The 101,836-nt window shown below is 37.0% G+C and overlaps 4 protein-coding genes, 1 long non-coding RNA gene and 1 pseudogene across 12 annotated transcripts; 2 read left to right on the top strand and 4 right to left on the bottom strand.

Moving 5' to 3' along the window:
- Nucleotides 1–207: 207 nt before the first annotated feature.
- LOC109054352 (norrin-like) lies at nt 208–10,902 on the bottom strand. The gene is made up of 3 exons (XM_042763994.1): nt 10,759–10,902; nt 4,795–5,150; nt 208–1,280 (listed from the first exon to the last, which is right to left on the bottom strand). The coding sequence occupies exons 2-3, from the start codon at nt 4,984–4,986 to the stop codon at nt 1,056–1,058; spliced, it is 417 nt and encodes a 138-aa protein (XP_042619928.1). The 5' UTR covers nt 4,987–5,150; nt 10,759–10,902; the 3' UTR covers nt 208–1,055.
- A 5,276-nt stretch (nt 10,903–16,178) lies between these two features.
- On the bottom strand, nt 16,179–29,698 carry LOC109079084 (annotated as a pseudogene).
- A 132-nt stretch (nt 29,699–29,830) lies between these two features.
- On the bottom strand, nt 29,831–32,595 carry LOC109082204 (FUN14 domain-containing protein 1-like). Its single transcript, XM_042763993.1, has 5 exons — nt 32,440–32,595; nt 31,706–31,868; nt 31,496–31,571; nt 30,857–30,985; nt 29,831–30,697 (listed from the first exon to the last, which is right to left on the bottom strand). The coding sequence occupies exons 1-5, from the start codon at nt 32,456–32,458 to the stop codon at nt 30,620–30,622; spliced, it is 465 nt and encodes a 154-aa protein (XP_042619927.1). The 5' UTR covers nt 32,459–32,595; the 3' UTR covers nt 29,831–30,619.
- An 844-nt stretch (nt 32,596–33,439) lies between these two features.
- On the top strand, nt 33,440–76,792 carry LOC109047674 (lysine-specific demethylase 6A-like). Of its 7 annotated transcripts, none has more exons than XM_042763984.1 (31): nt 33,440–33,938; nt 34,076–34,139; nt 41,084–41,192; nt 41,280–41,329; nt 43,297–43,355; nt 46,370–46,414; nt 50,623–50,743; nt 58,398–58,452; nt 58,889–58,923; nt 60,510–60,603; nt 62,182–62,308; nt 62,683–62,781; nt 63,380–63,599; nt 63,899–64,033; nt 65,496–65,636; nt 65,726–65,803; nt 66,092–66,196; nt 66,291–66,674; nt 67,085–67,857; nt 69,424–69,553; nt 69,816–69,921; nt 70,788–70,993; nt 71,787–71,848; nt 71,935–72,009; nt 73,172–73,320; nt 73,453–73,567; nt 73,691–73,878; nt 74,190–74,331; nt 74,458–74,584; nt 75,477–75,647; nt 75,797–76,792. In XM_042763984.1, exons 1-31 carry the CDS (start codon nt 33,604–33,606, stop codon nt 75,827–75,829), a joined length of 4,533 nt encoding a protein of 1,510 aa, XP_042619918.1. In that variant the 5' UTR covers nt 33,440–33,603; the 3' UTR covers nt 75,830–76,792. The 7 variants fall into 7 exon arrangements, with proteins under 7 accessions (XP_042619918.1, XP_042619919.1, XP_042619923.1 ...); XM_042763985.1 differs by having other exon boundaries at nt 65,499–65,636; XM_042763989.1 differs by lacking the exon at nt 63,899–64,033.
- A 326-nt stretch (nt 76,793–77,118) lies between these two features.
- On the bottom strand, nt 77,119–83,016 carry dipk2b (divergent protein kinase domain 2B). Its single transcript, XM_042763992.1, has 5 exons — nt 82,678–83,016; nt 82,011–82,275; nt 81,443–81,616; nt 81,009–81,297; nt 77,119–77,602 (listed from the first exon to the last, which is right to left on the bottom strand). The coding sequence occupies exons 1-5, from the start codon at nt 82,857–82,859 to the stop codon at nt 77,256–77,258; spliced, it is 1,257 nt and encodes a 418-aa protein (XP_042619926.1). The 5' UTR covers nt 82,860–83,016; the 3' UTR covers nt 77,119–77,255.
- A 2,823-nt stretch (nt 83,017–85,839) lies between these two features.
- Nucleotides 85,840–94,571, top strand: LOC122146146. Of its 2 annotated transcripts, none has more exons than XR_006160844.1 (2): nt 85,840–85,935; nt 94,356–94,571. It is a non-coding gene; the product is annotated as an uncharacterized LOC122146146 (long non-coding RNA). The 2 variants fall into 2 exon arrangements; XR_006160843.1 differs by lacking the exon at nt 85,840–85,935 and adding an exon at nt 86,027–86,536.
- Nucleotides 94,572–101,836: the final 7,265 nt, after the last annotated feature.

The following is a 101,836-nucleotide window of genomic DNA, read 5'->3' on the forward strand; positions in this document are numbered from 1 at the left end:
CCAGCAAGCAAACTGTCATAATTTCCCAGCGGTACAGTTTCAGCAGTTTGTAGAGGGAGAATTTATTTAGACAGACGAGAGAAATTTGAGGAACAATACATTTTCTTTCTTTTACATATATATATATATATATATATATATATATATATATATATATATATATATATATATATATATATATATATATATATATATATATATATATATATATATATATATATATATGGTACTCATCAATTACTGTACAATTCCACAAAACAAACATCATAGTTATAATAACTGTACATGATTAGCTTGACAACCTGCTGCTATTATGTGTCATGAGCCATTGTGAGACTTTGATGATGAAATATACAGACTTAACACTGACATTTTTCTAATACATTCTGGCATGGTAGATTGCAGTGAACCCCACAGTAAAAAAAAACCTGTAGGATGTTTACAAAGTCTAAAATTGGCAATATGATCATTACAAGTGTATTTTTCATTGTTTAAATATTAAGCTAGTATAATGAAGCAAAAATGTATGCTGGAACAGTGAGCAATTCCAGAGACTATAAAGGGACAGTTCACCCCAATATTTTGTCATGTGATTCAAGAGATTTTAAGGGGTGAACTATCTATTTCTATAGACTTAACTCAAACTTATATATTGCATTGTCTATCCAAGCATTTCTGTCCTGGTCTGTGTATGAAGTCTCTCAGATATTGTAAAACATAGTCCGTCAAAGTGACTCCCCCTCAGCTTAATCAAATTTCCCTCAGGATTTACGATTTTGTTGTCGGCATCCGCTATTTTACACATGCAGTGATCAAAACAATGGAATGCAATAAAAGTAAATTGACTGGTTGAGCGCATGCACAGGTGTGACAACATTTGGAAATCTGAGTGAATGTGTTGCTTTACATGAGATGTGATTCTTCTTGAAGTCTTGATGGGCAACATTGTGGCAGAATCGTAAAATGGTTGCTCTGAATCATCAGCAATAAAGTGTACCTTCAACTTTTTTTTTAATGTGTTTCAGCCAGAGGGTCTTTCTCCATGACAAATTTATTCAGCTGCACTCTTCGCAGCTGCACGCAAGGATGTAACGGTAAGTAGCAGTTATCCGTGTCCCGCCTGAGCATCGCAGTCGTACCGCCTTCAGTTTGGAGGTATGTGGACGGCAGCAGAAACACGTGCTTTTGAAAGGCTGCTTCAGGACGGAGCTGAAAGAGATCATCGGGTCTGAGCGGGACGTGTGGCTGCAGTGACCCTCACATCGAGCCAGGAGAACCATCTGTAGAGCAAAAAAGGTTCATTAGTTCCATGTTTGAGTAAAATATCTATCTATCAATCTATTTTTTGAAGAAATGAATGTAATTTCAGTCTCCATTTTTGTAGTCCCAAATTGGCTTCTACCCCTTTTTGAATACATAAAACGGTGGAACGTGTGTTAAATATATTATTTTATTTCGTAGTTTCACCATTGGAACTGGTGCACAAACATGTTTAGCTATAATAAAACAAGACAAGAGTTCTTTGCCATCCCTAATTTGAACCCTGTGTCAGGACTAAGATAAGCTTCCTGAGAAAGTTTGGAGTGTTGAACAAAGAAAGCTTGTGTACTCTCTCACTTTGACCTTGCACCTGCATGTTGATGGGAGTGTGGTTGATCTCTCCCAGACCTGGATGCTCAAACTACTTGACTCCCCCAAATACCTCAATCTCACAAATTTGCTTTGTCTGCTTTGTAAGGATTGTTGTGTGACAGATGAAAGGCTTTGCATTTTGTGGGACCGATTTATGGGGGTCAGTGATCCACCTGGCTACATCCCTAAGGTCCACCGGGTGATAAAGAGAGATTAGCTCATCAGAAAAATCCCCCTTTGAAAAGCTCTGTCCTATATAAGAGTTAATTCTCATAATTAAAGGTTAATGAGTGATGCTCATCTGCAATGATAGACACAAACGTGACCCAGTTCAATGGTCTACTGATTCGGAATATGAGGTGCTGGCCAGACCACGGGCCGCCACATTCCTGAACACTCCGTAAATGGACTCCTATGTCATGTTGTCTTTCAGCTGCATAGTGTTAGCGGAGTGTCACCCACATTATAAGGAACACTAGCCTGACTGAAGCCAAAAAGCACCCGATATGCATCACTCATGGTCCGACGTCCATGAATGAAGTGGCATTTGCTTGCTGCTTTTAGCTGATATCATTATTAAATGTCATCTGAAACTGCAGGCATACTGCCATGTTCGTAAAACAATTGGTGGATAGATGTGGGGGATTTCAGAGGGAGGTGGAGTAGAGGTGTGTGGCCAACGGAAGATGGATATCCAAGGAAACATGGCAAGGTGACAAAAGCTGGGCAGCAGATGTAAGCTCTTCTTCCCCTCTATATTTATCTCAGAGTGACTGCGCAGGTGGATCCTATTGTGTAGCACTGCTGAAATTTGCATGGAAGCAACAGCCATCCTCATAACTAATGCAATGTGTAATAGGCTTCTTTAAAGGTGACTGAGTTGAGCTTAATCCATTGTGCTGCTTTTAGACTGTGTGTCTACGCACTTGCTTGTCAATCAGAAACTGTTTTTAGACAGGAAATTTTAAGTGGTTGTTCATTACGTAATACAAATAGTTTTCCGATTTATTTCCAGAGTGGAAACATATTTCAGATTGTCTATAATGTCCATTTTGCTTAGATATCCAAGAAATTATCTATGTGAATCATACATGGAAACTTCTTGGTACAATTCATTCATCATTCAGGAACCCCACCACTGTGTGTTGTTTGGAACTTGATGATATTCCTTTGTGGTTTTGTTTGGAAATATTAACTTCTTGGTTACTGAACTGTTGTATAAGAAACAGTTCACAAGAGTCACTTGTTTGTCAGTGGTGCTACACTGGTTGCACTGAATGTTTTTAATTCACTAAAATAAATTAAGATTAGCACATTTTGCTGAATGAGAATCAAAGATCATGGTAAACTGATGAGAATGATCCATTCATTTCCATCATTAATGCCTGACTGAGCAATGTGCGACATTGAAAACTGTGCAGGCAACATAAAGGATCGTTCTTGGGATTTGAAGAATAAAGAGGAATATTAATTGGAATATCAGTATATTTTACCCAACCCTATTCACTAATCATGTTTCTGGAAGCAACAGTAAAAAAATAAAAATAAAAATAAAAATAATGTATGCTAAATCGGTCATAATTATTTTAGAAAGCCTCATTTAGATCCGTTAATGAATGTTTAACTGTCCACCTTTTTTATTCTTTTTTTTTTTTTATCTCACTGCTTTTGGATTATCATGGTTGTTTATCTCATAATTAGAAAATTTCAGCTCCAGCACAGGTGGCTGACTAGCTCATCTTCAGTTTATTGGAAGTTGGATATTTGTTGACACAGCTGGGTTGTAAGAACAAGAGCCTGAGAATCTTAATTTAAGATACACAGATCATCAGAGGTTGCCCTTCTGAGGGGTACAGGTGAATCAGAGCATCTGGAACTCATCCCAGAGTGTTTATTATTGATGTTTTTATATTGAGGGGATGTATCTGAGGCACTCTATTCTTTCGATAACCAAAAAAAAAAAAAAAAAAAAAAAAATTAGTCAGGCACGGCACTGTGTGAAGCCTTGGAACTGTGCCATCTCCCAGACATTTTATGCATCCCATGAGTGCTTATTTCTGGCGAGGCTTTGGGCCGCACAGGCAGGCTGTTTGCAGTGTTTCGTGCCAAGGTGTCAAAGTAACTAAAGGTAGAGGTCATTAGACAAGCCAGCCATGCTATCTGATTCAAAAAACGAAAACAAGGTTTCTTCTCAGCCTTGGGTTCTAATTATGAGCAACATCCCCAGGGTCAGTATTTAAATGTAAAACCTTTTAAACATCAGGAGACTTGATTTGTCTTTAAGCAGCTTGTTAGCAGGAAAGTTGTGGGTGTAGAGAGTGTATTGTCTTACAAGACGATCTGACCTCCCAGACCATTTTTGTAATTTAGTAAGAATCATGGGAGCTCGATTTTGTGTGCCTTTCACTTGGATGCTAATAAGACTTTTCTTTTCTTTTTTTTTTAATAAGACCATAAGAACTCCTCCACACGACATGCAAAAAAAAAAAAAAAAAATACTAAAATAAAAATGTGTGACAGAATTTAACATTAAGTTGCCATTTTTGAGGTATGGGAAATTTCTGTAATTTAGTACTTCAGTATCAGTTAAACTTTCATCTAATATTTTGATTTTATTTTATTTCAAATTTATTTCAATTACCAATCTTAGTTAATAATAACAACACTGTACAGCGCAACACGACACACAACGACAAACAGTGAAAGCTGTAGTTCATAAACAATTACTCTTATGTCTCAGATTATTTTTAATGAGTCAGCCATTCATTTTAATAGGTCAGAAAGATTTACAGCCCCTATCTTGCTTGTATGTTAGCAGTTTGAATCAGGTTTACTCAGTCAATTGATTATTTAGATCCGTTTCTGCGATGTGTATTTTTGGCTTGAGAGTCTACAGTGGTATGTTTACTGACTGGATGTTAATATTACAATGTGTAAATAAAGATATACATGCTCAGACATATGTATAAATAAGTAATGGTGTTCTAAAACAAAAATATTTTACAAAAAAATAGTATGCTTGGACTGACATGTTGGAACAAACAGGCAGAAATAATATGACATTTAAAACAACAACAACAATTTTATGGATATTTAACATTTATATAGAAAAAATGCCGTCAGGATTACTAGAGTGAGAGCATCAACTTTTTGTCTTCTTACCTTTGAATTGCACTTGTAGATAGGATGTGTAATGGTCTCAACAAAATGATGCCTCATACACCTGTCAGGATCATTTTCCCCTAAGTGTCCACTCTCTGCTTTGCAGGTTACACCATGCAGGATTGTCAGCAGAGGACATGTGACCAGAAGAAATAGAATCCCAGGCTGGCTCAGAGCGACTGAGTTCCTCATATTGTCCACAATTTCCACAAGTAACACAAAAGAAAGCTTGACCGTCTCCTACAGAAGACAACAAATAATTCTCCACTTTGTTTTTGATGCCACGTATATGAACCGAAACCTATAGTGAGCGTTTTCTTTAAACTCAGCCATCCCCTTGAGTGGTCTGGATGTATCTGTGGGTAAAGAAAGGAACCTTGGTTAGTTCAGGATGAAAGCTGCAGAAAAGACACCCACCCGAGAGTGCAATATCAGGTAATGTTTTGCATGTTACGTCCAGTTAGCGGAGCTGTTTAAGTTGTTAGTGGAGGGACTGGGCAGGTAAGGCAAGGTGCAAAGTAAGGGAGAGGGGGAATTTGTCCGCGTGAGAACCCGGCAGTGACAGATGACCCGAGACAGACATCTGTTGTGCCTTTGCCAGCTGGTTAAGGTGACTGCTGCCATGTCTCCAGCCAGGAATAAGTGGGCTGTGATGTATGAGGAGCTCTGGCAGACCGCTGTATTGTTATTCTAACAATCCCAACACTAAAAAAACATGGTGTTTTTATTACACAGCAAAGAAACCTAATATATTAACAAACAGCCTGGAGTGAATTTCCCCAGAAATTAATTTTTCATAAAAAGAAATAAGTCTCCACACAAGTTCTCTCATGACAGCAAAAAAGGTATATATATGCTATATATACTTGCTATATATACTTATTTTTTCATGAGCTTAGTGCTTTACAGTTCTCATGACAATGTTTTGTGCGCGGCAGTTAAATTCACTGAGCCACAACTGCTAAAAGGTTTGGTGTAATGAGGGGGAGAAAGAGTAGCAGAGCCCAAACAGTAACCAACTCCGCAAACCTGGATCAGACAGAGATGAAATTATCATTCACTAAAACAATGCCTTGCATTATGTCTAAACCTCTTTCCAATTTTATTTCGAAATCCGCAATTGCTCCAAAACCGCAAACACATCAGGCTAATTGAAAGCTTTCTCCTTGTGTTTTTCTTACCGGAGCGACTCATTTAACTTTAGTATTCCTCGCGTAAGGATTTTTAGGTATCAGTTTGCCTTTTTAAATAAATAGTCCCTGAAATGTCTAACTGCACTGGAGAGTATGTGTTGCTGGGTTTACAAAAGCACATATCACAGTCTGTTCTTAAGTCGGATTCTCTGAATACAGGACACTCATGCCTACTCATTTATTCATTGGGCATTCTAATCGCCATCTTCATCATTATCATCATCACGCCCAGACAAGACTGTTGACATTCAAACCTGGTTGAGGGCATCTGCCGCACTGATCTGTAGGCACCGTAATGGGCATTAACAATGCAGTGTAGACACCCCAGCTCAGAAGATAACTACAGATCCAATTTAGGTTATAAACAATGAGATGGTGACCTCATGGCGCAACCATCCATGGCAGCTTCATCGGTTAAAGATACATCACCACCAAATGTCCACACCTGCTTCAGCCTGTAGATTTATAAAACCCATTGTGTCTACAAACAGCAGAAGGACTTACAATCCCCTCCATGTGAGACAAAGTCCACCACATCTGTCCACCTCTGACCAGAGGAATTGTTTCCCTCTCTGGCTTTGTATTTCCCTATTCGCTTTGTAAACGTAAATTCTTGAGTTTTTAGCCTAGGGAAATTAACTTTGACACATTGGAATCTGACCATAACAACTATCTGATGCAAGCTGTACTCTAATGTTTCCTTTAATTAGCTCTCGGAGTACAATTGGAGACAGAGACAAGAACTTGTTTTTCTCAGCATGGACATTTTCTGAGGTCTCTGAACCAAAGTGTTTAACCTGGCTATTTTTGGCTCTGCAGCATAATTCATTGTAAAACTCTATAAAAATTAAAATTCTATCATCATTTACCAAAGAAAGTTCACTTGGTGGCCATATTTGCAATGCCTTAGGGCAGCAATTTCAGGCATGCAAGACCAACTCCTATCTATTTGAATTGGGGAAATACCAAAATCTCAAAAACACATAATTTAATAACATATTTCAAATCAGCACCAAAATCTGACATGATGTTGTTTTCATTATGCTGTCTCATTATGTTATTTTTTACACTCATATTTCTTTTAAAAAAGTGTATATTTGAGGTTGGTCCAGCCAGTGTGCATATGCAGTCTTAAGCGTGAGCCTCTGACTGTTTCTATGGTAACTGGAGCTTCTAACAATGTTTACAGTGACACAATGGCTTTACCAATTGGCGATTGGCCCTTTTATTTAGGAGGCGGTACTTATTCTATATATTGATATCTGATATATTTTATGCTACAGTTTTTTGCATGCAAAAGTAATATAAGTAAACCATGTTTCCATTTACTCAACCTCATATCGTTTCAAACCTATATGATTTTCTTTATTAATTTTTTTATTATATATATTATTACTTTATTTTTCTGTGGAAAACTTTTTTTTTTGTTTTGTTTTTTTTGTCCATGCAGTGAAGTCTGTGTTGTTTTACATTTTTATTGGTTCTATAAAAACAGTTGAAACATTCTTGAAAATATCTTCTTTTGTGTCCCACAGAAGAAACAAAGTCATTGGCGTGACATGAGGGTGAGTAAAAGTAAACTCTCCCTACAATATTTCCAAGTTGCAAGATGCAAAACAGGGTATTTTTCATATTCACGAACTGCCAAATTTTATCCCACAAGAATTTAAAAAACAATAAACAAATTTAAGAGGAAGGCAGGAGCCAGGACCGGGTGAGACATGCCAGAACCTCACTTCACTGAACTTCCAGGCCAAGACTGCTCGCCTAGGGACCCCGTCTTAACCGGGAGTCCTGTCAACAGCTATAACGCCACTAAGGGAGCGGATCCCTGGAATGAACTGTCCCTAGGCGCGGCACTAGTGGTTGTGAAAATAGAGTATGGATCTTTTAATGGTGGCTGATCCTCTCAGGCCACGGCAAGGCCGGAGAGGGGCCTCGCCGTCTGCACCATTAGGACTGTGAAATTCCTGACATTCAAAAGCAGCCACAGGTTAGGGCCATAAGGCAGGAGTCGTTGCACACTATTCAGTGCTGCTTCTCACCTCACCCAGGCCTCTGTGTTGTGACACTGTTCAAAACCATAGTGTCTGTTTGAGTTAGAGAGGTTAAAACGTGGGAACATCATAAGCTTTTCATGTCAGGGCATCTTCACATGGTGGTTTATCATTGCAGACACTGAAAGAACTTGATATCTCAGTCTCTGTCTCCTGTTCTAACCCTTGCTGCTCTTTCTACTTTAGATGGAGCAAAGACTGTCATTTTATGAAGGATTTTCTACTCAAAACCACCTAAGGGGTTGGATTATGTGGATTGAGACAACTGAATCCACATTATTAGTTATAGTTTCCTCAAAATTGCTGAGCAGAAATGGCCTTATTTGAAGTTCGAACTCAATTTTTGAGGTAATCCATGTCAAAGTCACCTAATGCCTTCAAACCAAACTATGCCGAGAAAACAATTTAACTTGGAGAACATTTAATCTGGATCATAACAACTGAGCAATAACGTTGTATAAAAGGAGTAATGATATTGGCGTAAACAAGAATGTTAATCTTGAATAATTTACATTTTACATTTATTTCTATATATATATATATATATATATATATATATATATATATATTTATTTATTTATTTTATTTTTTCCTCAGTTAATAAAAAAGAGTCACGTTCCAACCGAGTCAACGTTGAATTCTGCATATTCTGTTGTGAAATCTGTTGTGCATCTTAGAGCAATACACAGTAGTCGTGTTCCTGAATGAATCCGTTTTTTGAACTAATAATTGGAGTACGGATTCTCGTTTATGAAGACACTAGCTCGGTTTGCATACTGAGTAGGTACTACATTTGAATTAAAACATACTTTGCAACTGCCTGTTGCATAGAATTTGCAATGGGGCCCCCCTCAAATTCATTTTCAGTGTGGGGAGAATGGGATTGGATGTTGATCTCATTCGGGCCCCTTAAAGGACATTGTTGTGGGCCCATCTCAACCTCTGGGGCCTATGCACTCTGTCCCCCTTTGATCCCCGGTTGCGACTCCCCTGGTGTAGTATGAACACCTGCCATGTTGTCATTGTCATGTGACTTGCAGAGTTAGTTGCATGGCTTAATTGCCATTCACACTGCCATTCACAACTCCTTTACCATGGCCTCATGGGATAGTAAATGGTACATCAGATGCACACTTTAGAATCATGGCGGAAGTAGTATGTCATCCGGGTACTTTTGCATACTGTTTTATGAATATACTGTTTTATGAATGTTAAAAACCTACTGGTTTAAAGCTGTAACATACAGTAAGAGTCACAAAAGTTCCCCACCACTTAACTGTTGTATAATGTAAAAGTATATTTGTTAGTTATACAAGAAAATTGATGTGAATCACTTAATGTTCCGTATGAATCACTCAGAATTAATTTCACTGCTTGAGTACTTTAACAATGATATGAAAACTTCAAAAGGGCATGCTGGGTCTGACAGCAGCTGAGTCCACAGTTGTTGAGTGAGGCGTGTGTTCGCCTAGTATTTGCCAATAAGCAGAATTGTCTTCTCAGTCACATTGACATGCCCAAATTCCCTCCTCCGGTGAAGGGGTTACGTCACTGTTTTCTGCTTGTTTAGCACCCTATTGTTTGACCGGCTTTTAATAAACCAAAGGGCAGATTCCTGCCGGGATCACCCCGCAGCCCTTCTCCCATGCCCATCTGCAACCTAAGCAGCATGCCAGGGGCACTGCCACCACACGCCGACGCCAGTAACCCATGTAGCCACAGCTAAAGCCCACACTAAATATATCCCCTGTGATAAAGATAAGACAAACACAGTGGATTTTATAAGTAGCTTGCTGCCAATAGCCAGGGCACCATATGAGCCAATGCTAAACTAATGTTAGCTTTACATTTAGCTTCTCAGAAAAGCGCCGGACTGATTTTGGAATGCTAAAGGATGAAAGGGTCTGCGCACAGCAAATCCGTAGCCGTGTTTCCAGTTAAATTAATTAGAGACCCTGTTATGTTGTCCTGTTAACCTTCCTGCTTTGATGTAACGTGCAAATTGACGGCTGTCGTCATCTTCTGAAAATACCTCAGGCTTTAATTTCTTTATAAAGAGCTTGTAGAGTCTTCAAAGGACTATTACGTAGTATTGATTATGAATGAGTTGCACACATAAAGCTGCATGACATGCCTGCTTTTATATCTAACATCTGGAGGGTTTTAGTTCACCTCTTCCTCAAGCTCCATAAACAATCCTCAGAATAGCTATGATTTCTCATCTGGCGCACTCGGCTAATGACCTCAGGCTTAGCATTAAATTGAGTGTTCAGTCACTGTCTGTGCAAGACAAGCAGCTGATGGCTTACCTTAGCAACCGACCTCCCACAGCACACATTATGTGAGGCTCATCATATGTAACATAGCCATTTTACTTCGGTTATGAGTCATTTGGAGATACTCAGCATCTGATCTTAATGTTATTAATATGCAGTCTCTCTTAATTTTGACTCTTGTATTGTGAGGTAAATCAATGACCATATTTAGCTTGTCAATTCTGGCAATGCATTATATTAAAAAAAAATGTAAAAATGAAGAAATTAAACAATATATAAACAATATTTACACATTATTTATTTATATTTAGTATTTATTTAGTAAGGTATTAGAAACAAGACAACAGTAAAAAAAAAACAAATGTACAGCGATAACCTTGCAGCCAGTGAAAATGATCTCTGATGACCTGGTCACCTTTACAACGATGGTGGTCTTACCTTCTCCCTGGTGCCATTTAACCTGCAATATCCAATCCCAGCTGGCTCCTCTAGGACAGAAATGAATTTTTTCAAGCAACAATTGCCTTTAGATCTCTCCTTCTCCTTCATCCACTTGCTCTCTCCCCTCTCTCTGTTTCTCTTTTATTTTATCTTTGGAATGGTTATTGTGTGTGAGCTCTTACTCCTTCCCCTCCCTCTCGGCTCCCCTCCCCTCCGCTTTGACATTCACACCCCCTCTTTTATTGAGGAATCACATGGAAAAGGGAAAAGGATGGATGATGTACATCTTGGGATGGTTGTCAGATGTGGAACGTGACACAGCAGTCGTATATCACCTTAGGGACACACACATACTCGCCCCCAGCTGCCACACTGACAAGCAAATGGGGATTCCTGTGAAATCAGAAGACTGACCAAAAGTCTGGCCCTCTTTTACGAGGTCCAGGTTATAAAACTGTTAGCGGAGTTTACTTAAAAACAATTTGTCTGCTGGGTTTCTTTGCTGTTTTCCATGAGACTTGGGAGGTGTAGCTCTATTGGGCTGAAAGCTGTTTTGAAGTATGTATGTAGTTATATGTTGTAGTATAATTGAAAAAGTGTTTTTTTTTTACCTTAAGAAAAACTACAAAGATGGAATGACAATAGCTGTATTGAGTTCACATCTCTATTTGCTATCACAGGTATTGAAATTCATACCAAAAAAAAAAAAAAAAAAAAAAAAAAAACTGCAAACAAATGCAAAGCACATAACTCCATTCTTGGAATATAAAATAAAAAACAGATGTGCAATTATGAGTTTCCGATGAATGCATAATTACTATTTCACATCTCTGCCATGGAGAGAATCCAGCAAACATTTCTGTTTTTCTCAAAGTTTGTCCTTCTGTGGCCAAAATGTCCTTTAAACATGATGGTCAAGGAGGCAGTTGAAATTAAATTACTGCAACTATTAGCACTAGAGGGAGAAAAATTTGAGATATGAACTTTATCCGAAGGCGAATTGAGGGTTTGTGGCTTGAGAATATCTGATTGTCAGAACTTACCAACTTTATTCAGCAGTTTCCATTATGCTATGTTTGAAAAATATATATATGTATCTCTCCTTCTCCTTATAATTTTACAGAAATGAAAAGGGCAAAATGGCCTAACTTAACTGCAAATATTGACTTACAGTTTAATAAAATAAATGCAGCACAAAATGTGATCAGATGGAACACACAAACCATCATGCCAAGTTAGAAACCCCTTGAGAAATAAAGTCTGTGCTAAAAGCTCAGGGGGTCAAAAGTTTACTCAACATAAATTACCTGCAAGGCCTAGTGTGACCTCACAAATGTTCTCACCTTCTATCTCTCGACCCCTTGACAGCACCATAATGAACAACCAGCAACTCCTGTTCACACACTTCAAATCCTAATTGAAGTAGATTAGCGCATTGCTAATCCAAAACGGGCAGATCATGACAACAGGGTAATGTTGCAAGGCCACTAGCTGGGTATTTTTGTGAGGCATACACATATATGCATACATAGAGTAAAAATAAATAATTTCTCTGAATCCCCAGGCGTTGAGGTGGTATGTCAGCGAGAGCAAAATAGCCTTAGCAGAGATTTCCTCCGAAAGCTTCCCGTTCTGGAAACGAGTCCTTCTCATGCCTGTCCATCATATTTTTATTGTATCCAGGATCATCTGTAGTCTTTCAACACTCAACTATTCTTTCAACTTCCGTTTTGCAATTTGATGTGGCACAAGTATCATATCAAGTGATTTACAGTCTGCATTTGTCTGTTCAGTTATGTCCATCTAATATTATTTATTTCAGTGCATTCAAACCTTTTTTACTAAAGACCTGACACTAGGAGGACAAAGGGGGTGAGTATTGTCTAAAGACAAATTTTTTTCCCTTAATGTCTTCTAACATGTCGGTATTTATCCATGCATTTTATCCACATATTCATATCTTTCTTCCAGTCAACTGAATTTGGCTTTTATTTTTAGCCACAACAGACCGACCGAGGATTGCAAAGCAGCTTGTCAAGCAAAGAACACAAAGTGAGCCAAAGTTTTCAAACTCGGGATTTGATCATGAAGTCTCATTTCAAGATACATGACAAAAAAAGTCTCATAATTTTGGGTGATTTATATTAAAACAATGCATGCTGTCACAGTGTCTTCCAGAAATGAGCTCACCTGGGAAGGCTGACCTGGATGAAAATAGTCTATAGTCCAAATTTACAGCCAGTGTAGAAAAACTTTTCTTCCTCTATATTTAAAATTATACTTGCCAAAGAACACCAGGTCTAGCAGGCAAAAGTACATACCTACCTGTACTAAAATAAGTACTTTGCAAGGAAATAACAGGAAAATACAGATATATTATAAAATATCTGTGTAAATTAGTCACGATTATGACGGTGCAGTAAAAAAAAGAAAAGAAAAAAAAAGAAAAACTTCTTAAGGCAAAGCTGAGGAGGATATAACTGTTTCCTCATGTGTACCTGAGGCTGTGACTGGCTGAAATACTTAATTCTGCCTGTTTACTACCAGTGTGCCAATTCCTGTAAGCATTGTCAAGTCTGTGGCTGGGAAAAGGACAAGGCAAAATGACCATCCACAAAGTTCCTGAAGCCTTTCCTATTAAATGATACCCGTCTAAAAAATAAGGATGGCTCTTGTTTAATTGTGTTGTGTTTTGTAGGCAGTTTCTGTAAGTTGTGTCTTCTATTAGATAAAACAAATCTGAATAATATATGTATTAGATGCTGTTTAAAAAAATATTTTACCTACTGCCATTCAGTTCATACTATATTAAGGTATTGAGGTCTAGGGTTGCCGTTTTTACTAGGAGATAATAAAAATCATCATTAGGAATGTTTATTTATCATGAATGTTAACAATATTTGTATATTAAATGGAAATACCGGTGATGTAAAACTGAAAGAAAAAAAAAAAAGGCAGAATTTTATTTGTTGGATGCCTGTGAAATGTTATATCCTAAAGCAGAATTGTGTAATTTGTGGATCACTAGTCACCAAATACAACATTTATGACTGTTTCAAACAGGTTTCACTAAACAACTTATGTCTGCCATTGGTTATTTAAACAGGTGACCCTACCCAAAAACATGCTATTGGCTGTCTGGCCGCCCTGTCTGTCTCTGCATAATAATCTTTGACATAAGTATTTTAAGTTTGAAAAATAGCACACTTCACCTTTAAGGGAACGGTTCACTCCTCTATTACTATATAACCTCTGTAATGATCTCTCCACATTTGGTGGCGGTTTAGTGGTTAAATATTTTAGGTCTGTGCCTAAAGTCAATTTGGCTGAGAAGGTATTTAAAGAATTAATAACTAAAGCAATACGATTGGTTTTGACTAAAACAACATAATTGAAATGTTTAGCAACCACCAATAGACCTTTAAAAAATTAATTGGAGATCTTTTTGCACCAGAGGCTTTTATTACATTTTCCTGTTAAGAAACTTAAGGAGACTCGACTGGAGACTGAATAAACATCAGTTAAACAAGAGACAGGAAATATTAAATGATGAACACCCTATTGCTTAAATTTCCTAAATGTTGTAGGTTTAAACTCTACACGTAGGTTGCCAGATTGATGACACAAGCAGGAACAGTATTGGGAGCAGTATTTTTAGACTTTAAAAAGGCTTTTGATACTGTAAATCATGAAGCACTCATAAATAAATTAAAACAAATGAACCTTTCTCAACAAACTTTAAACTGGTTGAAATCATACCTGGATTGTAGACAGCAATGTGTTAAAATTAATGGTATGAAGTCATTACTACAAAAATGCAAACTGGGTACCACAAGGTTCAATATTAGGTCCGTTGCTCTTCTGTTTGTATATAAATGATTTACCTGAAAGGAGGTTGGTTGTCAAATGTATGCAGATGGCACAATTATTTATGTAACAGCAGAAACTTCTCATATGGCTGCAGAAATGTTAACCAGGCAACTGGTCTGTTTTTCCCATTGGCTGCAGGATAACTGTTTAACTTTAAATTATAATAAAACAGATTCAATTTGTTTTTCATTAAAGAATAAAGCACTGGATGTATTTAAAATCAAAATTGACCAAAAGGAAATCACAGAAGTGAGTGAATTTAAATATTTAGGGGTTATAGTAGACTAAGCATAAGTTTGATGCCCATATTAAGAAAATGTCTAAGACTATTAAGACAAATTTGAACTGTTTTAGCATGATAAGATCATGTATATCTCTTAAAGCAGCTTAAATGTTTATGCATGCTATGATATTATCACATATGACCTATTGTGCGATAATTTGGGGTCAAGCTTCTCAATCAGTTGTTAAGCCTGTAATGTCACTATACAAACAAACTTTAAAGGTAATTAATCAGAAACCAATGAAATGGCATCACTGTCAAATTCTTCAAAAATATAATTTAAGTTTTGATTTATTAAAACAGTATTTAAATGGCCTTGCCCCCGATGTAGTCTGTCAGTTGATACAAAAACTCAGTAGTGATGGGGCAAAGACCAGAGGGGCAGTAAGTGGGAATTGTAGACTTCGGAGATGCAGAACTACTGTGGGTCAATCATCCTTTTCAGTGAAAGGTTTACATCTGTGGAATACCATGCATGTTGATTTAAAGTTGCAATCAGCACTCACAGTTTTCTATATATATGTGTGTGTGTGTGTTTATTTGTAGTTGTTTTGTTTCTTGTGATGATTGTGCTCGTTTTTTATTTGGTTGTTTTGATTTTATGTAAAAGCCTAACCAGGGACGAAGACTGCAAACTAGCTTTATGCTATATGCCCTATGTACACGGCATCAGTTCTCTCTGTGTAACAATGCCAAGTGTATTGTCCCTGTTAAATAAACAAACAAATAAAATAAACGAGCGCACTTGACGATAAACAAAATGAAATATGCTGTGTTTTCTGCCAACTGGCAACCCAGGGTGCCGAAATACAATTGGGTAAACTGACAGTGGATGGGTTTACAAACCAAAACAAACACTGATATTCCGGCCCACAACGCACATTTTCAAAGGAGAATAACTGACTGTAGCATTGTTTTTTAGATAAACATGTATGTTAACGTAGCATGTTTCTTAAATATTTGCAAACATATTATGGTATTTTTATGCTTTAGTAGAGTCAAAATCTTAAAATACAGCACCTTTAAAGTCCGTCAAGTAATATTGCTTTCCAGAATATTCTGGCAGTGGAGATCATCATCTGCATTCTGCATGTTAACTAGTTATGTGGAGGCCTTTTATTACTATTGTTAATACATCTTATTTTTAGGATTTCACCACCTTGGTACATCTGACATTAACTTATTGTTGATCTGAGAATTTTAAGTTTCATGCTTATAGTTATCTAGTGTAGGCTATTAAATGAGCATGTACATGATTAATTATAATATTTATTAATTTAGTAGACTTTGTTTAGCAGAAAATATCTGTTCGTTATTGTGCATTTACACTACAAAAACAATGTGGCCACATGATTTTTGACTACTTCATAATATGGTCCGAGTGATCAGATCCCAAAACTTGTATTTAATGCTCACCACAGAAATGGATTTTAATACCAGATGTAACTGGGGGTCATTGTTGCATTCTGGGATGTCAAAGTATGTCCTCATTCCCTGTTCAGTGGAGCCAGGCTAAATATATCCTAGATCCATCAGCCTTTGTGTTTCATTCAGAAGCCTGCTAACTCTTGAAGCTAATATTTTAGTAAGTGTGAAGGTTAGGAATGAAGACTTGATAATACCGGTGTGATGTAATGCACTTCTTTTGTCTTGGCCAGGAACTGAGGCCTTAATCGCAAAAGCTCTGATTACAGACACGCTCAACCTGTCTTTTTATATACAGCATCAGCATTTATAAGTTGCATAAAGGGCCAAATCAGATCGTGAACAGCAAGTACAGGTTAGAAAATGAGGATGTTGGACCATGGGGGAAAAAAAATGCTTGCTTTCCTTATACTAAATCATGAAAAGACATTTGGGAAATCTGAATTTGAGTCCGGTATAGCAGGCAGTTATTTTCTCTCATATAGCTATGGCATGTTGTATTATATTGACAGCTTTATCCGCATAATCACAGCAAATGTGCACGTCTATCTGCCTGTATATGAAATATGGTTTGATTTAGCGGCTCATATTTTTAACTGCTCTACACTTGGTCCCAGGTCCCAAGGCACATAAGGCACTTCCAAACAGCTCTCTCATTTCAGCATGTTTTTGATTTTATGTCGAATAAAAAATACACATAAATGGTATTATGACATTTATGCAGCACAACAGAAACAACGTGCAACAATGTGAATTTAATCAGTGCTATACACAAAGTCGAGCAGATTTCTTGATTTTTCACATGTTATTGAGGATCCCATCAGGCCGTTCTCAGCTCTCATTAATGTTTGTGGTGCTGCTAAAGACATCCTCCAGAAAGAGTGAGTAGTTGATGGTTTTAACTGCAGGGTCTGCAGCTTCTCCTCTCCAGTCTGTGTCAAACTGAAAGCAACAGCACAACGGGTTGAGAAACAGAACACAGGTTCCTGGAGCACATATGTTTAGCTGGCACTCTCATTTCATGTCTTTGCAAATTAGGGTGAACCGAGACATAGATTTATCCGGCCGGCTTGACTTTACCACATGTTAAATGTCTTGTACTTGCTATTTAAAAATGTATGACAAATGTTTAAAGACTTTGCATGCTTCAGTAAATCAGACACATAATCATCTTTTAAAAGGAATTGCTGCAGATAAGATTTTTTTTATTGCTCAATGTTAAGGTGACCAGATTTCTCAAATGAAAACTGGGAACATTTCTAGTTCAGCAGTCTATATATCATTGAAATATCCAATGGTTAATATCTATGAATTTAAAAACGGGGACAGTTTTGTTTGTTTTGAACATGTTTAATGTACTACACTGCGATGAAATATGGTATATCATACTCTGACGTACTACCATAAATTAGTGTAGTCATCAACACATACTTATGAACTGTAAAAACTGTTCAGAGTAACTCGCAGCACAATCATTTTCCTTAAACTAATGTTTATCGATGGACGATGATATCAGCAATGTTATTGATGTTAACTAAACCTAAAATGATTACAAATCTTTTTTTTAATTAAACAGAGCAGACATAAAATAAAATAAAAAAAATACTAAATGAAAATTTAAACTGAAGTACAAAAATGGCTAAAACTTAAAAAATAAAGTAAAGCTATATAGAAATATATAAAAAAATTGAATTAAATATGACAAGACTACATAACAAAATTATTAAAATGAAAAATAAAACTGAAAATACAAAGCTGAAGCTAATTCAAAATATGCAAAATGATTATAATAGTATACTAAAATAATATGAATAAATACTATAATATAAATAATATTAAAATAACACTGGATTTCAGTGCATATTGGTCACCAAAGGGGAAGAAAATGGGGCATCTGGTTACCCTGTCCCAGATGTAAAATATAGTGAGTATACATAATTTTTATGCACAGAGCTTCATGTGGTTTTTATGAAACATTGCTCTAGTCACTAGACAAGACAGGTTACACAGACCGATTGATCCTTACAGTTTCAGTGTGGTCTTGTTCTTCTTTCTTTCATACTAAGAAGTATTTGATAAATGCAGGGTAATTCACCAATGTAATGGCTGCTAGTTTAGGTTCAACAGGGGCCACAGGAAATGGCTGGAAACTGGCTAATTTAACAGTCAATAAACACCACGAAATGAGCTATGAAAAATCAGTGAGCAAAGCAAAAAACACAGAATCACACAGCCTGGCTTGCTTCTCATGGATCCATCTTGAAATCGCTATGTATGGTCCTACAATCCCTAAATACATAGAAAAGACAGCAGTGAGAAACTATCCAGACAAAACGACCACTGTCTCCCCCTGCTGGTTAGTTAAGACCCAGCAGAACTGGAAGGCTTCTCGTTGTGAGTCAGTGAGCAGATGGTTCTGCTTAGGCTCCAAGGAGGCATGCTAAATTACTGTGCTGTAATAAAAGCTCCACTTCAGAGGAGTTGTTGAGTGGGATTTTCCCAAGGCTGATTTACTTGAAATGAGGCTTGGAGGTGCTCAAAGCTTGTGGGGCCCACAGGTTACCAGGGCCTGGACCCTGACACAAACACTCTCATGTACATGTGGCCGCTTTAGCAAATGACAAAGAATGATGTCTCAAAGTAGGTGTTTGATGACAGAACAAATGGACTATTTTTTGATTGTCATCATTGCATCCAGACCGCTTTCAAACTCACCTTCACGGTGACATCTGGAAGCACAGCAGGGGTCGGGTTTTCTCTCCAGTTGATAGCGGATAGGAAGGCGTGATCTTCTCAGACTCATCTTGAAACCTGGATGTGAACATGAAAAATGCAGAAAATAAGGATGCGTTTTGGTGAAATGTTTCTTGGATAATTAAGTTGTGCTCTGTTGACCCTACTTTTCGAGGAAGGCTTTTTTTTAGGTCATCAGACAGCGGCAGTTGGAAGGCCTTCAAGATGATCTGTGCCTCTTAAGAAGAGAGATGTCCAGATCTACGGCACCATTTGAGTAGACAGAAATGAGACAAAAAGAAGAATGAGCAACTCACGTCAGCACATTCTCTAATAAATATAGAAATAAAATAAATGTAATTTTATATATATTATGTTTTTGATAGAAGTCTCTTTCAAGTATATATTTAAAAAAAAAGTATTTATTTGAATTACAGTTAACAATTTTGCAACATAACAAATGTTGTTACTGTCACTTTTAAACAATGTAATACATCCTTGCTGAATAAAAGTATTAATTTCTTTACTGACCCCAAACTTTTGAATGGTAAATATTATAAAATACATTAAAAAAATAATCGATTCCGAAATAATTGTCATGGAGTTCATGACAGACAGCTGCAGACATTCCAGGTTCATTATTTTCAGAACAACGTAAATAACTAAACTTTCCACAGGGCCATATAAACAGGACAAGCACGTTGACCTTTCGGCATTCTTCCTCATCTATTTCCCCTGCCTGCAACATGCCACAGGTCTTCATCTGTTTCCAATACTTCACTTGAACCACTGGAACTAATCACACCCCTTCAATCAAAAGCAGACTGATGGTGATTCTACCTCACCGTGATTGTTAGTGGTTAACATCAGTGCCTGCATGACTCTGAATAGCTGAAATAGGGTGTCCTTAAGGAACAGTGAGGAATGATTTTGTGGTTCTGTATGAATATATGTTATGTCGAATAGAATATTATGAAGTAAACAGTGGCAAAATGTTTGTATTATTTTGTTTCATTTGCTTAGAAGATGAAGTGAATGCACAAAAAAAATTATTTTGAATCTAGACCCCCAAAAAACTAGTTAATTACAGACCGATCTCGAATCTCCCCTTTCTGTCCAAGATACTAGAAAAGGTAGTATCCTCACAATTATATTCCTTCTTAAAGAAAAATGGTATCTGTGAGGATTTCCAGTCAGGATTTAGACTGTATCATAGTACTGAGACTGCTCTCCTTAGAGTTACAAATGACCTGCTCTTATCATCTGATCGTGGTTGTATCTCTCTATTAGTGCTATTGGATCTTAGCACTGCGTTCGACACTATTGACCACAACATTTTTTTGCATAGACTAGAAAACTTTGTTGGCATTAATGGAAGTGCATTAACATGGTTTAAATCATACTTATATGACCGCCATCAATTCGTAGCAGTGAATGAAGAGGTATCATATCGATTACAAGTGCAGCATGGAGTACCTCAAGGCTCAGTACTAGGGACGTTACTCTTCATGCTTCACATTGTTACCCTTGGGAGATATCATCAGGAAACACGGTGTTAGCTTTCACTGTTATGGTGATGATACTCAGCTCTATATTTCTTCGTGGGCCTGTGAAATATACCAATTTGAAAAACTATATGGAATGCATAGTCGGTATAAAAAACTGGATGATGAGTAATTTCTTACTGCTAAATTCAGAAAAAACAGAGGTGTTAATTATAGGACCTAAAACTCTACATGTAATAACCTAGAACGCTGTTTAAGACTTGATGGCTGCTCTGTCAATTCTTTGTCATTAGTTAGGAACTTAGGTGTGCTATTTGATAGCAATCTTTCCTTAGAAAGCCACGTTTCTAGCATTTGTAAAACTGCATTTTTCCATCTCAAAAATATATCTAAATTACGGCCTATGCTCTAAATGTCAAATGCAGAAATGTTAATCCATGCGTTTTTGACCTCAAGGTTAGATTATTGTAATGCTTTATTGGGTAGTTGATCTGCATGCTTAATAAACAAACTCCAGATAGTCCAAAATGCAGCAACTAGAGTTCTTACTAGAACCAGGAAGTATGACCATATTAGCCCGGTTCTGTCAACACTGAACTGGCTCCCTATTAAACATCGTATAGATTTTAAAATCTTGTTTATTACTTATAAAGCCCTGAATGGTGTAGCATCTCAGTATTTGAACGAGCTCTTGTTACATTATAGTTCTCAAAACTCTGGCAATTTGATAATACCTAGAATATCAAAGTCAACTGCGGGCGGCAGATCCTTTCCTTATTTAGTGCCTAAACTCTGGAATAACCTACCTAATATTGTTCGGGAGGCAGACACACTCTGTCAGTTTAAATCTAGATTAAAGACCCGTCTCTTTTACCTGGCTTACATATAACACACTAATACGCTTCTAATATCCAAATCCGTTAAAGGATTTTTAGGCTGCATTAATTAGGTCAACCGGAACCGGGAACACTTCCCATAACACCCGATTTACTTGCTACATCGTTAGAAGAATGGCATCTACGCTAATATTAGTCTGTTTCTCTCTTGTTCCGAGGACACCGCAGCCACCAGATCCAGTCTGTATCCAGGTCAGATGGTCACTGCAGTCACCCGGATCCAGTACGTATCCAGGCCAGATGGTGGATCAGCACCTAGAAAGGACCTCTACAGACCTGAATGTCAGCGGAGACCAGGACAACTAGATGAGCCCCAGATACAGACCCCCTGTAAAGACCATGTCTCAGACGACCACCTGGACAAGACCACAGGAAACAGATGATTCTTCTGCACAATCTGACTTTGCTGCAGCCTGGAATTGAACTGCTGGTTTCATCTGGCCAGAGGAGAACTGGCCCCCCGACTGAGCCTGGTTTCTCCCAAGGTTTTTTCTCCATTCTGTCACCAAAGGAGTTTTGGTTCCTTGCCGCTGTCACCTCTGGCTTGCTTAGTTCATTTACAGCGATATCGTTGACTTGATTGCAAATGATTGCACAGATATTATTTAAACTGAACTGAGCTGCATGATGACATCACTGAATTCAATGATGAACTGCCTTTAACTGTCATTTTTCATTATTGACACACTGTTTTCCTAATTAATGTTCTTCAGTTGCTTTGACACAATCTGTTTTGTTTAAAGCGCTATATAAATCAAGGTGACTTGACTTGACTTAAAAATAAGCAGCCAATTCTAAATGTGAAATTTATCACAAAAAAAATCACAAGAATAAATATTTTAAATATTTGTCTATATTGACAGCCTTATGTGCACAATTACATAAAAAGATACAAAATATATCTAAAAATATATAATATAAAATAAAAGAAAATCTATTTAAAAAAGTTTGACTTGAGACTTGACAAAGTGAAAGATGATTAAATAGAGGAAACTCTGCTCGAGTGCTTGAACTCATTCAGACAAGGGACTTTAAGATGACTTATTTAAAATAAGACAAAGGAACTAAACTCAAATTTAAGATATTCCATAGTTTTTGGATATTTGTTTATAATGAATGTAAATTTTTCCTAGTCATGCAAAGCTTTAAAATATTTTGGGTGAGTGAAGGGGGCCTTTACATATTGTTGTGGACAATAGGGAGCTTTGAAGTCAAAAATTTTGAGATCCACTGGTGTAAATCAAATTATTTATTATTGTTAGTTATTTAATCATTTATTGGTTGCACTTAAAGTGAGAAGTTTTACATCTAGTCACATTATGCTAACAAATAAATCAGACAATGCACTGGCAATTTAGTGATATCCACACAGTTTAGTTCTTGATCAGTCTTGAGTCCTTTTAGTCTGAGACCGTGGCAAGACCGAGTACAAATGTGGTTGATTACTCTACAACACTAGTTTTTATGACACAACAGTGATGTGTATGTTAGGAATAAGAGTTTAGTACAGTTACACACAAGATGTTATGTACCTTTTATTTGTGTACTTTGGCCAGCTCCTTACCTGAATGAAATATGGAATGAAGCCAGTGTTGCTTGGGTTATTCATGGTGAAGAACCGTTTTACCACCTTCTTCTCTTCCTCACTGATGGATTTTACCTTGCTAATAATGGTGTCAATATTGGCCTTAGGGAACTAAGTAATTGAGAAACATAGGTGAAGGGATTTCAGTGAAGTTTCTGTGTAAAACAGTTTTAATCAAAACAGAAGAGACTATATGATTTTTGCGTGTTACCTCATCTGCATGCTGCTCCATGTAGTTGAATGTAAATTAATCAGCATTCAGCAGCTGGATGGGCTGATTGTTCAGATCCAGCCGAGCTCCCACATACAAATCCTGAGCTGTGAAATACTTGAACACCTCACTCTTAAACAACTCCTGTCCTGGCTTCTTCACTTGACCTCTCTTTAAAAACCTGCCCCCAATCACACCTTAAACACAAGAACAATGGAATAACAAAGCAGAATCTTAATTTTTTAACTGATCTGTTTTTAAAAGAACAGGATGGCAGTACCTGAGTTTCTCTGAGGAGGTATAAAGACTGCTATGGTGAGGTACACCTATATGATAAAAACACATTCCTTGTCGATAGGACTGTCTGTCAGCATTTTTGCCACAAATCTTAACACATTGCTCACCAGACCTTGCCTAAAGTAAATAAAAAAGCTTCATTTATCATCTGGCTAAAGAATGTTTTGTTACAATAGACAGGAATCAATATTTAAATTTTTTTTATCATTGGTTGGACATTTTAAAATCAAACTAATCATATAGATGCACCATGTTTTTGCCTAGACTTTGAAATTTGTTTGAGCTTATTTGTTTTCCTCATTTAAAAAGTGTATTTATTTGTCCTATTTCATTTGTATACAGAATAAAACATCGAAACAATCCACTAGAGTTTGAGTATTATGTTTTTGAAATGGCTATTTTAAAGAGATAGTTTACCCAAATCTAAAAATTATGTCATTATTTACTCAGTCGCATGTCATTCTCAACCTGTATGACTGACTTTGTTCTTCAGAATACAAAAAAATACTTTTTGAAAAATGATTTTGGCTAATACTGTTACAAACAGTTTTGGTTAACAATGACTAATACTGTGTGCAAAAAAACAAAAAAGCACACATTTCTCAAAATATCTTATACTGATTCGAAACAACATGAGGGTGAGTAAATGATGACAGAGTTTCCATTTTTGGGTGAAGTATCTCTTTAAAAAGTGCTTGTACAGCTCTTGTTTATGAGATGTATACCATGAATGTTTAATGTGTTGTTAAATGCAGTTTGATTTCACAAATGTAATGTAAGAGTCATCATTAGGGGGTTGACCGATAATCGGTCTGGGGTGTGTTTCCTGTTCAACGACGTAACTCACTGATTAACCACCACAGTACGATCCATTGTTGGTGAAACAAAGTTTGTCTATTATCAAAGACTATAGAATACCCAAGACGTGTCACTCGTATAGTTTTGAATGGGGAAAAATGCAACACTCAATATGGCCGCTTAAAGGGATACTCCACCCCAAAATGAAAATATTGTCATTAATCACTTACCCCATGTCGTTCCGAACCCTTAAATGCTCCGTTCGTCTTTGGAACACAATTTAAGGTATTTTGGATGAAAACCTGGATGCTTGAGACTGTCCCACAGACTGCCAAATAAATAACAGTGTCAAGGTCCATAAAAGGTATGAAAGACGTCTTCAGAATACTCCATCTGCCATCAGATGTGCAATCTGGGTTATATAAAGTGACGGGAACACTTTTTGTAAGCGAATAAAACAACAATAATGACTTTATTCAATAATTCCTTTGTCAACGGTCTCCTCTGTGTCTCTTCATATCACTGTATCCTGTGTATGCTCGTTTGTGTCATCTGCACCACAATGATGCACTGTCTTATTTCAAATCAAAGCTAAATAAATGTATAAACAGCGCATCCTTGTGGTGCGGATGACACAGAAGAGTTTACACAGCATACGGTGATATGCTGTTCTTTTTAGCTTCCTATGCATCAAAAATCCTTTCCATTCATCAAAGTCCTTCATTTCGTGAGCACCAAATCAGCATATTAGAATGGAGGATCATTTGACACTGAAGACTGGAGTAATGGCTGCTCATAGACTAAACAGACTAAACTGCATCTGACATTTTGTGCCAAGTATTCTTATATGCTCACTATACTAATGGACTCCCTAACTTTACTAGAAAGTTTGAAGATCTGTCCTCTTTCCAACTTACATTGCCTGTTCTTTAAATATTTAGTTCACCAGACCAACAAGATCAGATGGGTCTTGGATCCTTACTAACTTTCAAGAAGTTTCCTTGCTTATTCAATGTGTGTTTAGTCCTGTCACTTAGCTGCTTTGAGGTATACTATCTATAAAAGAATCCTTTACTTAGAAGAGCCTTCTTTTTCCCTTCAAACTCTATGCCTGCCAATGTACGACAATGTATTGTCTAAAGCAAATTGAGTGAGACAGTAATTTGCAGCGTGATACTAGTTCTGGGATTATATTTGGAAGCAAAGAACTATGAAAACAATGTATAACAAAAAACTGACCTGCAAAAGTGTGTTTTACATCGGAAGTATCATGAGATTGTGTTTGAGCTTCTGATTATTTATGAAGGGCATGTGTTCATCCATGTGCTCTTCTGCAAAGTGCTGCACTTAACTGATAAAGGAGAACTTTAGTAGGACAGACAAGGGTCTAAAGTCTTCTGTCAAAATGATCAGAAAGCCAGTAAGGAGCTGATATGTTGTTTTGATGTAACATTAATGGTTGTAATATTAAGGTTGCAATATTTTGATGTAATATTAAGGGAAGCATATACTCAGAACGTCCTAAGGGAGATTAGCTCCGCTGGTTACCTGTCTTTTCCCCTAAGCTTTCTGAAGTCCTTCTGTGGAGGTTTAAGCAGCAAACTCTGACAGGAGCACAGCGAATCTTCCTCAGATCCAAATCCAATGTAGGGTGGCATCTGTCTGGCTGGTTTTGAAGGGGGCGAGGCCTTGTATGAGACAGGTGTTTAGTCCTCTGTGAAGCCACACAGGAAGAAAACATCAAACACAGACACATTTAAGCAGACCTAAGCATGAAAAACCGGAAGTGAGGCCAGACAGGTTAAATTTTCCCATATGAATTCAGTCTTCATCCTCTTAACCTCTGAGAAATGAACAAGTGCTTCATCAGAGCATGTGTCAACCTGGCTCCATTAGGCTCATGTGTAACTAATGCTACGATCTCTTCAGTCGGCATAACGCTGCAGCTGACAGATGCACACTTGTTACCACTGGCATGGAGTGTGCTCGTGTGCTTCTCACGTCCAGGTGTTTGAAGATAAAGAGGCCAGGCTGGTCATTGCTCATATCTGCTGTCCAAAAACTTGTCACCTTGAGGTGTCAATCAGTTGTGCTCCTTTAGTCTTCTGCTGTTCAATGCATGTTATTCTGACAGTTATTCACAGAGATGAAAGCACACTAGAAAGTATTAGTGTCTCATAGAGACGTGGGATTTACGACAGGAAGACTTTGAAAATAACGAACAGCTTTTCAGACCACATAGATGCAATGTGTGCTGAGAATGAGTGATTGGGGTATGTACATTTTCAGTTCACTACAAAAAGCAGTAGAGCATACGACTGCACATGTTCTGGAGAGTTTGACAAAATAAATATGAATTCATCACATTGTTCTAAAGTCACAGGTGAAACTCAATACTGACACCATGTGGTGATTAATAGTGGTGCCAAACCCCTCCCTCTAAAAGTTTTCAAAACCACCTTAAATAAAAAATAATCCATTCTCCTATTCTATACTATAACATGCTATTTATATACTCTTTTACCTGTAAAGAATTCAATTATTCATTTACACAAAGCTATTTAACCACAAATCATGAAATGTGACATATTAATCAAATATAATGTTAGGCCACTATCATCTATAAAAGCATAAATACTACTCCTTTCCCTTGAGTCTTGACGTAACTCACCAATACCATATTTAGAGCGATAATACTCTTTAGTGAAGTTGTCGCAGTCACATATTATCACCCTACGACCCCACACATTAATGACTCCTCCAATAGTCAGGTCACGGTCTTTATGGAACTCTTCTTCTACTGCTCCAGTCTGTAAAATGTTAAGGAGACATTGACATAATAGCCCATTAAACTGAAACAGCTAGCTACTAAGTAAACAATTTCAAAATTGTATTTATAAAAATAAACTCTTTTTGTCAGTACTTACTTTGAGGCTATCCAAAATGTAGCGTTCTCCTTGTCCGACTGGTCCAAATGCATTGAGGACTCTGCGGTCTGTTATTTCTCCAGGCTGACGTTTGGGAATAGGAGCCTGCTGTTTGACAGAATCAAGAGTAAAATAATTGTAATTTTTTCATAATTTGAAGGACAAGTGAAATTTGCTAATGGGTTCATAATTATTTTCTCACTGGGGGATTCCTGCAAAACCTTTTTAGATGACATTTAGTGAAAGGCAAGAGAATGAGTGACAAGACTACATAACAACAGAAAAAAACCCTGAACAAATCCTTCTTCCCTCATAATGAGTTTGGGCTGCAAAACAAGCAGGGAGCAAACTGAAAAGTGCTTCAGGGAAACTGGATGTTCTTTCAGCCCTGTCAGTCTGGATAAAAGCTTGGCATGGAGGATGGAGAAATTTGTCCAAGCAAAAGAGGAAAGAGGAAACTGATAACCACTTTGTCTTGTCTAAGGAGGGAACAAACTGGATTGAACAATAACCATTTCATTTCAGATTTTTCAAACACACTCATTGAAATCATCACCTCTGCATTTATTTGATCAAAGTACAGTAAAAACAGTAATATTGTGAAATATTATAACAATATAAAACAACTATTTTATATTTGAATATAATTTAAAATGTAATTTATTTCTGTGATGGCAAAGCTGAATTTAGTGCTCAAGAAAAACAGTAATTTTTATTATGAGGATGTGTTAATAAATTATGGATATGCTAATTTATTTATTTATTTTTTGCAGGGTGTTTTTTTTTTACAAACCTTGGGAAGCTTGCCCCTGTGCAGAAATTTAGGGACAGTGTCTCGGCCAGAGTTTGGAAGGACAAATTCGTAAATTTCCATTGTGTCATCTGCCAGGAAGTAATGCAAGATCAGCTCTCTGGGGTCTCCAAACATGCTCTCAGTATCATCCCAGTAGCAGCAGAAGCCCAGGACTTTGCGGTCATGTTCCAAAAACTGCTTCAGGTTATCTATTCTTTCATACGGCCACAGAGGCTTCATGTTCCCCTCCATCTGTGAGAGAGAAATAAACAGTAGAATATTAAAGTATTGATATTGTTATTTATACACGGTGCTTTCTTACCTCTTGTCGATGGGTGGTATAGGGATCTGCTGGCATGGAAGAAGGGGGGTGTAGGGGGGTGCACCCCCATTTTCATCAAGAAGTTGCGTGTGAAGGGGTCACAGTCTGTAATCATAAAGGTTCTGGAATAGAATGCTATTTCCTGATTGATGTTAAAATGGTGCACATTGTAGAAGCAATCATCTTTAGGAGCTGGGAGAGAAATGCGGTGCCTCTGATTCACGGTTCCTACATAGGAGGAGACCAGCTGCATTTAAACAGGATGTTTTTACTGGTTTGTCATTAATCAGGGTGCTATACATTTGATTTTGATAGTTTATCCTGTGGGATTCCACTGTTTTTGAGCTCTGGCTCCTCTACTTGTATGGTGTCATCCTCCAGATAGAAGTAAATCTTGCACTAACGCACTGTGTATTTTTCTTCCCTCCTCTGAGGTACAGTTTCTTGGAAATAAGCATCAAAACACAGGACCTTAAGGTAAGAAACTAGTGAGGAATATTAATATACTTTGCACTAGGTAAAAAAAAAAAGGTTGATTACCAACTTGTTTGTCAAAAAAACCCATGCTGGAGCATCACTGCCCGCTCCCTTTGGGTCTTGCGCTCTGCCCCAGGAGAAGTTCCTCCAGGGCCCGGCTTCTCTGCCCCAACCATCACGGCTACACCATTTGAAGAATCAAAATGCTAAGATTTGTGAAATCTGTCTTTTCCAAGCTGGAAAAGAAAATGGACTCTAAAATGTTTTCATAGTGTTTTTATGACAGCATTTCTATCAATTTAACTTGTTCTGTCGTTTCTACTCCATTTTATGTGTTTTTGGTGTTCTTCATCAGTAATTAACTTAGTAACGTTAGTTGAAAAATATAATGAACTTCACTGCAGGTTGTGAATTTTGCACCATTTTATGCAATAGTGACTAACTAACTAACTAAACAGTATAGTATATAAGTTATATCCTACACACACACACTTATTATTTTCAGTTTAAGTAAATATGAGCAAACTGCTCCAGATACTAACACAGCTAGCAATACTTAAACAGCTCTTATTCACAGAAAGCTATTTTCCCTCAAAACAGACAGAACATTTTTACAAATAATTTTGATATTACTTACATTTCTATTGACTGAATTTCCAGACAACATTGGTGACGCCATTATTAGCAGCAAGCGACAATGCAGGACTACCCCAGACAGCTGGGAACCGGTCGCCAAGGTAACAACTTGTTTGCAAATATCATTGGTAGGCAACGAAAGGCAGATCACGTGACAGACACTGTTTGCATTAGTCCAATGTTTTCGTTTAAAAGACATTAATCATATTTCAGGCATCTCAAGAAGTTTTTGTTTTGGCCAGTTTTGAATATCTCTGTTTCATAACGCACAATATGCATTGAGTGATAACTAAATAAATAAGACGGTCAGAAATAATTAATAAATTATTATTTTAAGATAACATAAAGTACTTTTGATGAACATACAGTAGGACCTTCTTCCGAATCTCTTCAGCCAATGTGTTATGTTACTGTAAACTGCATGATCTATATGATTATTAACTGGGTGGCCAAATTCTCAAATGTACTTAAACCTGTACAAAAAAAAAAAAAAAAAAAAATTAAAAAATTAAATAAAAACCCGCATTTAATTAAGTCCATGCTGTTATACATCAAGATGTTTCTAAACCTTTGTTAAGTTTTTGTAAATAACCAGACAGACATCATTTTTATTATGTCCACAAACATGTTATTGGTGGGTTATTCTGTATATTAAATTATCCATCACAAAGCACTCCAAAAAGAATAAATGCCTCTGGACACGTAAATATTAAGGAAATTATTACAACTAACTCGAATAATGTATTGTCAAAAACAAAATACAACAATAAACACTTTAGTTGTATATGTAATATACTTCATGCTGATGTCTTTATAATTAAGGGTAGGCAAACTAATATAAAAAATAACATAAAACCACACCACCAATTTTTGTATAAAGTTATTGGCACAATATCTCTCTCTTCATCAGAAAGATTAAGCTATGTACAGTTAAGAACAACATTTTGGAGGAATATATTTAGAACAACAGTTCAGCAAACGACTGCTTCAGACAATACATCAAGTTTCAGTGTTGTATCGCTGCGATACAGAGGTAAGGGAGAATTTTAATGTGCAAACTACTTATATCAGTGGCAATACAGAGTAGATCCAGGTTTCACTTAGGATGCCAGGCCCAGCAGAAATCCTCCAACAAATCCCCCCGAGATAACAATATTCCTCTTCACAAATTCTGTCGACTGTATAAGAAAAATACACCACTTACAGAACGTAGGACAGTGTCACAACTTTCTAAAGTGTTAAATAATAATACAAAATACTTTATAGAATTGTGGGAGCTCAACATAGCTAGTAGACTGTTATATGAAGTCATGATGAATGTATGAAAGAATACCCACTTCTTCTATGAAGGAACTGAGCTCGGGGGCTGCTTTGTTTGCATTTTTCTTCAAATGCTTTTTAGCTTTATTGACATCCTTTTCCACTTTCCTCCAGTCAACCTGCACATAGCCACTGTGGTTGGCAATCTGAAACGAGAACAGGAAGATTTTTTTCCCCCTCAAGTAAGATTACATAGAAGCATAAAAAACCCTTAAAGGAATAGTGAAAAATGCTCATTTGCTGATTATTTACTCACCCTCTGACCATCCAATGAGTTTGAGAAACAATCATTGGAACATATTTGGAGAAATTTAGCATTACGTCACTTGTTTCTCTGCAGTGAATGGGTGCCGTCAGAATGAGAAAGCAATATTTTGGATAGAGGGCTTGTATTTTGGTCGGAAGGATCTGTTTGAAGTTAAAAGTTGTGTTTTGGATTATTGTGATGTTTTATCAGCTGTTTGAACTCTTATTTTGACGGCACCCAGCAACATAGGATCCATTCGTGAGCAAGTCATGAAATGCTTAATTTCTCCAAGCACGTCTACATGGATAGCCTGAGAGTGAGTAAACATTTAACAAATTTTCATTTTTGAGTGAACTATTCCTTTAACAATGGCTATGACATATGATGCAAGCATTTTAATAATCCATACTTGCAGCAAAAGAAATCCCCCTCCAACAGCAGTAGCCACAACTTTCCCAACTCTCTGAAAAAGATAACCAGCACACCTAGAGGACACAGATTTTAAGTAATTAATGCACTTATTATAACGCATAAATGCAGTTATTTCAAACATTTAGAATAGAAAAGACTACAGCACATGTGGAATAGCTTAGGTTTCTTGATCTGTATTGACACTAACCATCCTGTCACTCCGCCCATCATGATCTGTGAAGCCACAGAGTACTTTTCTGCAATGGGTCCTGTGCTGTTCCCAAAAACACGACTCCACCATTGATGCCTCCTGGCATAATCCGTGATGTTAACCACCTCAAAAAATTCATCTTCACGCTCTGCGTCTACATCTGAAAACACAAGTAACTGTTATCATACACGAAGTGATCACAAAGCTTTGATGCAAGTGAAAATACACCTTCATATAATTAATTAAGACGTTTTGCACTGGTAAACAATTGGCACACAGATTATTATTTCCACCCGAGAAGCAACTGTAGGTTTTACACAAACTGTTTTACATTATTTTATATTTAAGATGAACCTTTTACCGATCTGCTTAAAAAACAAAGTAGAAAAATAGCATGAACCTTTCATTAGGTGTAACACTTATAATAACCTCACCATCGCACCTTATACTGAAATATCAAATCTGATAGCAAGACACTTCAGAGGATATTTAGAATTTATTCACTGACATGCAGGTAAAAAAAGACATGAATGGGAATTAAAACACTATGAGGTTATTTTCCGAGATTTAGCACATGATAAGTGTAGTCTGCCGACATAATAATCGATTATTATGCTGCTCTGCTACATTGGAGACACTTGGAATCGCATTGCATATAACCTGTATGATTAAATAAACACGTTGTCAACCAAGACTATTTATTCAAATGTTTGGTTGGCAAATTTATTTACCTTCACCGCGATCCGCCATTTTATGAGGCTCTGTTCACACCGCGTTCGAAACCGCCGCAGCTCTACGCAAAAACCTACGCAGTTTACGTCCAATCACGGTCCACGGACTCATACGATCGCTTCTATGTGTTATTCACAAAATAGTTCACAAATTGTTTCAAGTGTAATTTTAACATTTTAAATAATTATTGTTTACCTGCAGTATCAGAAGTCTTTACACATACCGTCTGAAGCTGGCTTAATTTCATATAAGAAACACTGTAGTAGTTGTATAACGGACATCGAAAATAATAATAGTTAAGGGAGGAAAAGAAGATGAAGAAATAATTATTCCTTTCTTTCTTTTTTCTTTTTCTTTGCTTAACATTTTGAAAGATGTAGAGATATCTACAACAACTTTAAAGAAAATGGAAGAAAGAAAGAAAGAAAGAAAGAAAGAATATAAACATGATAGGAAATGATAGGATGGTACTTTATGGGATATGGCAAAATAGAATGGTATTTATTATCTGAAAGTTTGGCATTACACCATTAGACAAACACAGGAATGGAAATAAAAACAAGCGCAAAAAAATAAATACAGTACGGTGCAGTACAATACACTAATAATAAAGAAAAATACAGAACCCCGAATATATATGATGATAAGAAAAAAGAAAGATATCTGCCCTGTATTACACTTAACCACATATTCCACATTTACCACATAATCTGGAGTAATAAAAAATCATACTGATTCCTGCAACTCTAACTGTACAATAATCGTATAAATCAGTAAACGGTTCCCTACATCCTCAAACCCCTAATTTTTAACAGACAGACGCTTGAACCAATCACGTGTTTGATGTTGGTGTTACGTAATCATAATAAATCCATCTGAGCCAATCGCAGCAGGCGAAGATTCGGCGTAAAGTTGAGGGGTTTGTTATTTACCCTCCCCCTTGAAAGTTTATACGAAAAAAAGGGATCCCGAGACAAGGCCGGTCACGTGGTCCTCGACCGAACGCAGCCATTGGTCGAAACCACAGAGGAGGCGTTCCGACGGCGGCGGCGTGGGTTCGCTTGAGTGACACAATTATAACAAGTTTGAGCTGGCGACTAGGGGGAAGTTTGAGATATTACTAAATAACAGTTTACCGTTGAATTCTGCATTGCTCGTTCCGCATGCATTTTGGTGTACCTGCTACCTACGACTCGTTATGTCGAGGACAATGTGAAAAAGGGGGTGTTCAGAGGAAATTATTTTCCGTCTATTCTTTTTTTTTTTTTCCTGCGTTTAGATCCACGCAAAAGGGTGCTCGGCTTGCGGTGCGTAAATATTTTCGCTGGAGTTTTTTGTCTATGAAATCGTGCGGAGTGTCAGTGGCCGCTGTAGCTCGCGCTGCTGCTGCTGATGGTGATGAGGAAAGGAAAATGGCGGCGGGAACAGCGAGTGAGACCGAGGAGGACTTTCCGAAGCTTACGCCGCAAGAAAAGGATCGCCTAGCCAGCGTAGACAGGTCAGTTAAAACCCCTTTACGTGCACCGATGACCCTCCGTGCATTTTTATGAGCGTTCCCCGCGTGTTAAAGCGGTGCAAACGAATGCGGTGCGGGTAAAGTAACACGGAACCGCCTGTGTTGTCCTCTATTTGCAGCACACTGTTTGGATTTCAGAGGCTTCATGAAGATGGCGCCAGAACGAAGGCCTTGCTGTTAAAGGTATGAGTGTGTATGACACTGATGGAGGTCTGGAGACACACCGACAGACAGACACATAACTCTGCTAATCATATAACATCACTCTGCAAATATACTCTTGTTGCACAGAAGATTAACGTGGCGTCATATTGATACAGCACAGTATGCAGTGACACTTAAGATAGTCTGTGTAGACATCAACATATACTTCATTAATCAGCAGCAAATCACATTCAAAACATGGTCACAATGCACAGAGACAAACGTTTGTATTGTACAAAATAACGCAGGGTGCGTGACACTTTTATAATGCTGTAAACAGATATTTATACATTCGCTTAAACGCAAAGTGACATTATATACGCAGTATTAAATTCATATTGTACTATACAGTAATGATATACTTAAACGATACAGTAAAAGTTGGATATAGTACATCCAACTTCACCCGCTTACATACAATGTACTGATTTAAAGCAACAAATGCCTGCTAGGCTAATATTATAGCAAAACTGCGTGATTGTTTATCGTCGCGAATTTAAACTATATTATCGCCAAACTCTAATCTGCTAAATGCGACTGTAAGGCATGGAGATATTAGGTAAATATTGACTTCTCGTTAAACTGATTTGAGTATCGTGAAAAGTGCTGTACGAATGAAACTGACTATACAAGGCTGCACAATACATGTCAGTGATCTCCCTGCAATGATTATTTTAAATGTTAGGCTGCTTTGAAAGTTATTAAACTGCGTGTTATATTAGTTTGTCGAGACTTGCGCATGTTAATCGCAGGTGGACTTTGAGAAGAAATGTTTGGTGTTTTTTTTGGGGTGTTGTGGCCTAATGGTTAGAGAGTCGGACTCCCAATCGAAGGGTTGTGAGTTCGCGTGTTAATCGCAGGTGGGTACTCCTGCAAGTGCATGAGTTTCTCTCTCCACCTTCAATACCACGACTTAGGTGCCCTTGAGCAAGGCATCGAACCCCTGGTTGCTCCCCGGGCGCCGCAGCATAAAAATGGCTGCCCACTGCTCCGGGTGTGTGTTCACAGTGGGTGTGTTTGTTCACTGCTCTGTGTGTGTGCACTTCGTGGATGGGTTAATCGCACTAATTCTGGTATGGGACTTGGCTGAAAGGCTGCTTTGAAAGTTATTAAACTGCGTGTTATATTAGTTTGTCGAGACTTGCGCATGTTGGTTGTGTGTTGAAGAGTTGAGTGTAAGGAGGGTGCTGTTTTTATGCTTTTGCATCCATTTGAATATCAGTTAAACAGGCGAAGGTTGTTTGAATTAATTAATGGTCGTAATTATAGAGAAGTGTGTCTTAATAGCTTTTTATTGAGCGTGAATCTGTCGCTGGATGATGATAAATCCTCCCAGTGTATAAGTTGAGCCGAGCTGGTCATATTCGGTTGGGCCAAAGTTGTGAATTATTAAATTTATTTGCCGATCTTAGACCAGTCTGTAGGCTGTTGTAGTGTTTCAAGATGAACTGGGAAGGTTAAAGCTCTGATCCCAGAGGTGCACCCGGTGTTGGATAAACTGGGGATCGTGTTAACTGGGGGTGTGCGCGTGCATGTGAGCTATTTTACATCCCATTCCAGCAGATTCGTCAAAAGCGACTGCAAAGCTGTAATGAAAAGACGTTGGTACATTCTTAATGGTCTTAATAAATCTTGATGCAATTATTACGCTGTGTTGTTTCCATAATACCCGTTTTAATGCATGCAACACAGTTTAAGTGTCTTTTTTTAATTAGCATAGAACAAATAACATACAGAGCATAGCAATACAGAGTGTGGCATTAATTAGTAACATGGGATCTAAAAAATAATGTCATAATATTAATGACTTTGTTTTTTAACATTTTCAGCGAATATATATATAAAACAATCAAATTCCACTAAAAGTACCTTAAATATTGGGGATGAGTTTTAAGCATTTTTGTTTATGTATATAAAATTTTGCCAGCAATGTATTCAAGACTTTTGTTAACATTATTTTCATAGTACACAATAGTATCCTTTAAAGAAAAACAGTATTTATCCTTTACTAGATTAAAAATGAATTTTGCCAATTCCTTCCAAAACTTTTGAGTAATTTTGCAATCAAAAAAACAAATGTGTTAACACCTCTTTCTAATTTTTACAAAAAGAGCATAAATCATCAATATCAGAGTATCTTGAAATTATTGATTTAACAGGGTAGATGTTATGCAAAATTTTAAAATGTATTTCTTTAGTTTTGTTATTAATAAAGTATTTAAAGGGGATTAACCAAGCAGTCTTCTAATTAGTATTATCAATAGTGTTCCAAAAGAATCTTCCTCTAGGTGTTATTTTATTTTGTTTTTGGAAAACAGTACAAATATGTTTGTTATTGCATGAACAAGAGTAGGAGGAATAGCTTAAATGACCAAATTAAATTCCTTAAAATGCACAGGGAAACTGTGGATTCGCATGAATTGTTCTTAAGGGAAAATTAGATTAAATCACATAGCTCTTAGCCACGTCAGTGGTGTAGGGACTTAAATGCACAACAGCATACTATTGATACGAGGTCGTATCCAGCTTTAACCAACTTTGTTCATCTTATTTTTTCCCCATCATATAGCTGATACAAAATGTGTATATTTATAATAAAACATTCACAGGAAAGGTGGAAATAAAGCGCCAAAATAGCTATTTGATAAGTATTTACGTTGGGGTAGGTGTAGGAAGGACTAATTGTGCCATAAGGCAGCATCCATTTGGTAACTTTAATAAATATTTTCATTTTAACTATTGCATTCTCTCTCTCTCTCTCTCTCTCTCTCTCTCTCTCTCTCTCTCTCTCTCAGAGTATCTGCCATTATTTCCACTAAGTATAAATAGCATCTATCTACACTTAATGCAAACATACTGCTATTTTTAAATAGTGTAAATAAACTCAATCGCTGTTTGCACTTACTGTAAATAACAGACTGCTAAATAACACTATTTTCACTCGGTGTATATAGAAGTGAATTACACTTGAAATATACATTTATTTGAGTGATTGTCATTTTCCATAGAAGTGAATTTGGTAAGATAACATGGGCGTGGTTTGTGAAATCATGTTGAAATGACACTTAAACTGTGCATTAAAAAAGGTATTGAGGAAACAACACAGAGTAATAATTGCATCAAGATTTTTAAAGAACATTAAGAATGTACCAACTTTTCATTACTGTTTTGCAGTCGCTTTTGACGAATCTGCTGGAATGGGATGTAAAATAGCTCACATGCACGCACACATCCCCAGTTAACACCATCCCCAGTTTATCCATAACACCAGCAGTGGCTACATATTAGCTTCTTAGCATGATGCTAACCGTCTGTAACTGCATGTGAGGAGAGTCATGACTAAGTTGACTGATTTGCAAGCAGTGTTTGTTGCAGTGCTGGATATTTTGTCACTTGATTTGTTTTAACGACTTGTGTTTTATTTATACATATGGCTGTTCTTTACAACATAGGGGAAACATATTTGTGTTTTTAAAAATTCATTGTCATATTGCAGGACCCTTGAAGTAAGCATGAACTGCAGCAAAGTGATAAAGATGATAGCTAAATTTAGCTTTTTAAATCCAAAGTGTAGATGTGAGCTTGTAGACAAAAACATACTGTACAATAATTAGATTAATAGGTTGGAATTAGTTTTCACAGACATTTATATTAATTGGCCACAAGAAATGCTGTAAATAATTGATGCATCTTAAAAGAATAGTGACTGTTAATACCAAGAACGATAATTATAATAGTAATAGTTTTAATAATCATTCTATAGGTCTGTTTACACCAAGAAGAGAACTAGACAACTGCATCCACACCAATGGACAATAATATTCTGTTTATTATAAGCTGTAGCTATAGTTTTTCCATTTTAAGTGCTCAAGCTCTTTAAAGTTGGGTGGATTGTGATTGGTTGTCAGTATTTTTACCGTTCATCAGTTGGAAAAAAAAATACAACCTGAGAGTGATACCAATGATATCATTCCTCTATGTCCTTATTGTTACAGCTGTGGTGTGGACTTCACTATTCTTCTATAACACAACTATTTTTAAATCTTAAGTTAGTTATTGTCCTTGCTCTGAATGGCCCTTAATGCTTTGAGAATAGGGAAGTCCACATCACAGCTATAATGACAAGACTGGAGCGATGTAATTGAGGTCATGTTCAGAGTGGTTATGTCCAGCAGATGAATGCTAAAAACATTGACGGCCAGACAGAATCTAGCAGACTTTAAGGAGCTTAAGCATTTAAATTGATTTTTTTTGCACTTTAATGTGCTGGATTCTAATAAACAGAACATTATTGAGCATTGGTGTGGATGTTGTATAGTTACTGTTATCTTTATGGTTATACTTGGTGTAAAAGGACGTTAACAGTGATCATTAGAGGTGGACCGGTTCAACTTAAGGTTTGGTTTGTATCACCGATTTAGTCACAGTTTCAGTACGGTTCGGTATGTGCTATGTTTAGGGAAAAACAATACTGTCAAATTAAAATAAAGAAAATAAGAATAATCTATCTAACTACCAGCAACAGCACAAATAAATACAATAGAGTAAAAGATACAAATAAAATAAACAGTTATTTTCAGTTTTTTTTTTTTTTTTTAGGTAGGTCTAAGATTAGTTTTTAGGTACCGAATATTTGACATATTTGACTGTATAAATTAAAGATGAATCTTTATTAAAGTTACAAAAGCTATTCAGTCAAGAGCAGTGATTGATTTCTTTGTAGTTGCTGTTTGATTAATATTAAGAAAGTGCGGTCACTTTAAGAGAATGCAGTGATCCAGTGCACTAATACAGTACGTTCAACTGGCTGTGTCTGCTATAGGATACTTACCGAGACGGGCATTTGATACAATTTTTTGTGTGAATTTGTCAATTTAAACGCAATGCTTCAGAGAGATCTTAATATTTGCGCGGGTTTGCACGCTTCGGATGAGCTTACGCACAAATCTTCTCACTATGCGCACGAGCTCGTGTCCTCTGGCTCTTAAATGTTTAAACTGGCAAAGCTCAAATGAGTTTAGTTTAAACACAGATATCAACTTGTGCTGTTCAGGTCTCACTTGTGCGCGCACACTGTCAGCACTCGGGTGATGACGGAATAAGTGACTGCTCATATTCCAGCATACGCCATTTGCATTGAACAAGAGTGAATGCTTTGTCCAAGGTTTTTTTTTCTTCTTTTTTTTCATCGCTGTTGTTGTAATGTACTGGGAAGCCAGAATGCGCATCCATCAACAGAAACATACAGAAAGCTAATAGAAATCATTGAACTGTCAAAAGATTTGTGAGTGACTTAGAGCACAGAAGAACTTGGTCAGAAAAAGATTTATTAAGAAAAGCTTCTGTCAAACAAATGAACTGTTTTGTAATGCCAGCTGCAAAAAAGCCACTGCTGAGCAGCAGACAGGTGTTTGTGAATGAAACGATTCAATTAGAAATTGATGTGTGCATCCCTCAATCACTTCACTCAGTGCTGTTGTGCTGTCAGTGAGCTTTGCTTGCTGTCTATCTGCTGCTGTGCAGCTCTTACCACAAGCTAGCCATGTCTGTCAAAACATTCAGTGGCCCAGATACAGCCAGCACCTCTTTAAAGACCTTGTGAACGCAGCAGTTAAATGAGCGCTTCATTTAAAGTTTAATTAGAACACATATTAATGTATTTAGCACTGATATTATTGGCTAAAATATTCTCAAGTTATTTTGGTTTCTAGATCTTGTATAAAAAGAAAATGTTTGTGCAAGATATTTTAGTGTTGTGCTTATTTAAATGAACTGAGTTCTGACATTGAGCTTCGTAAACAAGCATGGATTATTCAGTATGGCAAAGTTTGCATTGGTCAGTCTGAATGTTTAACTTGCATGTGTTGCAATTTCATGAATCTGCAGCCCCAATGGATGTCTTAGCATTTACACACCAAGTTAAATAATTTAATACACAGACAAGAATACAGAGCAAATATCTCAGTGTTCTGAACTTCTTTTGTAATAGAAAATAACCCGTGTATTTAACCTTTTCTGTGACCTTTAGTTCTGTTCAACTTGGGTAGGTGTTTCAGAGCTTTAAAGAGACAAGCAAACAAGACTGCTGGTTGGTTATTGGATGCTGCATAAGTATATTTACAATGATGGATACTTGTGTACTTCAATGTTTCTTTGTCTCCAACATTCTAACAAATCTTTTAAAATAAATCTTTAATGGTGCAATAGTTATTCATTTGCCGCATTTGAAGTTCAAATTGTTAGATGTATTTAAGTAAATGTAACATGTTTTTTAAAGTATGAAAGTTCAAAAGTGTAGGGTTTGCATTATGTTTTTGAAAGAAGTCTCTTATTTTCAGCTGTGCTGCATTTATTTGATGGAAAATACATTTGTTATAATCAATGCAGAAAACAGTTGAGCTCTTCAATATTTTTTCAATAAAGTTTTTTTTCCCCCAGGATTTTTTGATGCATAGAAAGCAATGTGACAATTTAGACAATTAAAAAATATTAAAATATTAGACAATTTATTTGAGATCAAAGTATTTTGTGATGTTAAAAATGCCTTTACTGTCACTTTTGATCAATTAAAGGTGTCCTTGCTAAATAAAAGTATTAATTTCATTCAAGAACATTTGACCCCAAACTTTTGAATGGTAGCGTATGGCTGCTGTGAGGCAACATGTTATATAATGTTACATTATATATTAGAAGTATACATTAGAAGTATCAAATGAAGATCTCTTTGCATCATATATATATATATATATAAGCACCTTTGAAGTATCTTATGGTAAATATGACTATTCAAAGTTGATTGAAAAATATATGTAACAGTCACAAATGGTTTGTCTTGGAAAATTATTTACTAAGTTCAAGACAAATGGACTGATTTCTCCAAGTGGGCATTCTGACTCATTTCACATTTACTGTTTGCTTCACAGGCTGTTCGCTGCTATGACGTCTACATCTTAAAAGCTGAAGGGAAAGTGGAGCCAGAGGTGTTCTGCCAGTTAGGCCACTTTAACCTTTTACTGGAAGAATATCCTAAAGGTGAGTTCTAATTGACGGATTATTTCTTTTATTGTCATTAAAAAAGTGACAATCAGTCTTAATCTGTTTCTTTTGTTTTCTTCTCAGCATTATCTGCATACCAGAGATACTACAGTTTACAGTCAGACTACTGGAAGGTGAGAGTTGCTTGATTCTCATTGATTGTTCACTTGCACAGTTTACACTTGTTGTTAAATTTATCCAACATGTAGACAGTGCTAAATGAATTCATTGTGTTAAGAGCACACCCACTTTCAGAGGTTCGGGGATCATGGTATCATTGCATTTGTCTAATGCAGTGGTGCCCAATCCAGTTCCTTCCTGCAAAGTCAGCTCCACCCTGATCAAACATAACTGAACAAGCCAATTAAGATCCTCAGGGACACTTTATAATTACAGAGAGTTGTGTTGAAGCAGGTTGGGAACTGAACTCTGCAGGTAGGTAGATCTCCAGGAATAGGTTCAATGCATCACAGACAATATCAAAAGGTGGTGTAATCATTGTCAAAACAAGGGTTTTAAACTTAAATTCTGCTTCGCAATAATGATTCAGTAAGAACTGAACAAATGTACATGCACAAGACTCGATGGACCATTTGCAGTATGGCTACTTGCGTTTTGATCACTTGTAACAGATATGATTCCAGGTGTCCATTATTAGTGAAAGCAATTCAATTTGATGTGTCTGGCTAGGTCTGTAAGAGAATTTTTAATGTGAAGTGAGATACTGTGGGAGTGTCAGTAATGGCCTCTGACAGTTCTGGGTTCCAGACACTGTTCTCTCCTTGAGCAAGAGTGACGTTTTTGGCTGTGAAATTTCCATAGCAGAGTAAACTTACACTGTGTTGAAGTGTTTTTGACTGCAGATATGGCTGTCGACTGTAGAAGTGTCATCTCTCATATATCAGGAGCTAAGCCTCAGCATACGGCTAATAGAAACTGATTTCCAGCACAGATGGACTGAACTTATTAGGTAGTTTCTAACTATAAATCTTTGCATTGGCACTATTTAGTTTGGATGCCTGAATGGAAAATTTGCCAATCTAAACATTGCAGACCACAGCTGTGGAAGTTGAAGATTTCATATTTTCTGCCAAGCTTATGTAACCGCCCCTCCCCCTCTTCCTGTTTAGGATTTATTTTTTGCTCTGAGTCAGGGCATGTTCTAAATTTGTGTCTGTGCTGAAAGGGTTAAAGGGTGCTGTCTCAGCAGTCAGACAGCTGTGTGTGATTTGTGCAGGTGTGATGATCGGCCCGTGTGCAGTACTGTCAGCCTGTCAGAGTGATGCACCTTGCGCTTTGCAGTCAGTGCTTCTCTGGCACTCTTGATCCTGCACCAGTCCTACTTCACACTGCTTTCTGAGATCTTGCGAGACATTCATCCTTTTTAGATTGTAAATAAGTAGCGTGTGCTATCATGCTTTCATGATGTGAAAGCTCATGTTATTGTTGACTTCGTGATCACATTTTGAATAGAGCCGTATTCATCTAAAATATGAAACCTGGTTTGGACTTTCAAGACAGTCTTGTGCATTGGAATGCATGAACTGATGAAAATGTGTACTTTAAAATTAAAATGCAACAGACTGAAATGTAAATTGTTATTGACTGAAAACAATGAGCGCTTGTCTTTATTAAAAAAGGTGGCTGTGGTTTTTATTTAACCATACAGCCCAGTCCTAGTTTAATTCTTAAATTATTCACTTCGTCAAGTAACCATCTAGTTTCATCATCTAACGAAAGTGCATTTGTGGGGAAGACTAGCCACAGTGGCTTTCAGTTTGAGTCACGCTTTGCCTCTGAGCACAGATAAGAGGTTCAGACACGTTAATGTTTCATTGATCCATATTGTATAGAACATTCCGTTATGTAAATAAAACCTTTTGTGGTTGCGAGAGACAAAGACTTTGCCACCTTTTTAGTTTAACACGTGCTTATTAGCCCTGCTGAGCGCAGATGTGTCAGACCTGCTGTGAGGGTAAACCATCCCTATTTATACTTACGGTGCCATCCTTTATTAGAAAGTCAATTTGCTCTTTAATTCTACTATGATGAATAGTTGCTTCTCATAATGTTTCTAATTCTCATCATTTTAACCCCCCAGAATGCTGCCTTTTTATATGGCCTTGGTTTGGTTTACTTCCATTACAATGCTTTTCACTGGTAAGTACACAATTATTATATGTTCTGTAATGCATTTGTTTTCTCATGCATTCCATCTGGTTTCTTTTTCTTTTTTTCATCTGTAATGTAAACATTGTTGAAATATCATCCCTAATAGCATTTTTCATGACCTGAAGTGTGATGTTGATGCTTTCTCAGCTTACAGACTAATTAGAAGTTCTGTATTTTGTTATCATCTTGTTTGTCTTTTTTTTCTTTCATTTTTTACATTCAGTCTTTTATTATTTTTCTTGTCGTTGTTGCTAAAGTCTGCAGAAAAGTATGTGCATTATTTTTTGTCTATTTTCTGTCAATGAACAGAAGTGTTATTTTGGAGACAGTGTCTCTTGTTTAAAGTACGGCTAAGCAATAAATTGAACTAAAATCGTTGTTGCAAGATATGATTAAACCACAAAATGTTGGCAATTAAATATGGTCTACATGCACTGTGTAGTTCAAAGTAAGTTGGCTCTTTGTTCTCCTTTTGTTTATAGTCCACTAAAATACAAGTGTGTGTGTGTGTAAGTGGACTGTTTTCAGAGTTGCTTCCAGTTTGTACATGATCCACAAATTTTGTCTCAGGAGGTGATCTGATTTTGGTTCACATTAAAGGGCCCGTTATGATTAACCTACAGCGTGATTGTTTGTGTTCCTAGCTCTGTATTGGTGTGTCTGCATCATTCTACAAGTATACAGCCAAAACGCTAGTTGGCAGTGCTGGCTATAGCAGCAAATCACAAGCAGAAAACATTGCTGGAAAAGTGGCAACAGTGTTGAAAAATAGACAGCTACTTTGGTGTAGGGGTGCACAATAAATATCGGCCGATAATTAATGCACATTTCGTCAGTATGCTGATAATGAACGTGGATTTGCGCAGCTTATCAGTTAACAACGGCTCTGTGTAGTAACAACTGCTCTAGGGCTGTGCGATTAATCAAAATCGAATCGCGATCGCGATTTTAGACATTGCGGTTTTGCTAATCGCAAAGCCTGTGATGTGGATGCGATATTTCTCTGTTCCAGAGCATATGCGTTACACCCAGCCTTGAGTGGCAATCTTAATAACCAATAGATTGAATGCACTTCCATTCTCCCCGATCAGCTCTGCTCTAGCCAACTGCATAAACGCCCACCATTTAAAAAAACAAAACAAAAACAGAAAGCGGGCAAGAGACAGAGTGGGATTATGTCGTCTACAGGGTCAGACCGATAGTTGTTAAATTAATACTAAGAAAAACGTATGTAATATGAGATTACTGGGGCTTCGAAATTACAGACGCCAAATGAAAAAGGTAACGTTAATTTGCAAGAGCTGCGTCACAACACATCAAGAGCTCCCTTATCGGTTCTGCTTTCAGTACTGGAGAATAAGAAATACATTCTTAGATGGTTTTATTAGTACATGAACATTATCTTGCACATTTTATCTCCACAACAGATTCTAATTTGAAAGAAGTTTATAATGCTTGTTCGCTATTCCCAATTCAGAAGAGCGCACACAGCGTCTCCGAATCCGTCTAAGTAATACAGTTCTTTATTTGCATGATATAAACTAATATTTTCTGTGAAATTGAGTAATTGAGTAAATTCTGTAAAAGTAGTAAGACCATTATAATATTCCCTGCTGAATAAACAAACAAACAAACAAAAAAACAATAGAACCTCTCCCAAAACGCAATAGAAAATGTAATGGATTTATATATGCTGGGAATTATATTGGCTTTAACGTAAACTATAATGGTGTCTACTGGTATTTGATGGATTCTATTGGTGGGATGTAATCTGGCAGATGGGAAACAATAGAACAATAGTAATTTCTATTGGAATAATGACCAAAACACACTACAAAAAGGAATTTTGTAATTGTTTTAATGGAAACCATAAGAATTCTGTGATGGTTTCTACTGTTTTTTTCAGCAGGGTAACAATACTGTGCTGCACACTACCGACAAATTCAACTGAAGCTTGACCTTGCAAAATTAAAACTGCACATCAAATCACAATCACAATATCTGTCAAAAAAAATCGCAATTAGATATTTTCCCCAAATCGCACAGCCCTAAGTTGCTCTATGTGAAATCATGCACCTGATGGAATTTACTGCTGATTAGAGAACCGGCTTTACTGACGAGATGTGCATTAATTATCGGACGATATTTATTGTGCACCCCAACTTTGGTGTAAATGCATTTAATAAACATTGTGAAATTCTCCTTTAAATTTCTGTTGTTCTTTGATATTGTATATGGATAAACAATGATAATGGACATCACTTGATTCATTCACAATTTATGACATTTTCAGTCCTCACTTGTTTCATTAGAAGCTTAAATGCAACTCTCAGGCACTAGGTGATTAAATACTGCTAGATGCGGTAAAGACATCCATTTGATTTGTTCAACGTAGTTTAATTATGAGTTAAAAGATGTTTGGTGTTAACCAAGGAAAATAAAATGTGGTCAGATTTGTTTAAAATACTCAATATTTATCACACAAAGGTTCTGTGCAATATTGGTCTCTCTCAGTGTTCACACAGTGCTTGGGATAATTGGTCACTGTAACACTGAATATATATATAGTTTCTTAATTGGATTTTCTTAAATTAGGTTTCTTTAATTACGTAAATGTCTCATGTTTTTGGTCAGTGTAGTTGTCTTTACTAGTTTTGAGGATTCACAAGGATTCACTTGTATTGTCTCTAGTCAGGTTGCATCAGATTACATTTAACGTTTAAGATCTGCCAAAGAGCGTTATTGTATTTAGCTGGTAATATTGTGCCATCACTGAATGGCGGTTGGGTGTTGAAGGATTATGAGAAAAGCATCGCATTCCCTCATTCATGAATCAGTCAACTTTTCTTTTTTTTCCCCTCCCAAATAGTTTTTTAAGGTCAATTTTATATATTGATGTATAGCGTATGACATTTGATAGGATATTGGTATCTATATTTGGCAAATATATGTACAGATGTTGTGATATTTACTACTGGAGGTCCCCTCTTTCCTTGTCTTAGGGCAGTGCAGCACACCCCCTCAGATGCCCATTCTGGACAGAGAAGGTAGGCATACCATGTTGGTTTTATAAGGGTATGCCTCAGACATGCTCTGTAGATATCTTCAGCTTGCTCAAGTGGCGAGAATATTTGCATTAACTTGGCATATATAGAAGTACATTGTGTATATTTGATTAAAAAGGAATGACTTGTTGATAGCTGTTAGAAATAAACCATCTACATTGTTTAAAATTTGGTATGAAAATATCTGTTGTAGTTTTAGGTAGTTGGGGTTGATAGCACAGATGACAAGCTAATATTAAAGCTCTTACATTAATTATGTGAAATTTAGTGTTTGCGCCTTGTAAAAAGTGCTTAATGGATAGTTGATATCATTGCACAGGTTAAGGTTGGCTTGCAGTTCTGTCACATAGTGTCATGATAAAGCATATGATATTGCGTTTTGTGAAGTTAAGGATTGTACTTTTAAAAACTGTATAATTAAACTTTTTCTGGGATATTGTCTTTCCCCATAGACTACTTTTGTGAGTTTGTGCAAAGGCATGTTTTTTTTCCTATGGTGATGTACAATGTCACAGATGATGTTGATGTAGTGTAACTATTATTCAACCTGGAACATTCCATTAGGTTTTTTTTTGTTTTGTTTTTTGGTCCCATGTAGCTTTCAGGTCCTTGACTCGATTGCTCATTGAAAGTCTAAACATCTTTGTCACGTTTTTGTCCTGTAGGTCAAGTAATCCTATTATCTGTAACCTAAATCATTAAGTTCAGTGTGCAGTGATTTTAGAGCATGTGACTTAGTCATGGATTCTTGCTTGCTAGTAAATGATGAGGAAATCTTCCTGTGCCTTTCAGTTCCTGAGCAGAAAACTGAGACGACTTGCTTCCCATTTTCACTCTGGCTCTATCTCATTCTCTCGCTCATTCTTGTCCACTCCCATGCCAGTCGCACTAATTTTGTGATCTTCAGGGCCAGAGAAGTCGAGAGACAGAGAGATGTATGGCCAGGCAGATATGTAATGATTTTCCATACTATAAGATGATGATCTGGATGGATTTTGTTTATAGTTTGTGATCCTAAACTTTGTGGTTAAAGTAATCTTACTTGCCTTTCAGTTTTCTATTTGTGGAGTTTTGAGATGAAGAAGCTGTTTTTGATTAGCTATGTGGTTACGTGCTGGTAGGGTTGCACGATAAATCAAAATGAAATCAAAATCACAGTTAGGCAGAAGCTGCGATTGTCATGTATATCTTTCAGTGAAGCACTGTTCTGTGATCAGTAGTAAATCTCCAACCAAAGGCCAGAGGGCGCCCTCACGCTGAAACTCCAAATACACCTTGCAGAAGAAACGCAGCTAAATAAACAGAAGATTTAACTGCTTTTATTGATTCAACGTGACTAATAAACACACGATTACGACAATATATGGTTTATCTGAGTTTGTCTTATAATTTTCATTATAATAAAGTATATAATAATGCAATGCTAATTGGCATAGACTGTAATTATCACTGCTTAGAATACTATGAAATATATTTTGCTTGCCTTATTCTGTGTAGGAAGCCACATTATCTCACAGAAGGATTTATTTCAAACACTTGGCTGATGTTATGAAGTGAGTTTGGAGTAAAAACATGTTTTTAAATGTGGTATTTTCACGTGCTTTCAGATGGAGCAGCATTTACTACACAGAGCCGTAGTTCACTGAGAAGATACGCAAACAGCTTTCATAATCGCAGAGCGATTTCTTCGATTACATAATCGTACAATTATATCATCCACAATTTTTTTTTTTTTTTTTGTAGCTTCTCAGTGAACTACTGCTCTGTGTAGTAAATGCTGCTTCATTTGAAAGCAGGTGATGGAGATTTACTTCTAATCACAGAACCGGCTTTACTGACTAGGTGTGCATGATAATCGCATTTGATTAATCGTGCAGCCCTATGTGCTGAGTTGGTTGTGTCATGGTTTTTGGACTACAACTTATGAAATTTAGTTTACTGGCTTCCGGTACTCTTAGCAAATCGGTTGTCCTGACTTACTTAAATTTTTGGTTTTTGTGTTATGTAAGTAGTACTGGCAGAACAAGTGAGTGGGATGTTGATGCTTGATGCTGAATATTTGCAATTGGAAATAAAATTAACCAGCATTGGGACTTTGCTAACAAATCGACGATTGATTAATTGTTGATGATAATTTAAAAAAACGAATTGATTGTTGGTTAAGCAAGCTGCATAGTTTTTGGGTACGTGTGAATGCACAAAACCCATGCAGCAGACACAAAGAAGCGAGCGAGTCGTTAGGGCTGTGAGTGATGGTGACAGGGCTAGTTCTATAATGCAAATAATTCACAATGTACAAATAATGCTTTTAATGTGATCCAAACTCTAAATGTACCTTCATGTTTTTTCCCAATATTCCAAAGCAACTGACACCATTTGTAAATGGTCAGAGAAGCAAATTATATTTTCAGCACGAGCGAGACATTTATATTGGATGTTGTGCTGAGGGGAGAGCGTAATTGAATACCGGCACGTGTGAAATACTCCTGTGTCATGCTGAAAAAAATGGATACTTATAGGGCTGGGCGATATATCTAACGATATGATCATGCGCATCTAGTCAGTAAATCTCGTTCCTTGATTACCGCTAAATCGCCATCACCTGCTTTCAAATGGAGTGGCATTTAATAGACAGAGCCGTAGTTCACTGACAAGCTACGCAATATCGCGTTGATTATCGAAGGCGATTCATCTGCGATAATGAACGCGATATTGCGTAGCTTGTCAGTGAACTACGGCTCTGTCTATTAAATGCCGCTCCATTTGAAAGCAGGTGATGGCGATTTAGCGGTAATCAAGGAACCAGATTTACTGACTAGACGCGCATGATCATATCGTTAGATATATCGCCCAGCCCTATATATATATATATATATATTTATATATATATATATATATATATATATATATATATAAATATATAAATATATAAATATATATAAATATTTTTTTTTTTGCATTGAATGAATTAATATTATAATTTCATTCCTATAACTTAAATTATTCCTACGACTTATTAGGGTGTACTCGCACTAGACACAGTTGCCTTGAACCGAACTGGATTATCCTCCACCCCACTCCTCCGCTGGCCTGCACTCACACTTGCACTAAACATTCTAGGCCAGAGCATGCTTACATCATGTATGAGATAACGGAGAAAACAACTTTCTCTAAAAGAATGCCTAATAAATGCATCATTTATTCCATGCAGCGATTTTGACTTGCATGTATCAGAGGATTATTATGGAGGTAGCTGATGTTAATGAAAGAATTTGCAGCTTTACTCACAAACTACATTTCCTGTTCATTAATAAGGTGATAACCAGACCCATTATAAACCTAAATATACTTAATTTAATTAATTGACACAAAATAGTAGCTGTTCCGTGTTCACGACAAGGTGTTTGAGCGTATGACGTAGGCATAGCGGAAGGCGCAGCGTAACCTAATAAATACTAAGACGTAATATTTAATTAAAATGAATTGAATTATAATGCTAATTGATCTAATGAACTCCTGCGTATTTATTTGCCTGTCATATAGCTTTGACTCTTGTGAGAGTTATGTGATTTACAGGGAATGAAGAAATTATGATAAATCTTTGCGTTCTGTTATGCAGAGCTCTCACACACTGCAGTCTTCTGCAGAGAGAGCAGAAAAGACTGTTTAGAGGGAAGGGAAGAGGAGGGGGACTGGGGCCATTGAGTTCAGTGGGCCGTGGCTCAGCAAAAACACTCTCTGTTTGTCTGAGAGAACATTGTATAAGCAAGCAAAACCCACCGCTGTGAGCCGACCATGTGTTGCAATCTCTGTCAGAGGTGGAGATTGTGTGTAATAGTCCACTGTGTGTGTGTGTGTCACTCTGTCTGTTATAAATTTGAATGTCATATATACATATCTAATAGAGGTAGATGGCTTACAACAGGGTTGACCATGAAGCTTGAGTGTTTCACTAGTATTTCCATTGCAATGACGCTTCTGCTGCTAGCTTTTCCTTTTGAAGCTCATGCTCCATGCAGTTTTGCTATTTGTTGCTTCAAATCATTCTTCACATTTTAATTTCAGAGATTTTTTTTTTTTTTTAATTGTAAATTATAAGTTAATCAATAATTAATTATTAGTCACATTGTATACATAAATTAGTTTGTCCCTTCCTTCAGATATATTTTGCTGTTTCTTGTCTTCCACAGGGCGATTAAGGCATTTCAGGAGGTGCTTTACATTGACCCTAGTTTCTCAAGAGCCAAGGAGATCCATCTGCGACTTGGCCTGATGTTTAAAGTCAACACAGACTACGAGTCAAGCCTCAAGGTATGTCTTTTAACAGCTCCGTCTCCCTCTCTTCATTACATGTAAGCATTTATGCATTTGGCATATGACTAGGATTGCATTTAGCTTTAGATTTTTTGAATTCATGCATTCCCTGGGAATCAAACCATTGACCTTGGCATTGCTAGTCCCATACTCTACTGTTGAAGCTACAGTAACTACTAGGGTTGCAACAATACAGTAAACCCACAGTTCAGTGCATACCTTGTTTTTTTAACCATGGTTTTTGGTTTGTTTCGGTTTTGATGGCTTGGCACATCAGAGTGTTTTCTACGATTTACAATTTAAAATGCACTTTTTAAAACATTTAAAACATTAAGAAAAAAAGCGAGCAGTTTCAATTTGCAGCCAGTTTAGCCATGTAGTTAGCTATTTGAATAAGACCACCTCCGAGCCATATGTCGACATGCCCCATGGAAGAGAGGGATGGGGTTAGCAGTTGCTCATTAGCATTTAAAGACACGTACACCGTAACAGGTCGCTGTGAACAGAGCTGTTTTTGACAAGGTAAAAAGAGTGTTGTTTTACATGACCATTGAGGAATTTGTTAGACATTTCATGGAGACCCTAAAGAATCATACCAACTTGTGGAAAATGGGCATCCGATGTCCCCTTTAAAACCACTGTTGTGTTAAATAAGAAAAGCATGAAGTAGACATTCCAAAATTAGCTTTAAAAATATATATTTTATTTGATTAAACATAAAATATTATACACACAAATGTTTAGGCTATAACGACCTACCATAAACTATAGAACATAAAAGAAAATCATTTGAGAAACATCTCAGTATTTTTTTGTTCATACAATGAAAGTCATTGGTAACAAAATATTTTTTTACTATTAAATTATTCTATAAATATGAACTAAAACTGGCAGCAGGTGGCAGTAAATGCCTTTATGAGTAAGTCATTGAGTCATTATTCATTTGATTCCTTCAAAGGTTGGTTCACAGCTTTATGAATGGGCCATTGACTGGTTCACCCGATTTGTTTAAAACGTAGTTTAATTTAGAAACAAAACACTGCTGTGTTGCTTGGAGATGCACAACAGGTCTGCTATGACTTTATAGGGGATATTTAAATTGGCAAAATTGAGCAAAACCAGAAAATATTGTTTAAAATATTGCATAATATTAACTTCTTATTTACTGAATGCTGGGTATAGTTAAAAAATGTTCAATATCGATACCTTGACTTTGATACCGGTTCCTGGAAAAACTTTTTCCGATACTGATTTTATGAAATCTTTTTTAACAAGATTACATTACACATTACCTCAAAAAAACTTGGCTTTATTTTTTCAGCTTGTTGAGGTTTTTACAGACTCAAAGAAAGTGTTCTTGAATGGTCACATAGCATGCTTTGTCGGTCATGTAGTGTGGACGGAGATCTTTTCTGAAATGCACTGGAAACCCAATCACATTTGCCCTTGTGCTGTTCGGTACAAAAACAGCACTAGTGTGAAATTGCTCTTGCTGCTTGTCTGATATCTCTTATAATATGATGAGACATAAATATGACGTTTTTGTATTTGAGTACATCACGCAGTGAGTTGCTGCCCTGCATCATGTTTGTCTACATTCAACTGTTTGAAGTGACGTACTGTTCTGGGGTGGTGCCAGTGCATAAACAGCGTTAAAATATTTGAATTGCATTATTTTTTCATAACTAATTAATTAAATGAATTGACAACCCTAATTTATATATATTATATATACATATACACATACATAGACACACACCCACCCAAACACATACATATACATGTGTGTGTGTGTGTGTGTGTGTATATATACTGTACGTGAAAAAGAAAGTACACCCTATTGAATTCCATGGACGTCCCAGGAAGTTCACACAATGGTCAGACCATACAATACTCTGAGAAATTGCAGACAACCCAAGAACTACACCTCAGACTCTACAGGCTTCAGTTTACATGTTAAATTATAAAGTTTGGGACAGTACAATTAGAAAAAGACCAGACAGGTATGGCATGTTTGGAAGGGCTGCCAGAAGAAAGCCTCTTCTCTCTAAAAGAGAATATGGCAGGATAGCTTAGGTTTGCAAAGCTACATCTGAACAAACCATAACACTTCTAGAACAATGTCCTTTGAATAGACGAGACCAAAGTTGAGTTGTTTGGCCATAATGCGATGTGCTACGATGGTTGAAAGCCAAAAGAGCATTTCAGCACAAACACCTCATAGTAAAAGTCAAGCATGCTGGTGGAGGGGTGATGATTTGGGGCTTGTTTTGAAGCCACAGGACCTGTGCACCTCACAGTCATTGAATCAACCATGAACTCCTCTGTATACCAAAGTATTCCAGAGTCAAATGTGAGGCCATCCCTCCGACAGCTAAAGCTTGGCCAAGATTGGGTCATGCAACAGGACAGGACAGAACGGCTGGAAAAAGAAAAGAATCAAGGTAGCGGTGTGCGATATGATGATTTTTGATCGTCGATGATAAAAATGTCTCCACGATCAGCTTTTGAAGCAATATCGTAGTGTTGTGCTACAGCGCACATTCTATTAGTTGCAGTTCTGGCACCTCCGTGTTAATATACTGTACAACGCCACATACATTCACATCAGTGTTAACTCAGCGGTATGGTTACACTACCTGTCTACGTTTCTGGACCTGGCAACATTTCAGTTGTTTTGCTGTCTATGGAGGGTCAGATAGCTCACCGATTTCATCAAAAATATCTTAATTTGTGTTCTGAAGATGAACAAAGGTTTTACGGGTTTGGAACAACATGAGGGTGAGTAATTAATGGCATAATTTTCATTTTGGGGTGAACTAACCCTTTCACCCCATGATTCAGTCATTTTCTGTATGACTTTATCAGTCTCTCACATCGTTCTGAAGGAGTTTTGGCCCGCTCTTCTTTACAACGTTGCTCCAGTTTATTGAAGTTTGTGGGTATTTGTTAATGCACAGCTTTACCCAGTTTTTCAGTCAGGATGAGGTCTAGACTTTGACTGGACTGCTGCAACACCTAACCTCTCCTCCTATCTTCTTGATCCCACTCACTGTTTTTAAGGGCAGCAATGTGCTTACTGAGTTTTCAAGTTCATGAGGTTTATGGCATCAGATCCTCAGTCAGATACATAGCTGTATACATTACATGAAAAGGCTGTGAATGGATGTTTTACTCGTCAATCAGGCAGTCTCTTCATAAGTGGGTGATTCTTAAATTAAACTGCAGTGTCTGAATGTGTGTGAATGCAGTTTAGTCTTCAGGGTAATGTGAGCCAGAGCAAATGTGTGAGTGCTAATAAGTCGCGAGAACTGCACGTGCAGCACGTCCTCCTTCTGCCTTGGGGAAGGAGTGGCAGGGGTTGGTTGGCAGGCAGCTAAATGTTCACCGGCTCCCTCTGTGTCCCACTTACGGGAACAAAGCCGCAGCTCTGAGGGCAGGAAGCAGTGCTGTCTTTACTCTCCCTGCATTCTGTGACTCTCTCCCATACAACCCTGCACTCTTCAAACATAACCCTCTGGTAAGTGTATACCATAGGAGACAGCAGGAGGTGAAATTGCTATTGCTGCTATGTTTTAAAACAATGTATCTGTTGTAAATGTGTTGCAAAAACGCTATGCTTTATTGCAGTGTCATCCCTTCTGACATCGCATTGTCAGAAACATAAACAGATACATTTATACTCAGCCATCTGCATTTAGAAGTTTGATCTCAGTTCAGGATTGTGACGTGCATTTGAATATAACATTGTAATTATATTTATGCGTAGTCATAGTCATTTGTGGGATTAATGTATTATTTTTATAATGCATAATTTTTTTTATTCTTTGCTCAATCATAGTTGCTTTTAGAGAATTGTGATAAACCTGTGTTTTTTTGTATGTTTCAATATTACTTAATACCAGATGATATTAAGTTTATTATTATATTTACTTATTATAAAAGCATACCCTGTATGTTGCCCATAAATTTATTGACCATAAATAATAATGTTGATCATACATAGCATAAATACAATCATAAGCTCAAATTTTCTATATTTGTTTATAACTAGTTGTTGCATACGGACCTTATTCTATTCTCATGACAGAAATTGTTACTCCAGCTACAGCATAATGGAAAGGCGACCAATCTGATGTAGAAATATTAATGAAAAGCGTTTATAATACACTCTATGGCTGCTGTAAGGATTTATAGTTAAGAATTTAAAGTTATAGTATTTGATTCACTCAGATCAAGTATGCGCATTGACTGACTAGACCAGATAAAAAAAAAAAAAATATATATATATATATATATATATATATATATATATATATATATAATATATATATATATATATATATATATATATATATATACTATGTGTATATATATATATATACATGTATATATATATATATATATATATATATATATATATATATATATATATATCTATATATATATATATATATATATATATATATATATACATGTATGTATATATATATATATATATATATATATATATATATATATATATATATATATACATGTATATATGTGTATGTATATATATATATATATATATATATATATATATATATATATATATATATATATATATATTGAGATTTCCGTCTTTCACCATTCTAGTTGATAGGAGCTATACTTGTGCCCTTTATTTATATATTTATATATATATATATATATATATATATATATATATATATATATATATATATATATATATATATATATATATATATATATATATATAAATAATTAAATGCACAGGGACATTATCAAGAAGGCTGCTTAAATGAACTGACTGGGCTTAAAGGGGCCTGTTAGGAGCTGTTCACATCAGACCCATACTTTGGTTCAACTGTGACGTTAGCTACTGTTCAAATGTTTGGAGTTGATTTTTATTTCTTTTTATGGGGAAAAAAAGTAAAAAAAAGAACAGCATTTATTTTAAAATTGAAGTCTTTTGTAACTTTATAAATGTTTTACTGCTGCTTTTGTTCAATTGAATACATCCTTTACTAGATAAAACTGATAATTTCTTTCAAAAATTTACTGACTCCAGTTTTTTAACAACTGTGTATCTGTGTGTGTATATATATGTGTGTATATATATATATATATATATATATATATATATATATATATATATGTATATGTATATGTATATATATATATATGTATATGTGTGTATATATATGTATATGTGTGTATATATATGTATATGTGTGTGTATATATATATATGTGTGTGTATATATATATACACATATACACATATACATATAAATAAATGTCAGTCAAGTATAGGCCACTTTGGCATGGGTCGCTGCTATTTTGCTCTAAGCATAAATTGTGTAAAGATGCTGTGCAGAGTTAAAATTGGCTCAAAAATGCATCTTGTGGCAGCTGTGTCGCTTTCTATTGCGCTTCATCTTCCTTTTTTTTGTTTTTTTTTTTCAATGAAGAGCACTTCCTGAAAGTGTGTTGGTTCCATTATTAGAACTGTTGTTACGCCTGCTGATATGATGCACTGAATAGCCTGCCGCCTCCTGCTTTACTCATCCTTTTTTCCCCTATTCTCTCCTGTTCCTCCGTCCCAATTTCCCGCAGAGAGCTAGAGAGCGAAAGCTTATGGCAGGTGTACTTTGTGTGCGTGATGAAAAATGCCTGGAGGTATGGAGTGAGAGAGAGAGAGAGAAGGAGAGAGCAGCGTGTCATCTCTCAGCTGCTGCCGCTGCTCTCTCTTGAATAGGAATCAGTATTAGAGAGAGAGACACTCTGGTAATCCTGCTGCATTATCTACTTGCCAGTCGAGAGCCATAGAGAGCGAGCGAGCATGTAGGAAGCAGTTGTTCAGTGGAGATCAGCTCAGCACAAAGGGCTTTCTGTGGTCAGTAATCCATGTTTTTGTTTGTTGGAGGATGTCTGTATAAAGCAGATAGATGTGTGTTTGTATGTTTTCTTGTTTTGACAGATGGTTGTGATGACTCGTTGACATGTAAGTGCTGAGATTGTTAAATGTTTGACTTTCAGTGCTAGTTCATGGCTAAATTAACTCTTGGTTGCACACCGTTTTATATTTCCATTATTCTGAAATATGTGAATTTGGTGTCTATTTTGGTTAATGTCTGTTAATTTGACTCCAGTGATTGTATTATATTGGACAGGCAAACAATGAATGTGGACTGTTGGAAGTCATATCAGTCCTTTGTGATCTATCTTTGAGGTCTGTACGCTGGACATCAGGACATTGCAATGCATGGCCATGTTCCTTAGTTGTTGCTATGCAGGTGGATGGGTTTTCTCTAGGTACCTCTATGCTGGGACAGGTTCAGTGCTTTATTTAATGAAGGGCAGAGGCTTTGCTTTTGGGCTGGTTTCTTGGTAACCTGAGCAGCTGGTGATTCTTCATGTCTGGGGTTGTTAAAAGGTTTGTGATTAGTGTTGTGATCATGCTGCTCACAGGGGTTGTTTCTGTGCCCCATGCACAACATAATGTACAACACTAGCTGTCTCTGACTGCAGGATCACATCCTCATGACCTTGCTGTGTTTCATCTCTTGAGTCAGAATCATTTAGTAACTATATATGTGTAGTCCTATATAGCAATGCCAATTAAAGGCCAATTTTTCCAATTCTCATTACTGTAGTACATTACAGTTGAAATCCTTAATAGCTCTTTTTTTTATTCCCTATTTTTTTGGTCTTTTTTTCTTTTTCACTAGATTATTTTTATTTTTGTGTGTGTATGTATATTTGTGTGTGTATGTATGTATGTATGTATATGTGTATATATATGTATGTATAAATATATATACACACAATGTGTATATGTGTGTGTATGTATCATGTATGTGTATGAAGCAAGAACTTTTTTTTTTTTTTTTGCTATTTTACTTAATTAGTCTTTCTGAGATTAAATGTTTGAAAATTGGACAATGGGATTTGATTGGATCATAAAAAGGAATAATACCTACATGATTGTTTTTGCCATTATTGCATAACATTATTTCATAGCCTGCAGAAATATCACAGGTTTCATTCACTCATATAAATGATTAGAACCTTGGCTGCTGGTTAATGCGTATTGTCTGAATGGTTAAAAATTGCAGTTATTTAATACAGCTGGGGTTCATAAGTCTATGGCCAACATCCAAATGGCCAGTGATCATTGTCTCAACAGATGTGGAGTCATGAGTGATGGATGAAATTGTGGTTGAGGTTTTGTGAAAACAGTGATCAGTGGATTTCCTGAAAGTCTTAATTTCATAATTACATTTTGAAATTTTGAATTCACTTTCACTGTCACATTTTATTGTGATTTAGTTGAATTTAGTTCTTGTTGATGTAGCATGAAGGTTTGTGTTATTAGTCCCATATGGCTCGTTCCATATTATTAGAGAGAACCAATTTATTTTTGGACATATGACAGCATTGGTTGGAGAAGAAACGGTGCTTTCACTGTAGCTAGTTTCTTTGAAAGGATCATTATGCCATTATGGTATGATTGTTTGATGGCAAAATCATTTGGACATATCTAACAGATGGATTTCAGTATGACAATTTAGACGATCAGTACCTACTTTATATAAGGGTTACTAACTGTATCCAGTCTAATCAAACTTTACCTTGTCTTGCAGCATTTTCAGCTGGCATTGATTGACTCCACGCCCTGCACTTTGTCCAAAGCTGAAAGTAAGTACACTCCAATGTGTTAATTTTTATTACATATCTTTTTATTAGGAAAATGCATTCAGTCATGTTATGCATGAGGGGGGTTAGCAGCGAAGTGTGGTGTCTCATTGAGAGGTTTTCTTAGGAAAAAGGAATAATTTTCTCAATTAGATTTTTCCTCTTACCATTTCCATCCTGCCTGAGACTGCAGTTGCCAAGGAAACTGCATGACTGGATTCAGCCGTGTGTTGCCTTGCATACGGGCAGTAATGCCATGCTTGAATTGCACAAAGGGCAAGCTAATATTCTTCCTTCCCGGTGTCTGTAAACCCATAAGCTGAAACAGTGAAGACAAAGAACGCTGGTTTAAATTTTGGCCTGATATCAGATTTAAATGCATTGTTTCCATCAGAAAAGGATTTCCGGTATTGATCGGTTCTTCTTTTTGTCCCTACAGTTCAGTTCCACATCGCTCATTTATATGAAATTCAGGTGAGTGTTCCCCTTTTTTGTCACATTTCATGAGAATATGCAGTGTTTTGAGGTGGGAAAAGAAACATGAAAATATGATTTTCTGTGTGTTTTAGCATTTAAATTGAGTTGTTTTTAATTTCTTAAAGGGATAGTTTCCCCAAAATGAAAATGGTCATTTACTCACCCTCATGTTTTTCCAAACCTGTATGAATTTCTTTCTTCTGTTGAACACACAAGATTTTTTTAAGAACTGTAACCAAACTGGTAGCCATTGAGTTCCATAGTATTTTTTTTTTTCTTATTATGGAAGTCAGTGGCTTCCAGCAACTGTTTTTTTTTAAAAATATTCTTATTTTTTTTTTGTTCAGAAGAAGAAATTCTTCTGGTTTTTTGCAACATGAGGGTAAAATCATTTTGGCTGAACTATCCCTTATATAATGCATTAATTTAAATAAACAATTTTAGGAACATTTTAGGAATTCCCATTGAGATCTACATATTTGGCAGTTTTTAGCATTAAAATGTTTTTAAAGTGCATGTGGCAAAGCATTGAAAATGTAATAAAATTAGATGTTATTAGTTGTTTGTTTCAGAAAACACTGCCTAACATTGCTTTCAAAACATCCAATTCCCTACAAAAACTGCACTAATACTTGCCACGATCACAATTTTTATGCTACCATCAGCTTGTCTGATTGGTGAATCTTGTGATTTTACAAGTACTTCATATTGAATTGCATTTTACACTGTCAGGACCCTACTGTTGTGTTCTGTTGGCATTGTAAATGACTGCTTGTAAAGGTGCAGGTTCTAGAGGTTACAGGGCAGTGCTGTTGGTCCTGGGGTTTTCTTTTGCTCTCAGTTTACTACTGCTGCTCAAACGTACACTTTTGATTGATGGATTTGTTTCTAAGGCGCCACCTTGAAGACGTGTGTGTTCAACGAACTCATCCCTCCTGGTTCTGCTTCAGCTTGCCTTTAGTTAGTCTCTTGTCACTCAGTCAGTCCTTTCTGTTCAACTAGCATAGTTCTTAATGAAAATGTAATGCTTTTATATTAACAAATTTACATACTCTTTCTTTTTATCAAAACTTTGCTGTAAACAATGATGACTGCACTGACCAGCCAACCAAAGCCTGAGTTTTACAATAGGTTGATTTTATTGTCCACCACACACAGATGAGATTGTTTTTAAGTTGTTAGACCCAGGTGTGTTTGGAGTTGTGCTGCTCAGGTTGGTTAGATATAGTGGTCAGCCATCAGCTCCAGCAAAGATCTGTGTCAAGGTCGCTAAGAAAAACAAACACTTATTCTGTGAGGGCTTCTCAAGTTACACTGATACAGAGCATGCCTCTGTTTGTCTGACTTGTTAAGTCTAGTTTGGTCTGGACTGACCCTCCCCCTATGTCTGTCTGTGTGTTTATCTGTCTCCTCCTGCGTCCCTGTGTCTGGCCTGGTCAGTGTCCAGTGTGTTTCCTCTCTTCTGGAGACCATACATTGTGGTCAGCTAGACGAGGCCCTTTGTGTCCACCCTGAGGGGCCGTAAAAAAGCGTTGACCCTTTTGTCTGTTAAAACATCTCTCCCATTCTCTGTCTGTCTACAGAAGAAATACCGCATCGCAAAGGAAGCTTACGAGAGTCTGTTACAAACAGAGAATCTCCCTGCACAGGTGAAGGCAACTACGCTCCAACAGTTAGGTGAGTGTGCTTTACTTGCTTCCTGCTTCCCACAGCCAGGGAAAACCTGGAAATATCAAGAGTTTGTGATTTGTATGCCTGGAAAATTCATGGAAGTTAATAAAAAAAGTCATAGAAAAGTCCTTATTTCTATTTTTCTAGTTATGCTCAGCTATTAAATATTTAATCCACTGTAAATTGCAGTGTTCATAAAGTGATCTTAGAAATCCATCTAGTAAGCAAAACCAGCTGGAAAAAGTTATGAAAATTTCCTTTGGTCGAAATGTTTGGGAACCTGGGCTTTATTTTCGATAGTGTGTTTCTTATGTAGATGATTGTTTGCTGTGTGATTTCAATTTTGATTAGTCACACTTTCTGCACAGATTTTGCATACAAGATCTGGATCCGATTGTGGTAATAAGGAATATATGTGGCAAAATATGGTAAATATTACTGTCTTGTTGGGGGGGTGGAGAGCTTGTCAGAGGGAAGGGATGTTAATTTTAACTGGCATTTGCATTTTTGGAATTCTGCACAGCTGTTTGTGGAATTCTGCAGCTAAAAATTTCACAGATTTTTAATGAGGTGTATTTTGAAATACATTGTAAATCCTTTAAAGAGAGAATATTTCATTTAGGTTTTTGAATCATTTTTACACTTTCAGGTTAGGTAACTGTTCATCATAATTCATTCATTTAGATTTCAGACAATCCTCACTAATGTATTGCATCATGCCATCTCCCCAAGTGCTGCTAGTGGTGTTCTCAATAACGGCATCCCCAAATGTACAGTCCAGGTTTTCTAAGATATGCTCCAGTTCTTGAAGGTGTGCTATTTTGCCAGATGCAATAGCTAATAATAAATGTGCAGATTGCTTTTGGGATACCATGGTGTGGTTAGAAATCTGAGCAATCCATAAACTGGAAAGTGGCACTTATGAGCAAAGCACTCCAGGATGGAGCGGTCTGCAAGGTACTTTAAGTTAAAAGCATCAATAAATCATGAAATGATTTAAATAATTGGCACAGTTGCGAGTTGTGAATCCTCACACCGAGCTTCTTTCTTTTGCTAGTCCCAAAAGAAAGCAAAAAAAAAAACATCTGCCATAAAACCATTGCCACGTTGCCCCTGCAATTGTCGGCATTGGTCTTGTTGCTGTAGTAACGTGTCCCGGGTGCAGGCGTTTGCCACAGGTGTTAAGAGCTCGGCTGGGATCAGTGCCTAGGAGAAGCCAGGCCACATGGGGGAAATTCTTGTCTGCACACTGTCTCGTTCTCCTTAACAACCTCTGGCTGGCTGGGAATGGCTGAGGAGAGGGGCTGTTTGGACACAACCATCTCTGCTGGGACCTTTTGAAGCTGCTGGTGGTAGTAGAAACCACCCCACCCCCCGATCATACTCTACCTCATCTCCCCACCCTACCCTGAAGACAGCAAGAACAAACCATTTGCTCCCTTTATGAGTACCAGTGTAACAGCCTACATAGTGCACACTGTGGCTTTGTGTTGGGGGAGAGAGTGTTCTAGTTTTTTTTTTTTTATTTTTTTTTTGAGAATGCAGTTTCTTATTTAGTGCTCATGTTTCCCATCGCTCCCTCAGGCTGGATGCATCACACGGTCGAACAGTTGGGAGATAAAGCCAACAAGAGCAGCTATGCTATTCAGTGTCTGCAGAAGTCCCTAGAAGCAGACCCCAATTCAGGACAGTCTTGGTACTTCTTGGGCAGGTGAGCAAAAATTTACCCAAATTAAATTCCACTTCCACATTCATTACATTACATTGTTTAAATTTTTTATTTTTTTTTGTAACAATGCATGGCTAGAAATTACAATATTGAAGTTATATATTGAATGGATTTCTCCAAACATTTTGGCTTGTGTCCTAAAGTAGTCCTGCCAAGTTGTTTAATAAAACTGAGACTTTTTAGTTTGGGTAGCTCAAACTTTTCAAACAATGCATGAACTGATTAAATGTATATCTTGAATCCAGTGTAATTTGCTTGAAAGGGTCTTGTCGAATGCATAAACGTAAAATATAATTCTTAAATTTAAGCTCTACAACTCATGTGCCAGATTTGAGGTGTTTTTGCTTGTCATGCAGGTGCTACTCAAGTATTGGGAAGGTCCAAGATGCCTTCATATCTTACCGACAGTCTATTGATAAGTCTGAGGCCAGTGCAGATACATGGTGCTCAATTGGGTAAGCTCTTAATGATTGTTGTGTATCATGTTAAGCTGCTGCAATTTATTGTTTATGGGCATTTATTGCACATTAAAATGAGACACTCATGTTGTTTGCATGTTTTTTTGGAAGCTGGGTGTAAATGGGGTCATTTGGGGCTGATGTTGCCTCAGGCTTGGTTTATATTGCTCACAGGGGAGAGACAGAAATGCTCAAGACATTTAAGCTGAAGTGTTCACCTCAGAGCCGTGTAATCACAGCTGCAAACACAGCTTTTTCGCCGATAGGTTGCCGAAACCCTTTTACCATATTGGACCACAAGGAACCTCCCAAAATGTCAGCAAAGCTAATCAGAAAATAAAAAATGGTACACTTGATTATAGTTGTTACTAAATGCTGAAATGTTTTGAAATGTTTGTGTATTGCACATCAAAATAGAAACCAGCAAACCGCACAAATGTTTCGACACACCATTGTTGTCATTTGTGGCTTGACGTGACAAAATCTTACATGGAAGATATGAATTGTTGCTTGATGTGTTATCGTGTGGCAGCTAGTTAGGTTTGTTTAGCTTTCCCTTGTTTACCAGTCCTCTCTGCTGTGTTTGTGTCTCCAGTGTGTTGTATCAGCAGCAGAACCAGCCGATGGATGCACTGCAGGCATATATTTGTGCAGTGCAACTGGACCACAGCCATGCGGCCGCCTGGATGGACCTGGGCACGCTTTACGAGTCCTGCAACCAGCCACAGGATGCCATCAAGTGCTACATCAATGCCACGTGCAGCAAGTCCTGCAGTAACATCCCAACTCTAACCGCTCGCATTAAATGCCTCCAGGTAGAGAAAGTGCTTGCACTGGATGTTATCAGGAGAGGAAGTGTACATGTTTCATTTCTAATGTGTCTGTCATTGTGGGTTTTTTTTTTTTTTTTTTTGGGGGGTGGGGTGGAAGTATGTTTTTTTTTTTTTTTTTTTTTTTTTTTTTTTTTTTTAAGTTCCTTCCTGTTTGAGTTGAATCACACTGAGAATGATATGAGTGTCATTTTCATCTGTGATTTGATGCATACCACCATTGCATTGACTTAAGCTTAGCTGAATCCGACGTTGAACATGTTTTCTGCGCAATCTTTTTCTAGGCTCAGTTGTGTAATCTTCCGCAAGGTAGTTTACCAAGTAAAAGTAAAATGCTCCCTAGTATTGAGGAGGCATGGAGCCTACCAATCCCAGCAGAGCTCACCTCCAGACAGGGAGCGCTCAACACAACACAACAGGTGAGAACAGATCAGCTAGACAAGCCACTAGACAAGCCACTCTTATACCATCTAATGGTTTTAGACTCATAAAAATTATTTGTTAGTGGTAGCTTGGACATTTTGATGTTTTAAATGTTTTGGGTTCAGTACAGGTTGAGCTTAACGCCATTTGTGGCTTTATGTTTACCACAGATAACATTTGAAACTTGTTACTTAATTTTCATTTAGTATTTTTAAAAGTATATGTTGTGGCTGCAACAAGGTATTTACTGTACAGTACAGCCAGATAGCTATTAAATATTATATTTACACTACCATTCAAAAGTTTGGGGTCACTAAGATTATAAGCAGCACAACTGTCAACACTGATGATAATAAAAATGTTTCTCGATCACCATATGTGAAAATTGTGTTTTGAAGTTATGTTAAGAAAGGTATGGTGTGAAATAATCTTGATTCGTGCTCTGCATTTAACCCATCCGAAGTGCACGCACACACTGTGAACACACACCCGGAGCAGTGGGCAGCCATTTTTTTTTATGCTGCGGCGCCCGGGGAGCAGTTGGGGGTTCGATGCCTTGCTCAAGGGCACCTAAGTCATGGTATTGAAGGTGGAGAGAGAACTGTACATGCACTCCCCCCACCCACAATTCCTGCCGGCCCGAGACTCGAACTCACAACCCTTCGATTGGTAGTCCGACTCTCTAACCATTAGGCCACGACTTCCCATATCAGCATATTAGAATAATTCCATAATAAATTATTACGTTTTATAATATAAAATTAACTTTTTTTCATATCTTAGCCATGTTTTAGTATATTACTGTTTTTAATGTATCAAATAGATGAAACTTTTGTTAAGCATTAGAGAGTTCTTTTGAAAACACTTGAAAATCTTGCTGACCACAAACTTGTTAAGGTTAGTTTATGGCTGTATATTTGGAAACAGTTGTTTTGAATCAACAGAAGCCCCATCACTACTACTTTTTTTATGATTAAGCTTAGTCTGTGTTGAACCTGTGATATTCCTTTAATGAAACATCAAATTGTGTGGTAAGGCCTTCATGATTAAGTACCACTAAAAGGTCCTTAATTTCCAGTCATACAGAACAATGTTGTTATTAACATTGCTTCTGGAGAATAATCTTAAACTGCTAAGGTTTAAAGTTATTTCCACTAGTTCATTAGACCACAGCACTCATCAGCACACATCATCCTTTGTTTCAACATATTGGTCACTAATTTTGGGGAACGGTTTAAATCTACTATTGCATATATTTCTCATAAATTTAACTGAAATAATTGTGAGAAAGTTTGCATAAACTCCTCTTGACCTGGCCTTTTGCTATGGAGCAGTTTGATACTGAAACGTCAGTATTGATGCTTCATTGTCAAACTGGTGCAAAAACACAATTTGGGTTGCTTTAGTGAAATGTTCATGCAACTGTCCTAGCTGCAATTCTGTATTTCTTGCCAATAGCAGAACACCTGCAAAGCTAATCAGAGCAATGAAGGCCAGTCCCAAACCCCAGGCCAGTCTCTTCCCTCTCATATGGTCTCTGGCCAGACTGATGACCAGTCCATCCCAGCCAAAAGGAAGAGGACCGCTAGTCCAGCCAGGGTACTAAAGGACAGCATATTAGTTTGTTTAATCTATTACAACTGTCATGCAATGTTTGATTATTTACGAGTTGCTCATCTCACCATCAGAATTCACCTGATTCCTGGGCAAATGTTCCAGGTCATCATCAAGTCCCCAACTGGAGTTTAACCCCACAGAAGCTTCAGGTCGGTTGCTCATTCTGGGTGTTTCTACATCTGTAAACGGTTCAGCTTTGCTATCACAGGAACAAATTACATTTTAAAATATATTAAAACAGATAACAGTTCTTTTAAATTGTAATAATATTTCACAATATAACTGTATTTTATATTCGATTACATGCAGCCTTGGTAGACATAAGAAACTTATAAAAAAAAAAAAAAAAAAAATAAATCATAAAAAAAAAATCAGGATTCCTATGACCCAAAGCAAACTACTCTGTTTTTTTGTTTGTTTGTTTTTTTTTTACTCAGCTTCTGGAACAGTTACGGACCAACAGGGCTAATCTGAAGCCAGTGCAACTGCAGATGCTGGAACAGTTGGAAAAGCAGCTCAGTCTAATGCAACAGAATCAGCAGGTATGGAGCATGTAAAGTGGTGCATAGCAGACTGCAAACTTTTTGGTAGATTTTAACATTGATGGTTTGCCATCACTCTTGCTCTGCCCAACAGACAAGGCTGAATGCTATGGGTCAGATACGACCCAGTGTGTCCAATGGTCCTATAGCTGACCCCTCACTGCCTATGAACTCTAATTCCACATCCTCCTCTCACCATCCACACATTGCTCTTTCCCGCACTCCCTCCGCCCACTCACGATGCGCTGCTCAGCCAATAGCCAATGGACCTGTCCCTGCAAGCCCCGCCTCATGCACGGCTGGAACCCTGGGTAACACAGATGCCGTCTCTGTGGGCAATAATCACCTCCCAGGAACGGGGAGCAACGGAAACGTGCCTTACTTGCGGCAAAACGCACTACCTCATAACTGCACAACCCCCACCAGCAGCAGCATGGATGATGAACCGTGGAAAAGCCAACACATCAACTCCACTCAGGTGAGATTATAATGTCCTGATCATTATTATAATGTTATGTACAATATTAAAGTTCTTTAGAGTCGTTCTGTGGCAAATCAACCACATTTCAGAAACTTCTCCAGCTCAAAATTTGGATCTTTTTTTCATTTCATGGATAAATATTTACTGAGTAGTCCACTATTTTGTAGAACCGGGTTCAAAATTACAATTTCTTCCTGAGATTTGGAGCCAAATTACAGAGGGGTAAAATGACTTTAGAAAGATTGCGTAATTATTTTTAGTGTAAAAATAGGGTAAATGAGCAGGCACAATTATATATTCAATATCAAATACCAATAGATTGTGCTTCTCTAGTTTTAATTCTTAAGGTAGAATGTAAGATGTATTTCACTGCTTAACCCAGTATTCCTTTCACTTTGTCTTTGCAGGGGCTTCAGAAGAGTCCAGGTTCATGTTCTGCAGGTCCTAATGGCGAGCAGCCTTTCTCTTCCGCTGGGACTTCCCAGCCTACCCCGGCAGCCGGCACTGGCGTTCCAAATCAGGACGGACGTTCGGCTACAGCCAGCGACACGTTAGCACCAGAGGCCAGTCACAATCACCTCCCCTCCCCTAGCTCGCCTCACTCTGCTACCTCAGGTAGACAGCAAGGCATGGTTCACACCAAAGAGAGCAAGCCTTCAGGAAATGGGCATTCCGCAGGGACGCCTAACAGCACTGCCACTGCAGAAGGACTGCCTAATCACGTCCATCAGGGCCAAGCAGACGCTGCTGGGGCGAAACCCTGCTCACCAGGTGTACTTAGTTCAGACAATCCTCAGCTCTCTGCCTTGCTGATTGGAAAAGCCAATGATAGTAATAATAGTAATTGCGGTGGATTGATGGCTGCCGGCACAAAGGTTAACAACGTTCACCCAAGTCTGCACTCGGGGCTTAAGGCGCAGGAAAATTCGGTGGCCTCCTCCCCGTGTTCTGCCATGTCCACAGCCACACCCTCACCCAAATCTGCAGACCATCACAGCACTCAGAACAGTGTTAACAGCCTTAACAGCCCCACGCTCAATGGCAAAGGTCTGGAGGACTCTCAGAGCCCCTTGAAGGTGGCATCTCCACTGGTTTGTCATAAACCCACGCCTCCCTCGTTCGCCCCGTGGTCCTCTGTCTCCATCTACCCCAGCTCCAGTGATGTGCTCAAAGCATGCAGGTAAGTTACTCATTCCTGCATGCATTTGATGCTAGTTGTGCAGAATTCCAAACAGATTTCTTGACAGGTTTTGTGCTGTTTTTTTTTGGTTATGGTTATGCTAAGCCACCTTAACAGGATTATCAGCTTTTTTTTTGTGTGCATGTAATTATATTGCCACACCACATCATCACCTTTTCTGGCGTAATACAAATCCATCCTAGTTGGTTTGGTTTAAAACTGCTGTAAAATGATGTTTTAGGCTGATGACTTGATGTATTGTTTTGATTTGTGCTAGAAGGAGATTTGCAGTGGTGAGCTGTTAATTATTTGGAAGGTAGTTGATGTACTGCTTTTGTTTAGTATTATATTTTTTATTGTATTATATTTTGTCATTTTATAAGCTTTGGCGGGAAATGGCATGTGACTTGTCTACTAACTCTGTTTGGGGTGTGTCTGTAAAATATACAGCTGTGTGGTTCTCTTCAAGGTGGCTTATGATTGCTTTCAATACACTGCCAATATAGTAGCTATATACAGAATACGGGACGGTCAGTGTGTTTTTTTTTTTTTTTTGAGAAATTTTACAGAAACTTTTATTCAGCAAGGATGCACTAAATTGTTCAAAAGTAACAGTAAAGATATAAGTTTGCAAACAATTCTATTTCAGATTAATATTTGCTGTTCTTTTGAACTTTCTTTTCATCAAAAAATCTTGGGGAAATGTTTCAAGGTTTCCACAGAAATGTGGCACAACAGTTTTCAACTGATAATTATAAGATATGTTTTGTGACACTAAGTATATAATATATTTAATAATATTAAGGTTTTTACTGTTTTTTGATCAAGTAAATATAGCCAACTTTTTGAATAGTAGTGTATGCACAGTTTTATTTATGCAGTGCTAATTTCATATGCATTTAACCTATCTAGTGACTAGCAATAAGCAAGACTGATATATTCCTGCTTGCAAAATATTTTCTATGCCAAAGCATGTTAAAAAAAATGCTATTCCATCATTAAAATACCACACTACTCTACAACACCGAGACTAAGCTGCAGAAAATGTCAAGCTTGTCAGTTTTCACAATCACCAAGGTTCCGCTTCTAAACAAATACCAGCATGACTATGCTCCAGCCTCACAGCTGTAATTATTCTGAGAAATTTTAGTTACCGAACTTTTGACCCTCTGGCATGTTGGTTAAAGTGGGACATTTCGTCAGTGCTTACAGTCTTATTAGACTGTTTGTTTTGATTGGAGTGGCTGTTAATGGGGAAGGACATTGCCAGTGTGTCTCTAGTGAGCTGGCTTGTGGCTCCACCTGTGTCTAGAAAGCAACAGCACATGTGCTGACCCTCAGTGTCCCTGTCATGTAGACAAGAATACGTCATAGATTACAGTCTTCACCGCAGCATGCAGTCTATTTAAATGAGATTTGGATATAAATGATGTATTTATATTATATTATATTATATTATATTATATTTATATTATATTATATTATATTATATTATATTATATTATATTATATTATATACAGCCATCTGGATGTGCTAATTATTATCTCATGAAAATTATTTTACAGAAACCTTGGGAAGAATGGTGTGTCCAGTAACAGCATTTTGCTGGACAAGAGTCCCCCTCCACGGTTACCACCTGCACCCTTCCCTCCTCTGCCAAAGGACAAGCTCAATCCTCCCACTCCTAGTATTTATGTGAGTGAAACATCATCAACATCTGACATGGTGCAGCCTGGATGCTCTTTATCTACTTTTATAGTATTACTGCTGTCATGCTATTTACCAGTCAAAAATACAAGGCAAAAAAGTACAGTTGCACCGATTAAAAGCATTTGTTGCCATGGGAAAGAAGTAAACTTTGTTTGACCTTAATTTATGCTTGCACTTTTACACCCTTTTTTCAATTCCAAGCTTTTTTTCTCCAGTCACCTAAACCAACTTTTTAAATCCTTGGCAGTTGGAGAACAAGAGGGACGCTTTCTTTCCACCTCTACACCAGTTCTGCACAAATGCAGCCAACCCCGTTACAGTGATCCGTGGCCTGGCTGGAGCCCTCAAACTAGGTTAGAGTGTGTTTCTGGGTGCTTGTGCACATTTGAGTGCTTGCCAAAGTACAGCATACGTGTGAGCACTGATCTGTTTTTTGTTTTTTTGGTTTTTTTTGACATTTTATGGGTTTTGTTGTGTATCAGCACCTTTGTTTAAATGATTATGTTGTAGTTTTGTAACTGAGCACTTGGTCAGACATTTAACTAACACCACTACAGGCTGAGTTTCACACACATTTCAGGATGATTTGGGTGTAAATGACAACAGCACCATCTGCATGTTGAATGTGGCATTACATGGGAGCATCCCCACCACAGAAAAAAACAGCAGCAGTAGCAGCGTTCTTCTTAAATGGAGTTTTTATGTACCTGCTTTTCAAACCTCATAATTGACATGATGGAATATATTATTTTGCTGTGATATGGGCTCTAATGGTCACCTTACTACAAAAAGTAGAAGTATTTTAGGAAAAACTGACATTAAATTTTAAAATTAGATTCAGACTGATATTGTATCCTTGTAATTGTGTTGTCATGGTCTATCAATGTCAGAGCTTTTATGTATTTTGTATTCTCCTGTCATGTTAAGTGACCTTTTTATTGCATAGTAAAAAAAGGGTTGTTTGTCCATATTTTTCTACATTTTAGCCCCAAACTGTGTTTAAGGGTTTTGAAACCTAAACTTCATGTTCACGTTTGATTCACAATTGTATCCTTTTGTTGTCTTTTGCTGAAAATATTAATCACACATTCCCTTCAAAACCATGCCTTAAAAATGCAAAAAAAAAATGACCCTCTTTTGAAATAACAATAATAAAATAATAAGAATTATTATTTTTTTTTAATAATTAAATGTTTTGGTGTCTTTCTCTTCATGTCAGATCTAGGATTGTTCTCTACCAAGACTCTGGTGGAGGCCAACCCAGAGCACCTGGTGGAGGTGAGGACTCAGTTATCTCAGCCCACTGATGAGAACTGGGATGTGACGGGAAGCAGGAAGATGTGGAGTTTTGAGAGCAGCCGGTCTCACACCACCATCGCCAGATACGCTCAGTACCAGGCCTCGTCTTTCCAGGAATCGTTGCGGGTGAGTTGTCATAATTCACACGTTAAGGGAAAAAAACATGCAATCCTAAAATGTTGAGAGAATAATTCATCAGTGGCATCAGTTTAACATTGCTTTAGAATTCTTGGTCGTAACACACAAAAAAAATAATGGCTAGAATCTTGCGCTCTTGATTGTCCATTCACTCTAAAGTGGGGCCAGTATGTCAACAATCAACATTTCCTCCTCATGCCAGGAGTTTGAGTGTATGTATGTTTTTGTGTCATGCCATTTTGGAAGTTTTTGCAGTCGTACTAAGTCACAGAAGTGAACCATTATTAATGACCTATGAATTGGTCAAAATGTGTATGTGTGCGTTTGCTCAGTCCCTTTCCTGATAAGCGTGACTGACATGCTGCAGCAGAGAGAATTTATATCTCCTTTCTGCTCGCAAAAATTTGACTCCTGAGTTCTTTTGAACCTTTGCATTACAGTCGTAAAACAAATAGGTGCATGTTGGTGCTCTGTGTTGGAAGCAAAGCTACATTTTTCAATTCCAAAGTACATTTTGCCATCTTTTACGTTGTTGTTACCTAGCAAAGATGATAAACATCTCCCGCTATGATGACACAAACGTACAGGGGTTCGGAACCAAAAACTACCTGTGTGAAAACAAAGCGGAGGGGGCAGCAATTGAACTCTGGTTCGGACCAAGCAATCAAACCAAGTGTTAAAGCACCCAAAGACAGACACTGAATGCTGTTGATACTGTGAAACACTTCATGATTGGTGCTTGGATTCTAATGGTTGCTTTTTCACATTTTGTATCTAACAGGAGGAAAATGAAAAGAAAGGGCAGAAAGACCACTCAGACACAGAATCTGCTCCATCAGAAAAGTAAGTCCATGTTCAATTAAAGTCTAAATGTTTTAAACATTTTCGACAAAACCATAGTCTTTAACTGGAGCCTGTGTTTGTTTCAGTGTGGTCCGCAGAAGAAGAGGTCCCTTTAAGCACATCAAGTTTGGGACCAACATTGACTTGTCAGATGAGAAAAAGTAAGTGCTCACTGGTTTTGTTCTACATGAACTAGAAAGTTGCAGATCTGCTTGTATGCATTAAAGTCCCAAAGTCATTGTGAAGCCAAAACTTGTTAAATGAAAATGCATTTGCAGGCACAACATTTGGTTGTAAAATTGCAGATATAGGCACAGCTGTGATCAAGCATTGGTAGGGCCAATATGACAGTGTATATATACTACCATTCAACCAGACAAAATACTATCAAAAACAGTAACAATGTAAATTATGATTACAGTTTAACCCTCATGTTGTGTTCCTGTCGTTTTGACTAACAGCGATTTCCTTTTTCCTGAAAATGCTAGTTATTGTTATCACATTGGACTTAACTTACTGACTCTGAGGTGGAAAAGCTTAGATCAGTGAGCCTTACAACCAATCTTAATTGAAAAAAATTGACAAACATTGAATCCAAGATTTGGTGATAATTTATCATAATGAGAGATTTACAAGCAATTTTTAAAAACCCGGTAATTTTTGTACCAGTAACACTAAATAAGGTAAAGGATTTTCAGCACAAAGGTTAAAGTAGCTGTATTTTAAAATGATGATTTTAAAATGTGAACTTTTTAGCTTTGATTGTAGACTGGAGTGTTGAATAGAGCTTGTTGTATAATCTATAAAAAAAATCCTCCCAATGTGCTAATTTTATAATTGGGAAAGTTTCTTGTTAAATAAGAGACATTTTTTCTTAGTAGAAAATGTGTTCCATGAAGTGTGGAATAGCTACAGTGTCTTTTTCTGTTTCTGAAGTATTGATTACGCTTACTTCTTGTAATTTGTTTAAAATAGAATTGGTTAACAATCATTTTTAACAAATGTCTTTAATCAATTTGATGAATTCTAGGATAATAGTCACCTACCAGAATCTGAAATAACTAATCTTTTAAACACTTCTTTAATGGTGAAAAGGCACTATTTCATGATGTGCTTAACACCCTTAAACAGTAATGAAATTACTTTAATGCACACCACATGTGGTTTAGTGCTTCATCAAGATGCTCTAGAGAGTTTCATTGAAATCTGAAGGAGATTTGTGTGAGTGTTAAATGGGCCTTTTCAGACCTCTTGCAGAGCTCAGACAGACAGAGAGACATGTTAGGTCACTGCATCTGACCTCTCCGCCCTGTGGCCTTGCAGGTGGAAGCTGCAGCTGGCTGAGTTGAGTAAGCTGCCTGCCTTCGTGCGGGTGGTGTCTGCAGGGAATCTGCTCAGTCATGTGGGCCACACCATTCTCGGCATGAACACAGTCCAGCTGTATATGAAGGTCCCAGGCAGCAGGACACCAGGTCAGCTCATTGGCATGCCAGCACATACACATCTCGCCATGCTTTACAGAGTCAGCGCTCAAATACAGACGTTACAGAGCTGAATGTAGGGATGGTAATAAAAATACTAAGCGATTTCTTTTTTCCATTCAGGTCATCAAGAAAATAACAACTTCTGCTCTGTGAACATAAACATCGGCCCTGGAGATTGTGAATGGTTTGCCGTTCCTGAGCCGTACTGGGGTGTCATGAATGACTTCTGTGAAAAGTAAGCACAATCAAAAATGCTTTAATTCTACTAAAACACCATACTTTGGGTTTAATGTAAAATATGAATTTTAGCAAGTTTGTATGGCTTGCATATGTACTGACTGACATATTCTTTATGCAGGAATAATATAAATTACCTAATGGGCTCATGGTGGCCAAATCTAGAGGATTTGTATGAGGCCAATGTTCCAGTGTATCGCTTTATCCAGCGACCAGGTGATCTGGTCTGGCTCAATACAGGCACTGTGCATTGGGTTCAGGCTATCGGCTGGTGCAACAACATTGCCTGGAATGTAGGACCACTCACTGGTAAATAGTTGCTTATCATATCACTGCTGTCGGACCTCTGGATCTGTTCTAAAACCTTGTGAGCTGCTGATGACCTAATGCCTACATATATTTAATTTAAAAAATCTTTAAAAAAAATGCTGTCTTGGTAGGCAGCTCACTTGGTTTTAAATGTTAAAAGTTTGAAGAAAGCAATGTTTTACAGCCTTGTAAAGTGAAATATAATATCAGTATTACTGTTATTTAGGTGCTTTACTCTAAACCTTAAATTAAAATGTAGTTCATCTATTTGTTAATTGATCAAAGTCTAATTCTTATCTGTTCTTCATCAGTGCATCAGTACAAGTCAGCTGTGGAACGCTATGAGTGGAACAAACTCCAGAGTGTCAAATCCATTGTTCCCATGATTCACCTCTCTTGGAACATGGCCAGGAACATCAAAGTGTCAGACCTCAAACTCTTTGAGATGATCAAGTGAGTCTACTCAACCACATTTACGATTGTGGTTCTTTGAGAAGTCACAATGAGAAAGTTTTATCTTGACTGAAATCTCAAGCAGATAAACGGAATTGTTAAATAAGGTTTGTTCCTCCTCCTCAGGTACTGTTTGTTTAGGACACTAAAGCAGTGTCAGACGTTAAGGGAGGTACTTATTGCTGCTGGAAAAGAGCTAGTTTGGCATGGAAGGACCAAGGACGAACCTGCTCACTACTGTAGCATCTGTGAGGTGTGTATTCTTCACCAACGTTTTTTAGATTTAAAATTTAAATAATAAAAAATAGTTTTACACTCGAAATAAATGGTTGCACGTTTGTTGGGTCAGTGGTAGAGCATTGTGTTAGCAGCGCAAAAGGTTGTGGGATCGATTCCCAGGGAACACAGGTTAGGTAAAAAATGTTAGCCTGAATGCACTGTAAGTCGCTTTGGATAAAAGCGTCTCCTAAATGCATAAATGTAAATTAAATTCTAAAATTGCATGGAAAGTCATGAAAATCTCAAGTATTTAAGTATAATATTTAAAGTATTTCTAGTTATGCTCAGCTCTCAAATATTTATTTGGCTTAAAATTTCACTTTGCAAATGTGATCTCTATTTAAAATGATTTTTGAAAATTCTTATCCTTTGATCACAAACAATTAGAAGCGTCATGAAAAATTAAGTGCTTATAAAAGACCTCCGTGTTTATTCTACGTCTTACTTATCATGGCAATCATGTTGAGATCACGGATAAAAAATATGCCTGTAATGTTGAATGTTGAAATATAATCATTTTTAGATTTAAGCATTTCTTTATTCAGCAAATTTTATACAAGGCTTTATTTATAGATCCTTGAATGTTTGTTATAGAAATTTCATATAAGGCTTTAAGTTAACATTCAAAGTTTGTCTTAACACTTTGCTTACCATTAGGTAATTAATATTATTCATTAGGTAATTGATATTACAGAAAATACATATTTTTACCTGTTTTTTTTCCCATTAAAAACTACAGTTAATGGTTTTATTTGTTTATATTTCAGTTTGTTTTTTATCTTCCCATTTTACATTCTCATTTGATTGGATCTTTTCTATTCATGCATATGTTTTAATATATACATGTATATATGTATTTATCCCAGGTGGAGGTCTTTGACCTGCTGTTTGTCACCAGTGAGAGCAACTCACGTAAGACATACGTGGTGCACTGCCAGGGCTGTGCTCGGAGATGCAGCCCAAACCTTGAGAACTTTGTGGTTTTAGAGCAGTACAGAATAGAGGACCTCATGCAAGTGTATGACCAATTCACATTAGTAAGTCTCAAAGCCCTTATCTAGAGAAGACCTTGCCTTCCATAGATCTCTGCATAAACCTTTTCTATCACCTTTCTTATATTTGTATGATTAATAGTCTCCGATAGCAAGAAATGAGCGTGCTTAATGTCTTCTGGCTCTTTCCACAGGCCCCACCCCTGCCCTCCTCCTCCTCAACTTGACGTTAACATTAAATATTCCTCGGATAACACCCTGGAACGCAACACATCTCTTTCTGATATTCAGGAGACCTGACCCAGTTCCACACCACTGGTTTCTGTAGCAAACCCTACAAGGCTGCTGGTTCTAAGCTGTTTGTCTATGCAACCTTGCCAAGTATGGAGTTTCAGCCCACTGGAGTGGGATCGTCTCCATCTTCAGGACTGTTTCAGCTTGTTCAGCACCACTTCTCTTTGAAACACAAACTACAAATGGACTAATTGTTGAGGAAAAATGGTTTTGTGTATATACCACAAATGGCAAAATCACTCAAAACTACTGACTCTTCCTTTTTCTTTTACTGTTGCTTTAATCCTTTTTTTTTTTTTTTGTCCTCTTCTGTACTTCACATACGAGCTAATACATGATTTTCTTTGAATCATGTTTCCTCTTATGTTCTACCGTAGCTGGACTTTTTTGTTCAACATTTTCTTTAAGTAACAAAAAAAGAGAAAGTTTGTAATGTGAATTTTTTTTTTCCTTTTTAAAAATGTTTTGTCTTTTTCTTAAGGAAAAAGTTAAGTTGGGGGGAATAGCCAAGTCACAAAGAAAAATGGGTTGCACATAGACTAAGGAATAAACTTTAATTTGTATTTTTTTTTTTTTTTTTTTGTGTTATATTTCTAATCTTGTAAATTTACACTATTTATAAATATTTATTGCTTGGAAAATATTTGTTGATGGAATGCTGTTATTTTTTTTTCCAGAGTTCCTGCCATTAAATTTTATGGAGTAATGTCATTTTGAACATTTCTCTTTTTACATTTTCTATACATGAATAAAACTGCTTAGCGAGCATTGTACAGAAACATGAAGATTGATATGGTTTATGGGTTACTAATCAGAGTTGTCTTTGTAATTAAATGATTCTTTTGTGATGAAATTCCTTGTCTCGTCCATCAAATATAATATGTATACAATTTGAATAGACTTTTTTTTTTTTTTTTTTTTTTTTTTTGCATAATATGTCTCGAGGTTTGTTTGCTTTGATAATATAAAGATCCTTCACTGGATATATACTGATTACTGATGATGTTACGCAATCCATTTCATGTCGTGGACTGTATCTCTGACCTTTATGCTGTCAGCCTTAAAGGGATAGTCCACCCAAAAATGAAAATTCTGTCATTTACTCACTTTCTTATTATTCCAAACCTGTGTATGACCACCTTCTGCCAAACAAAATAGATATTTTGAAGAAGACCATTGGGGACCATTGACTTCCATTGTATGGAAAAAAAAAAAAAAAAAAAAAAAAAATTAAATATTGTCTATGTTCCACAGAAGAAAAAGTCACAAGTTTAGAAACAAGGTGAGGGTGAGTAAAAGATAACAGAATTTTCATTTCTGGGTGAACTATCCCTCTTAAGTGTGTAGTTTTGGTCTAGACTAGAACTTGTCACTATAGAGGCATTCAGGATACCTGTACCCATAGAGAGCACTGCATGGCCTTAATGTCTGTAAAATGTCTTTTAAGGTTTGGACGGCAGCAATTATTCTTTGGTCAGACTGAGATTGGTCTGCACAGATAGCGAGAGCACTGACTGCTTCTTTGGGAAGATGACTTGACTGCACATCATTAGGCAAGAGCAGATTGTTAATGACATGTTTGCAAAGTAGAATAAAACTCTGTGCGGCTCGAACTGTTTCACATGGAGGCAGTCTTTCACAAGATCCACTGAGACAGGAGAAGACATCGAGGTGTTCTGGTAGCAAGTCTTCATCAGGAGGATATCCTGCAGGAAGGAGCAATGTAATGAGTTTGAGCATAACGTGTATGACGCATAGCACCAGATTTGGTTGATCACTCTGCAGTAAAGCTCAGTGGCGAACCAGAGGGGTGTCCAGGGTGGCACTGCTGGACACCCCAATATTTAATATCCTATGGCACATGTTCATTTTCTTACAAAGTGAAAAACATCACAGAGCAAAGAGGACAGACAACGCGCTAACAGACAAGACAGAGCAGATTACTGAATTCTGTTCATTTTATTAAGAATTTGAAACGATAAATACAGTTTTGGAGCTCTTCAGTGGCATGATGGTTCACATGTGCTCCCGCTTTGCCTCAGTTCAAGCCAAGAAGGAGTGCTAATTCTAATTAGCATGAAATAAACAAGAATGAATATCCGAGGCCGTGTTGAAAGATAAACTAAAATTTAATAAATGTATAGTGTCTAATGTAATCACTCAGTGAGTGTTTCAACCACGGAAAGACAGCAGCTTCAAAACATTGTCACATAACGCAGAAAATCCATTCAGTGTCCATAAATTAGCAAGAAAAATGTACACTAGAGAGGGGAATTATAAAATTATATATATAAATATCTATTCAAAAAAATGGTCTAATATGAAACCTTAACAATAGGGTTCCCTGCCTACAGTTTAGATTAGAAAAAAATAGGGAAAAAAGAAAAACATTTAGGCTTCTTAATTGCAAGCTTGTAAATCATTCCTGAATAATTCACACTACAGGATAAACTCAAAGTTCGCAGCCCTGTTTGAAGTAAGTTAAAGTTTTAGGTTTCCTGAACAGCATTTACAAAATTCACTGTATAAGTTAATGTTAGATCTTTTGCTCCAACCGCTGGTTAATCATATGATAGAAATCAGAGAAATAAGTTTCGATAGACTAACATTTAAAGTTACGGTAGGAATGTATAGTTAATTTAGGGTAATGTGAAGTAAAGAGTAATTGTAAGATTGTCATGCTTTTTTATGCCAGGTTGGAGTCATACACTGATTTTCTGTCATGGGCTATGTACCCCCTGAATTAGCTTTGGTCACCCCCTGCCTCTAACGCCACTACTGGTAAAGTTACGTCATGAATAATTAAAAAACTGATGATCACTTTTTAATTTAATTTATTTGTTTGTATTTGTTTATTTTTTATCTGTTAGTGGGTCTTTCTGGTGTCCACTAAATATAATTTTAAAAGTGATACATACTGTAACAAAGAATAAGGATAAATCTGCTTTAACCCAAATCACTATATATACAGTGGGTACAGAAAGTATTCAGACCCCCTTAAATTTTTCAGTCTTTGTTATATTGCAGCCATTTAAGTTCATTTTTTTCCTCATTAATGTATACACAGCACCCCATATTGACAGAAAAACACAGAACTGTTGACATTTTTGCAGATTTATTAAAAAGGAAAAACCCTTTGCTCAGTATTTAGTAGAAGCACCCTTTTGATCTAATACAGCCATGAGTCTTTTTGGGAAAGATGCAACAAGTTTTTCACACCTAGATTTGGGGGATCCTCTGCCATTTCTCCTTGCAGATTCTCTCCGGCTCTGTCAGGTTGGATGGTAAACGTTGGTGGACAGCCATTTTCAGGTCTCTCCAGAGATGCTTAATTGGGTTTAAGTCAGGGCTCTGGCTGGGCCATTCAAGAACAGTCACGGAGTTGTTGTGAAGCCACTCCTTCATTATTTTAGCTGTGTGCTTAGGGTCATTGTCTTGTTGGAAGGTGAACCTTCGGCCCAGTCTGAGGTCCTGAGCACTCTGGAGAAGGTTTTCGTCCAGGATATCCCTCTACTTGGCCACATTCATCTTTCCCTCGATTGCAACCAGTCGTCCTGTCCCTGCAGCTGAAAAACACCCCCACAGCATGATGCTGCCACCACCATGCTTCACTGTTGGGACTGTATTGGACAGGTGATGAGCAGTGCCTGGTTTTCTCCACACACACCGCTTAGAATTAAGGCCAAAAAGTTCTATCTTGGTCTCATCAGACCAGAGAAGCTTATTTCTCACCATCTTGGAGTCCATGTGGGCTTTCATGTGTCTTGCACTGAGGAGAGGCTTCCGTCGGGCCACTCTGCCATAAAGCCCCGACTGGTGGAGGGCTGCAGTGATGGTTGACTTTCTACAACTTTCCGACTGCATCTCTGGAGCTCAGCCACAGTGATCTTTGGGTTCTTCTTTACCTCTCTCACCAAGGCTCTTCTACCCCGATAGCTCAGTTTGGCCAGATGGCCAGCTCTAGGAAGGGTTCTGGTCATCCCAAATGTCTTCCATTTAAGGATTATGGAGGCCACTGTGCTCTTAGGAACCTTAAGTGCAGCAGAAATTAAATTTTGTAACCTTGGCCAGATCTGTGCTTTGCCACAATCCTGTCTCTGAGATCTTCAGGCAGTTCCTTTGACCTCATGATTCTCATTTGCTCTGACATGCACTGTGAGCTGTAAGGTCTTATATAGACAGGTGTGTGGCTTTCCTAATCAAGTCCAATCAGTATAATCAAACACAGCTGGTCTCAAATGAAGGTGTAGAACCATCTCAAGGATGATCAGAAGAAATGAACAGCACCTGAGTTAAATATATGAGTGTCACAGCAAAGGGTCTGAATACTTAGGACCATGTGATATTTCAGTTTTTCTTTTTTAATAAATTTGCAAAAATGTCAACAATTCTGTGTTTTTTTTTCTGTCAATATGGGGTGCTGTGTGTACATTAATGAGGAAAAAAAATGAACTTAAATGATTTTGCAAATGGCTGCAATATAACAAAGAGTGAAAAATTTAAGGGGTCTGAATACTTTCCGTACCCACTACATATATATATATATATATATATATATATATATATATATATATATATTCTACATTTTATTTGTACTACTTTTAGAAGGAATTGATAAAATGTTGATAAAGTGTTTTAATGTTTTATAAATAATTCACTCAGGCTGCATTTATTCAAAACACAGTAAAAACAGTAATATTGTGAAATATTACAATTTAAAAGAATTGTTTTCTATTTGAATATATTTTAAAATGTAATGTATTCCTGTGTTGGCAAAGCTGAATTTTCAGCATGTTTACTCCAGTCTTCACTGTCACATGATCCTTCAGAAATCATTCTAATCTGATTTTATGTTGATCTGGTGCTCAAGAAATAAAATAAAGTAAATAGGTCTATAAATAATTAATTCTATAAATAATTCTCATTATTATTATTAATGTTGAAAACTGTTGTGTTGCTTATTATTCCAGGATTCTTTAATGAATAGAAGACTTGAATTACACTTGAAACATGACAAAGTAAGTTTGTTTGTGTACAGTACATGGTAAAAGCTATATTTTACCATAAAAACTATTTACAGGTTGCTGCATACATAACTAAGCCAGAACTGACCTTCCTTCAAGTCAATGATCCCTATGGTACTGGTATCCACAATGAAGACCCTGCTATCGTCCAAGATACCAAACGTGTCCCCTGAGATGTTCGTGTAGAAGAAGCTGAACTGGAGGCTGTTGGAGCTCAGGCTCTGGGTGATGTGAAGAAGCTGGTAGGCAATGTCCGCACGGCGCTCCAACGGAGAGGAAAACAGGTTCCTGAGGGGTTTGCTCCCTGCCCAGACCATCATCCTTCCACAGGAGCCATGGTAGCGGAGGAAGGGCCAGCCCTCCGTGCCTGGAAACATCTGTAGGCAGGAAAGTCAAAAGTAGGGCTGAAAACAGGAAGCAAGGGAGCTTGAGCAGGCAATGCCAGTGTGTACAGTTGCGCATTCGTTTTATATATATATATATATATAAAAGCTATATTTGGCGGCCATCTTATTGTTATACCTGCATAATGAGAGGTTGTTGATTGACAGCCAGGGTATAAAGAAGTCTGAGTTTGTCCTTTTCACTGAAGTGCTTCATCTGCACACTTCCCACATCGGTCACTTCAAAGTAGCGTCGCACAATGCGGTCCAGCAGCCTCTGAGATGGACAGCGCAGCATCGGGGTCAACAGACCCTAGAAAAAGAGTTGATTAAAAAAAAAAAGCCTACTCATACTTTTTCAAATTAGATCTACAGTGAGTTGTTTATTCACCTATGGGTTCGTTCATTTAGCATTTTATTTAAAACAAAAATGGTTTGTTGTGGGGGGAAATTACATGCAATTTAGAAATGGAACATAAACATAAAAATGCCCAAAGTTGAAGAAAATCCCATATAAAATAATATATTTAAAGTTTGGCTATAAAGAACGAAATACACTTGTTACCTTCATCTTTAGCAAAACTTTAAGAACCACTGATAATCAAGAAAAAAATTGCCACATTGTAAGTGCTAAATTGGCACCTCCCAGTTTTCAAAGCCACTGCTGACCTCAAATAGACATCAGAATACAAAGGCTGAATGCAGACCTTCACCATTCTAGGAAACAGTAGGTTGGAGCGGACCCATCTTTGGAAGCGTGACGTGGCCCTGAGGACAGCTTCAATGCTGCAGGATTTCCCTTTGCCTGCTGAGGTGCAAATGCTATTGTCTGATATCTGTTGCAGGTGTGGAGACATCAAGTGGGACAGCACCACAGGTCTCCAGCCCGCTGTGCTGTCTGTATAGTTTCCCTCATATGAACGCACATCTGCTGAGGAGAGATTAGACTGACCAGTCAGCCATCTTTCAAACCTGCGGGGAAATAATCAGTGTCCACTTAGCTTCCTGTTTTTGCTTTCATTGCTTATGTTCCCTCAGATCAATGATTAGATACTGTGAGCTGCACATTTTGTGACAATTTTGATGTAGAAAAAGGTAGCTTTCTACGGACTTTTTATTTTCCAGTAGCATGCAATTTATACATATATAGGCTACAAGCAGAAATTTATTTAAGCTGGATAGTTCATTAAAAAATGTACCTGAATATAGTACATTAGATCACTTAATATTAAGACAGTTTTGTATTTGGTCATTTAGATACCTAGTTCTGGGGATTATATGCTTGTATTGTAGTATGAATATCTTTAAAACTTCTCTTTAAGGACAAATAGAATATTCTTCTTCTCTGACTTAATAGCAAAAATACTAGTTTACCTTATTTCATCCTTGAAAAACTTCTTGCAAATGGATGTCCCAATGCAGGCGTTGCATTTATCCAAACCCAAGAAGATTCTTCTGAAGTCATGGAGTTTCTCTTGGGGTGCTGGTGAGGGGTCTGGAGTACCAAGTGCCAATATGAGGTACAATGTCCAGACCTCTGACCATATCCCTGCCATCACTGTATCCTAAACCCCAGAATCACAGCACCATAGTGGCAGCCCAGTATGGTTAAAAACGCTCCACACTTAACATGAGCACATTAAACAATGAAGTGGCACCTCTTGAGTGTTAGCCGTAGTAGATCTGTTATATCCCCTGCACTAAACACCTCACTTAGACAGGAAACACATGGTGAACAAAGATAACCCTTGTCGTCATGGTGATACTTCCTCCTGCATACAGCCTAATTTCAAAGCTGTACACGCAAATGTTGGATACCCTGTTATACTATTGAGTTTTTTTGAAATAGTGATTTTTAAGACCTTTTGTGTATATGTAAATTATCGATTCCACCTGCATAATACAATGTTAAATTTTAAAGATTGCATTTTGAAGTTTGTTTAAATTGATTTGAGAAAAAAAAAACTTTAAATATAAAATAATGTCAGAAATACTGCAAAAAAAGTATAATGTTTAATATTTAAAAACTGAAGCTTAACTGACTGTTGGCCTGTTATTCAGAATAATATTACTATATCACACTTGCTGTGTCTGCAGTTCAAACAGGCCTCCAATAGATCATGTCTAATGATAATCTTTCACTTTTTATTCACAATTTATTCACTTTATCAGAACCATTCTTTCCACCAACAACATATGATTAGGAGTTATCATCTGCAGTGAAAGATACATCTATGCTATTTAGTCTAAAGAATGTTATGCAAACATTGACAAACCGCAATGCTTCTTTGTATACTGCAAAAAAAGAAGGTTTTGTTGTTATTATTTTATTGGATTGCCAACATTTAGGACAGACAATACTGCATACAAAACTGGATAAATAGGCTATGCAAAGTAACCAGAGTAATTTGAGAAGGTAATGCTTGCTGAATTAAATAATCAGGCTATGTGACATGTAATAAGTATATAATATTAGGTATATAAATGTAATAAATAGTAGGCTATACTGTGCAGTAAGCAATATGTTAAGTATTCGTCTCTGATAATATCCCTAGTTAGTGATGTTGCGCTTTTTTCTCTCGAGACAAGCTGTGCAATACACAAAGCGGGCAATAGATGGCAGTCGTGAGACTTGAAAGACTGCCTTCAGCTGCATTTGATCCTGAAAGATTAAAGTTTATTCCTATTGCGTTAGTCACACTCGTGATTCATAGTGCATGTTAAACATGTTTGTGTTTTTACTCGCGCTGATTCACAACTGTATGGAGAAAACTAGAGCAATGGTTTTCAATCCTGGTCCCGGGGACCCACCGCTCTGCAAATGTTGTATATCTCTCTTATCTGACACAGTTCAGTTCATGCAGTCTCTCGAACTGATTATCTGAATCAGGTATGTTAAATAAAAGAGACATTCAAAATGTGCAGAGCGGTGGGTCCCCAGGAGTCAGGACCGGCATTGAAAACCACTGAACTAGAGATTACTTAAAATAAAAAGAAAATATCAATATGTGGGAGTAAATTCTGGAAGTTTTCTTTAGTCTAGTCATCCGACCACAGGAAAACATTAAATTATTGTAGGAAGTGGAGTAAATTTAACACAGTCTCTTATTCAAGGCTGTGTGTCAACGATGAATCACTATTTCTGAAAAACTTGAATGGCGGTGAATATTGTTTAACTTTAACCCAATCAAAATAAACATTTCATTAGACATAGGCTACGTTGTTAAATATTTAAGCTGTTGACGTGAACATATAGGCTACTTTTTAGGTTTTACCTTCTCATTTTTCGGGATTTGTTGTGCTGAATTATGCTATTCATTACAGTCATTTAACTGACATTTTTACACAAAGTGATTTACAGTTCACTCAACAGAACAACCATTCTCCTGTTAGTTCATGATATCGATCCTTGTGTTGTTAGAAGCACCTTTCTTGTAGGCCTACCAACCCAGATCAGTTACCTGTAGGCTAGGCGTTATTGTAAGGCATAGTTTAAATAAATAAATAATAGAATGAATAAACACAATGTCTGTTTGTAGACGTGAAGTAAAGCAGTGACCTGCTCTGCACTGAGAGTGAACGGCTCGTAGCTCTATATATAGGGGACATAAATAGTCCAGCTGCGCGTTTGACTCACCGTGTATTAATCATCAGTGTTTCATTCGAGTCCCGGGACGAGCGGAAACCGACTTTATTGACTAGGTGACTAAACCAAATCTCATGGTTGCACTTCCAAGCTTTCCTATGACAAATAAAGACCTCATAGTTGCATAAGACTGATATTTTATTATATTTTAGTTGCATAAGACTATTTTATGATATTCTATTTATTAATTTATTAATATAATAGCCTACATATGGCTAGTAGCCTATTATCAGCACTAATACAAATTGTCGAAAATATTCCAAATGAACTAGATGCCATTTTAACGAATTAGCCTATAATTCACTATAGCAATAGAATGCTTGATGAATGCAATAGAATGCAATAGGTCTATATTTACTCTTGCAAATATGTATCTTTAAAACATAATGATCCCTGAATTCGGAAATGGACTTGTCCGTTATTATGGCCCTGAGCACAAAATTCCCCCAAATACCAGTTGCGTTAGTGTTCATGCTGATGCTCTTACTCATGTGTGGCATCAGATTATATTTCCGCTATTATGTCAAAGTGCACGTTATCATAAACCAAAACAGATTGTAATGTAAATCTTTGCCACTGGCTAGGGATACGGTTATTAATGTAACTTAGGCATGCCTAACATTTAAAATGCGTAAGACAAGTTCAAGTTCAAACAAATGTAAGTGCAAAATAATTAATACCAAAATAGCATTTCTTTAAGTAATTTATTATTATTATTATTATTATTATTATTATTTTTTTTTTTTTGGTATGATTTTGTAAGATTTTTTGTATGTTTGATTTCAGGCTTTGGTTTCGTGTTAAATACCCAATCATAAATTGGCTTTGCCATTGTCATGACACTCAGCACTGGGCTTTTGTCCATCAACACAATGCGGCTTCCGTATGTGAACTGATTAAAAAAAAGTTTGAATGAATGTCATTAAAAGGGCAATTACTGGATTAAAGGCAGAATTCCGTGAAGTAAAAGAAGAACAAGTTAAAAGGTATTTCAATTCAGTAGGCTATTCGCCTTTCAGACAGTGTAAAAAGAACACTGTGGTTTGTCGACATAAAAACCACGCGATGGCGGTGTTTACAACTCAACTGGATTTAGACAGCTGTACAAACAACGAGCAACATGCGAATTAGCTTTGAGGAAATGTGGATGCCTATTCATCGCAATGATATTGCAATTTAATTGTTTAGATCAAAATAAGAATGACGCAGATCAGATTGCATTAAATATTAGCCTATGTCTTTACATTAAAAAAATGGTATAATAGCATTTTAAATTAGGCTATATAATCTGTATATTTTTATAAATGTATTTATTTATCATTTCTTCGGTGTGTTATCTCTTATCCATGAGTAAACCGAGAGGAAGGTTGTACTAATGGGCATGTTTAACGAGAAGGAATGTTTTCAAGCAGCTCACACTTAGAGCGCTGTAAAGGATGCAGATTTCTTTGTGACATCTTCTTAAATTAGAATCTCTGGTACCCTCGATAGTTCACTACTTTTGTAGTACTTGATTTCAAAGGATAATAAAGGGAAACCGGAGTAAATTTTCACTTGTTTTACTCGATGCACTGAAAACGTCTCACGGTAGGTTAATTTTTTGAAAATTACAAAACAACAACAACAACAATAATAATAATAATAATAATAATAATAATAATAATAATAATAATAATAATAATAATAATGCTGTGGAACGTTTCCATTGGTATTGTCCAGGAATAAAAGTTCTTAAAACAGACCATTAGTTATTTGTCTGTTTGTTTGTTTGTTTGTTTGTTTAAGATAGCAAAAATGAAAAACAAATATAACATGCAGAAATATCAGACAATTCTTTTGCCCAACAAATATTAATGTAATTGATAATCTGTACAAATGGATAACACCTAAAACCTGACATTTAGTAAAACTCCCTTGTACTAAGAAAACAGTTCAATCTTATGTTTAAAATGTTGTTTGTTTACCCAACAGCTGAAGCAAAATATGAGAAAATTGTAATTTTAGTTTGAAGGACATAATTCACCAAAATATTCTAATTTAACAAGGTTATAAGAACTACACTCTGGTTCCATGAAGAACCTTCTTTAGATTATCAAAATGTTCTTCAGACTCTGAAAAAAGAAAAAAGAAAGAAAAAAAGAAGTTATTTTAAGAGCTGTTCACTGAAAAGTTCTTTAAAAAACCCAAAATGGTTCTTCTATGGCATTCTCTGCTAAAGCCTTTTTGTATTTTTATTATTATTATTATTATTATTTGAGAACAATTACTAAACCACTGCTAGAAAAATTATGCATTTGTGTCATTTGTGCAATTTCAACTCATATTTATACTGTAAATATAAGTAGATGTTTAGGAACAAATCTGAAAACTATTATGTTTGTCTGGGTTAATGCGTCAGCTGTGAGGAACCAGATCTGTAGGGTGACGGTTGCCACCATGAGTTAAATGCTGGGGCTTGTAGGAGGGTTTGGGTTGCGGTACATGATGAATGAATCAGCATGGCAATGTTGGCATGCTGACAGAACACCTTCAGGGTTCCTGTGGGCTTCAGTGTGGTCTTGACCGCTTTCAATCCAGTCCACAAGCTTTCGTCCAGCCCTGGCGGATCTGTCTTCAGTGAAGTAGAGTGCATAGCCCATATTTGTCCGCTCTCTTCCTACTACAATTTGCTCCCTCTATGAGTCACGTCTTTTTCACTCCGTCTAGAATAGCCCCTGAAAACAGTTCAAGGAAAACGAAAGCTTTAGTTTTCACACTGAGAGGAATTGAGAATTCTTTTATGACGTTTAAGCTTTAGTTAGTGGAGTTCATGATGGTCCAGATACCTGTGATCCTGTGTGCTTGTGTCAATGGAAAACTAAATGTTTTCTATCTACATCATTTATTAAGTAATCAGTCAGTGTTTGAGGCAGCAAGCTGGTAATGACATCATTGGGACAATCTGGCAGTGGCTGATCCCCTATGTCAGCGTCACTCATCAGATGACTGTTGTTGTCTTTTATGGCTGTGCTGTTATGTGTCAACAAAGCAGAAAGGAAAGATCCTGCTTCTAATCTAACCAGTGACACCTGTAGAACTGATGTACCATTTGACCAGGGTGTGTGTTTGTTACACGTATGGGAACTGTTTGTTTACTCGTGTGACATACGTTTTGTTAGCAAAACTTTCCCCTCTTTGTTTTATATTACAGTTAAGCAATTACTCAAATTACTTAAATGATTATTCATAGCTCGGCAGCCATGCTTGATGCTGTATTTGCAGAAGTGCAACAGGTTTATCTTCAGTCTCTGGAATTCACTTGCACTGCCTATCACACATGGATGGATGTGTTATTTATAGTTGTATGTTTATTTTATTATAATATATATATATATATATATATATATATATATGTGTGTGTGTGTGTGTGTGTGTGTGTGTGTGTGTGTGTGTGTGTTATAGAAATGTATAATTGCAAAATAAAAATAATAAATCAGTAAAAAGCTAAATCCAAGTTAATAAATTCCTCCATATAAAACATGTACATATATATTATACACTACTGTTCAGAAGTTTGGGGTTGGTAAGAAATGTGTATGTTTTTGAGCAAAATCTCTTATGCCCACCCAGGAAACATTTCTTTGATCAAAAATAAATTAAAAACAGTAATATTGTGAAATATTATTGCAATTTAAAACATCTCTTTTCTATTTATATATATACTTTAAAATGTAATTTGTAATTTGTTCCTGTAATTGCAAAACAATTTTTTTTAGAACCCATTACTCCAGTCTTCAGATTTCAGATCCTTCAGAAATCTCAAGAAATATTTCTTATTATCATTGTTGAAAACAGTTGTGTTGCCCAATATTTTTGTGGAAACTGTGATACATTTTTCCAACATTCTTTGATGAAGAAAGTTCAGACGGAATTAAAAATGGAGATAGAAAGCTGAATATAATTTTTGGTAATACAAAAATCTTTACTGTCACTTTTGATCAAAATCATACATTCTTTGCTGAACAAAATTCTTTATTTCCTTAAAAAATAGATATACTGTTTAATAGGTTTATATAAACACATTTAAATACCATGTATGTGTGTTTATATGTATGTATGTATGCATGTATCTCACATGCATTCTGAGTCATTTATTTTGAGCTTGCCTGTCTTATATTTCCATGTAGGTTTATTCATCTTACATTTGAGACCAGAGTGGACTCATTGCCTTCTCACTTCTTCCATGTTCCGTCCCTTTAACGGTTTTTAAAATGTGGGGAGGGGAGGGAGGACAGATCAGTTTGTGGAGGAAGCACTGTCATATCCAGGAGGAAGTATGACTCAGCCGTGTTGCATTTTTCAAGGCTGATTCAGCTTTGCCAAGGAAATGGGGTCTTCAAAGTAGTTTGAGTGCCAAGAAAGTGACACCAATTCCTTCTGTGCTCACATTGTGCCAGGTGGCATATAGCAGACATTGCAGTGTCAGTCCAGCAATGCTGTTAATGGCTGCTGAGGAACAGAGCTGTCACTTCTATGGAGTTCAGCACCTGAAAGTCAGCGCTAAGACAAGAGAAATGAAGAAAGACCATTCTCCGTTCACTGTTCACCCTGGTTCCCTGAAATTCCCCTCATGCCCTCTCTCGCTTTCCTCTTCCTCATCAGCTCTCGTGTTTCAATGCTTTAGCATTGCATTTAACTCTTTAGAGCCCAAAGTCTTACACTTAAACCAGAACTTTGTGATAGCATAAGAGATCTCATTGGTGAGAGAGTGTGGAAATATCTTAGTTTGGAAATTATATTGTATTAATTTTGTTAGAATTGTATACACTACCATTCTACCAAGTTTGAGGTCAGTAAGATTTTTTAAAAAGAAATTAATACTTTTATTCAAAAGGATGCATTACATTGTTCAAAAGTAACAGTAAAGATGTGTGACAGAATAACTGGCCAAAAAGTTAAGCGGCGTGTGTCCCCGTGTTTTGTTTTTTGTTTTTGAAAGTTTTCTTTTTGTTTATTATGACCCACCATCCCGAATTCCTCCTCCTGCTGGAGCAGGGTGGGGACACTCTCGATGACTATGCAAGACTCTTCCTAGAAGTAGTCCATTACACGAGCTACCCAGACGACTGCCTCTGTGCGTTCTACAACGCGAGCCTTAGCACCGCTTGCAGAGCGTGGCTGTCCGAAGTTGGTCCTTGGGAGAGTTTTGCCACCTTTATAGAGTGGGTACTGGTGAGAAACGGATTCCCGTTCACCCTCTGCCACACTGATGAGAAACTCACAAGCCCCACTCCAGACCCAGAACCCAGCCAAACACCACCCCGCTGCGTGGAGCAACAGCCAGAGCCCACCGCGATGAAGAGCCATCACCTAATGAAGCGACAGAGCTGAGGATCGCCCCGGAGCCAGAGCCTTATGGAACATCTGACAAGGTGCGTGAGCCGGCAACAAGGCTCGCCATAGAGGATTATGGAGAGCGAGGGCGTGGAGGGTGTTCCAACGCTGAGGGTGAGCTGCAGCTGTACTCAGAGGATCTTAAAGAATTATTCTGACACACCTCCTCTCCTGTCTTCTGAACTCTCTGCCTGTCCCAATATGGCCAAGGTGACCATTTATGAACTGTTCGTCTGCCCTGAACTGTCTGTCTGTCCTGCCACGACCACAGAGATCGTTTCCCTGTCCGTGGCACTCCCAGAAGACAGCGAAGGGCAGGTGGAAAGAGGAGCCATGGAGGGATCAGGAGGAACCATGGCAGATCAGACGGAGGGAAGAGCCAGGACGGAGACAGAAGGAACCATGGCGAACCAGACGGAGGGAGGAGCCAGGATGGACCCAGACCGCAGCCAACATGATGGCTCCAGAGGGCCGACTGACAGTGGCGGAGCAGGTGGGAGAGGAGCCCAGGGTGGAGACAGAGAGCCGATGAGCCAGGGCAAGGATCTTGTCCACCTCCTAAGTCCCCCTCCATTCTACCCTTTGTTGTTCTGTTACGGCGTGAGGTTGTGCCTGGTCAGAGGGGAAATATATAATATTAGACAGCACAACTGTTTACAACATTGATAATAATAAGAAATGTTTTTTTTTGAGCACAAACCAAGATATTAGAGTAATTTCCAAAGTATCATATGAAGTCTGAAGTAATGGCTGCTTAAATTTAAACTTTTCCATCACATGAATAAATTACATTTAAAAAATGTAATAACATACACAATAAAATTAACAATACAAATTCACAATATACCTGTAAATAAATACAGCTTTGGTGAGCATAGGAGACTTATGCAATAATAAAAATAAAAAAATCTTATTGACACCAAACTTGGTAGTTGTGTGTGATAGATAGATAGATAGATAGATAGATAGATAGATAGATAGATAGATAGATAGATAGATAGATAGATAGATAGATAGATAGATAGATAGATAGATAGATAGATAGATAGATAGATAGATAGCACATGCTATGTCATTCAATGTGTTACATCTCACAAAGCCAAAACCTCCAATAGATTTTGCAATGGAACAGTGCTTCACTTTGGGATGTTTTGCTGTCCCAGAGCCTGGCATCCATAAATGTGTTGAGGGGGAAGATGTTTTCTCAAGAGATTAACCCTTAGAATATCCCCTGCATTAGAAAACAGACTCTCAGCTGATTCACACACAAAAAAACATGCACACACTTACCTTGAAGTATGTGTTGTAATGCTGTAATGCAGGGTAGTCGCTAGGCAACAGTCTTACTCTTAAGCTATACGAAACAAAAGGACACATTCAAAATCTTGCTGTGTGCTGAGTTGTAGAGGATCTGCAAATAAAGGAGAGTGAGAAGCTCTAAATCACAGATTTGGCTTTAGTAGAGCTGTCACTGGAGCAGCCATTAAAGGGATAGTTCATCCAAAAATGAAAATTCTGTAACACTTTAGATTAGGACAGTGGTTTTCAAACCTGTCCTGCGAGCACCCCCAGCACTGCACATTTTCTGTGTCTCCTTTATCTATCACACCTGATTCAACTCATCAGCTCATTAGTAGAGACTGCAAGACCTGAAATGGGTGTGTCAGATATAGGGAGACATACAAAATGTGAGGTGCTAGGGGTGCTTGCAGGACCAGAAGCAGCAAAGGTTATTGAAGGAAAACTCAGTTAATAGTGCATTTGTGTTCCCTAATCTAACAAAGTTACCGTAATTGTATCATGTACATGGCCTTGTGAGATTTCCATATTTATCACAATGTTCATACTGCTGTTTTTCATACAATGAATGTGGAAAAAGTGATTCATTGTATGGAAAAGAACACTGTGTTGAATATCTCTACATAATTAATTTTGGCATTAGCTGCTTTTTAAGTATAATTAGATAAACAAGTGCACCAACAAGGAAAAACTTACCAGATGAACTCTATAGATGGTAAAAATACTTTCAGAGAGAGAGAGAGAGAGAGAGAGAGAGAGAGAGAGAGAAACTTGTAATCCCTGTGCGGTGGCCTCCTGTCATGTGGTGTTCATTTCTGTCATGCTTCTTCCTCTTTTTCATCTATCAATGATGGCTTCTCTCCCCTCCTCCTCATATTGCACAACAGCTTCCTTTCTACAAGGCTCAGGGTATGAATGAAAATCTAACCCGTGTCACATGCCACTGACTGGGGTCAGATGCTCCTTGTGCTGCCTCGCCAGACTTTGTAAGCTATTGTCCTGTACTATAGGGCATCAGGGATCATATCAGGCTCATGTGGCCAGATACAGCAATGAGCAACAGCATTGCACAGTTGACAGCCAAACGTAACCTTATTTCATAGTGTCACTCTTAGTCTGCTGCTGTGGAACTGTGGAACAAAAATGGCAGAAATTTTAAGAAATAGCTTCCATTTGCTTATTTATTCACATTCATATTGTCTAATTCAATACAAGATATTTTTGTTGTATGGATATTTTTACAGAATTAAAAGAATACTGTGTTGGAACAACAGAGTGAGCAAATGTAGATTTGGTTTCACTGTTTCTTTAAGAGAAGTGAATCTGATGAAAGAACATCGCAATGACATAGTTTGTGTCCTGCAACATCAGGGTCAGATGTAACATGATATCAAAGTTAAGACATCCACGATGACTCATGTTAGTCGAATTTGACATTACCATGATATAATTATTAGTCATCAAAACTGATGCTTGTTGCCATATTTGATTTGAAAAGCAAGGCAAGAATTTATTTATTTTATTTTTTTACGACCGATAAATATAACTGGTCATCTGAATGACTTTTGTGGTGTTTTTTTTTTTTTTTTTTTGTCCTTTGCCAAGCTTGAAAGACATGGCCACGAACTGCTGATGTATAGAAACAACAAAATGTGTGATAATACAAATGATTATACAAATTAATCATTTAATGTTTTACAGAAAAACAACATTTGAGGGTGGGTAAATAATGACAGAATTTTCATTTTTGGATGAACTAATCCTTTAATAAGGAACTGACATCTTTAATATTTTTTTTTTTTTATTTTAATTTCTTTTTTTTTTATTTTTTATTATTTTTTTTTACTTTTTTATGTTTTGGGGTAAACACTTCAGGCAAATATGGTTAAAATTCTATGAAAATATCTAATAATCTTATGAAAATGATATGGGTTAACATGCTCATCACTGCATTTTTAATGAGTTGCCCGAAAATATATATTAATACAAAAATTAAGACACATGTAAATGTTGCAAACACCCATTTTTGCACAAATGAAATTAATCAGAAAATAAATATAGTATAAGCGGATTATTCTGCATTATGTTTCATACTGTTTTTTCAGAATTCATTTTCAAAATGTGATTCTTGTACAATATTTTTAAATGGCTATTACATGCAGGCACTGCTAATTCATATAGAAACTAGCATGCAAATGTTGAATATAAGCATAATAATATAATATAAACATAAAAAAAACTCAAAGGATAAGTCAACAATCAAACTGCTTGCATTTTATTAAATTTTATTCACAATCAACTGATACAACATGTTCAGCCTCAGCATAGAAAGGTAGGGATGTCACAGAGACATGAGGACATGCTGCTATATTAAAAGACAGTTAACCCTTGACTGTTGACCTCTTCTCAGATGTCTAGCAGCTACTCCTGTCTGTACACACATTCACTTCCATCACCCCTTACCTGAAGGGTCATGGATGACTGCTTGTGGAAACATTTGTATTTTTAGCAACCCATTTTGAAAATGTTCACTAGAAAGATGTTTGCCATCATCACACATGGGCGCCTCTTCCACAATTGGATGTAAAATTAATGTATGAACATATTGGAGTCAACTATGCCAACTAAAAGGATAAGGATGCCCAGAACTGTCTGCAGTCCAAATATTTTAATGCATGCAGTGATCATGTCTCTTGTGATTTATGTTTGTCTGTTTTGCCTCCTCTCGTTCTAGTGGCAGGATGCAGTGTGGAATGTGCACACCTTGGATCATGACAGAGAGAGAGAAGGAAGGAAGGGAGGGAAAGAGGAAGTGAAGCACATCCGCCACATACATCTGGGCTGAGGGGGATCCTCTTCCTTGGCTGCTGGTCTACATATGGAAAGGACCAGGATGCTCACTGACGAATCACAATGCAGTTTTGGTCTAATAAAATTGGTATGATTCTGACTTTGCAGGTGGGACATATTGTTCATCTTTCATTTAATCTAAATGATAAATCAATAGCTAGCATGAAATAACAAATAACAATATGGTTAATATGGTTAAGGTTAATTTCTTCATATACATTGACATTTCAAGTTATAAATTAAAGTGCCCCTATTATGCCATTTTAAGGTTCCTAATATTGTTTTGGGAGTGTCCTCCAATAGGTTTACATGCACGCAAGGCCAAAAACTGCTCTCGTTTTCTCAAAATATGCATTTAATATCACCTCGTTTTCCAAAGATTCTCGAAAGATTTGTTCGAAGCAGTTTTAAGATTCAGTCTTTCTAAGCCCCTCCTTTCCATGAGCCTGCTCTGCTCTGATTGGTCAGATGGCCCAGTCTGTTGTGATTGGACTACAGCGCGTGTTGGAAACGAACTGTCCATTGCCATAGCTCCATATTTTGAATGTTCGATAACAAAACAGATATAATAGATATAAACATCTATTATTTATCATACTTACAGGTTGTGATTTTAGTGGCGCCAGCTGGTCCAAATAAACTGGACACTGATTCATCTTTCAAGAGCAAGCGTTTTGTGAATCCTGCATTGAACTCCCTGAGATTAGAGAAGCAGTTGTCAGTAAAATGATGGGAACACAAAAAAGATTGGGGTTGTACTGTTGTGGTTCAGTGTAAAAAATATATATTTTAACCACTGATTCTTTTGCAGCCTAATGCATTTTCACCTTTACAACTTTGCAGATCATTTACATTCACATACAGCTACATTACACACTGCATGAAAGGCAATACTGGAAATGGCATAATAGGGGCACTTTAACAAATGAATAGTAAATGTATTATGAATGAACAGGAATTAACAATGAACAATAGTGTACATAGCTATGTACACTACTGTTCAAAATTTTGGGGTCTGTAAGTTGTTTTTGTTTATTTATTTTAATTAATGCTTTTATTCAGCAAAGATACATTTAATTGAATGAGAGCATGGACATTAATAATATTACAAATAAATGGTTTCTTTTAAACTTTCTGTTAATTAATGAATTCTGAGAAGAAAAAAAAGCTTTATGGTTTCAACAAAAACTATTAAGCAGCACAGTAGTTTACAACATAATAATGTTAATAAATAAAAAATGTTTTTGATATCCAAATCAGCTACCACAGGAAAATTTTTAATTTAAAATATATTCAAATATTCCTTGGCAAGCATAAGAAACATCTTTTAGAAACATAAAAAAAATATACTGACCCCTCACACTTTTGAACTGTAGTGTATAAACACTAAAACATCAAAAACATCAAAAATCATGAAGCATTTTTTTTTTTTTTACATTTATTTATTTTTTAATCTCAGTTAAGTTTTAGTTAGTTTTATGCTACATCAATTTATTTGTTATTTAGTATCATTATGACATAGCTTTGCAAATTGTTCCATTTGCCCACAGCGGCATTTTATCCTAATTATCCTATTTATCATAATACCCTCAAAGTTATAGTTTAGGTTTTATACATCAAGATCATTACAACACAGCTGCAGTAGTTTATTATGGGGTCATTGATGCTTCACAAGTACTTGGTACTGAGTAATGCAGACAGAATGCATTCCCACCTACACAGGGGGCCGCCAGAGATGCCAAACGATCGCACCAAACCCATGGCACAGCCGTCAGGCGCAAGTATGAGTCATATCAGGGTTTGGATGTAAGACATAAGTACAGAGATATGGTATTGGATAGGCAGCTTCTGGCTCCCAGGAGACTCTTTTTTTTTTATCATTCACGGCAAAATGATCTGATTCAGATAACTGAAGCTTGATTAAATGGACTTTACAATGTTGTACTTGTTGTATTACTTGTTGTATATGTTGTATTTACTTTATAGAATTACTTTTGTGCCAATAAAAATGAATGAAACTTTTTGAAGAAACGTATGAAAATATGAATTGAAACTGAATAAAATGTCTTTGAAACTGAAAATATAAAATAAATAAATCACAGACAAAATCTTTGACTTTGTTTTTAATTCACTGCATGTTTTGCTAACTGTTATTTGTTTATTCCTGACTATTATTTTACATTGTACGGTAGGGTCTAGGTTGTGCTGTAACAATTTAAAGAGAATACTACTGTAGTATCACATATATTCTGAAGAACTCAAACAATTTGAAAATTACAATCGTGGCTTGTCAGACTGTACAGACCTCAAAGGTCATTTCATTACATATTCCACACAAAGAATGTTCTTGCTGCCAATTGTTTTTTATCATCCTGATAATTATGTTTAGTTATTTTATTTAGTTAACATTATCATCTAAAATTTAAAATTGGAAATAAATTTTTAACAATCATCAACTCTTTCAATTGTGACTTTTATAAACCAGTTGAATGAATGTAATTGAAAACATGAATTAATTCAAATAACTTTGCATTCTTTATTGTCACTACAGCACATACACAAGTATCAAAGTGAAAGTCTTGGATGCAGTTATGTTGTCAAAGGAAAGGCCAAAATCCACAAAACACTAACTGCATAGTAACATGTAATGCACAGTATTCTCAAAATATACAGTGGGAAGAATCACCCCAATCACCTTTTGTTGCTTTGCAAACTGAAATGAAGACAGACACAGTTTTGGTTTTGACCAGCTGTATTTATTCAGTGCAACTTATAACATCCAAGTGTATCAGTGATCAGCATAGACTAGTAAGAATAAAGTGCAAACTTTTGTGAACTGTTTGTTTTAATCTGGATATACTCAGAAGCCAATGAGAACACACCGCTGCTAGCCCCACCCCCACGAGAGAATAGTGCCAGAATGGCGAGCGTAAATGAAAACTTTGGAAGCGCATTTGTATGCATAGATCAGCAAAAGAAAGAGGAGAAAACATTTAGCAAAACATGCAGTGTACTAAAAACGAAGTCAAAGATTTTGCCTGAGCTTTATTTATTTATTTTGCCTGAGATTTATATTTTCATAAGTTTCTTGAAAAGTTACATTCATTTTTATTGGCAAAAAGGTAATTCCATATTACTCACCCTCTTATAGTTCCAAACCTGACTCTTTTTATTTTTACAGAACACAAAATTATTCCAACTCTTTTTCTTCTTGACATTTTTCAAAACATCTTTTTCCTTTAATAATTAGGTATCATGAAGGCAAGGTTAATGCTCTACATATAATAATACAATTTTTTTATTTTTGTTGATTTTCTCATTGAAAAAAAAAAAACTAACAAAAAAAAATGCAAAATACCAGAACCACCTGGAGAAAATGAATACAAAAAGTAAAATACAATAATATTAATAATTAAATATACAGTAATACTGAATCATATAATACATATAATAACATTAACCAAGATTAATAAATGCTATAAAAAATGTTTTTTATTAGTTTGTGATACTTAATGCATTGTTAAAAAAAAATAAAACCTTTTTGAAGTATTGCTGATTAAATTTATGTAATTCGCATTATGCAAAATCAAATTAGAAATCAAACTAGAACGTTTAGTGTTGTCTTAAGGGAAATTGTTTGGTTTTGAACAACAACCTTTGGGACTATTAACACAGTTTTTAATAAAAAGGATTTATTTGCCTATATAATTATTGGCTCATCTTTCAGAGCATTTGGAGTGAGGCAGTTTTCGCACCAAGCGTCTCCATCCAGAAAGCTTCACAGTCGAGACAAGGCCTCGTCGTCTCCATGGTACCCGAGCGAGCAGATGGATCTATGCAGCTAAATGAAATGCAGAAACTTTCGTCAGTTTCTAATCTGCCCTTGGCACTGAGGTCCATGTAAGCTGCGCTGATATTAAGAGATTCTCTACGAGTCATTCAGGTATTCAGAGAAAATACAATGCTCCTGCGAGCACTCTTTTAATGTGGGGTATTATTGTCAAAGGCATTTGTGCTCCAAAGAAAATTTCCACAGTGCCTTTTAATGCTTGTGCAAAGACACATCCAAGCATGCAAACTAATAGCCCCATATAAACAACATGTAAAGTGCATGCTTGGGATCCCCTGCTTTGCCTAGTGTTTTATATGCAGCGTTTCCATATTGTATTACATTATGGTCCAAAATTATAATGCGCTACAAGGACTGTGGGAGGCAGAAAGAATATCTATAATATATTTGAATAGATGTACTCTTGTTTGGGGTGTGAAAAGGTCAGGGCTGACTCAGATTAATTTCGCTATATGACCTTTGCTGGTTATCTGCGTATTACACCATATTCAAACCAACTACTCTATGGACTGTGTGTGTGTGTGTGTGTGTGTGTGTGTGTGGGTGTGTGTGTGTATGTGTGTGTGTGTGTGTGTGTGTTTTGTGTGGCCATGACTTGTTCGTATCTGATTTATGGTAAGAGAAAATAAAACGAGTGGCATTTGCTTACAGTCGGAAAGCTTCATGCGTTGTTGATGACAACGCAGCTCGCCGTGCATATATTCTGAACGAATGACGTCAATGCTGTCGGTCAGCCCTCAACCCACACTGCACCCTTCACCTTTGACCCATTAAAGAGAAGCCATGTAAATGTGCAATCTTGATGGTCAGATAAATGGTTAATCTGCCTCTATCAGTCCTCGCAGCTATCCAAGGGAAGCCCTGACAGAGCATCAATTAGCATTCCACACAAGCCCAACCATGGCCCCGGAGGACCCCCGCTGATGTCATCACACTGCTCTTGCCGCACAAGATATCAAAGGAGCGATTTACTTCCATTACACGCTATTCAGAGGTTTACATTACTGGAATACTTTCACCCTGGACACTTTCCCCTCTGGAAATGCTAGTGCGAATAAACTCGTCGCTGTGAACGATTGGATAACTGCAACGTCAGAGTTTTAGCTCACAAAGAACAGAAGTGTTCTTGTCTGAAAACAAAGTGGTGCCCATTTATGATTTGCGATTTAAAAACTGTTAGTTTGCAGATATGAGTCTTCCTGCAGCGCAACAGGTGTTAGCAATGCAGTCAAAACAAACTAATAAAATATAAATCCTGTGTTCAATGTAAAACATCGTAAATAAGTTTAAGCAAAAACAAGCTTTTATTATTCACATTTTGTATTTCAATTAAAATGTAACAGTTGTCAGGCATTTTAATCACTGTGAAACGGTTCCATCCCTCATCTGAAGGGTGTGAAATTAACGCTTCATGAAGGGAATACAATCACATGACGGCTGTGTCTGTTGGGGTGGGCAGACAGATGGGAAGTGGCTGTTCCTGGAGCAGCTCGAGTGTGTTTTCCCTGTTCCTGTTGCTTTATTGAAGTGATTCCAGTATCCGCTGGCTAGGCAGTGGCCTGCAGTATAGTGCGCATACAGAGGCTCATGACCACCTGCCTCTATATTCCTGTTGTACAAACAGTAGTGCAAGGGGAAATGGCATCATTGGAAACACCTGTGCCAATCTGCCATGATGGTCCCGCTGCATTCAGACCCCCCTCCACTTTCATTTCTCTGTTCTTCCTTTTGTACTGCCTAAAAGTCACTTTGAGCATGTGATGTTACATCGTGATGAATATCAGCATTATGTATGCTTATTAAATGTTTTTAAATAAAACATAAAATAAAAATAATTATTAAAGTCTTTTTTAAATACACTTGTACCTTTTACCAGGAACTTTGCAAACTTTGAGAGTTCTTTTTATTTGACCCAAGAGGTCAAACAACTTTATGCACATTTCTAGATCAGAGTTTATCAAACTTGGTACAAGTTTGCAAAACTTCTTCACATGTGGTTGTATTTTCTCTTTCCGACTCTCATGCATATGGATGGAAGTGAATGGTGCTCAAAGTCTAAGTGTGATTGAACCTTACCATGACCAAACCAGGTGCGAAAATGATATGCACCAGAAAATTTCATTGAATGTGTCAAGTTGTCATCCCTGGTAGAAATCTCACTGCTCCCAAATCTCACTCCTTGTGTTCACTTCGGCACTACCATTTACTGTGGAAATTTGGTATTGTGAATATACTAAGCTCTTGTATGACCAATTTTTGTGACATTCCTCAAGTTGTTTTGATAAAAGCATTTACTAAATGATTAAATGTAAATGTCAACATCAAATATTTTCTGACTGGGCATACTTGCATTCAGTGTGAACAAACAAATTGCTTGTTGTAGGAAACCTGCTTGTTTCAAACACACAGGGACAACAGAAGGAATTTCAAATGGTCTTTTGGAATGGAACTTTTGGAATGTGGTTCAACTTCTAAGAACCTAACCTTAGCAAACTACAAGTGCTCTTTGGAGCGTAACAGGAATTTTGTAAAATTGCATTATCATGCAGTGCCACAAACTCTCTGGACTGTTTTATATTATGCAGTAATATGGAATATGCTGCATTCACTGCTGTATGAATGCATTTTGAAAAGACACGTAACACAAAGCGAGGACTGTGAGAGATGTGCTACAGCATTCCTGCAAGGTATTTCTGTCAATATTGTACTCAGATTGTGTGAAGACTTAATGAACCGAGTTCTCTGGGGGGCTTCAGGCTTTCTTCAGTTCTTCATTAGTTTTTCTATGTGACGAATCCCTAAAGACATAACGGTACACAATATAAGTAGTTTTCAGAATGTGATTTTATATTGCATGAATGCTGAATTTTTCTTCAAACTTTCATTGTGTGTGTGTGTGTGTGTGTGTGTGTGTGTGTGTGTGTGTGTGTGTGTGTGTGTTTGTGTGTGTGTGTGTGTGTGTGTGTGTGTTGTGGGTGGTTGTATTCAGACGCAGATGGGAAATAGTGATAAGAAGCTCTTCTGGGTGTACGGCTGAAATATCTTGGATGCCTTTTTAATCCCTGGTGAAATTTGACAGTCTGTCATTGGACAGAATCCGTGCAGCCTTCCGAATATCAAGCTGAACCCACGGTAAGAATAAACACGAGGAGAAATAATTGGACATCATAGTTTTTATACTTTCAGCACTTTTATTATTTAATTCTCATGATAGGAATAAGTCTTTTTCAAGCATGCATAACGACTTAACGACTCACCTTTTTGATTTCTAAGCAGAGCAGAATATTTCCGCTGGCCTGAAACCCAGCAGACAATGTAGCTGTAGATTGTACCACACAGAAATCTACATTGTATGCCAGGTTCACGACAGCACAAAAGAATTCATCCTTCGCTCTCCGAAAGCAATGTGATTCAGCATGTCTAACTCTCATTATTTGTCAGCCTTCAACAACTCAAAAACATTTGCACAAAGACAGCCCCTTGTGACAGGCAAATCACAAAGAGAATGTGACATG

The sequence above is a fragment of the Cyprinus carpio genome, chromosome A9 (assembly GCF_018340385.1).
Source record: "Cyprinus carpio isolate SPL01 chromosome A9, ASM1834038v1, whole genome shotgun sequence".
Lineage (NCBI taxonomy): Eukaryota > Metazoa > Chordata > Actinopteri > Cypriniformes > Cyprinidae > Cyprinus > Cyprinus carpio.

Excerpts from the sequence above, each read along its gene's own strand:
- LOC109054352 (XM_042763994.1), bottom strand. The coding sequence starts at position 4,986 with ATGAGGAACTCAGTCGCTCTGAGCCAGCCTGGGATTCTATTTCTTCTG. Across the intron at positions 1,281-4,794 it reads TCTACAAGTGCAATTCAAAG|ATGGTTCTCCTGGCTCGATG; the intron begins GTAAGAAGACAA and ends TTTGCTCTACAG.
- LOC109082204 (XM_042763993.1), bottom strand. Across the intron at positions 31,572-31,705 it reads ATGGGCGGAGTGACAGGATG|GTGTGCTGGTTATCTTTTTC; the intron begins GTTAGTGTCAAT and ends TGTGTCCTCTAG. Across the intron at positions 30,986-31,495 it reads GGGGATTTCTTTTGCTGCAA|ATTGCCAACCACAGTGGCTA; the intron begins GTATGGATTATT and ends TTCTCGTTTCAG.
- LOC109047674 (XM_042763984.1), top strand. The coding sequence starts at position 33,604 with ATGCATTTTGGTGTACCTGCTACCTACGACTCGTTATGTCGAGGACAA. Across the intron at positions 34,140-41,083 it reads CGAAGGCCTTGCTGTTAAAG|GCTGTTCGCTGCTATGACGT; the intron begins GTATGAGTGTGT and ends TTTGCTTCACAG. Across the intron at positions 73,321-73,452 it reads CCCAGGCAGCAGGACACCAG|GTCATCAAGAAAATAACAAC; the intron begins GTCAGCTCATTG and ends TTTTCCATTCAG.
- dipk2b (XM_042763992.1), bottom strand. The coding sequence starts at position 82,859 with ATGGCAGGGATATGGTCAGAGGTCTGGACATTGTACCTCATATTGGCA. Across the intron at positions 82,276-82,677 it reads TTTTTCAAGGATGAAATAAG|GTTTGAAAGATGGCTGACTG; the intron begins GTAAACTAGTAT and ends ATTTCCCCGCAG. Across the intron at positions 77,603-81,008 it reads GATCATTGACTTGAAGGAAG|GATATCCTCCTGATGAAGAC; the intron begins GTCAGTTCTGGC and ends TCCTTCCTGCAG.